Below are 144,179 nucleotides of genomic sequence, written 5' to 3'. Positions count from 1 at the left end.
CTTAGACTGTAAACCCCATGTGAGACAGGGACTGTGTCCACCTTGATTATCATCTCTGCCCAAGAGCTTAGAACAGTGCTTGACACAGAGTTAAGCATGTAACAAACAACGTGCAAATTCATGAATTGTTCCATATTCTTCCCCCTACAGAGTGTAAGCTTTGTGGGCAGGGAATGTGTCTGTGTTATATGGTACTCTCCCAAGCGCTTAGTACAGTGCTCTGCACACAGTATGCGCTCAGTAGGACTGAATGCTGCCATGTTAATCCAAGCACTTGTCCTGTCCTGCTCTGATAACCGACTCAGCCTCCTTGTTGACCTTCCTTCCTCCTGTCTTTCCCCACACTTCACTCTGCGGCCCATGTCATTTTTCTACAAAAGCATTCAGTCCATGTTTCTCCATTCCTCAAGACCCTCGTGGTTGCCCTTCCACCTACTCACTAAACAGAAGCTCCTTCTTATCTGCTTTAAAGCACTCAGTCACCTTCCCCGCTCCTACCTCACCTCTCTGTTCTCCAAATACAACCCAGCCCACACAGTTCCTCTAACGCCGACCTACTACTCACTGTACCTCGATCTTTTCTTTCTCGCCACCGACCTCTCACCTCCACCCTGCCACTGGGCTGGAACACCCTCCCTTTTCAAATCCAACCATTACTCTCCCCACTTTCAAAGCCTTCAGTAAGGCTCATCTCCTCCAAGAGCAGTCCAACCTCACAAAGCATGCAAGCTCTCGACTTAGAAACAACAGATACACACTGGCTGTTGGCAACAACATTAAAATGCATCAAAATCTCTTGCTTTCCTCCTCTCTCTCCCACATCCCACTCCCTTACCTCTAACCCTTAGTTAGGTTTGGCAGCATTAATCTGAAAACATTGCATTGCTTGGGTTCTCATCCCCAGTAACCAAGATGACCCCAGGATCTCTACCTCACCCTCACCTCTCCTCCCCTAAGAAATCTCCCTCATCCCCATTTTCCCCCTTACCTACTGGCTCGTGGGAGATCAGGTAGATGGGCAGTAGAGGAGCTCCTTCTCGGTGCCAGAAGAAGGAGCGATCAGAAGGAGAGGAGTTGAGTCGAGTAGCATGGCTAGTACTCAGTGAGGAAGCCCAAGTCCAAAGTTTCGGTAGAGGGAGGAGCTCCAAGGAGGGCGTGGAGAGAAGGTAGGTGAGGAAGTGAGGTGCTTCCTCTTTCCCCTACCTCTCTGAAACTCCTGGTCTTTAGCTCATTAAGCCTGATGGTTGAAGCACCTAAATCTTTTCACCAAAACTGCTAACGGCAGCAAAACTAGTTCAACTACTTTATTTAGCATGCCCCGGCAAACACACCTTTCTTTCCAGAAGATCGTTGCCACGGGTCAGAAGTACGCTGAACGGGACAGATTTTCAAGCCTCTGGGCCTTGTGTTCCAGACATAATATAATGCACCTGCTCAAAAGCCCCATTAAGTGATATCCGGTGGTCGCAGCCTCAGAGCAAAGTTTTAAGCCTGCTTCATGAAAAAGGAATTGCCACCTTGGTCATGAGCATAGGGAGGCCCATGAAAGATAGTACAGGGCTCTGCCACAGTAAGCACTCAACAGATATGACTGAGTGAATAAATGAAGCCTAGCAGCTGCAAGTTGGACCTATAAAAACTGTTTTATTCCTTTTTTGTGTCTCTAATAGGACGGCACGTCTTTTCTATTGAGACGGAGCCGAGCTCCTCAGAACACTGAGGCAGGACAGGAAGGAAATGAATATCGTCAACCAGCTGAGGCTGCAGGTGGAGCATAGGTAGGTGGAATGTAATTATTCTAAATGGGCTGTAGCCAGGGCACCCGCCCGGCACGCACTCTGGTCTTGCAAAACAATAATTATTTTTAGTTGCATTACTACTTTATGGGATGCCACACTAACTGTTCTTCCTCGGTCACCCGGGCTACAAACTGCCACTGAACTTGGGTTATTTTTCAGTGCACCCCTTTAGGATGCTGGAGTGAGGGGGACCCCTATCATCATCAATCGTATTTATTGAGCGCTTACTGTGTGCAGAGCACTGTACTAAGCGCTTGGGAAGTACAAGTTGGTAACATACAGAGACAGTCCCTACCCACACTGTAATCTTCAGCGGCTTTACCTGGCCCTCCTTGAAGCAGGAGATTGCTTATTAAAGAAAATTGTTTGGTCCTACACAGGTGCCAAGGATAAATACTGTATCCAGAATTCCTTTCTTCCAGGCAGCTTAGAGCCTTTTGTTTTTTACAAATGAACAGATTGCTAATAATAATAATAATAACAAATCATAGTAATAATGGTATTTGTTAAGCACACACTATGTGCCAAGCACTGTTTTTTTTACAAATGAACAGATTGCTAATAACAATAATAACAAATCATAGTAATAATGGTATTTGTTAAGCACATACTATGTGCCTAGCACTGGTTTGTTTTTTACAAATGAACAGATTGCTAATAATAATAATAATAATGATAACAAATCATAGTAATAATGGTATTTGTTAAGCACGTATGTGCCAAGCACTGTTTTTTTTTTACAAATGAACAGATTGCTAATAATAACAAATCATAGTAATAATGGTATTTGTTAAGCACATACTCTGTGCCAAGCACTGTTTTTTTTTTTACAAATGAACAGATTGCTAATAAGAAGAATAATAACAAATCATAGTAATAATGGTATTTGTTAAGCACATACTATGTGCCAAGCACTGTTTTTTTTTTTTTTACAAATGAACAGATTGCTAATAATAATAAGAATAATAACAAATCATAGGAATAATGGTATTTGTTAAGCACATACTATGTGCCAAGCACTGGCTTTTTTTTTTTTACAAATGAACAGATTGGTAATAATAATAACAACAAATCATAGTAATAATGGTATTTGTTAAGCACATACTATGTGCCATGCACTGTTTTTTTTTTAACAAATGAACAGGTTGTTAATAATAATCTGTTTGTAATCATTTGTAATCTGTTACAAATGAACAGATTGCTAATAATAATAAGAATAATAACAAATCATAGGAATAATGGTATTTGTTAAGCACATACTGTGTGCCAAGCACTGGTTTTTTTTTTTTTACAAATGAACAGGTTGCTAATAATAAGCTGTAATCATTTGTAATCTGTTACAAATGAACAGATTGCTAATAATAATAAAAATAATAACAAATCATAGTAATAATGGTATTTGTTAAGCACATACTATGTGCCAAGCACTGGTTTTTTTTTTTTACAAATGAACAGATTGCTAATAATAATAATAACAAATCATAGTAATAATGGTATTTGTTAAGCACATACTATGTGCCAAACACGGGTTTGTTTGTTTTTTACAAATGAACAGATTGCTAATAATAATAATAACAAATCATAGTAATAATGGTATTTGTTAAACACATACTATGTGCCAAGCACTATTCTAAGTGCTGGCATTGATACAAGGTAATCAGTTTGTCCCACATGGGGCTCACGGTCTTAATTCCCATTTTACATATGAGGTAATTGAGGGACAGAGAAGTTAAGCGACTTGACCAAGGTCGCACAGCCGACCAGTGGCGGAGCCAGGATTAGAACCCACGTCCTTTGACTCCCATGCTCCGGTCACGCTGCTTCTCACCTCTCTACTGGTATCATGAGGCAGATTTTATTCTCCTTTTGTTGCAAGACGGTGGGCCAGAGGCTTGCCCAGTGTGAAGTTCCCTCATGTGAGTGTACTTGCCTGTGTTTGTTTTTCTGTCCCTTCCTTTTGAGGATGACACTATTCCACTCTGTGTGCAAAGGGAATTCCTAGTCGGAGGATGCATTTGCCTCTTGCAGCACCTGTTGTTGTTTTTATCATCTACTACTCGTGTGGTGACCTTTCCGCAGCCTCTCTTCAAGAGGAACAACACGTCTCTGGATTGTTATACACCAGGCTGACCATTCTACTGTTGTTTTTCCCCAGTAGTTCACCCCCATATCATAGTAATAATAAAGGTACCTGTTAGCGCTTACTATGTGCCAACCGCTTCACCGAGTGCCGGAGTAGATATAAGAACGTCAGGTGGGACACGGTCCATGTCCCGCGTGGGATTTACAGTCTAAATAGTGGGCTGTAGGATTTAAACCCCATTTTTCAGGTGAGGAAACAGAGGCCCAGAGAAGTTAGGTGACTTGGCCAAGGTCCCACAGCAGACTAGGGGCAAAATCGGGCTTTGATCCCTAGGTCCTCTGACTCCTGGGCCCTTGCTCTGTCTACTTGGGGAAGCAGCGTGGCTCAGTGGAAAGAGCCCGGGCTTTAGAGTCAGAGGTCATGGGTTCAAATTCCGGCTCCGCCACTTGTCAGCTGGGTGACTTTGGTCAAGTCACTTAACTTCTCTGTGCCTCAGTTCCCTCATCTGTAAAATGGGGATTAAGACTGTGAGCCCCATGTGGGACAACCTGATCACCTTGTAACCTCCCTAGTGCTCAGAACAGTGCTTAGTAAGTGCTTAATAAATGCCATTATTATTATTATTATTACTTTCCTATGCTACTACTTCTTGAGAGCATATGCTTTACTGTAGTTTCAAAACTTTTCTTCTGCACCAGCCTCCTCTTCGATCTTCCCTCTCAGTACGCTATTGTACTCGCAAGTGCTTAGTGCAGTGCTCTACCCACAGTAAGCACTCAATAAATAGTATTGGTTGATGGATGTCAGATCCAGGTTTCACGATCTTATGGGACATCATCATTTTATAGACAATTTGGGGTCACACTTGAGGCCGTGTTGTCACCAAAGCAATCCGTGAATCAGTAGTTTTTATTGAGCGCCTGTCCTGTATCAAGCCCTGTAAAATGGGGATTAAGACTGTGAGCCCCATGCGGGACAGGGACTGTGTCAAACCCAATTATCTTGTATCTATCCCAGCCTGGCATATAGTAAGCACTTCACAAATACCGCAGCAGTGCTGTGCACACTGTAAGCACTCAATAAATATCACAGATTTATGGATCTGTAGAGACTGTACTGCCACATTCTGGAGTAGGTCTCCTACAGACACTCAGTGGAGGTGGAATTGGTGGATAAATTGGAGAACGAAAGGCTCAAAAACTAAAGGAAACAGACCGTAATAACAATGATAATGGCATTTATTAAGCCCTTACTATGTGCAAAGCACTGTTCTAATTGCTGGGGTGGTTACAAGGTGATCAGGTTGTCCCACGGGGGGCTCACAGTCTTAATCCCCATTTTAGTGATGAGGGAACTGAGGCCCAGAGAAGTGAAGTGACTGGCCCAAAGTCACACAGCTGACAGTTGGCGGAGCTGGGATTTGAACCCATGACCTCGGACTCCAATGACCGTGCTCTTTCCACTGAGCCACTACTGTACTGACCAGTTGATCAAGAAGCTCTGGAAATTGTACCCCACCTAATCCATTCATCAGGCTGGGGCTCTGGTGAACCTCCCGACCGCGGATTTCAGGAGGAAAGAGCAGCTCGGGAAGGTGAAATGGGTTCGGGGGCAGCCCTTTGGGTTACTGTCGGAGTCTTCAGAGTCTCCAGGCTCTGGATTGCTTAGGGAAATCGCTGGACTTCCTTATTCTTCCTTCTAAATCTCTGCTCCCATATTCTGAACTTTTCGGTGTGAAAAAGAAGGTGGCAACCTGATTAAAGAGGTGTGTCAACATTTTATAGGATTTAAATATATACATGTTACCTAACCATTTGTTAAATCATGATGTAGCTTGTATTTATTGCTTTAATGTTTTGAGGGATCATTCAATACCGTTCATAATGCCATTTGCCATGTGTATATGTTTGTACGTATTTATTACTCTATTTTATTTGTACATATTTATTCTATTTATTTTGCTAATATGTTTAGTTTTGTTGTCTGTCTCCCCCTTCTAGCCCGCTGTTGGGTAGGGACCGTCTCTATATGTTGCCATCTTGTATTTCCCAAGCGCTTAGTACAGTGCTGTGCACACAGGAAGCGCTCAGTAAATCATCATCATCAATCGTATTTATTGAGCGCTTACTGTGTGCAGAGCACTGTACTAAGCGCTTGGGAAGTACAAATTGGCAACATATAGAGACAGTCCCTACCCAACAGTGGGCTCACAGTCTAAAAGGGGGAGACAGAGAACAAAACCCAACATACTAACCAAATAAAATAAATAGAATAGATATGTACAAGTAAAATAAATAAATAAATAGGGTAATAAATATGTACAAACATATATACATATATTCAGGTGCTGTGGGGAAGGGAAGGAGGTAAGATGGGGGGGGATGGAGACGGGGACGAGGGGGAGAGGAAGGAAGGGGCTCAGTCTGGGAAGGCCTCCTGGAGGAGGTGAGCTCTCTGTAGGGCCTTGAAGAACTCTCAGTAGGGCCTTGAAGTAAATACAGTTCGCTCAGTAAATACGATTGAATGATTGAATGAATGAATGAAAGAGAGGAGCCAAGGAAAAAAATCCTATTTTATTATCAACGACCGTATTGGTGGCCCTAAGGGAAATGGGACTACAAATAAGATGACAAAAATCTCTGGTTAATTGATTTTTTGCGTGTGGATCGGCCTTCAGCCAGGCATCTGAGGGAAAGTGCCGTCCCTCACAGTTGAAGGGGCTAGAACCATCCTTGGCCGGGAGAGTAGGTGTCCCCAACCCTAAGGTTCTACTATTTATGTATTGAGTGCTTACTGTGTACAGAGCACTGTACTAAATGCTTGGGAGAGTATAACAGTAACCAGACACAGTCCCTCCCCACAATAAGCTTACAGTCTAGGGGGGGAGAAAGACATTAATATAAACAAATAAATTACACATATGTACAGAAGTACTGTAGGGCTCGCCTCTCAAGGTCGCACCTGTGCTCTGCACACTGTAAGCGCTCAATAAATACCATTGAATGAATGGGGAGTTTCTAGTACCCTACCAGTCTCGACTGTGGGAAGGAGAGCCAGGCAGAGGAATATCCATTCCATTTGTAGCTTGGACAGCGGCTAGTGTGTAAAAGGCAATCTGCTACAAGTCAAAACTCACCTATGCTAGGTAGCAGCAACATGGGAGAGAGTCAAAGCAGAGAATCAGGTTTACCGTGCAGAAGTAGGCAATGGTAAACCACTTCCATATTTTTACCAAGAACAAGTGCAGATGGAGGTGGGGCGTTCTGGGAGAGATGTGTCCATGACGTCGCTGTGGGTCGGACACAACTTGACAACACAAGACAACAACAACAAGCTGTGGGGCTGGGGGGCGGTGGTGAATAAAGGGAGCAAGTCAGGAAGATGCAAATGGAGGTGGGGAAGAAGAAAGGAGGGCTTAGTCAGGGAAGGCCTCTTGGAGGAGATGTGCCTTAAATAAGGCTTTGAAGGGGGAGAGAGTAATTGTCTGTCGGATTTGAGGAGGAAGGGCATTCCAGGCTAGAGGCAGGATCTGGGCAAGAGGGTGCCAGCGAGAACTGTGAGATGGAGGTACAGTGAGTAGCTCGGCATTAGAGGGTCGGGTTGTAGTGAGAGAATAGCGAGGTGAGATAAGAGGGAGATAGGCCGGGCTTGGAGGAAGCAGGGAGGGACCGCTGATGAAAATCCATCACTGGGGAGCCCCCATTTGGCTTGGCCTGTCTTTCCTAGATATTTCCACCCTGGGAGGCCTCAGCAGGAAAGTCCCATTGAGTTAGGAAGCAGCAGAGAGGGGTGATAATAATAATAATAATAATAATAACAATGGCATTTATTAAGCGCTTACTATGTGCAAAGCACTGTTCTAAGCACTGATCCAAGGGTGGAAGGGTGATCCAACTAAGAGCACTTCCCCCTGCTGACCCAGGGCCAAGGGGTGAAGCAGAGGTGACAGAACAGCCAAGGATTGTAGTGACCTGGGCCTTTTACCTTGGGTATCTTCTTACATCTAAATAAGCCTATGATAATAATAATTGTATTTGTTAAGGGCTTACTATTTGCCAAGCCCTGTAATAAGCCCCGGGGTAGATACACGATAATCAGATCCCACATGGGACTCAGAGTCTAAAACTGGTATTGAATCCCCATTCCACCGATGAGGGAACTGAAGCACAGAGAAGTGAAGTGACTTGCCCAAGGTCACACAGCAGTCAAGTGTTCGAGCCGGGATTAGAACCCCGACCCTCTGACCTGCAGGCCTGTGCTCTTTCCACGAAGCCTCACTACTTCCCAGGGTGTTGGCCACTCTGGGCAACCGGCAGCCGTGCTCGCTCCCCTTCTCAGTCATCCCTCAAGTCAGTGCCCTTGGCTCACTAAGCCCAGGATGATAAATGCAGAGTGCATTGGTTACAGACCAGTATTAGTTTCTGAAACAGAAGATGCATAAAGCCACCTCTTTCGATCATTTAGTAGCAGTGGAAATAAAAGTTGAAAATGAGACATTTGCACACCTTGGCTAGCCTCCTCAGCTGATGTGACCAGATTAGTTATTCACTTACCTGGAAGAAGATGGTTGAACCAGGTGACCTTTGGAGTTCCCTTGCAGCTCTAGGGACCAGTGATTCCTTGACTAATGTGCTCATCAGTGTTTATCCTCAACTGGTAAAAGGTACAGTCATCCATTGTGGCTCAAAAATGTAGAATAATTATAGACTCCATTTCTTCCCTCTTTCTCTCTCTCCAGCTAATCCAAACTTTCCATGTCCCTGAATTTGTTGAATTTTTCAGAAACTCACCCTCTCTGAAACAGACCCACAGAAAGGGGCAGGGTTTCCTTCCTGAGGAAAAACACAACTTTCCCTGTCGCCGGGTCCAAACGCAGAGCCCAGACACGGCTTTGGTTTGTCACAGAAAAAAAAAATATGGGAACTGATTTTTTTAAAATGGTATTTGTTGAGCACTTCCAATGTGCCAGACTCTCTGCTGAGCACTGGAGCAGATACAAGATAATCAGGTTGGACATGGTCACTGTCCCACAGAGGGCTCACAGTCTTGATCCCCATTTTACAGTTGAGAAAACTGAGGCAAAGGGAAGTTGTGACTTGCCCAAAGTCACACAGTAGACAATTCCTGGAGCCAGGATTAGAACCGGGATTAGAGAAGCAGGGTGGCCTAGAGGAGAGTGCACTCAATAAGTCCAAGACTGAACTCCTTATCTTCCCTCCCAAACCCTGCCCTCTCCCTGACTTTCCCATCACTGTTGACGGCACTACCATCCTTCCCGTCTCACAAGCCCACAACCTTGGCGTCATCCTCGACTCCGCTCTCTCGGTCACCCCTCACATCCAAGCCGTCACCAAAAGCTGCCGGTCTCACCTCCGCAACATCGCCAAGATCCGCCCTTTCCCCTCCATCCAAACCGCTGCCCTGCTGGTTCAATCTCTCATCCTATCCCGACTGGATTACTACATCAGCCTCCTCTCTGATCTCCCATCCTCCTGTCTCTCCCCACTTCAATCTATACGTCATGCTGCTGCCCGGATCGTCTTTGTGCAGAAACGCTCTGGGCATGTTACTCCCCTCCTCAAAAATCTCCAGTGGCTACCAGTCAATCTGCGCATCAGGCAGAAACTCCTCACCCTGGGCTTCAAGGCTGTCCATCACCTCGCCCCCTCCTACCTCACCTCCCTTCTCTCCTTCTCCAGCTCAGCCCGCACCCTCCGCTCCTCCGCCGCTAACCTCCTCACTGTGCCTCGTCCTCGCCTGTCCCGCCGTCGACCCCCGGCCCACATCCTTCCCCCGGCCCACGAATGCCCTCCCTCTGCCCATCCGCCAAGCTAGCTCTCTTCCTCCGTTCAAAACCCTACTGAGAGCTCACCTCCTCCAGGAGGCCTTCGCAGACTGAGCCCTATTCCCTCTCACCCTCCTCCCCCTCCCCATCCCCCCGCCTTACCTCCTTCCCCTCCCCACAGCACCTGTATATATGTATATATATTTGTACATATTTATTACTCTATTTTATTTGTACATATTTATTTTATTTTGTTAATATGTTTTGTTGTCTGTCTCCCCCTTCTAGACTGCGAGCCCGCTGTTGGGTAGGGACCGTCTCTAGATGTTGCCAACTTGTACTTCCCAAGCGCTTAGTACAGGGCTCTGCACACAGTAAGCGCTCAGTAAATACGATTGAATGAATGAATGACTCTCTCCCATGCCTCTGCTGCCCAGCACGGGTGAGTTTTGACTTGTAACAGATTGCATAAAGCCACCTTATGGACTATGGAGTTTCCACTTAAGGACTGGAAACTCTCCAGGTGCTACCCTGAGAGGGAAAAAGACCTGCTGGATGCTAGAAAATATAGCCCCGGGACCAGTTCAGCAAAGAACTCTAAGGAGAAACTTAAAACGGCAATTCAAAGAGTCTCATGCTACTAGCAGAGCCCAGAACCTATTGGTTTTGTCCTTTTTAAGACTCCTTATTCACCCTGTCCTGTTACCAGTTTCCCTGCTCCTCCCTCCCTTTCCTGCTGCCTCTTCCCTGCCGGGTGAACAGGGACAGAACAGAGACATTTTGACAAAGTGAGTTCCACCAGGAACAAAGCCCTGTTGTTGATTCTTATTCAGGGCATGAGAATCTGCTAAAATAATTGCACTTATTCCTCCAGCAGGGACCCTGGACACTTGTCGTGGAGTTTATAGACCCTTTTGATAATAGTAGCAGTAGTAATGATGATAATAATAATTGTGATACTTGTTAAGCACTTTATTAAGTACCCAGCACTCTATTAAGCACTGGGGTAGATACAAGATAATCAGATTCCACATGGGACTCACACAGTATTGAATCCCCATTTTGCAGATGAGGAAACTGAGGCACAGAGAAGTAAAGTGATTTGCCCAGGGTCACAGAGCAGGCCCATGGCAGAGCTGGAATTCCATGATTTCCTAGTCTACCCACTAGGCCACACTTATTCCTTAGTGGTAGGGAACGTGGGACTGGCTCTATTCCCTGCATGGCCACTGGCCAGCTGTGTGATCTTGGACAAGTCACCCAACTTCTCTGTGCTCCAGTTTCTTCATCTGCAAAATGGGGATTAATACTGTAAACCCCATGCGGAACATGGACTGTGTCCAACCTGATTAGCTTGTATCTACCCCAGCGCTTAGTACAGTGCCTGGCACGTAGTAAGTGCCTAACAAATATCATTAAATGAAAAAAATCACCGTTTTAATGAGATCCACTTCTCAGCAACATTGGTTTCACCGGGCACCAGTCCAGCACTAGTGCGTTGACAGCCACTGAACTCTTCTGTTGCCTTTAAAACGTCTTGGCTGAGCATTTTTCCAAGAAAAATGCGTGTATCATCCCCGTCTAAAATGTCTGCCTTAGAGCCTGAAGGAGCAGCTATGGCCATCAGTATGGCAGGTATTAATAATTATGGTATTTGTTGAGTGCTTACTATGTGCCACGCGTTATTCTAAGCACTTATCTGATAATGAATGGCCAAATAAGACAGGAGTAGGACATCATATCACCCAAATCTCAAGTGGAGCAAGAAGACTAGTAGGACTCGTTGCCCAGCTCTCCTCTCCCGAAAAATGAAATCAAGTCAGGAAGATTGAGGGCATTTTCTCTCATTGCCTTTGTCCGATGTGGGGAATTCTAGGGGCTGTGGTTGATTCATTTCCCGGGAAAGAAGTAACGCTTCTTGGCAGGAGTGGGAGAGCTCCCTTTCTAGGCCTTTTACCCTCCTGAGAGTCAGACTCCTCAGAATAAGGCTGCCCTTGATTGACACCCTAACAGATTGGCTTAACTGTGAATAGAGTAAAAACAAGGCCAGGGCTCCTAGGATTTTTTTTAATGGTATTTATTAAATGCTTACTATGTGCCAGGCACTGTACAAGGTTCTGGGGTTGATAAGAGTTAATCAGGTTGGACACAGTCCATGTCCCATATGGAGCTCACAGTTACAATCCCCATTTTACAGATGAGGTAACAGACACAGAGAAGTTGAGTGACGTGCCTGAGGTCACACAGCAAACAAGTGGCAGAGTCAGGATTAGAACCCAGGCCTGTGCTCTACCCACTAGGCAACACTGCTTTTCCGGATTTCCGCCCCAGGAGCTTCTGGAAGCCAAAATCACCCTCCAAATTCTGGAAGGCGGGCACTGACAATAAAGACTACAGTCAATCAATCAATCAATCAATTGTATTTATTGAGCGCTTACTATGTGCAGAGCACTGTACTAAGCGCTTGGGAAGTACAAACTGGCAACACATAGAGACAGTCCCTACCCAACAGTGGGCTCACAGTCTAAAAGACTACAGCTCGTCTACCTTCTTGTTCCCTTGAACCACTGTAATGAATCAGGCTCTAAATGAACGCGTAATACCTACTTCATATGCAGAGGCAGCAGACGTCTCGCAGAACTTGAAAGTCCCCAGGGAAATAGATCAGGATGTGAAGAGATAATTAAATGCTAGAAACCAAAACAAGGCACAGAAAATAAACAGGAATATTTGTTGCCCCAGGAAGTAGTTTGTCATGGACGCTCCACCACAGGATTGGTAAAGTTGTTTATCTCTCCGTCTTCCCTCCTTATCAATCTATCTACCTACCTGCTTATCTATCTATCTGTCCATCCATCCATCAATCTTTGTCGGTCTATCTCTGTCTATCTCGCCATCTCTCGATCTCTCTGCCTATCTATCTAACCTCATGGTACAGTTGATTGGAAAACAGTTTTCCATCCTCCCAGTAGCCAACAGGCATAATCGAGCCGAGAAGCTTTAACCAGATGCTAGTGGCTGCTGCTCCCTGTATTGAATTCCCTAACCCGTACGTTGGCCTGCTCTCAGCCTCATTTCTCTCCCTTCAGACTTCCCCTGGCTCCAGTGTCTGGGCGTGCTTTCCTGGTTTCCACCTCATCCTGGATCCATGTTTCCTTACTCATGGAACTTTCCTGAATTTTGGTCCACTGCTCCATTTTCCCGTCCCTGCCCCCGAGCTCGACGTGAGGAATGGAAGCTTGAAGTCTGCAGGAGGGAAAAACTCCCCATTAATTTGGGGACTGGGGAGAAAGGTGACCTCCACCCCGGCTGCTCAGAGCAGAAGCTCAGAGCTCTCTTTGGTAGCCACGGGAGGCTGGAGGAGCCAGGAGTTATTTATTTTATTTGTACATATCTATTCTATTTATTTTATTTTGTTAGTATGTTTGGTTTTGTTCTCCGTCTCCCCCTTTTAGACTGTGAGCCCACTGTTGGGTAGGGACTGTCTCTAGATGTTGCCAATTTGTACTTCCCAAGCGCTTAGTACAGTGCTCTGCACATAGTAAGCGCTCAATAAATACGATTGATGATGATGATGAGGAGGAGGAGTTGATTCATTCCCACTCAGAGCTCCAGTCTGAGCAATATTCTACATGTAACTTTGGAGCATTCATCCATTTCATCGCATTTATTAAATGAGCACCATACTAAGCACTTGGAAAGTACAAGTCAGCAATAGAGACAGTCCTTGCCCACAATGGGCTTACAGTCTAGGTGGGAGAGAGACTAGGTATTTAATCCCTGTTTTATAGGTGAGGAAACAGAGGCACAGAGAAGTGACTTGCCCAAGAGCACAGCCAAGGCTGTCCCTTGGCTGCATTCAAAACCTTAATAGGCCACAGAATCTACTCTACAGGGGAAAATGCAAAGTACCAACAGCAATCAATCAAATGTACTTATTGAGCACTTACTGTGTGTTGAGCACCGTACCAAGTGTTTGGGAGAGTACAATTTAACAATATAACAGAGTTGGTAGACACTTTCCCTGCCCTCTAGACTGTGAGCTCATTGTGGGCAGGAAATGTGGCTGCTGTATTGCTATGTTGTAGTCTCCCGAGCGCTTAAAACAGTGCTCTGCACATAGTAAGCATTCAGTAAATACAATTGACTGACTGAATGCCAGGATGAGCTTATATTCATTCATTCAATCGTATTTATTGAGCGCTTACTGTGTGCAGAGCACTGTACTAAGTGCTTGAGAAGTACAAGTCGGCAACATATAGAGACGGTCCCTACCCAACAGCGGGCTCACAGTCTAGAAGGGGAAGACAGACAACAAAACAAAACATGTAGATAGGTGTCAAAGTCATTAGAACAAATAGAATTAAAGCTATATGCACATCATTAACAAAATAAATAGAATAGTAAATATGTACAAATAAAACAGAGTAATCAATCTGTACAAATATAGACTGTGAACCCGCTGTTGGGTAAGGACCGTCTCTATATGTTGCCAACTTGTACTTCCCAAGCGTTTAGTACAGTGCTCTGCACACAGTAAGCGCTCAATAAATACAATTGCAATATGCAAGTGCTGTGGTCTACATGTAGACCACAGAACCCCTTTCCCCCCACATTTCCTAAATCAGCGGGGTTAGTGGTGGTAGTAACAGTATTTATTAAGCGCTTGCTGTTTGCAAAGCGCTGTACTGAGCGCTGGGAAGGAGTCTATGGAGTTACATTCATTCTCTGGCCTCCTGCGGGCTGGCTTGAAGAGGAGAGGAGTGAAGCCACACAGGGGAGAGTCAAGGAGAGCAAGGGGGCCTTCCCAGCCTCTGGAATGAGGGGGAAATGTGGGATTCTCTTGGAAAAGTCTGTTGGCACTAAGTGACTGCATGAAGCAATTCGATTGATTTGGGGGTTCCTGTCCATGGTAGCAAGCTTCAGAGTGGGGATGCAAAGCAATAATAATAATACTAAGAATGGTACTTGTGAAGCATTTCCTATGTGTCAAGCATTGTTTGGACACAATCCCTGTCCCACATGGGGCTCCCACTCTTAATCCCCATTTTCCAGATGAGGAAACCGAGGCCCAGGCGACATCACACAGCAGACAAGTGGTGGAGGCAGAATTAGAACCCAGGTCCTTCTGACTCCCGGGCCTGTGCTGTGTCCAATAAGCCACACTGTTGCAGATAGAAAATAGGTAGAAGGAAATACTTTGTCACCTAGAGGGCAAGAATATCAGCAGATTCAAGAGGGTTTGGGATAATTTAATGGGCGAGGGGTCCAGGATGGGTATTAGAGGTGACTTAGATGCTCTGTCTCAAATGATTTTAGAGTGGCTGATATGTTGTTGCCTCTGTCAGGGGCAGAATCCTGGATTGGATGGACTATGGGTCTGCCCCAGTAATGGGGTTGCGAATGGTTTTATGTCCTAAATTTTCTTTTTTTTCTCCCCAGTTTTCAGTTTTCAGGACACAGCTTCACTGTGTCCTATGAGTGGAGCTGGCCCCTGAGATTACAAGAATAAACCCTGACAGAAAACCTGAATCCAGTGGAAACGTTATCAGAATAATTATAATGATTGTAATATTTATTAAGCTGTGTGCCAAGCAAAGGACTAATCACTGGGGTTGGTACAAGATATTCAGATAATAATGATGGTATTTTTAAGCGCTCACTATGTGCCAAGCACTGTTCTGAGTGCTGGGATAACACACAGTCCCTATCCCACGTGGGGTTCAAAGTCTAAGGAGGAGGAAGAAAAGGTATTGAATCCCCATTTTCCAAATGAGGAAACTGAGGCACAAGGTAATTAAGTGGCTTGCCCAAGGTCACACAGCAGGCAAGTGGCAGAGGTGGGATTAGAACCCAGGTCCCCTGACGTCCAGGTTTGTGCTCTTTCCACTAAGTCTCCAAAGGGGGGGGATTGGTGGTCTTCGAGCCATTATCACTAGAACCCACTTGCCTACAGATTGCCCGGGGTTCCCTTAGACATATTGTAGTCCTAAGAACTGAGCCCTCATCCATTGTTTTGACAGGATAACTACCAACAAGAAGCAGGTAATCAAAAGAGAGTATGTAAAGGCTCTACCATCTCTGAATTCTGAGATGTGGGTGCTAATTTCCCCTCAACAAGAAGTGCTTCCCATCTTGAAATCCTTTTGAAGATTGCTGGAAGCTAATTGCAACCATGGAATACAGTGAGGAGGTGTTATTATGAGGTAGGCCTTAGAGAGGGGAGGAGAAAGCTGGAGAGAGGAGAAGACAGAAAGGGAAGAAGGGAGGTGGGAAGAGAAGGTGAGGAAAATTGAATTACCGACTGAATATGGGAGTTGAATGAGAGAGACGAGTCGAAGGTAATTCCAAGGTTACAGGTCTGGGAGACAGGGAGGAGAGCAGTGTTGGGAGGAGAGCAGTTTTGGACATACTGAGTCTGAGGTCTTGGTGAGAATCCAGGTAGAGTTGGCCTGAAGGCAGGAGGAAATGCAAGATCACAGAGAAGAAAAAGAAAAGAGAGAGTGTGTGTGTGGCATTTTGCAAACTGCAAGTATTGAATTAATCCCTTCAGGCAGGAGGCCCAAGGCAGGCCCTCCCCTTTTGAGGGGAAACACCATCAATTACTGTAAACTGCCCCATCAGGAGAGGAAGAATGCTTGGTCTATTTTTGACCGACCGCTTTTAAGCCGTGGTGGAACCAACCAGCAGGCCTTCCTTCAGGACCGATCCTTACGACAGGCCAGACAGATAACCGGACCTGAAAGACTCTTCAAGTAGATTATACGGGAAAGGAAACTTCAAGTGCCTGAAATGACTCAGGAAGATTATTCTAAAATGATTCTTCATTCCGCACAGTGGAGATTTCATCCAGGTGCAGTGCCCTTAGCCCCAGGAGTGAGAAAGCTGGTGATCAGTTAGAGCCAATTCTAAGACATGGTTTAATAATTTGATAATTTGCTCTGCACATAGTAAGCGCTCAATAAATACGATTGATTGATTAATAATTTGGGGGCAACACTCTGTTTGGCTCTACTCAAATGTTTTTCCATTTACCGCAAGGTGTTCAATAGTGGCTTTGGACGGCTCTATGAGGGAGAGGTGGAACCAAAGCCTCTCTGTGGGTGAAAACTCTCAGTTTCTTTTTTGAGAAAGAGACCCGAAGTTGGTGTTTTATGCCTAATGCGGTTTTTAGATCATCATGGCCTAGTGGAAAGAGCTCGGGCCTGGGAGTTAGAGGACCTCGGTTCTAATCCCAGCTCCAGCACCCTGTCTGCTGTGTGACCTTAGGAAAGTCACTTCACTTCTCTGTGCCTCAGTTACATCATCTGTAAAATGGGGATTAAGACTGTGAGCCCCATGTGGGACAGGGACAGTGTCCAACCTGATTAGCTTGTGTCTACCCCAGCACTTACAACAGTGCCTGGCACACAATAAGAGCTAAACAAATACAAATAAAACAAAAATAATGCATTAAGTGGATCAGGGCTTAAACCGGGACTAAGAGGATGGTGTAGGATGTTGAACTGGTAGGTTTTTTAGGATAGGTGGTTGAGAAAGGGTGAGAAATGTATCTCTTGTCTGGCAGAGATAAAGAGGAATCTGGTATTTCCTTAATCGATCAATCAATCGTATTTATTGAGCGCTTACTGTGTGGAGAGCACTGTACTAAGCGCTTGGGAAGTGCAAGTTGGCAACATCTAGAGACGGTCCCTACCCAACAGTGGGCTCAAGATGGATAATAGTAGTAACAATAATAATAGTATTTGTTAAGGACTTACTATGTGCCAGACACTCTACTAAGCGCTGAGGCAGATACAAGGTAATTGAGTTGGACACAGTCCCTGTCCTACATTGGGCTCACTGTCTTAATCCCCATTTTACAGATAAGGCAACTGAGGCCCATAGAATAATAATAATAATAATAATGGTATTTCTTAAGCACTTACTATGTGCCAACCACTGTTCTAAGCTCTGGGGGAGATACAAGGTATCATGTGGGACACACGGTCTTAATCCCCATTTTACTGATGAGGCACAGAGATTTTAAGTGACTTGCCCAAGGGCACACAGCAGACAAGTGGCGGAGGCAGGATTAGAATCTGTGACCTCTGACTTCCAAGCCCGGGCTCTATCCACTAGACCATGCTGCTTCCAGGAGAGTAACCATCAATTCCATGGTTTCTTCAAGCATCCTCTGTGCCGCTGCCTGAGACAGAACTTTGGGTTCTGGCTTATTTCTTCTTCTTCTAACAATGAAAAGGAAGTCAGGCCATTGATCATCCGGACCCAAATTGGAATCGGCTTGCCTTACTGCTTTGTCCAAAAAGGTCAGGCCGAAGGAGCCATTTCTCAGCTCTGGGAAGAAACCAGATTGCTGTGGAATTGAGAAAAATTCCCTCCACCTCCAGCAGCAGCCGCCTAATCAGTCAATCCTTCAATCACTGATATTTACAGAGTGTTTACGGTGTGCGGAGAGCTGTACTAAGCACTTGGGAGAGTACACTGCAACAGAGTTGGAAGACACATTCCCTGCCCACAACAAACTTACTGTCTAGGGGTGGACCACTGGAGTGGTCTTTCTCTCCTAAGGGAAGAAGGGGAAGAAGAAAAGTTAGAGATGACAGGTGATTAATGATTTCTAGTCTTTGTCACCCCAAGTCATTACCTTTAAAGCTCTCACTCACCTTGCCCCCTCCTACCTCACCTCCTTACTCTCCTGCTACAACCCAACAAACACTCCTTGCTAACCATCTCACTGTACCTTGATCTCATGTATCTCACCGCCAACCTCTCACCTACACCCTCCCTCTTCATATCATCATCATCAATCGTATTTATTGAGCGCTTACTATGTGCAGAGCACTGTACTAAGCGCTTGGGAAGTACAAATTGGCAACATATAGAGACAGTCCCTACCCAACAGTGGGCTCACAGTCTAAAAGATCTGATAGATAGTTAGTCTCCTGCCATTCAAAGCCTTATTGAAGCCACATCTCTTCCAAGAGGCTTTCCCTGACTAAGCCCTCTTTTCCTCTTCTCCCTTCTGTGTCACCTTGACTTGCTTCCTTTATTCATCCCCCCTCACAGCCCCACAGCAATTATGTACACATCTGTCATTCATTTATTTCCATTAACATCTGTCTCCCCCTCTAGACCTTGTTTTGGGCAGGGAGTGTGTCTGTTATATTGTACTCTCCCAAGCGCTTAGAACAGTGCTCTGCACACAGTAGGGGCTCAATAAATGCGATTGACTGACTATTGTTGTTACTGCCATACCCAGCAAACCCAGCAACAGAAAAAGTAATGCCTGGGTTAACACCAGTCCGCCAGTCCTGGATTGGGCATGAATTATTTTCCCCCTGTAAAAATAATAGTGGCAATAGTGTTTCTTTGGTGCTTACTGTGTGCAGAGTGCAGTTTTAAGTGCAGGAAAAAAATAGGATTTCGTCATGGCTTCTGGCTTTCGGGGGCTCAGGACTGAAAATAAAAAGCCGGCTAACAGGGAGCGGTGACAGACAAATAACGAAGCTGAAGCAAAGCGCTATGACAGACGCCTGAAGACAACAAAGTGAGATGGCCTGAGGTGTCCTGGAGGGAAGGCAGCAGGTTCGGAGGATTCGCTGGACTATCAGCTGGAGGAAGAAGTACAGATCTGGCGGAAATCTCCTGGGAGGGGGTCCATCGCCACCCTGAGAAGGAAGAAGGGCCCCCTCTCGTAGGGTATTCGCCCCATTTTCAAAGCCCAACTAAAATCATATCTCCTCCACGAGGCCTTCCCCAACTAAGCCCTCATTTTCCCTACTCTCTTCCCCTTCTGGGTCTGTACCTTTCAAGCACTTGATATTCACCCTACCCTCAGCTTCACAGCACTTGTGTACATATCTGTGTTTATTTTAATATCTGTCTCCCAGTCTAGGTTGTAAGCGCCTGGTGGGCAGGGAATGTGCTCTCCCAAGCACCGAGTACAGTGCTCTGCATACAGTAAGTACTCAATAAATGCCTTTGATTCATTCATTCAATTGTATTTATTGAGCGCTTACTGTGTGCAGAGCACTGTACTAAGCCCTTGGGAAGTACAAATCGGCAACATATAGAGGCGGTCCCTACCCAACAACGGGCAGTTTGGCGGGATAATAATAATAACAATAATGGCATTTATTTAAGCGCTTACTAGGTGCTGGGGAGGTTACAAGGTGATCAGGTTGTCCCACGGGGGGCTCACAGTCTTCATCCCCATTTTACAGATGAGGTAACTGAAGCCCAGAGAAGTGAAGTGGCTTGTCCAAAGTCACACAGCTGACAACTGGCAGAGCCGGGATTCGAACCCATGACCTCTGACTCCAAAGTCCCGGCTCTTTCCACTGAGCCACGCTGCTTCTCTAAGGATAAGCGGGCAGAAGAACAGTAGTGGTGTTGTCCTGTCCGGGAGGCGGAAGGCCGAGGGAGAGGGGAGCCATCCTGTCTGCCACTGAGGCTTGGGAGGCAAGGAAGCAGCCTCAGTGTCCTTCCCTCTCTGCATCAACTTTAGCCCCAGAAGTCTTCTGCCCTTGAAACAATCTGTCAAACTGCAGGAATGAAAAATGAGGAGCCAAACGCACTCTCCCCTCACTCCCGCCATCACCTCCTCGCCCCCAATGCTGCACTTATTCGCCAACCAGCGCCCGGAGTGGGTCAGAGAGGTTCACGGTGGGCTGGAAGCAGGGAGATCAGCTTGGGTTCCTGGATCTTCCACCTGTTGTTCCATGCCCTCGGCTACATCCCTTCACCTTTCAGGGTCTCATACGTAAAACAGAGAGAGTAATCTCCGCTCTCGACCTTCCTCCCAGGGCCGGGAGGAGGATTGGTGAGATAATGTCTGGAAACAGTTCGGCCTCGTGGGAGGAAAATTTTATAGAGAGCTGAAGTGCACGTCAGGGAGAAAGGGCCGGACTGAGCTCACTGCGGGGCAGAGAAGGAGCGGGGTTCCTTTCGAGAAGGCTGACTCTGTCTCGGATTATTTCCCCCGGCAAAGGTGAACCAAAGCTCATGTCTTCGGGGCCCGAAGATCAGGTGTCCTATGAATGGGGAAAGCGGCGATGGCTGAAATGCCTCCCAGCTTCTGATCTAGGCTGGGCAATGCCAGGGAACAGAAGCCCCAGGGGGAGGGATCACAATGATAATCATCCTTGGGGTATCTGTTAAGCATTAAATACACACTAAGGACTGTGCTAAACACTGGATATATCCGAGAGTATCAGGTCACATACAGTTCCTGTCCCGCATGGGGCTCATAGTCTAAGGAGGTGGGAAAAGAGGTATTGAATCCCCATTTAACATATAAGGAAACTGAAGCACAGAGAAGTTAAATGGCTTGTCCATGGTCACACGACTGGTAAGTAGATATCTTGACTCATATCCAATCTGTTAAGTGATCCTGGGCCTTAGCTTTCCTGCCCAGGGGAATTTTTCCACTCACCACGTATCCCATCTTTCTTTTCCTCATCCTTTAGACAATGTGGTGAGTTTGCCAGCTGAATCCCATGTTCACTTGGGTGGCCAAACGTTGGCCTCTGTGACTAAAAAATCTGACTAATACTCTTCTCCTTTGAAGAAGAGCTAAATAATTCACCCATAATTTTAGTTCTTCTGTGATAGACTCACACCTCTCCCCCCACCCTTGCAAGTTTGAGTGCTTGCTCAGTTTCTTCGGCTAGGATCGTTGTAGAAATGTCACCTCAGTGGGAATAGGAGGGGAACTTGATTCTCCTCGCAGGACTGCTGATCCTTTTCTCTGGAGGTGTAGAGCGGAGCACGATGGCTGTCTCAGTTGCTTGGAAGAACAAATTAGGTACAGGTATTCCCACTTTAAAGTGGGAATGCCTTTGGAGAAAGGAGGAATCCGTGTAAAATAAACCCCATTCAACAGAGTGAAAAAGGGTTGGGATCCCAATCCAAATGAGAATTAGGATAAAAAGAACATTAGTCAAGCAAAGCCCTACTGAAAAGTCGAATTTCTGACCTGGGCCTTTGGCTGGTGATGGGAGGAGAGAGCTAGGGATCCCGGAAGACGCCCTTGGCTTTGCCTCTGGTATTTAACCTAGTTTACTCGTCTGTACCTCACAGACAACCCAGAATTTCCTCACCAGGACATCGGGAAGATTTACAACTGGTGGAAAAGGTCTTGAAATATACTGATAAGACCCATGATTTAAATGATGATGATAAAATGGCTTAGCATCATGAGTTAAGTGCTTGCTATGTGCCAAGCACTGTTTTAAGCTCTGGGTTAGATACAAGATAATCAGGTCGGACACAGTCCCTGCCCCACATAGAGCTCCCAGTCAAAGTCAGAGGGAGGAGCCTGCCATGTGGAAAGAGCACGGGCCTGCGAGTCAGAGGACCTGGGTTCTAATTCTGGTTCTGCCACATACCTGCTGTGTGACCTTGGGCGGGTCACTTAACTTCTCTGTGCCTTAGTTCTCGCATCTGCAAAATGGGGGTTCAATACCTGTTCTCTCTCCTACTTAGACTGTGAGCCTGAGCCCCTTGTGAGACCTGATTATCTTGTATCTACTCCAGCACTTATTACAGTGCTTGGCACATAGCAAACGCTTAATAAATATTATTATTGTTATTATTATATCCCCATTTTACAGATGATGTAACCGATGCACAGAGTAGTTAGGTCCCACAGCAAACAAGTGGTGGGTCTAGGTTTAGGGCCCAGGTCCTCTGATTCCCAGGCCCAAAGGTCTTTCCATTAGACCACACTGCTTCCCTATTTTCAAGGCAATTTCTAATAGATATGCTCATAAGGCATCTCAGGGGATGCATCTCCCCAAATGAAGGGAAAAATATAAGACCATCTGAAGGAAGACAGAGGAGATGTGTTTGATTTAATAGCCGGAATTCCTGTAACCACAGATAGGGAGTGTTGAAACTCAAAACACCTGTATATTTTGAAACCCAACCTAAGCAGGAAGGAAAAATATATCAGTGGAGTCTGAAGTCTCCTGATTTTTTTATGGTATTTATTAAGTACTTACTATACGCTAGGCACTGTTCTAAGCACTGCGGTCGATACGAGATAATTGGGTTAGACACAGTGCCTGTCCCTCCTACGTCATTTTGTTGAACGAGGAGGTGCCAAGGTTCAGAGACCAGTTAAAACAACATTTCATGACATGATCATATTGAGTTGGCTTGTGGTCCAATTGAGCTGTTGTTCTGCCTGGATTTTTTTCCATTGACTCGTTCTTCCGTCACTTGGTAACTTAATTCCCTCGGGCTTCGTCTTCCCCCATCTGGAAAGCGTGACTAAGAATGTTGGTTTTTCAGACACTTCGAGATCCTGGGATGAAAGGTGCCTCACGAGGGTGATGCCTGATTAAGGTCTATTAATATCTGGGTTTACTGGGTGACTTAGAAGGACATGCTATGGTTGAGAGTCACTACTGGTGCGTCAACTGCAAAAGTCATCTAAAAGCCGAGCGTCATCAAAGTCTCTCATGACAAAGAACATCTCGGGGTTTTTATAATGGAAAGAGGACAGGGGGAGGGGATGAGCTCCATTAGCAGCGTGGCTCAGTGGAAAGAGCCCGGGCTTTGGAGTCAGAGGTCATGGGTTCAAATCCTGGCTCCGCCACTTGTCAGCTGTGTGACTTTGGGCGAGTCACTTAACTTCTCTATGCCTCAGTTACCTCAACTGTAAAATGGGGATTAAGACTGTGAGCCCCACGTGGGACAACCTCATCACCTCCCCGGTGCTTAAGACAGTGCTTTGCACATAGTAAGTGCTTAATAAATGCCATCATCATTACAGTTGCTAATTCCCAGACCCGGTTTTTGACTAGCATATGCATCAACAATTTTTACTTGCATCCCGGCACGCAAAGCTCTCACCCTCGTCACGCTCCAAGCTGGCGTGGGTGAAGTAAGACAGCTGAAATGCTTCAGGTCCACGTTAGGACTTAGAAAAGCCACCTCCATGGCAGTGCCATTCAGCAGCACCTTTGGGGGTCTGTCCCTGAGTGGTGAAGGGCCAGGAAATGACTCCTTTTTTTGTAGATGGGGAAGAGATCCTCTCTCACTGGTATGCAACACTCCTGGATGTGATTACCCCATCAGCGGAGTCCCTTTGAAACAAAAGACAAATCTACAATAATTTGGCCGTGCTTGGCCTAGTGGGCTACCTGGACTACCATACTGTGGATGGAGCGATATGGAATAATGTGGAAACCCAGGGAATCGGGGGTGATGTGGGAAGTCCGGGGGGAGTCAGACTGTGCCGGGGTCTCAGAACTCATTGTCCATTGTAATGTGTGTGGGGGGGGTGTCTTCACCAAATACCATTTAAAAAAGAAAAAAACAACAAAAACGCTCTGTGTTCTTTGAGCAGTTAAATGATAACAATAATAATGTTGGTATTTGTTAAGCATTTACTAGGTGCCAAGCACTGTTCTAATCAGGTTGTCTCACGTGGGGCTCACGATCTTCATCCCCATTTTACAAATGAAGGAACTGAGGCCCAGAGAAGTAAAGTGACTTGCCCAAGGTCACACAGCTGACAAGTGGCAGAGCCGGGATTAGAACCCAGAACCTCTGGCTCCCCAGCCCTTGCTCTTTCCACCGAGCCACACTGCTTCTCCGAGATGGCGGATTATGACCACGTCATCATTCATTCATTCAATTCAATCATATTTATTGAGCATTTACTGTATTAAGCTCTTGGGAGACTACAATACAACAATAAACATCCACATTCCTTGCCCACGAAGCTTACAGCCTAGAGCGGGAGGGGCAGACATCAATACAAATAAATAAAATTACAGATATATACATAAATGCTGTGGGGCTGGGAGGGGGGAAGAGCAAAGGGAACGAGTCAGGGCAAAGCAGAAAGGAACGGGAGATGAAGAAAGGGGGACTTAGTCTGGAGGAGATGTGCCTTTAATAAGGCTTTGAAGGAGGAAATAATAATAATTATGGTATTTGTTAAGCACTTACTATGTAACAGGTATCATACTAAACGCTGGGATGGGTACAAGCAAACAGAGTTGGATAAAGTCCCTTGTCCTACGGGGGGCTCACAGTCCCAGTCCCCATTTTACAGATGAGGTAATTGAGGCTCAGAGAAGTTAAGTGACTTGTCCAAGGTCAAGTGGTGCAGACGGAATTAGACAGCAGACAAGTGGTGGAGGCGGAATTAGAACCCATGACCTTCTGGCTCCCAGACTTGTGTTTTTTCCACTATGCCATAATTGTCTGTCGGATTTGAAGAGGGAGGGCGTTCCATGCCAGAGGCAGGAAGTGGGCGAGGGGTTGGTAGGGAGATGGGAGAGACTGAGGCACAGTGAGGTTAGCACTAGAAAACCAAAATATGTGGTGATGATGATGATGGCGTTTATTAAGCGCTTACTATGTGCAAAGCACTGTTTTAAGCGCTGGGGAGGTTACAAGTTGATCAGGTTGTCCCACGTGGGGCTCACAGTCTTAATCCCCATTTTCCAGATGAGGTAACTGAGGCACAGAGAAGTTGAGACTGGGTTGTAGAAGGAGAGAAACGAGGGGAGGTAGGAGGGGGCAAGGTGGTGGAGTGCTTTAAAACCAGTGGCTAGGCGTTTTTGTTTGATGCTAGCCCCCCAAACCCTGACCCTCATAAAATCCCATTTTCCCTGACCGCCGTCCATCATTATGGGGGTTTGGGGACTTCATGTCTTTGCCAGGTTGGATATTTCTTCCCGGAGAGGCTCAGTTTGATAATAGCTGCGCACGGACTGCCATCTACTGACAGCTATATTTAGATATATCTATATATATCTGTAAAGATATATATAGATATATATATATTGCAACAACTTTGGAAATAATAATATTAGTAATTGTGGTATTTGTTAAGCACTTACATATTTGCCAAACAAAGTTCTAAGCGCCGGGGTAGATACAAGGTCATCAGGGGTTTTTTTTGTTTCTTGGAATTTTTTTTTGGCATTTGTTAAGCGCTTACTATGTGCCAAGCACTGTGCTAAGTGCTGGGGGGGAATACAAGGTAATCAGGTTGCCCCACATGAGGCTCCCAGTCTTAATCCCCATTTTACAGATGAGGTAACAGGCACAGAGAAGTCAAGTGACTTGCCCAGAGGCACACAGCTGACAAGTGGCGGAGCCGGGATTAATAATAATGATGGTATTTGTTAAGCACTTATTATGTTCATTCATTCATTCATTCATTCATTCATTCATTCATTGTATTTATTGAGCACTTACTGTGTGCAGAGCGCTGTACTAAGCGCTTGGGAAGTGGCAACATATAGAGACGGTCCCTACCCAACAGTGGGCTCACAGTCTAGAAGATAATGGTGGGATTTGTTAAGCGCTTACTATGTGCCAAGCACTGTTCTAAGCGCTGGGGGGGTGGGCGCGGTACAAGGTGATCAAGGTTGTCCCACATGGGACTCACAGTCTTAGTCCCCATTTTACAGATGAGGGAACTGAGGCCCAGAGATGTTGTGATTTGCCCAAGGTCGCACAGCTGACAAGTGGCAGAGCTGGAATTCGAACCCATGACCTCTGACTCCCAAGCCCGGGCTCTTTCCACTGAGCCACGCTGCTTCTCTATTATGTGCCAAACACTGTTCTAAATGCTGGGATAGCTACATAGTTGTCCCGTGTGGGGCTCACAGTCTTAATCCCCATTTTACAGATGAGGTAACAGGCACAGAGAAGTTAAGGGACTTGCCCAAGGTCACACAGCTGATAAAGGGTGGGGTTGGGATTAGAACCCACGACCGTTGACTACCAAGCCCGTACTCCTGCCACTAAGCCATGCTGTTACTCTAGGTTATAATAATAATGGCATTTATTGAGCACTTACTATGTGCAAAGCATTGTTCTAAGTGCTGGGGAGGTTACAAGGTGATCAGGTTGTCCCACAGGGGGCTCACAGTCTTAATCCCCATTTTACAGATGAGGGAACTGAGGCCCAGAGAAGTGAAGTGACTTGCCCAAAGTCACACAGCTGACAAGTGGTGGAGCCGGGATTTGAACCCATGACCTCTGACTCCAAAGCCCGGGCTCTTTCCACTGAGCCTTGCTGCTTCTCTAACAGTCCCTGCCGCACATGGGGCTCACAGTCTTATGCCCCATTTTACAGATGAGGGACCTGAAGCACAGAGAAGTTATGTGGCTTGCCCAAAGTCAAACAGCTGACAGTCGGCAGAGCAGGGATTTGAACCCACGACCACTGACTCCCAAGCCTGTGCTCTTTCCACGGAGCCACACTGCCCGTGACAAGCTTATAGTCCACAGGAGGGGAAGAAGTCTTTACTCCCCTTTAAAGGGAGCAAGCCCAGCCCACATCACACCTGTATATATGTTTGTACATATTTATTACCCTATTTATGTATTTATCATCATCAATCGTATTGATTGAGCGCTTACTATGTGCAGAGCACTGTACTAAGCGCGGTATTTATTTATTTTACTTGTGCATATCTATTCTATTTATTTTATTTTGGTAGTATGTTTGGTTTTGTTCTCTGTCTCCCCCTTCTAGACTGTGAGCCCACTGTTGGGTAGGGACTGTCTCTATATGTTGCCAACTTGGACTTCCCAAGTGCTTAGTACAGGGCTCTGCACACAGTAAGCGCTCAATAAATACAATTGATTGATTGATTGATTGATCACATCTGTGGCTGGGATATTGCAGGCTGACTTTAACAGAGAATCAGCTGGGGAAATGGGCCCTGTCCTAAATCTTGGCACTATTCTCCCCAAAGCCGGAGGCTGGGAGGGAGAGCTTTGAACAAAACCCCTAGAAGACTATTTAAGGGGAGGGCTGCCAATTTCAATAATTGTTGGGAACCAGAGCCTAGGCTCTAGCTTCCACCACCTGGCAGGTAAGTGGTCTTCCTCCTGTTGAAAGGGATTCATTCCCTCGTATTTATTGAGCGCTTACTGTGGGCAGAGCACTGTACTAAGCGCTTGGGAAGTCCAAGGTGGCAACATATAGAGACGGTCCCTCCCCACCAGCGGGCTCACAGTCTAGAAGGGGGAGACAGACAACAAAACATATAAACCAAATAAAATAATCAGTCAACCCATTAATAATAATAATAACGAGAGCATTTACTAAGCGCTTACTATGTGCAAAGCACTGTTCTAAGCGCTGGGGAGCTTACGAGGTGATGAGGTTGTCCCACGGGGGGCTCACAGTTTTAAACCAAATAAAAGAATCAATCAACCCATTAATAATAATAATGATAGCATTTACTAAGCGCTTACTATGTGCAAAGCACTGTTCTAAGCGCTGGGGAGCTTACAAGGTGATGAGGTTGTCCCACAGGGGGCTCACAGTTTTAATCCCCATTTTACAGATGAGGCCCAATGAAGTGAAGTGACTTTGCCCAAAGTCACACAGCTGACCGTTGGTGGAGCTGGCATTTGAACCCGTGACCTCCGACTCCAAAGCCCGGGCTCTTTCCACTGAGCCACGCCGCTTCTTAATGATATCCACTGTGCTAAGTGCTTTGGAAAGTACAATAGAACACGAGTCAATCAATCGTATTTATTGAGCGCTTACTGTGTGCAGAGCACTGTACTGAGTGCTTGGGAACATATAGAGACAGTCCCTACCCAACAGTGGGCTCACAGTCTAGAAGGGGACACAGTCTCCCCTCTCAAGGGCTGAAGAAAATGAGAGAGAAGAGCCTTTAAATAGGCATTTAATCACCTGTTCTGTCTCCTCAGTTGAGGAACATGGGAAGGAGGGAACATACGTGTTTACTGTACCCACACTGACTTCCAGGTTGCTGGGGCAGGGAGGGGTGTCCGTGTCCAGGGGTCCCCAATGCCCCCTCCCTCCCCGGGTGATGGCTAAGGTAAACTGACGCCCCCTCCTACCTGGTCCCCCACCTCCCGCCCCTCCATCCTCTGTTGGCCCCCCCGAACTCTTCCTCCTTTCCCTTAGCTTCCCCCTTTCCCTCACCCCTGGAGAATATCCATTTGACCTTCAGGCTCACACTCCCACAGACAAAATCAACAGAAAAAGGAGAAGAGAGGAGTGGGGGAGGGAGGGAAGGAGAGAGAGTGGTTACACAATCCCTCCTCATTAGGCAGTTGCGCTTTCTGGAGCCCAACTTTGGGGCCCACCAGGCAGGCGAGCGCATACCCCGGTTTTCAAGAGTGAAGACTCATCCTTCTGCAGGTGAAATAACTTGCAAATACCACATGCCTATCTGCTGCAGGCCGGGGTGGGGGGAGTGGAGGAGGGAGAAGAAAAATAATTGTGGTGTTTGTTAAGCATTCACTGTTTGTCGGGCACTGTACTGAACCCTGGTGTGGATACACGCACATCGGGTTGGACACAGTCCCTGGCCTACGTGGGGCTCGTAGTCTCATTCCCCGTTTTACAGGCGAGGGAACTGAGGCACAGAGAAGTGACTTGCCCAAGGTCACCCAGACGGGAGAAAAAGGGATTAATGAGAAGGGGAACCAGGGCAGGGGCAGCCGGGACTGTATCACCGACTCTGGCTCCTCAGAGGGATCTGTCGGGGTCCAGACCGTCTCCCTGAACATATGATGTGCTCCCTGTGAGTTATAGGTCAGAAAGAGGAAAAAAAAATCAAAATGGTAGTGGTGTGGTTGTCTTGCTCTTGATTGTGGGTGTAGGAAAGCTTCTGGTGGGCAGGAAATCAACTTTGTTGTATTGCACTCTCCCAAGTGCTTAGCACAGTGCTCTGTACACGGTAAGTGCTCAGTAAGTACCATTGATTAATGTGTGAGGATGAGTTCAATGAGTATCTGCAGGTGTGTGTATGTAAGTGTGGGATGTGGGAGCAGGGAGGAGGTGGTGAGGTGATTATTATTAGAATAATAATATAATAACAGTAATGATGATATTACTTACTCCACCCAGAACTGGGCTAACTACTAGGGTAAGTGGAAGATAGTCAGATTGGACACAGTCCCTGTACCACATAATAGTGTTGGTATTTGTTAAGTGCTTACTGTGTTGTAAGCACTGGGGATAGACACAAGGTCATCAGGTTGTCCCACATGGGGCTCCCAATCTTCACCCCCATTTTACAGATGAGGTAACTGAGGCACAGAGAAGTTACGTGACTTGCCCAAGGTCACACAGCTGACAAGCTCTTTCCACTAAGCCACGCTGCTTCTCATGGGACTCCTTCCCTTCCCCACAGCACCTGTATATATGTATATATGTTTGTACATATTTATTACTCTATTTATTTATTTTACTTGTACATATCTATTCTATTTATTTTATTTTGTTAGTATGTTTGGTCTTGTTCTCTGTCTCCCCCTTTTAGACTGCGAGCCCACTGTTGGGTAAGGACTGTCTCTATATGTTGCCAATTTGTACTTCCCAAGCGCTTAGTACAGTGCTCTGCACATAGTAAGCTCTCAATAAATACGATTGATGATGATGATGATGGGACTCACAGACTAAGAGGGAAGGAGAACAAGGATTTTATTCCCATCTGATAGAGCAGTTAAGCTACTTATTCAAGGTCAGCAGGCAAGTAACAGAGTCGAGGCCAGGACACAGACCTCCTGACTCCAAAGCTCTTGAACTTTTCACTTTTTTCATCTGTAATATTGGGGTTCAGTACCTCTTTTCCCTCCTACGTAGACTGTGAGCCCCATATGGGGCAGGGTCTGTGTCTGATGTGATTATCTTTTATGTACCCCAGCAGAGTGTAGTACTTAGCATGTAGTAAGTCCTTAACAAATATAACGATTATTATTATTCTACGGTCCTTCGACCATCCTTAACTCATTTCTATGCCTACCTAACAAGGAATTTACTCTTGATTGTCAGTAAAACTGGTAATATTTTCTGTGACTCAATTTTTTTCCATTTTTGTTCCACTGTCTCTGTCATTCTCGGGACCGTTTATATCAGTGTTACCCTAGATTATTAATTTCTTTTTTTAATTCGCCCTGATCAGCACCTCTGACTAATGAATGTTACTGAGAAATGGCCTGGCCTAGTTGAAAGAGCACATGACTGGAAGTCAGGAGACCTGGGTTCTAATCCTGTTCTGTCATTTGGTTTCTTGTGTGGCTTTGCAAGTCACTTAATCCCCATTTTACAGATGAGGAAACTGAGGCTCAGGGAGGTTAAGTATCTGCTGTCCCTTCCTCTTTGATTGTGAACCCCATATGGGGCAGGGTCTGTGTCTGATGTGATTATCTTTTATGTACCTCAGCAGAGTGTAGTACTTAGCATGTAGTAAGCCTTAACAAATATAACGATTATTATTATTCTACAGACCTTCGACCATCCTTAACTCATTTCTATGCCTACCTAACAAGGAATTTACTCTTGATTGTCAGTAAAATTGGTAATATTTTCTGTGACTCAATTTTTTTCCATTTTTGTTCCACTGTCTCTGTCATACTCGGGACCGTTTATATCAGTGTTACCCTAGATTATAAATTTCTTTTTTTAATTCGCCCTCATCAGCACCTCTGACTAATGAATGTTACTGAGAAATGGCCTGGCCTAGTTGAAAGAGCACATGACTGGAAGTCAGGAGACCTGGGTTCTAATCCTGTTCTGTCATTTGGTTTCTTGTGTGGCTTTGCAAGTCACTTAATCCCCATTTTACAGATGAGGAAACTGAGGCTCAGGGAGGTTAAGTATCTGCTGTCCCTTCCTCTTTGATTGTGAACCCCATATGGGGCAGGGTCTGTGTCTGATGTGATTATCTTTTATGTACCCCAGCAGAGTGTAGTACTTAGCATGTAGTAAGTCCTTAACAAATATAACGATTATTATTATTCTACCGGTCCTTCGACCATCCTTAACTCATTTCTATGCCTACCTAACAAGGAATTTACTCTTGATTGCCAGTAAAATTGGTAATATTTTCTGTGACTCAATTTTTTTCCATTTTTGTTCCACTGTCTCTGTCATACTCGGGACCGTTTATATCAGTGTTACCCTAGATTATTAATTTCTTTTTTTAATTCGCTCTGATCAGCACCTCTGACTAATGAATGTTACTGAGAAATGGCCTGGCCTAGTTGAAAGAGCACATGACTGGCAGTCAGGAGACCTGGGTTCTAATCCTGTTCTGTCATTTGGTTTCTTGTGTGGCTTTGCAAGTCACTTAATCCCAATTTTACAGATGAGGAAACTGAGGCTCAGGGAGGTTAAGTATCTGCTGTCCCTTCCTCTTTGATTGTGAGCCCCAGGTGGGATAGGGGCTGTCTGATCTGATTCCTCTCAGTCAATCAATCAGTCATATTTATTGAGCGCTTACTGTGTGCAGAGCACTGTACTAAGCGCTTGGGAAGTACAAGTTGGCAACATCTCTCCCCCTCCTCCCCCTCTCCATCCACCCCGCCTTACCTCCTTCCCTTCCCCACAGCACCTGTATATATGTATGTACGTATTTATTACTCCATTTATTTTACTTGTACATAAATATTCTATTTTATTTTGTTAATATGTTTGGTTTTGTTCTCTGTCTCCCCCTTCTAGACTGTGAGCCCTCTGTTGGGTAGGGACTGTCTCTATATGTTGCCAACTTGTACTTCCCAAGTGCTTAGTACAGTGCTCTGCATTACACAGTAAGCGCTCAATAAATACGATTGATTGATTGACCCCAGCATTTAGCACAGTGCTTGGCCCCTGGTAAGCGCTTAATAAATACAATTATTATTATTTTGATTGGATGTGTAACCGAAAGAGACACTTCAGGTTTTCTGTCTTGCAGGGCTGGGTAAATGCAGAGGGATGAACTAGGAGATCATTAAGGTCCTTTCCAAACCTGGGATAAATTTGAGTTTCTTCTGTTGTTTTTAAACAGTATTTGTTAAGCATTTACTGTGCGCCAGTCGTTATTCTAAGTGCTGGGGTAGAAACAAGCTAATCAGGCTGGACACTGTCCGTGTCCCACATAGGGTTTCCCATCTTAATCTGCATTTTACAGATGAAGTAATTGAAGCCCAGAGAGGTGAGGTGATTTGCCCAAGGTCACACAGCAGACAAGCGCTGGAGCTGGGATTAGAACCCAGCTCCTCAAACTCACAGGTCCATTTCCTTTCCACGAGGCCACGCTGCTTGGTTGGAATTTCTCCTTTGGCTACACGAGCGGTTCCTGAGAGGAAGCTGCTGGCGGGGGCAGAACCCGTGGACACCGTGAGATTTTTAAAGGTTTCAGCAGGGGAGAAAACTCCAAAGTTTACGTCGGTGGAAAGCAAGATTCTCCCCAAGAAAGTGGAAAGTTCCCAAGCCCGCTGACTGGGGGGCTGCTGTAGACCCCACCTCACGAAGAGGCGCTTTTATGTCCCAAACATAAAGGCAGCCGGGCAGGATGGAGGGAGTAACAGAAGGGAAGCAGCGGGGCTCAGTGGAAAGAGCACGGGTTTTGGAGGCTGAGGTCGTGGGTTCAAATCCCAGCTCCTCCCCTTGTCAGCTGTGGGACTTTGGGCACTTAACTTCTCTGGGCCTCAGTTACCTCAACTCTAAAATGGGGATTAAGACTGTGAGCCCCCTGTGGTGGGTCAACCTGATCACCTTGTAACCTCCCCAGCACTTAGAACAGTGCTTTGCACATAGTAAGCGCTTAATAAATGCCATCATCATCATTATTATTATTCTCTGGGCCTCAGTTCCCTCATCTGTGAAATGGGACAACCTCATCACCTTGTAACCTCCCCAGCGCTTAGAACAGTGCTTTGCACATAGTAAGTGCTTAATAAATGCCGTCATTATTATTATTATTATTTTAAGAGAGAGGAGACTGAACCCACATGAAAATGAAAGCAAATCAGATTCCAATTCGGGGACACCCCTCGTTTACTGAGCTAATGGCTCAGCTAATAATTTAATGTAGAAGCCAAATCTGAAGGAGATCCCAAGCTCTCATTCACCTCCTCCTCTCCTACCTTACCTTACTACTTTCCTTTTATCACCCAGCCCACGCACTTCGCTTCCCTAAGGCCAAGCTACTCACTGTACCTTGATCATATCTACCTCACCACTCATCATCATCATCAATCGTATTTATTGAGCGCTTACTATGTGCAGAGCGCTGTACTAAGCGCTTGGGAAGTACAAATTGGCAACATATGGAGACAGTCCCTACCCAACATTGGGCTCACTCACTTCTCACGCCCATCCTACCTCTGGCCTGGAACGCTCTCCCTCTTCATACCTGACAGACGTTCACTCTCCCCGCCGTCTAAGCTTTACTGATATCACATCTCCTCCAAGAGGGCTTCCCTGACTAAGCCCTCACTTCCTCTTCTCCCACTCCCTTCTGCATCACCCTTGTATTTGGATTTGTACTCTTTATTCACCCCACTCAGTCTCACAGCACTTAAGTCCGTAACCGTAGTTTATTTTAATGTGTGTCTCCCCTTCTGAACTGTAAACTCCTTGTGGGCAGGGAACATAGTCTGTCAACTCTGTTGTATCGTACTCTCCCAGATGCTCACTCAGTACAGATCTATGCGCACAGTAAGTGTTCATGGAAATCGATTGATCCCCAAAAGGTCATCTAGTTCATCCTCCTGCCTCCAAAAGGGCCACACCTAAATCACCCATAAAACATCTTTCCTATTGTTGAAGATCTCCGCAGCTGATTTCCCAGGCTCTCCAGCATCCATTTCAGGGTTTTCCATGCTTTCTGATGCTTTCTATATGTGCGATGGATGGGCCTCTTCAGGCCTGAATTCATTTGAACAGCCCAAGCTATGGAGGAGCCCACGATGTTGAATGTGAATATTTTCCTGCTGTTCTCAAGCTGACAGGGAAGAAGGGAAGAGGGGGAGAAGGATGAGGAGGTTGAGGAGGACAGGGAGGTGCTAATGTGTACATCTGTGCTAAGTGCTTTATTTTGGCTAAGGCCAGCTCTAGTTACAGCAGACATCCTGGATAGAGAAAAAAAAAAAGAAAAAACCCATTTTCATCTGCCAGCACGGGAGCAATACTCTCTGATGAGTATGAAAATAAAAAAAATTTAGCTTTCTATGATCCTTATTAACCACCATCTGCTATCAGTAGATGGTATTTACCGAGTCAGTCCATCGTATTTATTGAGCGCTTATTATGTGCAGAACACTGTACTAAGCACCTGTGAAAGTATGCTACAATATAACAGATACATTTCCTACTCCCAGTGAGCATTTACTTTGGCCGAAAACTGTGTTAAACAGCGGACAGTACAATACAGTTGGTAGACACAATTCCTGCCATTAAGAAGTTTTCAGCCTAATGGGGGAGGCATTAAAATAAATTGCAGGTAAGAGAAGCAACAAAGATGGGATAAATAAATGGGGAAGAAGGGGAGTACCTGAATATGTGTTTGTGGGGGGACTAAATCACCTTCTCCCCCTCCCTTCTTCCTCTGCTCATTCTCCAATGGCTCCTTCCCCATTGCTTTCCAACATGCCTGTGTATCTCCTATCCTGAGAAAAACCCTTCCTTAATCCCACCGCTCCCTCTAGTTATCACCCTATCTCCTTCCTAGCATTCCTTTCCAAACTCTTCAAGTGAGTCATCTACATCCATTATCCCTCCTTCCTCTTCTCCTGTTCTCTCCTTGACACTTTGAAATCTGACTTCTGCCCCTTTCACTTCCTGGAAACCTCCCTCTCTAAAATCATTATTGACTACTTCTACTCCATCCTAATCCTCCTGGTGCTCTCAATTGTCTTTGCTACACTCTTTTGGAAACCTCTAACCTTGGCTTCCCTGCACTGTCCTCTCCTGGTTCTCCTTCTATCTCTCTGGCCTCTTCTTCTCAGTCTCCTCCTCTGCCTCCCACCCCCTTAACTGTGGAAATCCCTCAGGCTCAGTTCTGGGGGGAGGGGGGCAGTGGCAGGTATTGATCAGGCTCTTTGGCCTCCCAATAGTTAAAGCCATCAACAAACCTTTAAGTACTGTTCAGACATGTGAAGAATACTGTGTAAGTGTATTTTCCATGTTAATGGGAGTGATTATTGAATGGTATATGTTGGGGAAAATTTATTTGTTTTTTGGGTGAAACTGAGGATGTATGATGAAATTTTCCTCCGTAGAAAGAAGCTGATAACTCGTGGAAGGTGGAACAGAAGCTTGGTATTTAGTGGAGAGAGACGTGGGCCAAAAGATAGACACCAGAGGTGTAGGAGGTGGGATCCAGTATGTTTATAGGGGAAAGTTGGCTGTGGTGTGGGAATGATGGTGTGGGAATCAGATGATTGGAGGAGTGGATCGGGGTGGGTGGGCTCAGGATTAAAGGGGTTGGGGACAGAAACTGAACCTGAGTCCAGATGACCAGCTTCTGAGGAGCTAGTTCAACATATGAATGCCCATGAGGATATCCATGTCTTCATCCTCTAGGTTCAACTCTTCCTCCACTCATTGGCTGTGATGGGCTAAAAAGCTATGGAAGCGGTGCAACATATGCACAGCTAAAAATCCAGCCTGAAAAGTGAAGCTCCCTGGGAAAAGTGTCCCAGGATCCTGGTTTGCCTTGCCGAAATGACAGGTCCCAGTGTCAACCTGGAAAAAATTAACAAGGAAAAAAAACTGGGGGAGCAGTAGGGGAATCCCCTGAGCAGAGCTCTAGATGTCCAGAACAACCCCAGATCTCTGAACTCTGGCTACGGAGATTCTGCTGAAAGCAACAGGACAGGAAAAGCCAACTCCAATCAGTTCAACAACTGCGACACCGTTTTCTTTCCCAGCACTTGTTGGCCTTGTGAGAAGAACACAAGAATGAGGAGATTCAGGTTCTAATCCTGTCCCCGTCATTTGCCTGCTGCATAAACTTGGGATAATCACTTAAGTTCTCTGTGCCTGTTTCCTTACCTGCCAAGAGGGAATTCAATACCTGCTCTACTTCCCCCATAGACTGAGCTCCATATGGGACTGGGACTGTGTGCAATCTGATTATATTGTTTCTACTTTACAGTTCAGCACGTAGTTAAGCTCTTAGCAAATATTCCTGCTATTATTATCATTATTCCTCCTTGCTCCTTGTACATGCTCATAGATTGTGAGCTCCTTGAGGAAGTATGTCCAAGGCTAATTCCCACTTGTGGACTCTTTACCAGCACTTAGTACAGCACCCTGCACACAATAAGCACTCAATGCGGGCTCCTTGCTTCCACTCCTTCCTTCCCTCTCTCCTTCCTTCCCTCTCTCCTTCCTTCCCTCTCTCCTTCCTTCCCTCTCTCCTTCCTTCCCTCTCTCCTTCCTTCCCTCTCTCCTTCCTTCCCTCTCTCCTTCCTTCCCTCTCTCCTTCCTTCCCTCCTTTCCCTCCCTTCCCTCTCTTCCCTCCTTTCGTCCCTTTCCCTCCCTTTCCCTCCCTTTCCCTCCCTTTCCCTCCCTTTCCCTCCCTTCCTTCCCTCCCTTCCCTCCTTTCCCTCCCTTCCCTTCCCCTTCTTTCCTTCCCTCCTTTCCTTCCTGCAGACTTTAATAGGAATTGCCTCAGGATTACTTGAGTTTACTCTGGCTGCCTTGAGCACCTTTGATGTTAACAAAACTTTGATTTGTATAGCAAATTTTTCCAGAGCACTTTTACACCCCGATCACATTTTATCCTCATCCCTCTGAGGTAGAGAAAAGCAGGTATTATTATCCCCAATTTATTTCTAGACTGTGAGCCCATTGTTGGGTAGGGACGGTCACTATATGTTGCCAATTTGTACTTACCAAACGCTTAGTACAGTGCTCTGCATGCAGTAAGCACACAATAAATACGATTGAATGAATGAAGAAAGGAGGAAACAGGCCCAGAAACATGAAGTGACTTCACCAAGGTCACCCAGCAGACAGGTTAAGAATGGAGACTGAAGGTCAGGTCTCGTGATAAATAATAAATAATAATTATGGTACTTGTTAAGCATTACTATGTGCCAAGCACCGTTCTAAGCACTGGGGTAAATATACATTAATCAGGTTGGATGCAGTCCCTGTCCCACATGGGGCTCACACTGTTATCCCCATTTTAGAGATTTGGTAACTGAGGCCAGTGAAGTGACTTGCCCAAAGTCACATAGCAGACATGTGGCGGAGCTGGGATTAGAACCCAGGTTCTTCTGATTCCCAGGCCCGGGCTTTATCCACTAAGCCACACCGCTTCTTGGCTCCTCGATGCTCGACTCCATGTTCTTTCCACTAAGCCAAGCTGCCTTCCACTAAGCTCTAGGTTCTCATCCTTCTAAAAAAAATTAATGGTCAATTAGTGACATTTAAGTGCTTACTATGTGCCTGGTTAAGTAAGCACATCTACCCCAGATACAAGCTAATCAAGCTTTCCCCCTTCTAGACCGTGAGCCCATTGTTAGGTAGGGACTGTCTCTATATGTTGCTGACTTGTACTTCCCAAGTGCTTAGTACAGTGCTCTTCACACAGTAAGTGCTCAATAAATACGATTGAATGAATAATCAGATTGGACACGATCCATGCCCCACACAGGGCTCACAGTCTTAATCTCCATTTTACAGCTGAGGTAACTGAGGCACAGAGAAGTGAAGTGACTTGCCCAAGGTCACACAGCAGGTCCTCAGATTCCCATTCCCAGTCTCTTTTCACGAGGCCACACTGCTTCTCATACCTTCGAATGGCTTGTTCAATCCCACATCCCAAGCGGAATCAGGCACTGGATCTTTTTACCAGCTGGCTCCACCACGCTCGCTAACCTCAGACTGACCTGTCTGGAGTGGGGATGAGGGCCTGATGGATCCCTCATCATCGTAATAATGGCATGTATTAAGCATTTACTATGTGCAAAGCACTGTTCTAAACGCTGGGGAGGTTACAAGGTGATCAGGTTGTCTCACATGGGGCTCACAGTCTTAATCCCCATTTTACAGATGAGGTAACGGAGGCACAGAGAAGTGAAGTGACTTGCCCAAGGTCACATAGCTGACAAGTGGCGGAGCCGGGATTTGAACCCATGACCTCTGACTCCAAAGCCCGGGCTCTTTCCACTGAGCCACGCTGCTCTCATGAGCACGGAGGTTTCCTTGCATCTCCGAGCCTCCGGCGCTCCGGAGCTTTCCGAATCAAGAGGGTCGCTGGGGCTGGAGTAAAATGTGTGAGGATCCCTATCACCCCTTCTAGGCCCTCCACCCATCCCAGGTATACCAGGACACCCTCTCTTCTGCATCCTCAGCTCTTCCCAGTTGTCTTCTGTCAAGTGCTCTTTCTTAGTTGTATTTATTGAGTGCCTACTGTGCGCAGGGCACTGTACTGAGCGCTTGGGAAGTACAAGTTGGCAACATAAAGACAGTCCCTACCCAACAGTGGGCTCACAGTCTAAAAGTGCTCTTTCTTAGTTGTGTTTATTGAGTGCTTACTGTGCGCTGGGCACTGTACTGAGCCGCCGGAGTTTAGTGAGCAGATGCTAAGTGCAGTGGACGGTTTCCTCATGCATCACTTTAAATTGAAATAGACAAGGGGATTCTCTATAATTTCCCAGAGTACAGAGACCCTCCGACACACACACACATCCCTGCACCCTACAGATGGCTTCTCTTCACTACCACAGCTGGGCAAAACATCTGGCGATAGCTACCTCACTCCCTTGCATGCTCTTGCACTGTGCCCCCGACCGTAACCACACCAGTCCACCTCAGATTTCCCGCCCTCAGCATGCTGAGGGAAAGAGAATATAAATATGTCCAACCTGATAAACTTATTTCTACCCCAGCACTTAGAACATTGCTTGACACACAGTAAGCACTTAACAAATACCATAACTAGACTGTGAGCCCGCTGTTGGGTAGGGACCGTCTCTATATGTTGCCAACTTGTACTTCCCAAGCGCTAAGTACAGTGCTCTGCACACAGTAAGCGCTCAATAAATACGATTGATTGATTGATTGATAAAAATCACAGGAATACTAGTGGTTCCAGTAGCTGTTGCTGCGACTGCAGACATGGCGTGTACTCTTATTCACGAGGAGCCTGAAATTCTGCTTTGGCTAACCAAAACTCTTTACTGACTTTTGTTTGTATTTTATGTATTTGCCCTGTCCCTACTGCTGCTTTATTGTTTGATTGCTCCTGATGTATCGGTCTCCTGTCCTCTCCCCATCTAGATTCATTGATTGTGAGCTCCTTGAGGGACAGGATGCGTGTATAGACTGTGAGTCCACTGTTGGGTAGGGACCGTCTCTATACGTTGCCAACTTGTACTTCCCAAGCGCTTAGTACAGTGCTCTCCTCACAGTAAGCGCTCAATAAATACGATTGACTGAACGAATGTATAGCTGACAGAGCTTGGGTCTGGGGGGTCAGAAGGGCATGGATCCATTTATCTGCTGTGTGACCTTGGGCAAATCACTTCACTTCTCTGGGCCTCACTTGCCTCTTCTGTAAAATGGGGATTGAGATTGTAAACCCCACGTGGGGCAGAGACGGGGTCCAACCCGATTTGCTTGTATCCACCCCAGCGCTTAATACAGGGCCTGGCATGTAGTAAGCACTTAACAAATGCCGTCATTATTATTGTTATGTCTCCCACCTCTGTACTCTTTCCCAGTGCCTGGTAGAGTGCTCTGCACACAGTAGGCACTTAATAAATACTATTATTAATACTTCTACTAGACTGTTGTAGTTCCCCTCTAGACTGTAAGCTCGTGCGGTCAGGAATCATGTCCGCTAATTCCGTTGTACTTTCCCAAGTGCTTAGTACAGTGCTCCTGTATATATGGTTGTACATATTTATCACTCTATTTTACTTGTACATATCTATTCTATTTTATTTTGTTAGTATGTTTGGTTTTTTTCTCTGTCTCCCCCTTTTAGACTGTGAGCCCACTGCTGGGTAGGGACTGTCTCTATATGTTGCCAACTTCCCAAGCGCTTAGTCCAGTGCTCTGCACACAGTAGGCGCTCAGTGAATGCGATTGATGATGATGATGCTCTGCGTATAGTAACCCCTCTCATTTCTCCTTCTCCTCCTCCTTTACCTCCTTTCTCCCTCCTTCTCCTCCTCCTCTTCTCCCCTGGCCTTGCCCCAGACTTCGGGAACTACCCCCCTCCCCAACCCACCCCAGCCCTGACTTCTTTCCCACACGCGGCCGGGGTTTTTAGGTTAACTCTCCTGCATCGAACCCCTCTGCGCTGAGGGAATTCAAGGCACAGACAGACTGAGAACACCGCAGGACCATAGTGATGGTCGGTGCACAGACTGGTTGTTCTGCTGAATTCTGGAGTATAGGGTTGGGGAGGACGTTGACCACAACGGAGTTAATCACACCAGTCCAATGGGGGCTTTTAGCCCCCCTCTTGGGAGCTGCCTCTTGTCCGTGCCTTTCCCAACAGAGCCTGCTTCTCTTCAGGAAAGCGTTAATCGATCGCCCCTGCTCTTCCTGCGGAGCATGGGACGCTGCGGCTCCTCCTCCTCCTCCTCTCGGCTTCACCTTGGGCCCTTTGGATGCTTCTAATTGGGATCGCGGAGGCTTTAGGAGCGGGAGGGGAGTTCATTTCCTTGCACTGGATGACATCAGAGTCCAGGCTCCTCTCTGCACCATTTAAAAGGCACATGCCCCGCGCTGGTCCTAGGAGGGACAGTTGGCTCATTGTTTGATGAATAGAAAGAGGATGTCCAAAGAGGACACCAAGTTGTCTTTGAATCGCCCAGTTGGGGACTGCTTTCCTTATTCCAGGATGCTAACTCTGATGGTGGATTTCCTAGCAGGTAGGGTGTGGGTGTGCACGCGTGTGTCCTGTGATACAGTGTGCATCCGTGTTCTTTGACGCTGTATGTGTACGTGCGTGTCCTTTGACACTGTATGTTTTGGGTGTCCTTTAGTGTGTGGGGGGTGCGTGTGTGTCCTCTGACACTGTATGTATGTGTGTGTGTGTGTCCTTTGACATTGTCTGCATGGGTTTCCTTTGACCGTGCGAGTGAGTGTGTGTGTGTGTTCTTCGATGCCGTAGTCTCTGCTTGGGTTCCCGCCGCAGCACGGAGCGCTGAAGTCGGGGAGGGGATGGCCAAGTTCTTTGGGTTAGGTTGGTAGGGACCGTCTCTATATGTTGCCAATTTGTACTTCCCAAGCGCTTAGTACAGTGCTCTGCACATAGTAAGCGCTCAATAAATACGATTGATGATGATGATGGTGAATGAGCCAGGCGACCTCCGATGCGTCATGTCTAATAATAATAATAACGTCGGTATTTGTTAAGCGCTTCCTACGTGCCAAGCACTACTCTAAGTGCTGGGGTAGATGCAAGGCAGTCAGGTTGTCCCACGCGGGGCTCCCAGTCTTAATCCCCATTTGCCAGATGAGGGAACTGAGGCCCAGAGAAGTGAAGTGACCTGCCCAAGGTCACGCAGCTGACAAGCGGCGGAGTGGGGATCAGAACCCGCGACCTCTGACCCCCAAGCCTGTGCTCTTTCCACTAAGCCGCGGCTGCTTCAAGTCTAGACTCAATCAATCAATCGTATTTATTGAGCGGTGTGCAGAGCACTGTACTGAGCGCCTGGGAAGTACAAGTTGGCGACATATAGAGACAGTCCCTACCCAACAGTGGGCTTACAGTCTTTCCGAAGGAGGTAGTTTGAGAGGGCCAGTTATGCAAAAACCTGAGTCCCCAGGCTAAGTGCCTCAAGGGGAAAGTGAGGGGCCCCCGGGAGCTTGTCTCTGGAGGGAGAGTTATCATCATCGTCATCAATCGTATTTATTGAGCGCTTACTGTGTGCAGAGCACTGTGCTTATGCCTTGTTTAAACAGTGGAAACAAATATTTCAGAATTGGCTCACCCTTGCTTTTTCTCTCTCTCACTATCTCTTACCAGGGGCCATCCGAACACTCAGGCCAGCACAAAATGGTCTAAGGGGTATGAAAGATAAGTATTTGGGTAATTCAGATGCAAGCTGTAGGTAAAATTGAGGGGGATTTTACCCTTTAAATCCCTTAAATTTTACTCCCCGGGAGGTAAAGAGAGGAGAGAGCCATGACAGTGCAGATCTGATGTGGGGAAACAACTAGGTCTCTCCCCTAGGCCTAAAGATCAGGGGTCTCCGGGGGCAGCACCGTTTCACGCTTAGAACAGTGCTTGGCACATAGAAACGATTAACAAATACCATTATTATTATTATTATTATCAACTAGCTTGGCCTAGTGGAAAGGATTAACAAATACCATTATTATTATTATTATTATTATCAACTAGCTTGGCCTAGTGGAAAGGAGAAGTAGCGTGCCTCGGTGGAAAGAGCCTGGGCTTTGGAGTCAGAGGTCATGGGTTCAAATCCCGGCTCCACCACTTATCAACTGTGTGACTTTGAGCAAGTCACTTCTCTGGGCCTCAGTCACCTCATCTGTAAAATGGGGATGAAGACTGTGAGCCCCCCCGTGGGACTACCTGATCACCTTGTTAACCTCCCCAGCGCTTAGAACAGTGCTTTGCACGTAGTAAGCGCTTAATAAATGCTATCATTTTTATTATTATTATTACACCAATGTGGCCTAGTCGAAAGAGCATGCGCTTGGGAGTCAGAGATCGTGGGTTCTCATCCTAGAGGAGCAGCGTGGCTCAGTGGAAAGAGCCCGGGCTTTGGAGTCGGAGGTCATGGGTTCAAGCCCCGGCTCCACCAAGTGTCAGCTGTGTGTCTTTGGGCGAGTCACTTCACTTCTCTGGGCCTCAGTTCCCTCATCTGTAAAATGGGGATTAAAACTGTGAGCCCCCCGTGGGACAACCTGATCACCTTGTAACCTCCCCAGCGCTTAGAACAGTGCTTTGCACATAGTAAGCGTTTAATAAATGCCATTATTATTATTATTATTATTATTATTATTATTATTATTATATCCTGGCTCCGCCACTCTCCAGCTGTGTGACTTTGGGCAAGTCACTTAACTTCTCTGTGCCTTTCACCTCATCTGTAAAATGGGGATTAAAACTGTGAGCCCCCCGTGGGACAACCTGATCACTTTGTAACCTCCCCAGCGCTTAGAACAGTGCTTTGCACATAGTAAGCGCTTAATAAATGCCATCATTATTATTATTATTATTATTATATCCTGGCTCCGCCACTTACCAGCTGTGTGACTCTGGGCAAGTCACTTAACTTCTCTGTGCTTTTCGCCTCATCGGTCAAATGGGGATTAAGGCTGTGAGCCCCACGGGGAACAACCTGATTACCTTGTATCTACCCCAGCGCTTAGAACAATGCTTGGCACATAGTAAGCACTTAACAAATACCAACATTATTATTATTATTACAGGCTTGGGACTCAGGGATCTAGGTTCGAATTCCAGTCCTACCAGTTGTCTGCTGTGCACCCTTAGGCAAGTCAAATACTTTCTCTGTGCCTCCTGTCTGTAAAATGTGGATTTAATACCTGTTCTCCATCAATCATATTAGAGGAGCAGCGTGGCTCAGTGAGAAGAGCCCGGGCTTGGGTGTCAGAGGTCATGGGTTCTAATCCCGGCTCCTCCACTTGTCAGCTGAGTGACTTCGGGCAAGTCACTTCACTTCTCTGGGCCTCAGTTCCCTCATCTGTAAAATGGGGATTAAAACTGTGAACCCCCCTGTGGGACAACCTGATCACCTTGTAACCTCCCCAGCGCTTAGGACAGTGCTTTGCACATAGTAAGCGCTTAATAAATGCCATTATTATTATTATTATTATTATTATTATTATTATTATATCCTGGCTCCGCCACTTACCAGCTGTGTGACTTTGGGCAAGTCACTTAACTTCTCTGTGCCTTTCGCCTCATCGGTCAAATGGGGATTAAGGCTGTGAGCCCCACGGGGAACAACCTGATTACCTTGTATCTACCCCAGTGCTTAGAACAATGCGTGGCACATAGTAAGCGCTTAACAAATACCAACATTATTATTATTATTACAGGCTTGGGACTCAGGGATCTAAGTTCGAATTCCAGTCCTACCAGTTGTCTGCTGTGCACCCTTAGGCAAGTTAAATACTTTCTGTGTGCCTCCTGTCTGTAAAATGTGGATTTAATGCCTGTTCTCCATCAATCATATTAGAGGAGCAGAGCCCGGGCTTGGGTGTCAGAGGTCATGGGTTCAAATCCCGGCTCCGCCACTTGTCAGCTGAGTGACTTTGGGCAAGTCACTTCACTTCTCTGGGCCTCAGTTCCCTCATCTGTAAAATGGGGATTAAAAGTGTGAGCCCCACGTGGGACAACCTGTCTACCTTGTACCCTCCCCCCATCCCCGAGTGCTTAGAACAGTGCTTGGCACATAGTAAGCACTTAACAAATGCCATCATTATTATTATCGAGCACTTACTGTGTGCAGAACACTGTACTACGGGCTCGGTAGAGCTTAGTTTTCTCTCCTCCTTGGATTGGGTCCGATCTGATTGTGTCTTGTCAACCCCGACGCTTAGTACGGTACTTGACACAGAGCAAGTGCTTAACAAATACCACAATTATTGGTATTATTAATCATTCATTCACTCGTATTTGAGTGCTTACTGTGTGCCAGGTGCTTGGGAGAGTATAATACAACAACAGACTGCATGAGCTCGCAATATACACAGAAATAATTAAGGCCGTGAGCCTCGTGTGGGACGGGGGACTGTGTCCACCCCGATTGGCTTGTTTCTACCCCCGCGCTTAGAACAGTGCTTGACGCATAGTAAGCGCTGAACAGATAGCGGTATTAATGATTATTTTTGTGGCTCTGTAAGGTGAACGAAGCCGGCCAGAGCTGACCTCTGAGGACTGGTGCTGGCTTCCAAAAAGGGAATCTCCGTCTCCCTGCCTTGGCTGGATCCCCGTCTTCGGTCGCCTCCTCCCCTTCCTCCCTCTCTCCTCCTCCTCCCTCCTTCACGGGCCGCTGTTTCCTTGGCAGGAGCCTTAGAGGTAGGGCACAAGCCCTGAGCTCGAATCTTCCAGCCCCTCTCACCCAGATAGCCCTACCTGGCAACCGGAGATTCCGGGCTTGGAAGTGGGGACTTTTAGCCGGGTTTCCTGCCCCTCGGACTAACCGAGGCTGCGTGCTGCTGGAATTTAAGATCTCCGCTTCCCCGGGCCTCCCTTCCGCTCCATGTGAGCGGTGGGCCCTTGGATGGGGGAACCAAGTTCCGGGGGTGGGGGGCTAAATTGAGAAGCGCTTAGTACAGTGCTGTGCATACCAAAAGAGCCCCATAAATATGACCGATTGTTTTGAGGGCTGTGGTGAAGGCGAAGCCTGGTCGGTGTCGCTTTGGGAGGGGAGAGGAGCGTGTGGGAGGATGGTAAGGAGCCCCCAGAATTGGGCTCTTGCTCAGCTGTGGCAAGGGAAGGTGGCCAGAGGTGGGCAAAAATCAGGGTTTTGAGGTGGAAACTATCCCAAGCCCTTGAGGATGAGGGAAGATGCCCCCCCTGCTTCTGGGGCTCTGTCCAGGGCATGGGCACTGCCTTATCAATAATAATCACAGTAATAATAATAATAATCAGCGTTTGTTAAGCACTTACTATGTGCAAAGCACTGTTCTAAGCGCTGGGGAGGATCCAGGGTGATCAGGTTGTCCCATGTGGGGCTCACAGTCTTAATCCCCATTTTCCAGACGAGGGAACGGAGGCCCAGAGAAGTGAAGTGACTGGCCCGAAGTCCCACAGCTGACAATTGGCAGAGCTGGGATACGAACCCATGACCTCTGACTCCAAAGCCCGGGCTCTTTCTATTGAGCCATGCTGCAGTTGTCAGCTGTGTGACTTTGGGCAAGTCACTTAACTTCTCTGTGCCACAGTTACCTCATCTGTAAAATGGGGATTAAGACTGTGAGCCCCCCGTGGGACAACCTGATCTCTTTGTAACCTCCCCAGTGCTTAGAACAGTGCTTTGCACATAGTAAGTGCTTAATAAATGCCATTATTATTATTATTATTATTATTACAAAGAAGAATGCAGGGCTCAGCAGTCTGGTCATGCACCTGCAGACCTTTTCCAGCTAGAAGTTTTCCAGGCCGAATTCCCAGGAGCCTCAAGGACAACCAGTGCTGCCCGGGGAGGAAGGATCAACGCAAACCCCTTCTCCCTCCTTCAGCAGCAAGGCCTGAGAAGCAGCACGGCCTAGTATAGAGAGAGCACAGGCTTGGCAATCAGAAGGACCTGGGTTCTAATCTTGGCCCTGCCATATGTCTGCTGGGTGACTTTGGGCGAGTCACTCTTTCCACTGAGCCACGCTGCTTCCTATTTGCGGTAATTAAGTGCTCACTCTGCACGAAGCGCTGAGGTAGAATCAGTGCCATCAGATCAGGCCCAGTCCCTGCCTAACATGGAGTGAACAGTCTAAGGGAGCGGGAAAACGGGCATGGAATCCCCATTTTACAGGTGAGGCTATTGAGGAGTAGGAATGTGACCCATTCAAGGTCACACAGGAGGGAAGTGCCACAGCTCTGTTCCCCTGATTCTTTTGTGCTTGGCTGTGGAGGTAAGAGAATGGGGATGGGGAAACTGACTGCTCTGTATTTCTCATGGACTCCAGGTGCCCTGGATCTCAGGACCAGTCGGGCATTGTGGAGAAGGAATAATAATAATAATAATAATAATAATAATGGTATTTATTAAGCGCTTACTATGTGCAAAGCACTTTTCTAAGCGCTGGGGAGGTTCCAGGGTGATCAGGTTGTCCCACGGGGGGCTCAGAGTCTTCATCCCCATTTTACAGATGAGGGAACGGAGGCCCAGAGAAGTGAAGTGACTGGCCCCAAGTCCCACAGCTGACAATTGGCAGAGCTGGGATACGAACCCATGACCTCTGACTCCAAAGCCCGGGCTCTTGCCACTGAGCCACGCTGCTTCCTATTTGCGGTAATTAAGTGCTCACTCTGCACGAAGCGCTGAGGTAGAATCAGTGCCAACAGATCAGGCCCAGTCCCTGCCTAACATGGAGAGAACAGTCTAAAGGAGCGGGAAAACAGGCGTGGAATCCCCATTTTACAGGTGGGGCTATTGAGGAGTAGGAATGTGACCCGTTCAAGGTCACACAGGAGGGACGTGCCAGAGCTCCGGTCCCCTGATGCTTTTGTGCTTGGCTGTGGAGGTAAGAGAGTGGGGATGGGGAAAGTGACTGCTCTGTATGTCTCACGGACTCCAGGTGCCCTGGATCTCAGGACCAGTCGGGCATTGTGGAGAAGGAATAATAATAATAATAATAATAATAATAATAATAATAATAATAATAATAATAATGGTATTAAGCGCTTACTATGTGCAAAGCCCTGTTCTAAGCGCTGGGGAGGTTACAAGGTGATCCGGTTGTCCCACGGGGGGCTCACAGTCTTCATCCCCATTTTACAGATGAGGGAACTGAGGCCCAGAGAAGTGAAGTGACTTGCCCAAAGCCACACAGCTGACAAGCGGCAGAGCTGGGACTTGAACCCATGACCTCCGACTCCAAAGCCCGGGCTCTTTTCCACGGAGCCACGCTGCTTCTCGTGCTAAAAATGACAGCATTTGTTAGGCGCTTACTATGTGTCACGCACTGATCTTTCATTCATTCAAGCGCTTAGTACAGTGCTCTGCACATAGTAAGCGCTCAATAAATACGATTGATGATGATTCATTCATTCAGTCTTATTTATTGAGCGCTTACTGTGTGCCGAGCACTGTTAATAATGGGATTTGTTAAGCGTTTACTATGTGCCCAGTACTGTTCTAAGCACTGGGGTAGATACAAGGTAACCAGATTGCCCCACATGGGGCTCTCAGTGCCCTAGATCTCAGACCCAGTCAGGCACTGTGGAGAAGGGATAATAAAAATGACAGCATTTGTTAGGCGCTTACTATGTGTCACGCACTGCTCTTTCATTCATTCATTCAATCTTATTTATTGAGCGCTTACTGTGTGCAGAGCACTTGGTATTAAGCGTTTACTATGTGCCAAGTCCTGTTCTAAGCATTGGGGTAGATACAAGGTAATCAGGTTGCCCCACGTGGGGCTCTCAGTCTTAATCCCCATTTTACAGGTGAGGGAACTGAGGCACAGAGAAGTTAAGTGGCTTGCCCGAGGTCTCTCAGCAGACGACTGGCGGAGCCGGAATTAGAACCCACGTCCTCCGACTCCGAAGCCCGGGCTTTTTCCACCAAGTCACGCCGGCGTAGATACAAGCTAATTAGGTCAGGCTGATTAGCCCTGACCCATGTGGAGCTCACAGTCTTGATCCCCATTTTGCAGATGAGGTAACTGAGGCACAGAGAAGTTAAGTGACTCGCCCAAAGTCACCCAGCAGACGTATGGCACAGAGCCAAGATTAGAACCCAGGTCCTTCTGATTGCCAAGCCTGTGCTCTCTCTATACGAGGCCGTGCTGCTTCTCAGGCCTTGCTGCTGAAGGAGGGAGCAGGGGTTTGTGTTGATCCTTCCTTCCCGGGCAGCACTGGTTGTCCTTGAGGCTCCTGGGAATTCGGCCTGGAAAACTTCTAGCTGGAAAAGGTCTGCAGGTGCATGACCAGACTGCTGAGCCCTGCATTCTTCTTTGTAATAATAATAATAATAATAATAATGGCATTTATTAAGCGCTTACTATGTGCAAAGCACTGTTCTAAGCACTGGGGAGGTTACAAGGAGATCAGGTTGTCCCATGGGGGGCTCACAGTCTTAATCCCCATTTTACAGATGAGGTAACTGAGGCACAGAGAAGTTAAGTGACTCACCCAAAGTCACCCAGCAGACATATGGCAGAGCCAAGATTAGAACCCAGGTCCTTCTGATTGCCAAGCCTGTGCTCTCTCTGTACTAGGCCGTGCTGCTTCTCAGGCCTTGCTGCTGAAGGAGGGAGAAGGGGTTTGCGTTGATCCTTCCTCCCCGGGCAGCACTGGTTGTCCTTGAGTCTCCTGGGAATTCGGCCTGGAAAACTTCTAGCTGGAAAAGGTCTGCAGGTGCATGACCAGACTGCTGAGCCCTGCATTCTTCTTTGTAATAATAATAATAATAATAATGGCATTTATTAAGCGCTTACTATGTGCAAAGCACTGTTCTAAGCACTGGGGAGGTTACAAGGAGATCAGGTTGTCCCATGGGGGGCTCACAGTCTTAATCCCCATTTTACAGATGAGGGAGCTGAGGCACAGAGAAGTGACTTGCCCAAAGTCACACAGCTGACAACTGCAGCGTGGCTCAATGGAAAGAGCCCGGGCTTTGGAGTCAGAGGTCATGGGTTCAAATCCAGGCTCCGCCACTTATCAGCTGTGTGACTTTGGGCCAGTCACTTCACTTCTCTGGGCCTCAGTTACCTCATCTGTAAAATGGAGATTAAGACTGTGAGCCCCACGTGGGACAACCTGATCACCTTAGAACAGTGCTTTGCACATAGTAAGCACTTAACAAATGCCATTTTTATTTATTATTTATTTTTAACTGGCAGAGCCAGGATTCGAACCCATGACCCCTGACTCCAAAGCCCGTGCTCTTTCCATTGAGCCACGCTGCTACTCTACTATTGTACTATTGTACTTTGTACTATTTTGTTTTGTTCTCTGTCTCCCCCTTTTAGACTGTGAGCCCACTGTTGGGTAGGGACCGCCTCTATATGTTGCCAACTTGTACTTCCCAAGCGCTTAGTACAGTGCTCTGCACACAGTAAGCGCTCAATAAATACGATTGATTGATTGATTGATTATTCCTTCCACCCCAAGAAGCACACTACCCAGGGAAGGCACTATTTCCCAAGGTATTTAAGCACGTATTATGTGCCACACTCTGTTCTAAACACTAAGGTAGATACAAGACTAGACTGTGAGCCCACTGTTGGGTAGGGACCGTCCCTATATGTCGCCAACTTGTACTTCCCAAGCGCTTAGTACAGTGCTCTGCAAACAGTAAGCGCTCAATAAATACGATTGAATGAACGAACAAGTAATCAGGTTGGGCACAGACCACGTCCTACATGGGGCTCACAGTCTTAATCCCCCAGATGAGGTAACTGAGGCACAGGGAAGTGATTTGCCCAAGGTCACACAGCAGACAAGTGGCGGAGGCGGGATTAGAACCCAGGTCCTTCTGGGCCCATGCTCTATCCATCCATCCCCCCTTTTAGACTGTGAGCCCATGTTGGGTAGGGACTGTCTCTATATGTTGCCAACTTGTACTTCCCAAGGGCTTAGTACAGTGCTCTGCACACGGTAAGCGCTCAATAAATATGATTGATTGATTGATTAGGCCACATTGGGCGCCTTGCCCGAGGGAGCACTGGAGCTTTGACTAGAACTTGGCCGTTCTGTGAGGGAGAGAGAACGGAGTGAGCTCACACTCATTCATTCATTCAATCGTATTTATTGAGCGCTTACTGTGTGCAGAGCACTGTACGAAGCGCTTGGGAAGTACAAGTTGGCAACATATAGAGACGGTCCCAACAGCGGGCTCACAGTCTAGAAGGGGGAGACAGAACAAAACGAAACATATTAACAAAATAAAATAAATAGAATAAATATGTACAAGTAAAATAAATAGAGTAATAAATGCATACAAACATATATACATATATACAGGTGCTGTGGGGAAGGGAAGGAGGTAAGGCAGGGGGGATGGGGGAGATTAATTGAGTTATTCCTTAAGAGTCTTCAGGATTTTGTTTTCCTGACCTTGTCTGCTTCCTTTTTTAACTTCAGGAGAATCCAGTAGGATCACGGGTTGCAGGCCTCCGGAGAGCAATTGGGTTATTAAACCCAATTGTGTGCCAAACTCTGTAGTTGGTCCTGGGGTAGATATTAGATAATTCTTTCATTTGCTCATTCAGTCATATTTATTGAGCGCTCACCGGGTGTGTAAAGAGCCCCCCCTTCTAGACTGTGAGCCCGCTGTTGGGTAGGGACCGTCTCTATATGTTGCCGACTTGGACTTCCCAAGCGCTTAGTACAGTGCTTGCACACAGTAAGCGCTCAATAAATACGATCGAATGAATGAACTGTTTTAGGTGCTTGGGAGAGTACGGTATAACAATAAACAGGCACATCCCATGCCCCCAAATCAGGCATACGGTCCCTATCCAGTGTGGGACTCACAGTAATAATAATAATTATTATTATTATCATCATTATTAATTAATATAATTAATATAATTAATTATTATATTTAATTATTATATTTCATATGATATTTAATTATAATTAATTATTCTATTAATATAATTAATAATAATAATAATTGACATTTGTTAAGCGCTTACTATGTGCAAAGCACTGTTCTAAGCACTGGGGAGGTTACAGGGTGATCAGGTTGCCCCACGGGGGGCTCACAGTCTTCATCCCCATTTTACAGATGAGGTAACTGAGGCTCAGAGGAGTTAAGTGACTTGCCCAAGATCACACAGCAGACATGTGGCAGAGCCGGGATTTGAACCCATGACCCCTGACTCCAAAGCCCAGGCTCTTCCCACTGAGCCACGCTGCTTCTCTGTGCTGCTTCACAGTCTGAGGGAAACCCAATTTTAATCATCATCATCATCATCAATCGTATTTATTGAGCGCTTACTATGTGCAGAGCGCTGTACTAAGCGCTTGGGAAGTACAAATTGGCAACATATAGAGACAGTCCCTACCCAAGAGTGGGCTCACAGTCTAAAAGGGGGAGACAGAGAACAAAACCAAACATACTAACAAAATAAAATAAATAGAATAGATATGTACAAATAAAATAAATAAATAAATAGAGTAAAAAAAAAATGTACAAACATATATACATATATACAGGTGTATTTTAATTATAATGAAGAGGAAGCTGAGGGCCAGGATGATTGTGACTTGCCCAAGATCACACAGCGGACAAGCGGCAGGGGCGGGATTAGAACCCAGATCCTGTGCTCTGTCTACTAAGCCGTGCTGCGAATGCTTAGTAAGTGCCGGGATGGTGATGGACTCAGGGATCTTTGTGCTCAGGGAGTAGTCACGGCAGGTGGAGATTGGAGTCGGGATCAAGCGGGCACGAAGGGTTCGAAAGAGCCCTCGTTGTTTGCTTTTCATTTCCAGCTGATCCCCTTCTCTTTCCGAAAAGTCTCCCGGACCTGAAACCGTTTTATCCATTTAATTTGCCCACAGGAAGGAGGAGAAGGAGGAGCAGCGTGGCTTAGTTGGATACAGCACAAGCCTGGAAGTCAGAAGGATATAATAATAATAATAATGATGGCATTTATTAAGCGCTTACTACGTGCAAAGCACTGTTCTAAGCACTGGGGGGGGATACAAGGTGATCAGCTTGTCCCACGGGGGGCTCACAATCCTAATCCCCATTTTACAGATGAGGGAACTGAGGCTCCGAGAAGTTAAGTGACTTGCCCAAGGTCACCCAGCAGACGTGTGGCAGAGCCGGGATTCGAACCCGTGACCTCTGACTCCCAAGCTCGGGCCCTTTCCACTGAGCCACGCTGGATATGGGTTCTAATCCTGGCTCCACTACTTGTCTGCTGTGTGATCCTCTAGTCTGTGAGCCCGTTGTTGGGTAGGGACCGGCTCTATATGTTTCCAACTTGTACTTCCCAAGCGCTTAGTACAGTGCTGTGCATCAATCAGTCGTATTTATTGAGCACTTACTGGGTGCAGAGCACTGTACTAAGCGCTTGGGAAGTAGAAGTTGGCAACATATAGAGACGGTCCCTACCCAACAGTCTAGAAGGGGGAGACAGAGAACAAAACCAAACATATTAACAAAATAAAAGAGAATAGATATGTACAAGTTAGAGTAATAAATACGTACAAACAAATACAATTGAATGAATGAATCTTGGGCAAGTCTTCAGTGCCTCAGTTGCCCCGTCTGTAAACTGGGGATTAAGACTGTGAGCCCCTTGTGGGACATGGATTGTGTTTTGCTCGTCTCTACCCCAGTGCTTCGTAGAGTGCCTGGCGCAAAGTGAGCGCTTCACAAATACCTTAAAAAATAAAAAAAGGCTGACTTTGTTTTGTGCTGTTCACTCGGCTCGCAGGGAAACCTGACTGCTAGTTGGGCACCTTGGCCTCTGGGCATTTTACACTGAGTCACGCGCTCCAACTGCGCCGACCTTCAGAGAAACCATCCCGCAGAACCGTGCCCTGGGGAGGGCGAGGAAAAGAGAGGGGTGAAAGTCGGCGAAACGTCTCTGGGCTGGTAGCAGGCGCACAACTCTGTTGTGTTGCACTCTACCAACCACTTAGTACAGTGCCCCGCACACAGTAAGCCCTCAATAAATAATAATAATAATAATGATGGTCTTTGTTAAGCGCTTACTATGAGCAAAGCACCGTTCTAAGCACTGGGGAGGTTGCAAGGTGATCGGGTTGTCCCACGGGGCCTCACAGTTTTCATCCCCATTTTACAGATGAGGGAAGAGAAGTGACTTTCATTCATTCATTCAGTCGGATTTATTGAGCGCCTACTGGGTGCAGAGCACTGTACTATAAGCGCTTGGGAAGTACGAGTTGGCAACATAGAGAGACGGTCCCTGCCCAACAGTGGGCTCACAGTCTAGAAGGGGGAGACAGAGAACAAAACATATTAACAAAATAGAATAAATGTGTACCAATAAAATAGAGCAATAAATAGACTCGCCCAAAGTCACACAGCTGACAGTTGGCAGAGCCGGGATTTGAACCCACAACCTCTGACTCCAAAGCCCGGGCTCTTTCCGCCGAGCCACGCTGCTTCTCTAGAATAAATGTGTACGAATAAAATAGAGCAATAAATAGACTCGCCCAAGGTCACCCAGCTGACAGTTGGCGGAGCCGGGATTTGAACCCACAACCTCTGACTCCAAAGCCCGGGCTCTTTCCACTGAGCCACGCTGCTTCTCTAAATACCCCTGCTGATGATTATCTTCCAAACATGGCCCATCAGAGCTCTTATCGCCAAGTCCTGCTAATAATAATAATGATGATGATAATATTTGTTATGCGCTTACTATGTGTCAAACGCTGTACTAAGCCCTGGATATCTGCCCATGTCCCACTGGGGGCTCACAGTCTATGATGAGGGAACTGAGGCCCAGAGAAATGAAGTGACTTGCCCAAGGTCATACAGAAAACAAGTGGCGGAGCAGCATAGGTCAAGCCCTTAACAAATACCACATGGGAATTAAAACCGCGAGCCACTTATGGGACAGGGACCGTGTCCGACCCCATTATGTTGTATCACGCAAAAACCACATGGGAATTAAAACTGTGAGCCACTTACGGGACAAGGGACTTTGTCCAACCCCATTATGTTGTATCTAACCCTGCACTTAGTGCCTGGCACCTAGTGAGCGCTTAATAAATGCCATTATTATGAATTATTGCCATAATCCCTATTTCTGTTTCAGAGAGGTGCTTCTGCAGAACTCTGTGTGTGTGTGTGTGAGTGTGTGTGTTTGATCACGGTCATGGAAAGGAAACCAGGTAAATAAATGGCAGAGTTGACAGTTTTGTGGCCCGGGAGTGTGAAGTTTATTAAACAAACAGACGAGATTTTTTCCTCCGGCTCCCGGCACGGGCTCCCCTGCTCCTGCTGGAATGTGAGCCGAGGCCCGGGTCTTACCCCCGGAGACACTAAAAACGGATCTCAGACAAAAGTTCCCGTCTCCTTCAACGCTTAGTTATTGGGAATACGTTAGCAGCTTCAGTTCAAGTGGGCCTGCTTTCCGGGGACGTCAGCTCATCGGCTCGGTTCTCCCCGCAGAATTCGTAAAGCACGGCCGGCGGAGGCTGGAGAAGGGCCGGCGGAGGCTGGAGAAGACCGGGAGACCCCCCGGATCCAGGCAGCGTGAGCGGTGAGTATCCGGGTGCCAAGGTCCCCGCCGGCGGGCTGAGCTGCCGGAGCTCTGAGCCTCTGATCAGGGCCGAGCAGAGCTACTGCTTTACCGGGATCTGTGGTCTCCGTGGCGGCGGTCAGCCCATTATTATTTGGACTCACCCTGCTCTGGGCCCAGGGGCAGGGAAGAGGCTAGAGTTTGGGTGGGGTAGCTCAACTGGGATGGTTTGGGGCGAGGGCTCGGAGAGCACGCAGGAGGAATTGGAGCTCAAGAGGCTCTTTCCCCAGGCAGGCGAGTAGGACGGTCAATGTCAGGGTAGACAGTCCTCCCCTCTCCCATCTTGGTGGTCTTGAGAAGTCACGGGAAGACTGTCTGAGCGGTGGCGGCAGTGGGGAGGACTCAGTAGAAGAAATATAGCCAGACTTGAGTCAGAGAGCTTTGGGGAGGGGAAGGGACCGCTTGCATGGGACAGGAGCAAAGGGCAGAGTCCTCTCTGGCCGATCCGTGCCGACTGGCAGCTTGCTTATCGCGGGGCCGGGCCCATGTGGAAGTCCGGTCTGGCGCGGGCCCTACCTGGTGCGGGGGGCGGACGGGAGTGGGGAGCGGGGCGGGGGGGAGAAGGCGGGGTGCCTGCGTGGTTGGGGCCTGCGGGTAGCCGGCCGCCGCTGAGCATAGGAGGTGGGTTTGGCCCAGTTCTGTCTGAGCAGTACCTGCCTGGTGAGTCGTGGGGGACGTAGTGCTCATAGGAGGGGAGGGAGGGTGTGTGTGTGTATTTTTTTTGTGTGTGTGTGATTTCTCCCTCCCCCTTGTGTCTACAGGGCCAAGCAGGTAGCCACTTTAAAACAGAACATTCCTTCCAGCATGGACCCCGACGCCCAGGTGAGAGATGCTTCTCCTCAGGGGTGGGCTTGGCTCTCCCCTCACAGCTTGGCTGGGGGGGAAGGGGAGAGCCTTTCTCATCGCCCGCTTTCTTGGCCATGGGTAGTACCAGAAACTAGCTCCTTGAGGGCAACTAACATGTTACATTGTACTCCCCCAACTGCTTAGTACGTTGCTCTACATACAGTACGCGCTTCATAAATGGCATCGATTGACGGTTGATTGTCCACCTTCTTGATTCTTCTCGGTCCTTCTCCTCTCAAGGAGGACTTCTTATGGGGCAGTAGATGAAATCTATATTCTTTGCTGCGTGTTTTGATTCGGGGCAGATTGGGGGAGCAGGAACGGCAGAAGTCTAGGTTGTGAGCGGGTGAGGATCCTTTTCACTCCATCACAGTGTTTCCAAGGAGCTTCCTTCTTCCAGCCCACCTGAGGACCAGTGTGAAGTGTACTAGCTAAAGGGCCCATTCGATTTATTTTATTTTGTTAGTATGTTTGGTTTTGTTCTCTGTCTCCCCCTTCTAGACTGTGAGCCCACTGTTGGGTAGGGACTGTCTCTATATGTTGCCAGCTTGTACTTCCCAAGCGTTTAGTACAGTGCTCTGCACACAGGAAGCGCTCAATAAATACGATTGATTGAGTGATTGATTTTCCCCAGAGACAGGATCGGTCAGTCAGTCAGTTGTATTTACTGAGCGCTTACTGCATGCAGAACACTGTACTAAGCACTTGGAAGAGTACAATATAACAATATAACACACGTTCCTTACCCACAGCAAGCTTATAGCCTAGAGAGGGAGACAGACATTAAAATAAATAAATTCATTAATTCAGTTGTATTTAAGTGCTTACTGTGTGCAAAGCACTGCACTAAGTGCTTGGGAAAGCACAATATAACAATAAACAGGCACATTCCCTGCCTACAATGAGCTCACTGACTAGAGAAGCAGCGTGGCTCAGTGGAAAGAGCCCGGGCTTTGAAGTCAGAGGTCACGGGTTCGAATCCCAGCTCTGCCAATTGTCAGCTGTGTGACTTTGGGCAAGTCACTTAACTTCTCTGGCCTCAGTTTCCTCATCTGTAAAATGGGGATTAAGACTGTGAGCCCCCTGTGGGACACCTTTATCACCTTGTAACCTCCCCAGCGCTTAGAACAGTGCTTTGCACGTAGTAAGCGCTTAATAAATGCCATTATTATTATTAGAGAGGGAGAGAGACATTAGAATACATAAGTAAAATTACAGATTCACTCATTCAGTCATATTTACTGAGTGCTTACTGTGTGCAGAGCACTATACTAAGCGCTTGGGAGAGTACAATACAACAATAAGCAGACACATTCCCTGCCCGCAAGGAGCTTACAGTCTAGAGGGGGGTGCTGGGGGCTGGGAGGAGGATCATCATCATCATCATCAATCGTATTTATTGAGCGCTTACTATGTGCAGAGCACTGTACTAAGCGCTTGGGAAGTACAAATTGGCAACATATAGAGACAGTCCCTACCCAACAGTGGGCTCACAGTCTAAAAGAGGGAGACAGAGAACAAAACCAAACATACTAACAAAATAAAATAAATAGAATAGATATGTACAAATAAAATAAATAAATAGAGTAATAAATATGTACAAACATATATACATATATACAGGTGCTGTGGGGAAGGGAAGGAGGTAAGATGGGGGGATGGAGAGGGGGATGAGGGGGAGAGGAAGGAGGGGGCTCAGTCTGGGAAGGCCTCCTGGAGGAGGTGAGCTCTCAGCAGGGCCTTGAAGGGAGGAAGAGAGCTAGCTTGGCGGAGGGGCAGAGGGAGGGCATTCCAGGCCCGGGGGAGGACGTGGGCCGGGGGTCGATGGCGAGACAGGCGAGAGCGAGGTACGGTGAGGAGATGAGCGGCGGAGGAGCGGAGGGTGCGGGCTGGGCTGGAGAAGGAGAGAAGGGAGATGAGGTAGGAGGGGGTGAGGTGATGGACAGCCTTGAAGCCCAGGGTGAGGAGTTTCTGCCTGATGAATAAAAGGAGCAAGTCAAGGTGATGCAGAAGGGAGTGGGAGAGGAGGAAAGGAGGGTTTAGTCAGGATCAGGCAACTCTCCATGTGCTCTCCACCAAGGCCACCCTGCCTGACAGTTTAAGCTTGGCCCCTGGCACCCAAGGGGATCGTGGTCTACAAGGAAGGGGTTGGAAGCAGGGTGCAGTTTCGGGCGGGACATCCGTCCCCTCAAGGTGGTGATTTCAGGCATCGAGGAGCTCACGAGGAAGGGCGAGTGAGGATATTTTACTGACTCTTCCTCTCTCATTCCTCAGCCTTCAAGCCCGAATGGAAATATCAACCTCGGCCCTTCAGCTAATCCCAAGTAAGTGCCGTTCAGTCCAGAGCGGAGCGAGAGGCGTCCGCCGCTCATGTTCTTCTGCTCTCGGTCCAGTGGAGTTGGGGTCCCACCGGTGGCCAGAACGCTGTTCTCGAGAGGGGGCCGCCTCTGAGGGGAGAAAGGGCCCATATCCTGCACTAGGTGAACTGTAGACTGTTGTGGGCAGGGAATGTGTCTGTTATATTATTATATTGTACTCTCCCCGGTGCTTAATACAGTGCTCTGCACACAGTATGCGCTCAATAAATATGATTAAATGGATGAAAGTAAGCGTTCAATAAATACAGTTGACTGACTGATGCTGACAACGTTTCTAAATGTAAAACACACCCGCTTCGGCTTTATGGCTCTAGCTCTGGGACTGCCGGAGCTCCCAGGAGCTTCAGGGGACTCGACCAATTAATCAATTTGTGTTTATTGAGCACCAACTGGGTGCAGAGCACTGTATTAAATGCTTGGGAGAGCACAAAATGGCAATATCACAGAGCTGGTAGACTCGTTCCCTTCCCATAATAATAATAATAATAAATATCACAGAGCTGGTAGACTTGTTCCCTTCCCATAATAATAATAATGGCATTTATTAAGCGCTTACTATGTGCAAAGCACTGTTCTAAGCGCTGGGGAGGTTATAAGGCAATCAGGTTGTCCCACAGGGGCTCACAGTCTTAATCCCCATTTTACAGATGAGGGAATTGAGGCACAGATAGCAAAACAACTTCAAAAACCAAGGCGGGAGAAATGAGGGGGAAAGTTTCCAAAGATGGGGGGAAGCGGGAATAGCTGGGGGACAGGGAGTTGGGGCTTTTAATTCCGACTGATGTCAGCTGATTAAAGTCAACTGTTCAACTGCGGAACCTCCCTGATTCTAATAAATATGGTAATGTCACTCTATTAATAATAATAAATAATAATGATGGCATTTGTTAAGCGCTTACTATGTGCAGAGCACTGTTCTAAACGCTGGGGGGGATACAAGGTGATCAAGTTGTCCCACGTGGGGCTCACAGTCTTAATCCCCATTTTACAGATGAGGGAACTGAGGCACAGAGAAGTTAAGTGACTTGCCCAAGGTCACACAGCAGACATGTGGTGGAGCTGGGATTCGAACCCATGACCTCTGACTCCAAAGCCCGGGCTCTTTCCACTGAGCCACGCTGCTTCTCTCTGCTATTACTCATCTGTAATTGAGTATACAATCCTGGGTGATATTGATAAAAAAAAAATAAGTAGCTGACCTTGGTTCAGGAACCAATCCCCATTCATAACATTATTTCTATGAGAAAATTGCTTTCGATTTACAGCATTTTTCTTGAAACCCAATTTTTCAGGAGTCAACCGTGTTGGAAGTTGGAGGACATTATTATTATTATTAGTAGTACTATCAATAATAATAATAATTGATTTAGCATTTACTATGTGTCTAGCACTAATTACTGGGGTAGATGAAGCTTAGTCAGTTTGGATACGGTTCCTGTTCTACATAGGGCTCACAGTCCAAGCAGGTGTTTAATCCCCATTTCCAGTTGAGAAAATTGAGGAACAGAGAAGTTAAGTGACTCGCCCGAGGTCATATTTGGCAGGGGTTGGATTAGAACCCAGGTCCTCTGACTCCCAAGGCCTTGCTCTTTTCCACTAGGCCGTACCGCTTCCTGAATTCCCAACTGGGTAACCTTCCAGTTGCTCAGTGTTTCAACCTGGAGTACAGAGCCACGTTCTTCTTGACTTTGGCCTCCTCAGTTCCCGTTCTCAGCGGGTCTCTCACCTTGTGTCAGTGACTCAAAGCTCATCTTTTATTTTCCACTCCTTGGGCCTCCAGAACGGGCAGCCGGGAAAAGGAAATCACAGTCGCTTCTCAACCAGAAACAGCGAGGCCTAGCAAGAAGAGCTTAGGATGGGGAGTCAGGACACCTGACTTGAGTTCCAATTCTGACTCCACCACTTACCTGCTGTGTGACCTTGGGCATGTGTTTTTGCCGGTTTCCTCACCTGTAAAATGGGAATAAAATACCTATCCCCCCCCCCCCCCGCCCCCTTAGATTCGTGTGGGAAGGCCGCTGTGTTTGATCTGATTTGTACTTTATTCGTTCATTCAATCGTATTTATTGAGCGCTTACTATGTGCAGAGCACCGTACTAAGCGCTTGGAAAGTACAGTTCGGCAATTGTACCTCCTCATCAATCGTATTTATTGAGCGCTTACTGTGTGCAGAGCACTGTACTAAGCACCTGGGAAGTACAAGTTGGCAACATATCGAGACAGTCCCTACCCAACAGTGGGCTCACAGTCTAAAAGGGGGAGACAGAGAACAAAACCAAACATACTAACAAAATAAAATAAATAGAATAGATATGTACAAGTAAAATAAATAAATAAATAGAGTAACAAATATGTACAAACATATATACATATACAGGTGCTGTGGGGTTAATGGTGGCATTTGTTAAGCACTTACTATGTGTGAAGAACTGTTCTAAGTGCTGAGGTGGGGGATATAAGCTTATCAGGTTGTCCCACGTAGAGCTCACAGTCTTAATCCCCATTTTACAGGTGAGGTAACTGAGGCCCAGAGAAGTTAAGTGACTTGCCCAAAGTCACACAGCTGACAAGTGGCGAAGTTGGGATTAGAACCCATGACCTGTGGTTCCCAAGCCCGTGCAGGGAGCGTGTCCACTAACTCTGTTGTAGTGTAGTTAATACTTGTGATATTTGTTAGGCACTTACTACGCACTAAGCACTGTACTAAGTGCTGTGATGGATACAGCAAGGATGGTTAGACTCAGTCCTTGTCCCACCTGGGGCTCACAGGCTTCATCCCCATTTTATAGATGAGGTAACTGAGGCACAGAGAGCTCTCCCAAACGCTAAGTACAGTGTTGTGCACGTAGTAAACACTCAACAAATACCATTGATGGATTGATCTAACCTAGGGCTTAGCACAGTGCTTGACACAGAGTAAGTGCTTAACAAATACCATTATCATTAGCTTCCAGCTCCTTTCATATAACATCTCATCAGGGATCGTTAAATTAATATAGCCAAGGAAAATGCCCCTCCACTACCCAAACACCCACTTTGCGCCTGCAGAGGTGATGAGAAGCCACTTCATTTTGAGTATGAAAAATGCTCCCAAAGCACCATGGTGGAAATGAGAAGAATTATGTGATTTTTTTTTTCTTTCTCTGTCCGCAGTGTGAGGGTTTCTTGTTCCCGGATGTACTAACTGCTTTGTTCTGCCTCACTTCGACGGGATAGCAGACCCTGAAGCTCCTCTTCCCGAACTGTTGCCCTGGGCAGACCCTTAAAAATTTGAGCAGAGCAAGCAGCGTGGCCTAATGGAAAGAGCACGGGCCTTGGGAGTCAAAGGCCCTGGGCTCTAATCTCTACTCTGCCAATTGCCTGCTGTGTGACCTTGGCCAAGTCACTTAACATCTCTGTGCCCTGGTTTCCTCAACTAGGGATTCAACAATACCAGTCTCCCCTCCTACTTAGACTGTGAACCTCATGTGGGGCAGGGACTGCGTCTGACCTGATAAACTCCTGTCTACCCCATCGCTTAGAACAGGTGCTTGATAGAAAGTAAGTGCTTAGAAAACGTCATTTTAAAAAGGAGGTTGTGAGATCCGGCGCCGTCTAATCTTTGCCTCGGAAGACAGCCGTTTCCCGATCTCGTAACCTGGGGTCGTTCAAGGAGTTTAATGTGGTGCTCTGTGCCCAGTGCTCATGATCTTGAATGCTCCCTTCAGATGAAATGCGCAGTGGGAAAGCTGCTTATTTCCATCCGAGGCCTTTGTCACGTTTTCTGGTCCAGCTACCGGTAGTCAGAGCTGGGACGTGGGGGAGAGTTTGCTGGCAGAGGACGAGGAGGAGGACAGCGCGGGTGACCTAGCCAGAGTGATGATGGTGGTGATTATGGTATTTGTTTGGCGCTTCCTATGTGGAAACGACTGGTGTAGATACAGGATTATCAAACTATAGTCTCCTTCCCCATCTCCCGTCCCACCACCTAAGAGGGGTTGGCATAGTGGAAGGAAGCTGGGACTAGGAGTGAGGAGACCTGGTTTCTAGGCCTGTCTCCTCCTCCTCCTCCCTTCATCATCATCATCATCATCAATCGTATTTATTGAGCGCTTACTATGTGCAGAGCACTGTACTAAGCGCTTGGGAAGTACAAATTGGCAACATATAGAGACAGTCCCTACCCAACAGTGGGCTCACAGTCTAAAAGGGGGAGACAGAGAACAAAACCAAACATACTAACAAAATAAAATAAATAGAATAGATATGTACAAATAAAATAAATAAATAAATAGAGTAAAAAAATGTACAAACATATATACATATATACAGGTGCTGTGGGGAAGGGAAGGAGGTAAGATGAGGGGGATGGAGAGGGGGACGAGGGGGAGAGGAAGGAAGGGGCTCAGTCTGGGAAGGCCTCCTGGAGAAGGTGAGCTCTCAGCAGGGCCTTGAAGGGAGGAAGAGAGCTAGCTTGGCGGAGGGGCAGAGGGATTGGGGGCATTCCAGGCCCGGGGGAGGACGTGGGCCGGGGGTCGATGGCGGGACAGGCGAGAGCGAAGTACAGTGAGGAGGTGAGCGGTGGAGGAACGGAGGGTGCGGACTGGGCTGTAGAAGGAAAGAAGGGAGCTGAGGTAGGAGGGGGCGAGGAGATGGAGAGCCTTGAAGCCCAGGGAGAGGAGTTTCTGCCTGATGCGCAGATTGATTGGTAGCCACTGGAGAATTTTGAGGAGGGGAGTAACATGCCCAGAGCGTTTCTGGACAAAGATAATCTGGGCAGCAGCATGAAGTATGGATTGAAGTGGAGAGAGACACGAGGATGGGAGATCAGAGAGAAGGCTGATGCAGTAGTCCAGACGGGATAGGATGCTTGATGGTGGGCAAGACCCTTCACCTCTCTATTCATTTGTATTTATTGTATTTATTGTATTCATTGTATTTATTGAGCGCTTACTGTGTGCAGGGCACCGTACTAAGCGCTTGGGAAGTACAAGTCGGCAACATATAGAGACGGTCCCTACCCAACAGCGGGCTCACAGCCTAGAGGGGGGAGACAGACAACAAAACAAAACATGTAGGCAGGTGTCAAAATCGTCAGAACAAATAGAATTAAGGCCACTCATTCAATCGTATTTATTGAGCGCTTACTGTGTGCAGAGCACTGTACTAAGCACTTTCAGTTTCCTCTTCTGTAAAATGGAGAAAAAAAATAACAAAATATCTGCCCGCCCTTCATCTTAGACTGTATGTGGATTGTGTCTGATCTGAGCAGCTTTTATCTACGCCAGCACTGGGCACATAGTACTTAATAAATGTTATCATTATTATTATTATTGTTATTATTATTATCATTATTATTATGGAGCCTCTGCCGTCCTTCTACCAAGGAAACCCTTCGGAGGCTTTCTGTAATTCTGAACCAAGCAAGAGGAGCAGGGGTCGATCTTTTGGACCAGTAATTGCTTTTTTTTTTTTTTAATTTTTTCTTCTTCCTGTAACAGTGCAAAGCCAACAGACTTTGACTTCCTTAAAGTGATTGGCAAAGGGAGCTTTGGAAAGGTAAGTGATATTTGGGGAGGGTGTGGATCCCTAATAATAATAATAATAATGGTATTTGTTATGCACTTACTATATGCCAGGCACTGTACTAAGCGCTGGGGTAGATACAAGCATATCAGGTTGACACAGTCCCTCTCCCAAGTGGAGCTCACAGTCTCAATCCCCATTTTGCAGAAGCGGTAACTGAGGAAGAGAGAAGTCAAGTGACTTGCCCAAGGTCACACAGCAGACACGTAGCAGATCCAGGATTAGAACTCATGACTTTCTGACTCCCGCTAACCTTCTCACTGTGCCTCCATCTCATCTTTCTCACACCAACCCCTTGCCCACATCCTGCCTCTGGCCGGGAACGCCCTCCCTCCTCAAATCCAACAGACAATTACTTTCCCCTCTGTCAAAGCCCTTTGAAGGCACATCTCTTAAATAATAATAATAATACTAATAATGTTGGCATTTGCTAAGCGCTTATTATGTGCCAAGCACGGTTCTAAGTACTGGGGTAGATACAAGGTTCAGGTTGTCCCGCGTGGGACTCACAGTCTTAATCCCCATCTTCCAGATGAGGTAACTGAGGCACAGAGAAGTCAAGTGACTTGCCCAAAGTCACACAGCTAAGTGGCAGAGGTGGGATTAGAACCCAAGAGGCCTTCCTCTCTTCCAAGAGGCCTTCCCTGACTAAGCCCCCCTTTCCTTTTCTCCCACTCTCTTTTGCATCGCCGACTTGCTCCCTTTATTCATCCCCCTCCCAACCCCACAGCACTTATTCAATCATATTTATTGAGCGCTTACTGTGTGCAGAGCACTGTACTAAGCACTTGGGAAGTACAAGTCGGCAACCTATAGAGACGGTCCCTACCCAACAGTGGGCTCACAGTCTAGAAGGGGGAGACAGACAAACAAAACGTGTAGACAGCATTTAGCATGGTACATATTAAGTGCTTAACAGGTACCATTATCACTAGTACTGGCAGGTTACTTTACATGAAGAGGAGTGAAATTAGAGAGACGTTTTGAAAATTGAACTGAGAGGATCTGGTGACTGATTGAATATGCAGTTTGTAAAAAAAGAAAAAGTGGAGTCAAGGATAATGCCGAGATTGAGGGCTGGTGAGACAGGGAGGATGGTCAGGGAGCTTCCTCACCGTGGTGGGAAAGCTGTGGGGAATCAATCGATCATATTTACTGAGCTCTCGCTGTGGGCAGAGCAGTGTTCTAAGAATTTGGGAAAGTACAATATAACAGAGTTAGAAGACGTTCCCTGCCCACAACTAGCTTACAGTCTAGAGGGGGAGTCGGTTTCATAGAGATTACATGTAACATTTGGAAAAAAAAAAGGCTTCCCAAGTCAGAGTTGCTGCCTATCCAACTTTAACTCTACAAGAAGAGGTAATCTGGGAGGGATGAGGAGTTGAAAAATACCACAAGGATAGTACCATTAAATGGAGGCTCTGTCATGCATGACCCGGGAAAGAAGGTTTGATCAATCTATCAATCATATTTAAGCACTCACTGTGTAAAGAGCACTATAAGCAATTGGGAGAGTACAATATAATAAAATCGAAAGCCACGTTACCTGCTTTCAAGCTTACGGTCTAGTTGGCCCTACTGAGAGCTCACCAGCCCACACTGCGGCTTCTCCTGCATCCTCCCCAGCGCTTAGAACAGTGCTTTGCACATAGTAAGCGCTTAACAAATGCCAATTATTATTATTATATTATTCTCCTGCCCTTTTGGCAGGCCGGGGACCTGCAAGATTCCCATCAAACTCACTGGGCCTCATGCCCACCTGCTTGCTCGCTGGCACCCTGCACAGTTCTCAGTGCCCACTTGCACTTATACATATATCTGCAATTTATTTATTTCTATTAATGTCTGCCCCCACCTCTAGACTGTAAGCTCATTGTGGGCAGGGAATGTGTCTGTTTATTGTTATATCGTACTCTCCCAAGCACTTAGTACAGCGCTCAGCACACGGTAAAAGCTCAATAAATGCTACTGAAGGAATAACTCAACCCAGGGTGAGGGGACCTGTCCTGGCTAGAACGAAGTGACCAGACAGCTTGCTTCCGAATCTCCCCTGCCTTGCAAAGTTGAGGGTGGAATCATCAGCATCATCAATCGTATTTATTGAGCGCTTACTATGTGCAGAGCACTGTACTAAGCGCTTGGGAAGTACAAATTGGCAACATATAGAGACGGTCCCTACCCAACAGTGGGCTCACAGTCTAAAAGAGTTAGAATTAGAGAAGCAGCGTGGCCTAGTGAGCAGAGCACAGGCCCAGGAGTCAGAAGGACCTGGGTTCGAATCCCCGCTCTGCCACTTGTCTGCTGTATGACCTCGGGCAAGTCACTCCTGTGTGCCCGTTACCTCATCTGTACAATGGGGATTAAGATTATGAACCCCATGTGAGACAGGAACTGTGTCCAACCTGAATAGCTTGCATCTACCCCATGCCTAGTACATTGCTTGGCACATAGTGAATACTAAACAAATGCCACAAAAATGCACTAGGGTTTGATGATGATAATGATCACCGTTTTTATTTTTAGACTGCGAGCCCACTGTTGGGTAGGGACTGTCTGTATATGTTGCCAACTTGTACTTCCCAAGCACTTAGTACAGTGCTCTGCACACAGTAAGCGTTCAATAAATACGATTGATTGATAATGATAGTAATTGTATTAGGGAGATCTTCCAAATCCCCCTCCAGTTGGTAAGCACTGCTTCCCCCGTCAACCACAATTCAGACACGGTAGGAGGCTAAATTAGCTAGTTTCCCTGCCGAGTTAGGTGACCTCCTTTTCCAGTGGGGAGAAATGGCTGGGATAAGGGGAGTCGGGGATCAGATTCCCACCCCGAGAGTTCTCTCTTCTTGGGAGGTGAGCGTCGGATTCAGCTGAGGCCCTTCCCCCTTACCTTTCTGATCTCCTGGCGCAGGTTCTTTTGGCAAAACGCAAATCTGACGGGACGTTTTATGCTGTGAAAGTCTTGCAGAAGAAATCTATCTTGAAGAAGAAAGAGGTAGGTACTGGAAAGTCTGGAAGGGCCAGGATGTGATCAGGGGAAAGACGGCCCTATTAAAGCACTCTTTATGATATTTGTTAAGCACTTACTAGGTGTCAAGCACTATTGTACTTCCCAGGCGCTTAGTACAGTGCTCTGCACACAGTAAGCGCTCAGTAAATACGATTGAATGAATGAATCAGTCAGTCACATTTATTGAGAACACCGTACAAAGTGCTTGGCGGGGAGAGAGCATGGCTCAGTGGAAAGAGCCCAGGCTTGGGGTTCAGAGGACATGGGTTCTAATCCCGGCTCCGCCTCATGTCTGCTGTGTGACCTTGGGCAAGTCACTTAACTTCTCTGAACCTCAGTTAAATGTGGATGAAGACTGTGAGCCCCACATGGGACAACCTGATCACCTTATATCCCCCCAGCGCTTAGAACAGTGCTTTGCACATAGTAAGCGCTTAACAAATGCCATCATTATTATTATTATTATAAGTACTAAGGTAGGTACAAGCTAATCAGATCAGACAAAGTCCATGTCCCATATGGGATTCACCGTCTTAATCCCCATTTTACGGATGAGGTAACTGAGGCATGGTGAAGTGAGTTGCCCAAGGTCACACAGCAGACAAGTGGCGAAGCTGGGATTAGAACCCAGGTCCTCTGACTCCCAGGGCTGGGCTCTATTCACTAGTCCACGCTGCTTCTCAATTCTGGGGGAAGTGTGGGAGATGAGGCAGGGACATCCAATGGGTTCCACACACAAAATCCTGATTTCTGTCTACACTTTCCACAGTGCTTTGAAAGCTGTTCATGAGTCTGGCTCTCCCTGCCTGTCCTGGACTAGCTTCTGTAGTTCTTAGTCTGCAGCTGGAATTTGGGGATGATTTTGCATTTCCCTTGTACTCATGGGGCTCTTGCTTCTTCCAGAGAACAGCAGCAAGGGTGTGTCTGTTCAACTGCCATGGTTTAAGTGCTTACTCAGTGCTAGGCACTGTACTAAGCACTGGGGAATATACAAGCTAATCAGGTTGGACACAGTCCCTGCCATTCAGTCATACAGTCATATTTATTGAGTGCTTACTGTGTGCTGAGCACTTGGGAATGTACAATACACAGTGTTATTCCCTGCTCACGAGTTTACAGTCTGAAGTGGGGAAGACAGACATCAGTACAAATAAATACAATTATAGATATGTACATAAGTGCTGTGGGACTGGGAGGGGGGGAAGAACAAAGGGAGCAAGTCAGGGCAACCTAGAAGGGAGTGGGAGATGAGGAAAAGTGGGGCTGAGGGAAGGCCTCTTGGAGATGTGCCTCCAATAAGGCTTTGAAGAGGGGAGAGGCATTGTCTGTTGGATTTGAGGAGGAAGGAGGTGGGCCAGGGGTCGGCGGTGAGACAGATGAGATTAAGGCACAGTGAGAAGGTTAGCACTAGAGGAGAGAAATTTGTGGACTGGGTCGTAGAAGGAAAGAAGTGACGGGGGCAGGGTGATGGACTGCTTTAAAGCCAATAGTGAGAGGTTTTTGTTTTGATATGAAGATGGACGGGCAACAACTGGAGTTTTTTGAGGAGGGGGGTGACATGTTCTCAACGTTTTAGTAGAAAAATGGTCCAGGGATCAGAGTGAAGTATGGACTGGTATGGGGAGAGACAGGAGGCTGGGAGATCAGAAGGGAGGCTGATGCAGTAATCCAGGCGGGATAGGAGGAGTGATTGTATTAACATGGTAGTAGTTTGGATGGAGAGGAAAAGGGCAGATTTTAACCATGTTGTGAAGGCGGGGCAGACAGGATTTGGTAATGGATTGAATATGTGGGTTGAATGAGGGAGAGGAGTCGAGGGTAACACCAAGGCTTGTGAGACAGGAAGGATGGTGGTGCCGTCTGTCGTGATGGGAAAGTCACGGAGAGGACAGGGTTAGGTGGGAAGACTAAGTTCTGTTTTAGATATGTTAAGTTTGAGGTGATGGCAGCATATCCAAGTAGAGATGTCCTGAAGGCAGGAAGAAATGCCGAGACCGCAGAGATGGAGAGAAGGAGAGAGGTCAGGGTGGGAGATGTAGATTTGGGCTTCGTCTGCATAGAGATGGTAGTTGAGGCCACGCGAGCGAATGAGTTCTCCAAGGGAGTGGGTGTAGATGGAAAATAGAAGGGGACCCAAAACTGAACATGTAGGGACCCCCACAGTTAGGGGGTGAGAAGCAGGGGAGGAGCCCACAAGGTGACTGAGAATGAACGACCAGAGAGATAGGAGAAGAACCAGGAGAGGACAGAGGCAGTGAAGCCAAAGTTGGATAACGGTTTTAGGAGAAAAGGGTGAGCCGCAGTGTCAAAGGCAGCTGAGAGGGTGAGGAGGGTTAGGGTGGAGTAGAGGCCATTGAATTTGGCAAGAAGAAGATCATTGGTGACTTTTGAGAGGGCGGTTTCTGTGGAGTGAAGGGGACGGAAGCCAGATTGGAGGGGATCAAGGAGAGAATTGGAGGAGAGGAATTGGAGATATCGGATATAGACAACTTGCTCTGTCTTGTAGTACGTCCCACATAGGGAAAACTCGCTGATATCCCTCTGCGGAGGGTGCAGAGAAGCAAGCGTGGCTCAGTGGAAAGAGCCTGGGCTTTGGAGTCAGAGGTCACGGGTTCAAATCCCCGCACCACCGCTTATCAACTGTGTGACTTTGGGCAAGTCACTTCATTGCTCTGGGCCTCAGTTACCTCATCTGTAAAATGGGGATTAATATTGTAAGCCCCCTGTGGGACAACCTGATCACCTTGTAACCTCCCCAGCACTGCTTTGCACATAGTAAGCGCTTAATAAATGCCATCATTGTTATTATTATCATTATAGATCCAAGTGCATAAGTGACACAGAAGGGAGAGAAAGTAGAGGAAATGAGGACTTAAGGAAGGCCTCTTGGAGGAGGTGTGATTTTTAGGATGGCTTTGGTGGGGATAACAGTGGTCTGCTCACATACGATGAAGAAAGTTCCAGGCCAGAGGGAGGATGTGGGCAAAGGAGCCAGCAGTGAAGTAAGAAGTACAGAAAGTAAGCTGGCATTGGACGGGTGAAGTGTGAAGACTGGGTCGTAGTGGGAGATATCGAGGTAAGGTGGGAGGGAAGAGCACATTGACTGTCTTAAAGCGGATGGTGTGGAGTTTTTATCTGATGTGGAGACGGATCGGCAACCTTTAGAGGTTTCTGAGGAGTGAGGAGACGTGGACTGAACTTTTATTTAGAAAAACAAAGCTGGCAGCCGAGTGAAGTTTGGACCGAAGTAGGATGAGGCAGGGAGGGCAGCACGGAGGCCGATGCAGTAGTCAAGGTGGGATAGGGTAAGTGGATTGAAAGATTGGAGGTGTCAGTGGGGGAACAGGACAGATTTGCGGGGAGGGAGTGGGTAGGAGTGAAGCCAGGTGAGGAGGTCTGAACTCGTTTCCACTTTAATAGGAAACGTCACTGAGGTTTGGGCAACTTGAGATGCTGGTCCCATGCCTCCCCTCATTGGCATCAACTGTATTTATTGAGTGCTAACTGTGTGCAGAGCACTGTACTAACCGCTTAGGAGAGAACAATATGACAGAGTTGGTAGACATGTTCCTTGCCCACAATGAACTTAATCTAGAGGGGGAAACAAACTTTAATATAAATAAATAATTTATAATATATTATAGATATGTATTGTGTCCTCTGAATTGAGGATCAAGAGTACTTCAAGAGTCCCGAGATGGAGCAGTAGGAGATGGGGTGTGTGAAAATTAATTCCTTTTTTCCTCTCTCTCTTTTTCTCTCCTTCAATCGATTGGCTCCGGACAGCAAAATCACATCATGGCAGAACGCAACGTACTGCTGAAAAACGTGAAGCACCCTTTCTTGGTGGGACTCCACTACTCCTTTCAGACCCCCGAGAAGCTCTATTTTGTTTTGGATTACGTCAATGGAGGAGAGGTGAGTACGGGGAAAACCCAAGCTGCCTCAGTGGGCCAGATTCCCTCTGAATCCATCCTGCGTCTTTTGGCCACCACCTTCCCCTCTACCCTTCGGGGACCAGTTAACGGGGCACTGCAGATTGTCCAGTGAGCAGATAACAGATTGGGAATCAGGAAAGTTTGGTCCTGGCCTTGCCATGTGTCCTGGAGCAGATCTGTCAGTCTCTGGGCCTTTGGTTCTCTGTCCTAAAATGGAAACCATTTTTCCTCCTCATGTGGTGATTCCTGGGTTTCTAGATGCTGTATCCAGACAGATAAATGATCTGTCAGAAGACCAGGAAGAAACTGCTTATGTAACCTTCTGTCCCACAGCTTTTTTTCCACCTGCAACGAGAACGCTGTTTCCTCGAGCCCCGTGCTCGCTTCTATGCCGCCGAGGTGGCCAGTGCAGTGGGCTACCTGCATTCCCTGAACATCATTTACAGGTAACCAATCGATGGTATTTATTGACTGCTGACTGTGTACAGAGCACCGTACAAATAACGATGGGAAACTAGAATACAACAGAATTGGTAGACAGGATCCTTACAGGCCTGTAAGTAGCTTGCAGATGGGAGACAGACATTAAAATAGATTATGGATAGGGGAAGTAGTGGAATAGAAGGATAGGTACATAAGTGCTTTGGGTCTGGAGTGAATATCAAAGTATTTAAGGGGTAAACAGCCAAATGCATAGTTGACACAGAAGGGAGAGTGGATAGAGAAAATTAGGGCTAAGTCTGGGAAAGCCTCTTGGAGGAGTTGTGACTTTTTAGGATGATTTGAAACTGAGGATTCTGGTGAGGTGATGGATATGAAAGGGGAGGGAATTTCATGTCCGAAGGAAAACATGGACAAGGGTGTATCTAACAATAAAGCAGTTGTACTTATTGAGCACTTACTGTGTGCAGAGCATTGTATTAAGAACTTCGCAGAGTACAATATAACAGAGCTGATAGACATGTTCCCTGCCCACAACAAGCTTACGGTCTAGAGGGGAAGATAGGCATTAATATAAATAAATTATGGACATGTACATAGGTCTGTAGGGCCGAGGGAGGGCTGAAAAATGAAGCAAATCCAAGTGCAAGGGCAATTCAGAAGGAAGTGGAAGAAGAGGAAATGAGGGTTTAGTCGGGGAAGGTCTCTTGGAGATGTGCCTTCAATAAGGCTTTGAAGGTAAGGAGAGTGATTGTGTATCTTCTCTGTCTTCAATCAGAGCTTCTTGGGGGAGGATGAGGAGGGCAGGAAGGGCCTGGTGACGGGGAGGGGGACTGTAAGATGGAGGAAGGGACTTTGCCTCCTTCTCACCCTGTAAACATCGAAATCGGTGATGGAAGTAGGAGGAGAGAAGTAAGTGAACCAAAAGATGATGTGGAGACGGGACTGGAGCCCAAAATGTAGTCGGGGCAGAGATGGAGTTGGGGATTTCCGTCAATCAGTTGTATTTATTGAGTGCTTACCATGTGCAGAACACTGTATTAAGCGCTTGGGAGAGTACAGTACAACGGACACATTCCCTGGCCACAGCGAGTTTACGGGGTTTTGCGTTTGCTTCCCAGCTTCACAATTATCTGGTCTCTATTCAACTGTCCAATCTAGAAATACTGAACACATTCCATGTAAAAGGCAGCTCACTACAGAACCTCAGTAAAGCTGCATCTCAAATGCTAAACCACATCCCAATTCAAGGGATCTCTTTCAGTCACAAGGCCCTGCTAAAATGAATTCTTGCCAGTGAACTTTCAGTTCTGTTAACAGCCAATGGCAGAGTGTACCTATTTAGCAGGGACTGTCCAGTTCAATTGGTAATGTCCACCCCTTATCTGTTGACCTCAAAAAGTAGCCGCACCAGCACGCAATGTCCATTTTTATGAGAATGCGTCCGTACGGTGCAGTCGAAGAATTAGTCGTACCATTAGGAGGGGTCGTGGCCGAACGTGAGGAGAGCAGAAAATTCTGTTGCAGCATCGTTTGTGTTGACCACACGTTTAAAATAAAATTGTACAAATTGAGCTTTGCCCTGCTCAGTTAACATTCCCGAGGTGAACATGTAGGAACTCTTTACGTTACTTCTTTAAAGGACAACTGAGGCAGAAAAGTCTTCTTTCCCACAGGGACTTGAAGCCAGAGAACATCCTCTTGGACTCCCAGGTAAGGGTGTGTTCTGTCTATTTACGTGAGGATGGATGTGATAGGGAGTGAAAAATTGACTTCCACTTATTCATTCATTCAATTATATTTATTGAGCGCTTACTGTGTGCAGAGCACTGTACTAAGTGCTTGTATCAACTTCAGGGTAAGGCACTATGTTCATAGTAATAACTGTGGTATTTGTTAAGCACTTACTAAAGGCCAGGCACTGTGCTAAGTGCCGGGGTGGTTACGAGCAAATTGAGCTGGACACGGTCTCTGTCCCATGTTGGGCTCACAGTCTCAGTCTCCATTTTCCAGATGAGGTAACTGAGGCACAGAGAAGTGAAGTGACTTGCCTAAGTCACACAGCAGACAAGTGGCAGAGCCGGGATTAGAACCTATGACCTTCTGACTCTCAGGCTCTATCCACCAAGCCATGCTGCTTCTCCACTTCTCCTTAGTACCGTCCCGTGAACTTAGTAAGTTCTTACCAAATACCACAGTCGTCGTTATTACTTGACTGGCTGGAAGTAGAATTTAGGAAGAGTTGTTGCGATGGTGGTATTTGTATTAAAGTGCTTACTGCGTGCCATGCACTGTACTAAGCACTGGGGTAAATACAACTTAATCAGGTTGGACACAGTCCCTGTCCCACATGGGGCTCACAGTCTTAATCCTCATTTTGTAGATGAAGTAACTGAGGAACAGAGAAGTTGTGACTTGCCCAAGGTCACACACAGCAGACACGCAGCAGAGCCGGGATTAGAACCCAGGTCCTTCTGACTCCCGGGCCTGTGCTCTATCCATTAGGCCACACTGCAATTCCTTCCTAATAGTAGTAGTAATGATGTTGATTAAGGTTTATGTAGTTAGCATTATGCAGCTCATGGAAAACATTTTGATCCATCGAAAAGTTCCCAAGATGACTGATAAGTAATGCGAGCTCTCCTGTTACTGTATTGCTGAGATTGTGGATGTTTCCTTAAAACCACTGCATCCTTAATTAATATGCCGCCAGGAACAAGCCCGCTAAATGGATTGGAATCAATCAGTTGATGGTATTTACTGAGCTCTTATTGTGAGCAGAGCACTTTACTACGCACTTGGGAGAATACATTGCAGTAGAGTTGGCTGCCACAATGAGCTTACCATCTAGAGGAGGATCCGGCCATCTGAGCTGATCTTCTCTTTATTGTTTTTGATCTCCTCACCTCTTACCCCTCAAGTCTTTTCCTCTCCCTCCGGGAAATGTTAGCAAAAGCTGACAAGGGGCAGGAGGAACGGGGAAATGAGAGCTGATCGTGAAATTCAGATTAAACTCTGGGTTCTCTGAAACAACTGTGCATATAGCTATAATTCTGTCTATTCGGACGGTTTTGACACCTGTCTACATGCTTTGTTTTGTTGTCTGTCTCCCTCTTCTAGACTGTGAGCCCATTGTTGGGTAGGGACCGTCTCTAGATGTTGCCGACTTGCTTAGTACGGCGCTCTGCACACAGTAAGCGCTCAATAAATACGATTGAATGAGTGAATGAATGAATGAACTTGAGACTGAGCTGTACGTGTGCCACGCAAGGTGGGTGGGGGTTATATGTGACAGTCCACTCCTTGTTTTCCCTTAGGGGCACGTGGTGTTGACCGACTTTGGACTCTGCAAAGAAGGAATGGAGCCAGAAGAAACCACTTCGACCTTCTGCGGCACCCCAGAGGTACAGATCTGCCCCTGAACCAAATCCTGAGGAGTGGGAGAAGCCAGAGCAGTTCCCTAATGGCTTGTGAGGTTGATTATGAGGACGGTTGACTCGGGGTGCTCGGCCCTCCTACCCAGACGGGTCGGGAGATGAGACACCCCTCCCTTGCCCTCTGACGGAGTTGCATCAGGGAGACGGAGGAGATCTGTGCCCAGTGCCAAGCATTCCTGGGAATGCTCATCTTGCCCTGGATGCCTGGCGTGGCCCTGACCGGACTCGAAGCACCTTGGGGGCGAGGCTGGCGGCAGGATAGCAGCTCTGCCCTGGTGGCACTGTGGGTGCCGCGGCAAAGCAACGGGGAGGATGTTCAACTAAACTTGGCTCCCCTCCTTCCTTACTGGGAGTGTTTTTGCGGCTTTGCCTGCGGAGGGCAGGGAATGTGTCTGTCTACTGTTAGATTGGACTCTCACAAGTGCTTAGTGTAGTGCTCTGTGCACAGTAAGCATTCAATAAATACAATTGAATGAATGAGGGGAATCGCTCCTCTGTAGAAGTGAACGAGGATGAACAGAAGGACCAGTCTGACCTTCCACGACACCTGCCAATGTGCTAGAATCCTGAATTGTTGGGCAGGCTACTAGGGCAGCGGGAGAAGCAGTGTGGCCTAATGGAAAGAGCCTGGGTCCTTTAGTCAGAGTTCTTGGGTTCCTTTCAGGGCTCTGCCACTTGTCTGCTGTGGGCAAATCACTTAGATTCTCCGTGCCTCAGTTTCCTCATCTGAAAGCTGTGACCCTAACCTGGGGCAGGGACTGGGTAGAACCTGATTATCTTGTATCTATCTTGTAAATACTTGACCCAGAGTAAAGGCTTAACAAACACTATTATTATTTGGGCACTGGAACCTTCGCCTTTCAACTACTTGAATTGCATGAAATGTAGGTCTGATATCCTAACTGCCAATGGGACTGGAGGATCTGGGATGTTTTGCTTCATTAAAATGCCCCACGATGCGCTGAGCCCAGGGAATGGATGGGGTAATTATCTTCATTGGATGCTTTTCAGGTTTAGTAAGCACAACTGGTTAACTGTCCTCCGATCCTTCCTCCCTGCTCCTCACTGTCTTCCTCTTGGCATTCTCTAATGGCACTGAAAATCCTTGCAGAATTTTCTTGCCATGACTGATTCAATCAATCAGGCGTATTTACTGAGCACTTACTGTGTACAAAGCATTCTACTTAGTGCTTGGGAGAGTACATTATAAAAGATTTTGTAGATGTTTTCCCTGCCCACAAGCTTACAGTCTAGAGTGGGGAGACAGGCATTAATATAAATAAATAAATTACGGATACATGAGTGCAGTGCAAATCCAAATACAAGGGCGACGCGGAAGGGAGTGGGAGAAGTGGAAACGGGGGCTTAGGGGAGGCCTCTTGGAGGAGATGTGCCTTTATTAAGGCTTTGAAGGTGGGGAGAGCGATTGTCCATTGGATATTAGGGGAAGCAGCATGGCTCAGTGGAAAGAGCGCAGGCTTGGGAATCAGAGGTCATGGGCTCGAATCCTGGCTCAGCCACTTGTCAGCTGTGTGACCTTGGGCAAGCCACTTCGCTTCTCTGTGCTTCAGTTACCTCATTTGTAAAATGGAGATTAAAACCGTGAGCCCCAAGTGGGACAACCTGATCACCTTGTATCCCCCCCAGCGCTTAGAACAATGCTTTGCACATAGTAAGCGCTTAACAAATACCACCATATTATTATTATTATAAAGGGGGAAGGAGTTCCAGGGTAGAGGCAGGATGTGGAAAAGGGGTTGGCGGTGAGATAGATGAGACCGAGTTACAGTGAGTGGGTTTTTTAGGGCCAGACCATGGAGACGACATCCAACTGAAATGGTCCCCAAAGAGAAGTTTGAGACCTACTGCCTTCTTAAATCACTATAGTCTAATGGGAATCACTCACTTGTTAAAATTCCCCAAAGATGATTCTGTGGCCTTTCTTGGTAACTACCTTCAGGACAGTATTTAAAAAACCTTTTAGTTAGGAAATTCACTCTAACTGTGTCTGACCTGATTAACTTGTATCTATCACAGTGCTTAGAACAGTGCTTGACAGACAGTAAGCGCGCAGCATGGCTCAGTGGAAAGAGTATGGGCTTTGGAGTCAGAGGTCATGGGTTCAAATCCCAGCTCTGCCAGTTGTCAGCTGTGTGACTTTGGGCAAGTCACTTCACTTCTCTATGCCTCAGTTACCTCATCTGTAAAATGGATATTGACTGTGAGCCCCCCGTGGAACAACCTGATCACCGTGTAACCTCCCCAGCGCTCAGAACAGTGCTTTGCACATAGTAAGCACTTAATAAATGCCATCATCATCAAATACCGTAAAAAAAAACAAAAATTAAATTCTCTCATATGTAATTCAAGCTCATATTCTCTTTGTCTAGTTTAGTAAAATGGAAAACAGCTAATCTCTGTCTGGAACAGTAGCTTCATTCACTCCAAGACCATTAAATCACTTACCCTTCTTGTCTTCTCCAAGGTAAATAATCCCAATAACTTAGAACTTTCCTTGTAGATTCTAATTGTTTTATTCAATCCTTTAATTCCTTCATATTGTCTCTCTCAACTTGTGGAGGTTTCTGTTCAGACTCGACAGAAGCCAATTTTTAAATCCCTTTAACTGGCAGAGACAGAGGAGACAGTGCTGGGGGTGAAGCAAAGGCGTCTTTATGCTTGGTTACAATAGATCCAAAAAGTTCAGGCTATGTTTGATTTGGTAATTCTCAGCCGCTTCGTGCAGTGGTTCCCTGCCAGGCTTCCTTGGCCAGTAGCAGAAGTATTTGACTATACTTTGAATGCTTTTCAAGTCATCTGCCTTCATAATAATTTTGGGTGGTGGCAGAAATAACATTAAACAATTAAAGTCCACAGGGTCATCCCAAAGACTCCCCCCTTACCCTGAAACCTAATACCAGAGTCATTTTCATTTCAATTCAATCAACAGTGTTTATGGAGCGCCTACTGTGTGTACCTTTTATTCCTCTTTGAACTCCAAAGGGAGAAGGGGAGCAAGTAAAGGGCCATTTAATTTGTAAACAGAAAAACTAGTTATTTAAAAGGGAACTGCTAGAATGGAAAAACCTGTTTACTTTTAGGGATTCCATGTGCTAAAATGGATTTACCCTCTCAGGAAAGAGCTTTCCCGGATGGAGGAGACACCCGGTGAGAATCGAGTTGACGGACCTTTCAGTTGAGACCCGTTGCCTCAAACCATGCCATGTTCCCTCTCCGTAAAAGCCGCAGAATCCCACTCTTTTATACGACCGCTGACTCAGAGACTCTTTTCTCCATAGTATTTGGCTCCTGAAGTTTTGCGCAAGCAACCTTATGACCGGACGGTGGACTGGTGGTGTTTGGGAGCCGTTCTTTATGAGATGCTCTTTGGGTTGGTAAGTGACGGATTTTCCATTGGCCCACCGTTGTCAATAAAGCTCCCATTGCACCCCTATAAGATGGGGCTTAGGCGCAGGCAAGCTACGAAGAGCATGTTGGTCATGAAGAGTTCCAATTTTGTCGGTGTGCGGTTCATTCAGAGACTCTTGGCTCCTTTCACCTCTGCCCCAAAGCTCCTGGGCTTGTTGGAAGCCTGATGGGGAGGGCAATTGGGAGTCCCGAAAGTGGGAGGAGAGGACAAGAGCACAGAGGCTTCACCCCCATAGCTGCAATTGTTGGATGCTGTGTTTGTAGGCGTGAGTAGGACCCGCGAACCTAGGTTGAAGGGGAGGCTTGAGGGTAAATGGGGAATGATCAGGGAGTGATTTTTGGGGAGGGGACAGAGGAAACAAATGGTCCAGTCACTTGGCTAGCTCTTTGGAGCTATTTCTAAGCCCAGGCCATTCTGACCCCTCACGTATCCTGGGTTCCCGCCGCATCCTAGACTTCTTACAGTGGTCTGGTGTTGCTTGCGACCTGCTCCTGGTTTGCCGCGCCTGACGGGTATTTCCTCTTCCCAGCCGCCCTTCTACAGCCGGGACGTGTCTCAGATGTATGAGAATATCCTGCATCAGCCCCTCCAGATCCAGGGAGGCAGGACCGTGGCGGCCTGTGACATCCTCCAAGCCCTTCTCCACAAGGATCAGAAGAGGAGGCTTGGAGCCAAAATGGACTTTGTATGTGATGTGGTTTATCTCTGAATCTCTGCTCCCCAAGCCGCCAGCCCCTGCTTCTCGACCTTAGGAGCAGAGATGGATTTATTCAGTTGCAACGGGAAGGGCTAGGAGGAAACCTTAGAGCCCACTGTGTCCACAAAGGCCTATTCTTGGGTTATCCCGCTTAATTAGCCATCTTTTTTTTAATGATACTTGTTAAGCATATGCTATGTTCCAGGCATTGTACTAAGTGCCGGCGTAGATACCAGTGAATCAGGTTAGTCACAGTCTTGGCCCACTTGGGGCTCACAGTCTTAATCCCCATTTTACAGGTGAGGTAACCCTAACTTGGGCAATTAACTTGCCCAAGGTCACACAGCCGACAGAGGGTAGATTTGGGATTAGTACTTAGGTCCTCTAACTCTCAGGCCTCTGTTCTTTTTCACTGAGCCAGGCTCTTTTCTTTTTTCTTTTCTTTTCTTTTTTTTCTTTTCCCCTTTCTTTCTCTCTCTCTCTCTTTCTCCTTTTTTTCTCTCTCTCTCTCCCTCTTTCTCTCTCTCTCTTTCTCCTTTTTCTCTCTCCTTTCTTTCTTTCTCTTTCTTTCTTTCTTTCTTTCTTTCTTTCTTTCTTCCTTCCTTCCTTCCTTCCTTCCTTTCTTTTTCTTTCTCTCTCTTTCTCTTTCTCTCCTCTCTCCTCTCTCTCTCTCTTTCTCTCTCTCTCTTTCTCTCTCTCTCTTTCTCTCTCTCTCTTTCTCTCTCTCTTTCCCTCCCGCCTTCCTTCCTTTCTCTCTCTCTTTCTCCCTCTCCCCCCTTCTCCAAAATCTCCAGATAATGAGACTCCTCAGTACTTTTCAGTACCTGTTCTCCCTCCTTCATAGATTGGGAACCTCATGTGAAGAGAGTCTGTACCCAATCTGATTATCTTGTATCTACATGAGATGTAGTATGGTGATTTGGCACGTAATAAGTGTTTAACAAATACCAGTATTACCATTATTATTATTATTTATGTGTAATGGTGATTCCCTACTGTTAGGGAGCTTTTCCTAGCATCCAGCCTAATTTCCTTCCTGAAGACGAGTGGAAGGATCTGACATAATACCTGTTGAGCACTCGCTCTGTGTCAAACACTCTGTGCTGGAATGGATACAGATTGGGCACAGTCCCTGGCCCACACGGGGTTCACAGTCTAAGTAGGAAGGAGAAGAGGTATTGAATCCCGATTTTATGGATGAGGAAATGGAGGCGCAGAGAAGTTAAGTGACTTGCTCATGGTCACGTAGCAAGCAAGTAGCAGAGCCAGAATTACAACCCAGATTTCCCAAATCCCGGGCCTGCGCTCTTTCTGCTAGGCCAAGTTGGGGACGGGAGATGAGCTGAAGGTGAAGCTTGGCATATGATCCAGAGATTAAAACCTCTGTCTTCCAGGAACCTCATTTCCTTTCCCTTGACCCCAACACCTTTATTGAATAAGTACTTTTTGACTTCCTATCACCAAGACCAAGATTATAATTGTAAAAATAAGTGTGGCATTTATTAAGCACTCACTATGTGCCAAGCACTATTCTTAGTGTTGGAGCTAAGGTACGAGATACGTCTCTCATGGGGCTCACAGTTTAAGTAGGAGGGAGAATGAGTATTGAATCCCCAGTTGACAGTTGAGAAAACTGAGACACAGATAAGTGACTTGCCCAAGGTCAGGTGGCGGAGCCAGGATTCGAACCCAAGTCCTCTGACTCCCGGGCCTGTGGTTTTTTAGGAGGCCAGGCTGCTTCTCTGTCAATTCTGGATCCAGATCATCTCCACGACATATCAGCTGGCTATTTACTACCTTTCGTGGTTCATGGCTCCAGGGAACTGCATTTTCTGGCTGCCAGAAGAATAACGAATGTTTGAGATCCAATGACGGAAGGACTTGTTTGCGGCAAAAGTGATACAGCAGGTTACAGAATAGTGGAACTGACCATTCTGTGTTAAGTGATTGTTGAAGCAGAGAAGTGGCATGGCATAGTAGATGCTTAGTACAGTGCTCTGCACACAGTAAGCGCTCAATAAATATGATTGAATGAATGAACATGGGCATGGGAATCAGAAGATTTTGTGTGCTAATCCCAGCTGTGCCACTGGTTTGCCGTGTGACCTTGGACAAGTCACTTCTCAGCAGCGTGGCTCAGTGGAAAGAGCCCGGGCTTGGGAGCCAGAGGTCATGGGTTCAAATTCCGGCTCCACCACCTGTCAGCTGTGTGACTTTGGGCAAGTCACTTAACTTCTCTGTGCTTCAGTCACCTCATCTGTAAAATGGGGATTAAGATTGTGAGCCCCACATGGGACAATCTGATCACCTTGTAACCTCCCCAGCGCTTAGAACAATGCTTTGCACGTAGTAAGCACTTAACAAATACCAAAATTATTATTATTATTCTCTGTTACCTCATCTGTAAAATGGGATTGAGACTATGAGCCCCACATGGGACAGGGACTGTGTCCAACCCGATTTGTTTGGATCCACCCCAGTGCTTAGTACAGTGACTGGCACATGGTACTTAACAAATACCATAATAATAGTAATCCTAGTAATAATTGAGGCTATCACTCAGCTTGCTCTCTCAGTCAATGAATGGTCTTTACTGAGCACTTACTATGTGCAGAGCACTTTATTCAGCACTTGGGAGAGTATAATACAACAGTGTTGGCAGGTGTTTCCTGCCCCAAACGAGCTCCCTCTAACTTACTCTCTGTACCTCAGTCTCATCTATCTCACTACTGATTCTTTGCCCGTGTTCTCCCTTGTCCCTGGAACTCCCTTCCCCTTCATATCAGACAGTCCACAACTCTCCCCATCTTCAAAACCCTCTTAAAAATCAGATTTCCCCCACGACACCTTTCCAGACTAAATCTTTTATTTCCCCAATCTGCTCTCCCCTCTATGTTAAGTCTGGATTTACCTGTGTTCCCTTTAAGTACTTTGGAATTCATCCAAGCCCCGCAATACTTATGTAAGTATTCTTATACTCTACTATTTCCCCTACCCCTAATCTATTTTTGTAAGTTTCCCCCGTAGACTGTAAGCTTCTTGTGGACAGGGATTGCGTCTGCCAACTCGGTTGTACTGTACTTTCCCAAGTGTTTAGTACAGTGCTCTGCTCACAATAAGTGGTCAATAAATACCACTGATTGATGGATTATGTTTTTCTTTGCAGCTCGAGATCAAGAATCATGTGTTCTTCAGCCCGATAAACTGGGATGACCTGTTTCACAAGAGGCTAACTCCACCTTTCAACCCAAATGTGGTAAGGGGCACACCATCCAATCAGACTTTGAAAAACTAGATAATTTAAGAGTGCAGATCCTGCAAACTAAGAATTAGGGATTTAGCCTGGTGGTAACCAATCAATAGCATTGTCACACCAGCATCTGCCCCACTGAGACATTTCCCTTACTAAGATCCCCTCAAGGAGACATAATGTAAGAAATATCAAAAATACGTTGCTTGGATGGATTCATAGAACAAGGGAATTCCCATTTGAGATTGGTACACAAAGGGATTTGTCTCTGGGCATTCCAGAGGTCTGTTCTTGGCTGAAATCCCTCTATCAATGGTATTTATTGAGCGCTTATTGTGTGCAGAGCATTGTACTAAGTGCTTGGGCGAGTACGGTCACGTTCCCTGCCCACAGCAAGCTTGTAGTCTGGAGGCTGAGAGAGCAAGTGTGGATCCACTCTCACTTCTCTTTTGATTGTCCATCCTGACTCTGATCATAATCATTATAGTGTTTATTAACTGCTTACTATGTGCCAAGCACTGGGGTAGAGAGAAGAAAATCAGATTGGACACTGTCCCTGTCCCACTCAGGGGCTCAGTCTAGAATGGGGGAGAAGTATTTTATCCCCATTTCACAGGTGAGGAAACAGAGGCCCAGAAAAATTAAGTGACTTATCCAAGGTCATACCTCAGAACGGCAGCAGAGCCAAGACCAGAATCCAGATAGTCTGGCCCTTAGGTCCCTGCTCTTTTCATTAATACTAATAATAATGATGACATTTGTTAAGCTCTTACTATGCGCTGGGGAGGATACAAGGCGATCAGGTTGTCGCACGTGGGGCTCACAGTCTTAATCCCCATTTTCCAGATGAGGTAACTGAGGCACAGAGAAGTGAAGTGACTTGCCCGAAGTCACACAGCTGACAATTGGCAGAGCCGGGATTAGAACCCATGACTTCTGACTCCCAAGCACGTGTTCTTTCCACTGAGCCGTACCTTAGGCCTCACAGCTACCCAAGTATACCAATATACTCTCCCTTGCTTCCAGGAAGAAGTCTAGTGAGTCCTTTTTTCAGGTACTAAGCCCACTTTCCCAGATTACTCCTTGAGATTAATCAATTAATCAGTGGTATTTATTAAGCACCTACTCTGTTCACAGCACTGCACTAAGCGTTTGGGAGAGTACACGATACAACAGAGTTGGTAGATGCAATCCCTACCCATAATGATCATACAGTCTAGCGAGGAGGACAGACACTAAAATAAAATCAAGATAGGGAAAGCAGCAGAGCATAAGGATTTCTACATAAGTGGGGTTGGTATTGGGTATTTATTATGCGCTTACTATGTGCAAAGCACTGTTCTAAGCGCTGGGGAGGTTACAAGATGATCAGGTTGTCCCATGGTGGGGGGGCTCACAGTCTCAATCCCCATTTTACAGATGAATCCCCATTTTAGGGGTACAGATCCAAATACAGGTGAAAGAAGGGAGGGGAAATGAGAAATATATAGTGAAGCAGCATTGCCTAGTGGATAGATCACGGGCCTGGGACCCAGAAGGACCTGGGTTCTAATTCCTGCTCTGCCACTTGACTGTTTTGTGACTTTGGCCAAGTCACTTCGCTGGGCCTCAGCTACCTCATCTGTAAAATGGGGATTAAGATTGTGAGCTCCATGTGGGACAGGGACTGTGTCCAGCCTGATTAGCTTTCTCTACCCCAGCGCTTGACACATAGTAAGCGCTAAACGAATACCATCACGATCATCTTCTTCCCAGCACTCATGGACACACCTCCTATAGCTAAGGAAAGTTTGCCTGCCAGTAATGATAATATAACGGTTAATAATGATAGTATTTGTTAAGCAGTTACTTACTAAACACGGGGTAGATTCAAGGTTGGCTACAGTTCCTGTCCCACATTTGGTTCCCAATCTAAGATGTGGTGGTCTTCCTGGTTGGTGACGTTGCTTCGCAGAGCTGAGAAGGGGTTTGAAACCATTGGGAATGACCTCCCTCCGGGACAAGAGAGCCTGGGGAACTTGAGGAGCAGACACTGGGATTTTGGACATAATCCACTCCACCGTGAGGAAGGGGGCCTAGTTCCACAGCTGACTTTCGATCCCGAAACTGCTCTGAAGCCACTCAGCGGAGCTTAACGCCACTGTCTCCATGGCTTTCATTCCCAGGCCGGTCCTGCTGACTTGCGACATTTTGATCCGGAGTTCACCCAGGAAGCGGTTTCGAATTCCATCGGTCGAACCCCGGATTTAACAGCCAGCAGCTCTGGGACTTCGAGTGCCTTTTTAGGTTTTTCTTATGCCCCCACAGATGAGAACTTTTTAGATTGGAAATGAGTAGCATAGGTACCATTATTAAAGGCGTTTCCATTTTGTTTATTGAAACCCACTTGCATGTCCATTTGGGAAAACAAGATGCAGTAAGGGAAGCATAACCAGAAAGAGAAAGGCCCACCTTCTTGTACTGAAAAATTGTTTTCCTCCTGTTGAACGAAATGATTCCTACGCCTTTGGGCAGGAAGAAATTCAACTTCTTAGCTGGGCATTTTCTCTGCGAGTCGGTGACTGCCTTGTGCAGGATTAATGTGGCAATCCAGAGTCAAATTGTCACAGCACTATATGGTTTCTGCGCAATAACTAGGGGCCAGCCGTGAATTTAGGAACTCAGCAAGGCACTCCTCTTTCAATTTTTCTTTCCTCCTTTGGAATTTCCCAATGGGATGATTCTTAGTCCTTGAATCGTAGTGACAATAGCAATCTGAAATTGCAAGAGTAAACGCAACAAACCAGGTTTGAAGCTGAATAGGAGTCGCTCGTTAATGTAAATTTTGCCCCACTTTTCATCATTTCAAAAGACTTAGGTGCAGAATGGAAAACCTGATCGGTATCATCGTGTCCCTCCAGAATGTTTTTTTCGTCAAGAAATTTATTGGGCAATACATGGTCCAATGCTCTTGACTTATCTGTTTGCTGAGTTTGAATTAAAATATCCCCCAGAGCAATAAAGTGCAGATTAAAAAAAAATGGAGCTCTTTGAAGCAACATACAAGACTAAGGTTAGGAATTCACTTTTAGGCTGTTGGCTTCCACCATGTCATTTAGCTGAAATGGTTGGAAAAAAAGCAGAACTAAAAAGCATTTTTGCAATTGAAGGGTAAAAGTACCCATTTTTTCTCCTTCATCATATAGGAATAAAAAAAATGTGGAACATTGAAATTCATTTGAATCTATAAAAGCACAACACAAAAGCTGCAACTGTATTAAATGGAATATGGTCTAGAAAGCACCACAAACACCACAAAACTGTATCTTAAAGGGCCTCTGGAGGAGCACTGAAGTGCTCTAGTAAACTGTATTCCCCATTAATCCAAGTGGAAAAGCGGTTTCTTTGAACAACGTTTGGATAAGCACATTTTGAAAAGTCACCTGATTATACTTCAGTTTTGGGATGAAGATTAGAATTGAGAAGCAGCGTGGCTCAGTGGAAAGATCACGGGCTTGGGAATCAGAGGTCACGGGTTCTAATCCTGGCTCCGGCACGTCTGCTGTGTGACCTGGGGCAAGTCCCTTGACTTCTCTGAGCCTCAGTTACCTCATCTGTAAAATGAGGATTAAGACTGTGAGCCCCATGGGGGACAACCCCATCACCTTGTATCCCCCCAGCGCTTAGAACACTGCTTTGCACATAGTAAGCACTTAACAAATGCCATTATTATTATTTATTATAGACATATAGTACACCAGCCCTAGTACTTAGTATGATGCTTGGCACATAGTGCTTAGCAAGTACCATTATTATGATTAATTGATTGTTTCACATGAATTGTCCTGAGGTTCCCTAGTTATTTCCCCACTGTTCTTCCTGCTGGGTTATTCCTTGGGAGGGGTGGGAGAGGTGGGTGTGTAGAGTTGTGGAGAAAGCAGGATGGAGAGGCAAAGGTTTTTTGGGAAACAGTTGTGAAATAGATACTGATTTAAAGGAGCAAACCTCTTGTCTATCCTAAGAGAACTGCAGGGCAGTTCTTGGGATCTGCAGAAGGACCGATCTTCCCTTCCCCACACCCCTAGGCCTCCCCCCACCCAGACCACTGCCCAAGGTAGTGATGTCCTCTGTGGGCTCCCAAGAATGGTGTCAGGGAAGCTCAGTTTACCCAAACTAGCGACCGGCATTCCACTGTACTTAAATGTGGGAGAGAAACCATTCAATTTGAAAACTCATTCCAACAGTCACAGCTTTCCACTTCCTAGACTCTATTAAAGCTGTAAGTGCAGTAGTACGGTATAACACTTAGGTTTTGAATTTTTCTAAAACTTTTATTACTCTGTATATTTTGAAGATTGTAATAAACATAATATATTTTAAACCAAACTTGTCTACCGTCCTTCTTCTCTCATAAGCCTGTAACCTTGGCATTATTCTCCACTCACCTCTCTCATTTGCCCCACATATTCAATCTGTCACCAAATCCTGTTGGTTCTACCTTCACAACATTGATTAAATCCACCTTTTCCGCTTCATCTCAACTGTTACGCTGGCCCGAGCCTTTATCGTACCCCACCTTGTCTACTGCATCTGTCTCCTTGCTAACCTTTATGTCTTCTGTCTCTCCCCACTCCGGTCCCTACTACTTTCTCCTGCTCAGATCACTTTTCTAAAAAAAGCCCATTCATTCCATGCCTCCCCATTCTTCAGGAACCTCCAGTGGTTGCCCATCCACCTCCTCATGAACCAGAAACTCCTGACTGTGGATTTTAAAGCACTTAATCATCTCTCCCCTCCTACCATAGCTCACTGATATTCTACTACAGCCTAGCCCATGCACTTTTCTCCTCTGGCACCCACATGCTCTTTGTCCCTGGTTCTCATTTATCTCACCACAGAACCCTTTCCCAAATTTTCCTTCTGGCCTTCAATTCCCTTGCCCTCCATATTCACCAGATCATCACTCTCTCCGCCTTCAAATCCGTATTGAGGTCATACTGTGAGCTTGTTATGGGCAAGGAAGGTGTCTGTCAACTGTTATATTGTAACGCGCATAGTACAGTGCTAATTGAAAGCCGAATTGAAATCACAGCTCCTCCAAGAGGCTTTCCCCAACTCCCTCTTCCTTCTGCGTTACCTGTGCACTTGGATACGTACCTTTTAAACACTTGATATTTACCCCACCCTCAGCCCCGTAGCACTTCTGTGTATACCTGTAATTTATTTATTTCAGTACTGTCTTCCCTATAGAATGAAACTTCCTTGTGGGCAGGGGCTGTGTCTAACAACTCAGCCATATTGGTACTCTACCAAACGCTTAGTCCAGTGTTTTGCATGCAGTACATGCTCGTTAAATTTATTTATTTTATTAGTACATATTCTATTTATTTTATTAATATGTTTTGTTTTGTTCTCTGTCTCCCCCTTCTAGACTGTGGGCCCACTGTTGGGTAGGGACCGTCTCTATATGTTGCCAACTTGTACTTCCCAAGCACTTAGTACAGTGCTTTGAACGCAGTAAGCGCTCAATAAATACGATTGAATGAATGAATGAAAGTTAAATACCACTGAACGATTGCAGAATACTGTATTAAGTGCTTGGGAGCATACAGTAGTAACTAGAAATGGTCCTTGCCCTCAAGGAGCTAACAGATATTGAAGTAACTTACAGAGAGGAGGAAAAGGGTTGATGCATCTTAGTACTTAAGTAACAGGGTAAACAAAATATGGATGTTGTGGTGATTGTGGGTGCACTTGTGCTTTGGTGGTGCAGAAAACAGGTGTTAGATGGGATATAATAGGGCGACGAAGAATTAGGGAAGGGGGAAAAGGTGACTTCAGATCTGAAGAGGAGGGAGAGTCTGGTTAGGGACAAGGAGTGGGATTCAGTTACCTCATCTGTAAAATGGGGATTAAGACTGTGAGCCCCATGTGGGACAACCTGATCACCTTATAACCTCCCCAGCGCTTAGAACTGTGCTTTGTACATAGTAAGCACTTAATAAATGCCATCATCATCATCATCACAAGGTGGTGGGAGAGATGAGTTTGAGGCCTAGGGAATTGGTTACTTAGGGTGGAATGACGAGCGTGAGCTGGAGTACAGTGGGAGAAGAGAGTGGATAAGCGGGAATCAATCAATCAATCAATCGTATTGAGTGCTTACTGTGTGCAGAGCACTGTACTAAGCGCTTGGGAAGTCCAAGCGGGCAACATATAGAGACGGTCCCTACCCAACAGTGGGCTCACAGTCTAGAAGGGGGAGACAGAGAACAAAACATATTAACAAAATAAAATCAATCAATCATCAATCGTATTTATTGAGCGCTTACTGTGTGCAGAGCACTGTACTAAGCGCTTGGGAAGTCCAAGCGGGCAACATATAGAGACGGTCCCTACCCAACAGTGGGCTCACAGTCTAGAAGGGGGAGACAGAGAACAAAACCAAACATATTAACAAAATAAATAGAATAGATATGTACAAGTAAAATTAATTGAGTAATAAATCCGTACAAACATATATACATATATCCAGGTGCTGTGGGGAAGGGAAGGAGGTAAGGCGGAGGGCGTTGAGGGGGAAGGAGTGAGCACCTTGTACTTCCCAAGCGCTTAGTACAGTGCTCTGCACACAGTAAGCGCTCAATAAATACGACTGATTGATTATATGTTTAGTTCAGGAGTCAAAAGAGGGCTACTTCAAGTTTGACGGGTCTGGATTCCTTAAAAAACACCTAAAGAAAAACCAGTCCTACCCCTTTTCCCTCCTTCCCTGTGGCCAAGGCCAAGGGAGCGTGAGCGTCATGACGTCACACTCCATTACGTCAGCGGCGCAGAGGCAACTCCGCCCCCGCCCCATCCCCGACCAATAGCCGCCGTCCGTCCGCGCATGCGCGCGGCCGTGGGGCCGCCCGTTGCTAGGCGACGAGAGGGGCCTGGACGCCGGCTCCCGTGATGCTCCGCGGCGCCGATGGGCAACTGTCGCCTTTGGGCCTCAGGTAAGGTTGGCCTAAATCAATCAATCAATCTATCGTATTTATTGAGCGCTTACTATGTGCAGAGCACTGTACTAAGCGCTTGGGAAGTACAAATTGGCAACACATAGAGACAGTCCCTACCCAACAGTGGGCTCACAGTCTAAAAGGGGGAGACAGAGAACAGAACCAAACATACCAACAAGATAAAATAAATAGGATAGAAATGTACAAGTAAAATAAATAAATAAATAAATAAATAGAGTAATAAGTATTTACAAACATATATACATATATACAGGTGCTGTGGGGAAGGGAAGGAGGTAAGATGGGGGGATGGAGAGGGGGACGAGGGGGAGAGGAAGGAAGGGGCTCAGTCTGGGAAGGCCTCCTGGAGGAGGTGAGCTCTCAGCAGGGCCTTGAAGGGAGGAAGAGAGCTAGCTTAGCTTGGCCTCCCCTGTCAATCAATCAATCAGTCGTATTTATTGAGCGCTTACTGGGTGCAGAGCACTGTACTAAGCGCTTGCACAACAGGAGCCCGTCTCTGGAAATGGAGGGTGCCCGAGGCCTTCAGGAAACCGGGACACCTGGGTTCATGGGCCCCGCCACCGACCAGCTGTGTGACTTTGGACAACTCACTTCACTTCTCTGGGCCTCAGTTCCCTCATCTGGAAAATGGGGATGAAGACGCCTCTTGGGAGGCCTTCCCAGACTGAGCCCCCTTTTTCCCCTCTCCCCCCCCCGCCCTAATTATAATAATGTTGGTATTTATTAAGCGCTTACTATGTGCAAAGCACTGTTCGAAGCGCTGGGGTAGATACAAGGTAATCAGATTGTCCCACGGGGGGCTCACAGTCTTCATCCCCATTTTACAGATGAGGGAACTGAGGCCCAGAGAAGTGAAGTGACTTGCCCAAAGTCACACAGCTGACAAGTGGCAGAGCTGAGATTTGAACCCACGGCCTCTGACCTCTGACCTGTATATATGTTTGTACGTATTTATTACTCTATTTATTTAGTACATATTTATTCTACTTATTTTATTTTGTTAATATGTTTTGTTTTGTTCTCTGTCTCCCCCTTCTAGACTGTGAGCCCACTGTTGGGTAGGGACCGTCTCTATGTGTTGCCAACTTGTACTTCCCAAGCGCTTAGTACAGTGCTCTGCACACAGTGAGCGCTCAGTAAATACGATTGAATAAATGACTCCACAGCCCGGGCTCTTCCACTGAGCCACGCTGCTTCCCCTCCTTCCCCTCCCCACAGCACCTTACAGATTTATTACTCTATTTATTTTACCTGTACATATTTACTTGTTCTATTTATTTTGTTCATTCATTCAGTCGTATTTATTGAGTGCTTACTGTGTGCAGAGCACTGTACTAAGCGCTTGGGAAGTACAAGTTGGCAACATATAGAGATGGTCCCTACCCAACAGTGGGCTCACAGTCTAGAAGGGGCAGACAGAGAACAAAACAAAACATATTAACAAAATAAAATAAATAGAATAAACATGTACAAATAAAATAAATAGAGTAATAAATCTGTACAAACGTATATACATATATACAGGTGCTGTGGGGAGGGAAAGGAGGTAAGGCGGGGGGATGAGGAGGGGGAGAGGAATTTTACTTGTACATATTTATTTTATTTTGTTAATATGTTTTGTTTTGTTCTCTGTCACCCCCTTCTAGACTGTTAGCCCACTGTTGGGTAGGGACCGTCTCTATATGTTGCCAACTTGTACTTCCCAAGCGCTTAGTACAGTGCTCTGCACACAGTAAGCGCTCAATAAATATGATTGAATGAATGAATGAATGCGCAGCAGGGATAACAGCCATCAGCCTGTTACCACAGTGGAAACTAATGAGAGGGTGATTGTACATCGGGCCCTGCAGAGAAAGATTCAAAATAGAGGTGAAAGGTTGACCCTTAATAATAATTATAATAATTAATGGTATTTGTTAAGCACCTACTCTGTGCCAAGCAGTGTTCTAAGCATTGGGGTAGATACAGCGTAATTAGGTTGTCCCACGTGGGGCTCACAGTCTTAACCCCCATTTTACAGATGAGGTAACTGAGGCACAGAGAAGTTAGGTGACTTGCCCAAGGTCACACAGTGGTGGAGCTGGGATTAGAGTAAGTGTCTGACACATAAGTGCTTAACAGTATCATTAAAAAATGAAAGAAAAAAACCACAGCATTAGGACCTCTTCCTTTTCCTGATGAAAGGACTTATGTAATCAATCAGTCAGTGGTATTTATTGAGCACTTACTGTGTTCAGAAGACTATACTAAATTCTTGGGAGAGTATAGCACAACAGAGTTGGTAGACACATTCCTTGCCCACAGCAGGCTTACAGTCTAAGGGGGGAGGTGGACATTAATAGAAATAAGTAATTTATGGTGTGAACATAAGTGCTGTGGGGCTGAGGATGGGGTGAATACCAAATACCTAAAGCGCGTGGTGCAGAAGGGAGAGGGAATCAGGGAAAAGATGGCTTAACTGGGGAAGGTCTCTTGGAGGAGATGTGGAACTCAATAAAACTTTGATGGTGGGGAGAGTTGTGGTCTGACCTATGTAGAAGGAGAGGGAGTTTACAGATCAGAGGGAAGACTTTGGAAAAGGGTTGAATAAAACTTTGATGGTAGAAAGAGTTGTGGTCTGACCTATGTAGAAAGAGAGAGAGTTAACAGATCAGAGGGAAGACTTTGGAAAAGGATTGGCAGTGAGATCGATGAGATCGGGGTACAATAAGCAAGCTGGTGGTAGAGGAGCGGTGTGTGGGGGCCGGGCTGTAGTAGTTCAGTGAAGAAAGGAAGGGGCAAGGTAGTTGAGTGCTTGAAAGTCGATGGTAAGGAGTTTCTGTTTAATGCGGAGGTGGATGGGCAACCACCGCAGGTTCTTGAGGAGTGGGGAAGTGTGGATTGAACTTTTTTTTAGAAAAATGATCCTGGCAGCAGCGTGGAGTAGGGATTCGAGTGGGGAAAGACAGGTGGCAGGGAGGTAAGCGAAGAGGGTGACGCAGTAATCAAGACGGGATAGTAGAAGTGCTTGGATTAATGAGTTAGCCATTTGGAGCGAGAGGAAAGGGCCAAATTTAGTATTGTGAAGGTTGAACCGACAGGGTCTGGTGAAAGGTGGAATATGCGGTTTGAATGAGAGAGGTGATTTGATAACATTAAGGTTACAGGCTGTGAGACGGGGAAGGTGGAGGTACTGCGTACAGCGGTATGAAAGAGAAGCAGCGTGTTTCAGTGGAAAGAGCCCGGGAGGTAATGGGTTCAAATAAATCCTGGCTCCGCCAATTGTCAGCTGTGTGACTTTGGGCAAGTCACTTCACTTCTCTGTGCTTCAGTTCCCTCATCTGTAAAATGGGGATTAAGACTGTGAGCCCCCTGTGGGACAACCTGATCACCTTGTAACCTCCCCAGCGCTTAGAACAGTGCTTTGCACATAGTAAGCGCTTAATAAATGCCATCATCATCATCCTCAAAGTCATGAGGAGGACAGGATTTGGGTGGGAAGATAAGCTGTGTGTTTGGACACCAATCAGTCATATTTATTGAGCGCTTACTGCAGAGTACTGTACTGAGCACTTGGAAGAGTACAATACAACAGAGCCGGTAGACACATACCCTTCCCACAATGAGTTCCTGGTCTAGAGGGGGAGACAGACATTAATGTAAATAAATTGTGGATATGTACAGAACTGCTCTTGGGCTGGAGAGGGGTGAGTAAAGGGAGCAAATAATAATAATAATAATAATAATAATAGCATTTATTCAGGGTGATGCAGAAGGAAGTGAGAACTTAGTCAGGGAAGGCTTCTTGGAGGAGATGTGCCTTCAAGAGGTGGGGAGAGGAATTGTCTGATAGGAAGAGGGAGGGCATTCCGGGCCAGAGGCAGGACATAGGCAAGAAGTCGGCGGTGAGGTAGATGAGATCGTGCTACAATGAGTAAGTTGCCGTTAGAGGAGCGAAGTGTGCAGGCTGGGTTATAATAGGAGAGCAGTGAGGTAAAGTAGGAGGGAGCAAGGTGATCGAGCTAATGGTCAGGAGTTTCTGTTTGATGCAGAGGAGGATGGGCCACCACTGGAGGTTCTTGAGGAGTGGGGAAGCATCGACTGAATGTTTTTGTAGAAAAGTGATCCAGACAGCAGAGCGAATTATGGACTAGACTTGGGAGAGACAGCAGGCAGGGAGGTCAGGAAGGAGGTTGATACAGTAATCAAGGCGGAATAGGATAAATCCTTGGATTAATGTGGTAGCAATTTGAATGGAGAAGAAAGAGCAACTTTTGGCCGTGTTGTGAAGGTTGAGTCGACAGGATTTGGTGAGAGCTTGAACTTGTAGGTTGAATGAGAGAGATGAATCAAGGATAATGCCACGATTACGGGCTTGCGAGACAGGAAGGATGGCGATGCTGGCTATATTCCCCTCCCCATGGCACTTGCGTATATTTGTACATATTTATTACTCTATTTATTTTATTAATGATGTGTAAATAGCTATAATTCTATTTATTCATCATCATCAATCGTATTTATTGAGCACTTACTATGTGCAGAGCACTGTACTAAGCGCTTGGGAAGTACAAATTGGCAACATATAGAGACAGTCCCTACCCAACAGTGGGCTCACAGTCTAAAAGGGGGAGACAGAGAACAAAACCAAACATACTAACAAAATAAAATAAATAGAATAGCTATGTACAAGTAAAATAAATAAATAAATAGAGTAATAAATATGTACAAACATATATACATATATATATGTATATATACATATATACAGGTATATTTATTCTGATGGTATTGACACCTGCCTACTTGTTTTGTGTTGTTGTCTGTCTCCCTCTTCTAGACTGTGAGCCTGTTGTTGGGTAGAGACCGTCTCTACCAATTTGTACTTCCCAAGCACTTAGTACAGTGCTCTGCACACAGTAACTGCTAAATAAATACGACTGAATGATTGAATGAATATAATGATGGGAAAATTGGGGAGAACGGGGTTTGGGTGGGATGATAAGGAGTTCTGTTTTGGACATATTAAGTTCAAGTAGAGATGGCCTGAAGGCAGAGGAAATGCAAAATTGCAGAGAGGGGAAGAGATCGGGGGCTGGAGATGTAGATTTGGGTATCCTCTGCTTAGAGGTGGTAGTCGAAGCCTTGGGAACGAATGAGTTCTTCAAGGAACTGGATGTAGATGAAGAATAAAAGTTAACCCAGACCTGAACCATGAGGGACCCCCACAGTTAGGGGGTGAGAGGCAGAGGAATAGCCCACAAAAGAGACTGAGAATGAGCAGCCAGAAAGATAGGAGGAGAACCAGGAGAGGACAGTGTCAATGAAGCTGAGGTTAGGTAATGTTTCCAGGAGTGGTCGACAGTGTTGAAGGCAACTGAGAGGTCGAGGCAGATTAGGATGGAGTAGAGGCAGTTGGATTTGGCAAGGAGATCATTTGTGACCTTTGAGAGGATGGTTTCTGAGGAGTGAAGGGGACGGAAACAAATTGGAGAGGGCCAAGGAGAGAATTGGAGGAGAGGAAGTTGAGGCAGCACGTGTAGTTTGAGGAGTTTGGAGAGGAATGGTTGGAGGGAGATGGGGTGAAAACCAAAGGGAGTTAGGGGGACATGTTTAGGATAGGAGAGACATGCGCAAGTTTGAAAGCAGTCCTGAGATGGAAATGCAGAACTGCAGAGAAGGAGAGAGAACAGACCTGGAGAGGTAATCATCTGCATAAGGATGGTAGTTGAATAGAACTGGAGAAGGACCTCTAACTACATCAGGTTGCAGTGAAAACTGCACCAAGTTCTTCTCATGACTCGTGTTAAAGCTGAGGGTACCTTGCTAACTCTTAAAATTTCTCTGTAGCTGAAAAATGGGGACAAATCCTTGAACTGAGTGACACAGCCACTGGAGTGTAAAAAGGAGGCCAAGAGGTCCTGGGATCAAAGAGGTGAGGTCCTAGAATCCTCCTCCTCCTCCTTCCATTCCCCACATTTCTGCTGCCCTCTAGAAAAGGTGACAACAGGGGGCTGCTGTGTAACCTTTAATCCGTTGGGAATATTTGGAATTCTGATCCTGGAGGAACTGTTGACTGTTGAAAAGAATGCTTTCTTATATTCCTTATGTAGTTATTGTTGTGCACTTATGGTGTTTTGTGGCACTTTAAGCGTATCCTTTAGGATCATACTTAAATGTTACGAAAGGGCTCACTTGTGATGAGTCAAGACTTTCTACCATCTGTAACAGATGAGGATTTCCCCTCGATCAATCAGTGATATTTATTGAGTGCTTTCTGGGTGCAGAAAGCCAAGTATTTGGGAGTGTACTAAATATTTGGGAGTGTACAATACAACAGCGTTGGTAGACATGTTCCCTGTCCACAAAGAGCACTAAGACTGTAAAGTCGAGATGGAAGACAGACATTAAATTACGTCTGCGCTGGGGAGCTAAGGGTGGAGTGATTATCGTGTGATGAAAGGGTTTAGATCCAAGTGCGTAGTTGACACAGAAGGGATGGGGAGAAAGGGAAACGGAGGCTTAGCTGGAACAGGCCTCTTGGAGAAGGTCAAGGTTTGTCATAATTTCAAGGACTCTTTCCTCCCGACTCCTCTGGAAATGTTTCCCAATTTAAGGGTCCCGGATTATTTTACTAATTTGCTGCCTCCATCCCATGACTTAAAGTTATAGTTCCTGAAAGATGTGGGAAACACTGGGGTTCCCCTAGCTGAACCGCCACTCCATGGGTCTAAAACTGCGTGGGGATGCGTTTTGAGGTTCATGCATTCATTCAGTAGCATTTATTGAGCGCTTACTGTGTGCGAAGTACTGTACTAAGCGCTTAAGCGCTTTGAGATTTAACCCCTCCCTAAAGATAGCATAATCCTGACTGGTGTGTCAGTATCGAGAACGCAAGGCACGCTGGCTTCCCTTGTAATTGTAACAGGGGAGATAAACAGTATTTTTTTACCAAAACTAATGTTTGATAACCTAGTGGGTGCAGTACAAGGTCCAAAGAAGCAGTATGGCCTAATGGGTAGAGCATGCGCCTGAGAGTCAGGAGGAACCTGGATTCTCATCCCGACTCCACTACTTGTCTGCTGTGTGACCTTATTCGAGTCACTTAATTCTCCTGAAGCAGTGTGGCTCAGTGGAAAGAGCCCGGGCTTAGGTGTCAGAAGTCATGGGTTCCACTCCCGGCTTTGCCACTTGTCAGCTGTGTGATTTTTGGGCAAGTCACTTCACTGTGCCTCAGTTACCTCATCTGTAAAATGGGGATTAAGACTGTGAGCCCCACCTGATCGCCTTGTATCCTCCCCAGAGCTTAGAACAGTGCTTAGTAAGCACTTAACAAATGCCATTAGTGTTATTATTCTGTGCGTCACTTTCCTCACCTATAAAATGGGGATTAAGACCGTGAGCCCCATGCGGGACATGAACTGTGTCCAACCCGATTACTTTGTATCTAGCCCAGCGCTTACTACCATGGCTGTCAGTAAGCGCTTAACAAATACCATAAAAAAAAAGAACATGCATCCCGTGCAGTTACAGAACACAACTTCTCCCCTGTTCTTTCCCACTCCCCAAAGTAAAATCCAGGTTACCCTACAATTCCCATCTCTCTCTGGATCCCAGCCGTTTCAGAGTGGAAGTTCCCGGCTGTTTACCCATCGATGCCCGTCACTTCCTTCTTTCAGGGTTGTTAGATCCTTGCCTACTTTGCCCTCTTAAGGCCAGGTGGGTCTGTAAGTTGTGAGTGTGCGAACCATTTCCCTGTGTGCCACGCAGCCAGCTACTTTCCCTGCAAGGGACAGGTAATAATAATAATAATAATAATAATAATAATAATAATAATAATAATAATGGCATTTATTAAGCGCTTACTATGTGCAAAGCACTGTTCTAAGTGCTGGGGAGGTTACAAGGTGATCAGGTTGTCCCACGGGGGGCTCACAGTCTTAGTCCCCATTTTACAGATGAGGTAACTGAAGCACAGAGCAGTTAAGTGACTTGCCCCAAGTCACACAGCTGACAATTGGTGGAGCGGGGATTTGAACCCGTGAGCTCTGACTTCAAAGCCTGAGCTCTTTCCATTGAGCCACGCTGCTTCTCTACTCAGCTGAATCAAAGATCTCTCAGAAATTTGGTGAATGAAAGGTATCTTGTAAAATTATTTCAGAAGAACGATTACCCTTATTATATTTTTTTTAACACTTACCAGGTGCCAAACGTCATGCTAAGCCCTGGTGTTGATACAAGAAAATCAGATTAGACATGTCCCACACAGGGCTCATAATCTAAGAGGAAAAATTCCATTTTAATACTAGAATGGCAATCAAAATGGCTTCTGAAAAATCAGCTTACCTAAGATAAGCGACTGGGGGCACCGAAACTGACTTTGTAATTCAGTGCTTTGGTTAGCGTCGTAGGACAGCAAACAAAACATTAGTGCTAAGAAAGGACCGGGATCCCAGCCACATCAAAGAACCATCCAGAAGCAGAGTACAAATGCATTTTCCCTGCCCACAAGGAATTTACAATAATAATAATAATAATAATAATAAAATTGTATTATTTGTTAAGCATTTACTATGTGCCAGTCACTGTATTAAGCCCTGGGGTAGATACGAGAAAATCGGGTTGGACACAGTCCTTGCCCCTCATGGGGCTGACAGTCTCAATCCCCATTTTACAGAAGAGGTAACTGAGGCCCAGAGAAGTGAAGTGCCTTGCCCAAGGTCACAAGTCACAATTGTCACAATTGTCACAATTGTCACAATTGTCACAATTTACATTATGCTGGGAATTCACGGTACTCAAAGAACAATTTGCTTTTTCTCTGAGTAGTGTCGTTTTTTGTTTTGATGGTTCCTGAAGGTAGCTATGGAGACAGAGTATAAGAATACGATTATCTTTAATGCATCCAAAAGGGAGACTTTTACAATCAACAGTGGTTATAAGTCCTTGCAGAAGAGACTTCGCAGTAACTGGAAGATTCAGAGGTGAGTCCCTTTGTTTTCCCTTTTCCCCCCAAACTGGCGTCTTCACAGCAGCGACAGGACAAAAGTGAAACAGAAGGATTCTCTTCTCGTTTAAATTAAGATAAGCTCGTGAAGGAGAGGATCCATAAAGTGAATAGAGGGAATAGGAAAGATTTTAGGGGGGTTATGGGCAAATTTGTGATGTCAAGGAGGGTGTCACCCCTGTTTTTTTCAAGCAGCCTGGTGTAGCTCTCAGACCAGTAATGGCAGGGCAGATGTTTAAGAAGGGCTCTTCATCCAGCATCTGATGTAAGAATTCTTTTTTGCTATTTTCAGTGGAGGAGAGCTCCCAATTCAAAGACAGTTCCTGGTTGTATATTTACAATTTACATTTACAAATGGTTGTATATTTATTTCCTGTATACATAGGAAGCCAACAGCTGTTTCCTGTTATTGATGAATAGTGAGTGCCTCAATAGTTTTGTCTAAAAAATTTAACGCTCATGTGGATTCTTGCTTTTGGGTGCCCAGAAACTGTTCAGGCTATTTCTGCAATTGAGAATAAAACTGGGAAAGGTTTTTTTTTACTCAGATGCTGTTGGAAATCCTCAGGCTTTAAGGAAAAGACAACTGAAACCATTTATTTTGCTGCATCAGATTTGTGTCAATATGTATTTGAGAGAATAGTGAGTAAACTATATTCTCAGAGGCTAGAGCTGTTTTTGAAGGATAGCGTAAATCTCTGTTTTTTTGGATACGTTTCTTTTGTTCCATCGCGAGGATATACGCATGAACAATTCTAAACTTCAGCATAATATATTTATTTCCCTTTTTAAAATTCATTCCTAGTCTAAAAGATGAAATCACAGCAGAGAAGCTCTTTGGGGTTAAACTCTGGATTACAGCAGGACCACGGGAAAAGTTTACTGCAGCAGAGGTAAGAGGTGTTATTTATTTGTACACTGAGAGGGTTGGGCTCTGGGTGATTCTTCAGTTTTTCCCAATGTTTCCAGTGACCTGGGCTTTTTGGATTGGCGTGGCTGGGTTTAACATGCTAAAATGGATAAAGACTAGATAACCATTTAGTTTGGTCCTTTGGACGGAGCTCTTCGGCTACATTCGTGACTCTTCCTCTCCACCCCTTTCTGTTTTATAGTTTGAAGTGCTAAAGAAATATCTTGAAGGAGGAGGGGACATTCTGGTTATGCTAGGAGAAGGTGGTGAATCCAGATACGACACTAATATTAACTTCTTGCTGGAAGAGTATGGGATCATGGTTAACAACGGTAACTGCCTTTAAAATCAGCTTTTTGGTGTAAGTGAAGTCAGGACTGTTATAGCAGCTACAGGCAGACCCGTGTAAATCCATCCTTTATCTTGAGTCATTTATGCCAAATATTTCTCTTCTCTTTCTTGAAGATGCTGTGGTGCGGAATGTCTATTATAAGTATTTCCATCCTAAAGAAGCTTTGGTTTCCAACGGGGTTCTGAACAGGTAAGTATATTGAGATCAGTGGTAGAACTGTGGCCTCCCTTCCATCCCTCACTGAAACCTCTCGCTCCTGTGAGTCCCACCCCCTCCACCCCCACATTCCCACCCTCGCCTCCATCCCTCCCTTGTCCCAGGAAGCATTGTTGGCCAGACCGGAGAAAGCTGAGGGCAAAATAAGCAGGACGCTGCCGTTCGCATCATCTGCTCCTATAGCCTTAACTCAACCTCTGCTGGAGCGGCTTTGCCGCTGCTGCTACGACCAGCCCTCTCTTGTTACCTCCCAAGCCAGGCTGGATAGAGTCAAGACAGAAGAGGAAATATTCCCGTCCGCAAACCACCCCCTGCCACCGATTGGTCCCTCCTCTAACAGTTGGGACCCTGGGACAGCCACGCCAATTACTCCAAGTTCTTCCCGTTGGGATTAGAAAGCTGTAATGATGTGAAAGCTGAACTCTGCTGTCTCTTTCCCTGCGTGTTCTCTTTTCAGCAGCCAAACTAACCTTCTCAAACCATTATGGGTCCTCCTGGTTCTGGGCCCATGTATCATGCTTCACAGCCCTCCTTTTTCCAGCCAATAAATTCTGGCTCTTCTAGGCTTTAAAAGACATCTCAAAACTCACCCCCCTGCCTCCGACAATGAAGCATTCCCCCCTAAAAGTGAAGCCCCATTCCAACCCACCCCCAGCTCCCCCTTTGACACCTGTCTACATGTTTTGTTTTGTTGTCTGTCTCCCCGCCAGACTGTGAGCCCGTTGTTGGGTAGGGACCGTCTTTATATGTTGACGACTTGTACTTCCCAAGCGCTTAGTACAGTGCTCTGCACACAGTAAGCGCTCAATAAATACGATCGAATGAATGAATGAATGTGTCTCCCACCACTAGGGGCTGCACTTGTGCATAGAGACATTCATTCAGTCATTCAATCGTGTTGTATTATACATTTTAAATATTAATAGTATAAATTTACAATAATATTATAAACGGTATTATCAGTATAATATAATATGCCCATAGTTATAAGATGTAAATGTATAATAATATTGTAAATATTAAATATTTCCTATTATAAATAGGCACTTGTACTGATTTACCCCTCTCGTCTCCCTGAAAGGCAGGCACTAGGTTTTGTCATATTATAATAAAGCCTCAGATTAGCTACCCAATTTTCCAAAGTCTGGCACTCGTGGGGTCTGCAACGGAGAATCAAATGTTAGCTGCTAATAATGCACACTGGAGAAATGTTACCCGTTTTTTCTGTCTTTAAGGGAAATCAGCAGAGCTGCAGGGAAAGCTGTGTCTGGGATAATTGATGAGGAAAGCAATGGGAACAATGCCCAGTGAGTATGTTTCTATACGAGAGACCACTGACCTATGTATGGTGTGTTCCTCTGAAGTGTTAAAATATCGGAAGCGCAGTATTGCCAGTGTCCCTTTCAGGTTTTTTTCTGCATCCCAGTAGTGAAGGGCACACCTTGTTTTCGTCCAGCGTGTTTCACACTCCCAGTGAATCAAGGTATCCTGCTTGGTTTTTAAAGAACTCCTCTTCTTCCATGGCCACCTAAGCCCCAGAGCTCAAACTTTTGCCAGTAGGTGAGCAGGAACCTATTCCTGGCCCATTCCTGAAGTGCCTGGTTTGAATTCTCGATGATGCATTCGTGAAGCGCCCATCCTGTGCCCCTTTGGTCAAGCCAAATCTCCCTTCTAGACAAATTAAACATGTCAGTTGTGTCTGTTAATAGTGTCACTGTCACAGCACTCCTGCTTTAATGGGGAAAGGCACAAAACTCCAAAAAAAAATGAAGCATCATACGACTCAAATGGCCTGAGTTCTGAGAGAAGCAGCGTGGCCTAGAGGAAAGAGCTTGGGCCCGGGCGTCAGAGGACCTGGCTTCTAATTTTGGCTCGGCCACATAGCTGCTGTGTAACCTTGAGCAAGTCACTTTGCTTCTCTGTGCCTCAGTTCCCTCATCTGCAGAATGGGGTAGACTGTGAGCCCTAGCGGTTACCTGATTATCCTGTACAGTGCTTGGCACCTAGTAAAGCACTTGACAAATGCCACAATTATTACTACTTTTATTCTCAATCTCACTCTAGTCCAGTTTCATCTTCTTCTGAGCTCAAATCAATTTCAGAGCAGTAATATCAGTAATGGCAGTGGCTCTGAAATCAGTTTTGACTGATGCTATACTAAACTTTCATATGGTTTAATCACTGCTTTTAGATAGGTGGATTCTGGAAAGACTGAGTTTTTTCTATGTTCAGGAATATAATAATAATAGCATTTCTTAAGCGGTTACTATGTGCAAAGCACTGTTCTAAGCGCTGGGGAGGTTACAAGGTGATCACGTTGTCCCACGTGGGGCAAACAGTCTTCATCCCCATTTTACAGATGAGGTAACTGAGGCCCAGAGAAGTGAAGTGACTTGCCCAAAGTCACCCAGCTGACAAGTGGCAGAGTCAGGATTTGAACCCATGACCTCTGACTCCAAAGCCCGGGCTCTTTCCACTGAGCCACGTTGCTTCTGACCAGTTATCTGGTCAGAATCTGACCAGTTAACCAAAAGACTGTTCTCGGATTTATTTTTCTTATATTCTGTTATTTTTACACCCTTAAATTTTCAGCAGGGCCCTCACTTTTGTCTATCCATACGGTGCAACGTTGAGTGTGATGAAACCAGCAATAGCTATTCTGTCAACAGGATCTGTCTGTTTTCCACTTAACAGACCCATTTTGGCTTTCTACCACTCTAAGGTTTGGCCTTTTTGAAATTACCTATTCATATATTATTAGACTTTATTGAAATCTACTGTACTAGGAAGAAATGACTGTTGTCAATTCCTTGGTGAATGTATGGGGAAGAGCTCTTACAAAGCGCAAGGAAAATAAACAGGGTAATATTTTTATTTTTTGTGTAGTCTGATTTTGATTGCAGTGATAAGTGAAACCAACAGATAATGGAAAAAACAAACAGAAACCTTTTTTTAGCCGTACAGAACCCTTTCAATTACCTATTCTGATGAATGGGAGCTTTTATGTGACATACTGAATGCCAGATTGTCAGTGGCCACTGGGGAAAGGGATTGCATTGATCAGTTTAAGCAAAAGGTAATGCAAAATGGAGCGGAATCTTTGATTATTAATAGACCAATAGCTAAAGCTTCCTATAATGTAACTGTGACCACAATTAGCTATAAAGCAAATGCCCCAAGTCCAAAATGTAATTGGCATTTAGAGTAGTTTCAACTTGCACCTTCATTACGTTTTCCCACAAAGGTCTTGCAAGTAGCAAAATATCCTGATTTGATTTTTCACTCTGACCCCTTCTTGTGGAAGTGCTGATGAGCCTTGAAATTGCTGAAAGGCAGAAAGTTAACTGGAGCAGGAATAAAGACAAGGGGTATGAATAATCCATAAACGGAATTAACGGCTTTTCTGTAATTAGAATTGATGAACTTTTTTCTCTTTTTTTTTTTGCTGGAAAGTGAAGTTACCCATTTAACCCATACATTAATCAGTGGCAGTTATTGAGCACTTAAGTCTTGCTCCTTGCAGCCCAGGAACATCGTGATTTCTCTACAAGTTCATTGGCATTAGTCTTAGATGTCATCTATGCTTAAAATACCATGATTCTATTAGTAAGTCTTAAATCAGGCAGACTGGGGTAAATGGACAAGGAAAGAGAAAAAGGGCTTTAAAGGATCATGGCTTTTCTAATAAGTGCAGAATCTTGACTATGTGATCTAAGGTTCTTTTTTTAAAAAAGTACAGTACTTAGTTGTATTATACATTTAAAAACAGTTAAAGGGAGTATATAATAATGCTAAGAGTTGATGGGGTTAAACCTATAGAGGCGTGTTTTAGGAAGAACAGGAAATGATGTTGCTGGTATAGTAATTTTAGTTTATTCTGGGAAAAACAATCACCAAATTCTATTATACCCCATGCAGGCCAGAGGACCAATTCCCTGCTCCTTGATGTAATTTAAGAAGCAAATTATCAGAACATGACTTAAGTTTGAAGTAAAGAATTTGCTTACAGTTAGAATAGACTATTCGTGACTAGCCTCCTCCCCAAATAACTGCTGGAGGTGATAGGTTTTCAATTTAAGGCTAAACAGTGTTTACTGATGTAGGCAAGAAGATACGGGAACAGTTAAATTGCTTTTACACTTTTCAGCTTGGACTTAAAAGTTATGATAGCAATTCTTTTAAAAAGCCATTGTGGTAAAAATGTGGCTTTTGAGGTAAGATAAAATCTGATACCATGACCACCATGATTTGAATCCTCAGCCAGCCATGGTAAAGAAATACATTTCACTTGGCTAGAAAAATTGTTTTCCCTTTCATTTCCTTGTAGGAGTAATAATATAGTCAGTGCCTATTTTAACAAACATATCAGTAATGAATGCTTCTTTTTTGAACATATGTTTGAAGATCACCTTTCAGAATAACAACATTTCAACTGCAAATGTCGGGTCCCTTGAGGATGATTAAATCAGGAGTTTCCCGTAATACTTTGCCTTTCCGAATGGTTAGTTTTATTGAGGAACTTTCAAAATCCAATCTTCTTAACTTTACTTGATGAGATGAAAAGCCAGGTAAAGAAAGTAAATGAGAACTGCTCGAGGTTCTCCTTGTCCTCACTGGAAATAGAACTCAGGTTTGCAGACTCCTGTTTAATGTACAGTGGCCTTTTAATGTCCTGTTTTTCCCTTTGTTAGAGTAAAATTGTGAGAGATGTGACATTTAACTAGAAATCCTTTTTCATTTAGCTGGAGGAAATTATAGACAAAATGCTGGAAGAGGAAGCTGAAGATAATGGTAGAATCTCGGTCAGGGCAGAAAAAAGGATTAGAAGGAAGATCTATAATCTGTTTGAGAGAAATGAGGTAGGGAAAAGATTATCAGTAAACCCCAGATAATGATGTTAGGAAAAAGAAACTGAAAGGCAAAATCTGCTTGGTGGCACAAACCCGATCTCAGCCACCCCCAGCCCTGGCCTAGGGGCCAGGTGGAACTGGAAAGCCCCTCGTGTTGTCTGCCCTTCTCTGTTGGGGACACTACTTGGTGGGCCACAGTGCCAGCTGTGGGATTTCTGTCCACGGGTGAATGAACTCACGTTTGCAAGTGGGCCTCAGTTTACCACATTGTGGGCCATCCCTTGGCTGTCTTTCCGCCCTTCTTCTTCACCCCTGCAGGTATGAATCTGGCCCTACCTGGTGAGCGGGCAGGGGGGAAGGCGGTGGTAGGGATCGGGCAACAATCATCCGGGCCTGAGCTTTAATGCGGTGGAGGGCAGTCTCCTACTTTCTTTTCATCATCATCATCATCAATCGTATTTATTGAGCGCTTACTATGTGCAGAGCACTGTACAAAGCGCTTGGGAAGTACAAATTGGCAACATATAGAGACAGTCCCTACCCAACAGTGGGCTCACAGTCTAAAAGGGGGAGACAGAGAACAAAACCAAACATACCAACAAAATAAAATAAATAGAATAGATATGTACAAATAAATTAAATAAATACATAAATAGAGTAAAATCTGGGGTTCCTGTCAGCACCTTAGGCTCAGTATATCTAAACCCGAGCTCATTATCTTCCCTCCCACCCTTTTCCATCCTCCCTGTCTCTGAAACCTTCAATTTTGATATTTTCCTTAATTCCTCACTCTTTCACCGTTCATATCCGGGCCACCATTAAATCCTGTCTTTTTCCTCCACCATATTTCCTGGATTCGCCCCTTCCTCGCCATCCAAACAACCAATACCCTGTTCCAGGTCATCGTCAAATTCCAGCTTGAATACCGTACCCGCCTCCTCACTGGTCCCCCTGCCTCCAGTCTCTCCCCTCTCCAGTCCGTATTTCCCTCTCCTGGGTGGATCATTTTTCTAAAAGTTCTTTCTGCACTCATTTCCCCACTCTTCAGAAACCTTGAATGATTACCCCTTCCTCTCTGTGGCAAGCAGATACTCCATCAGCTCTCTCCCTTTTATTTACCCACTCTCTTCTCCCACTACTCCCCAGCTCACACTCTCAGTTCGTCTCAAGCCAACCTACTCACTGTGCCTTAGTTTTGTCTGATTCCAACCTCCATATCAATCAATAAAAGATATTTGAGTGGCTTCTGTGTGCAGAGCACTATGCTAAATATTGAAGAGAATAAAAATAGAAGAAAGGATCCCTGCTCACAAGAGTTTATGACCCCTTAAACCCTTTCTTTTGTCTGGAGCTCAGTCAATCAGTAGTATTTATTCAGAGCTTACTTGTGCAGAGCTGTGGACTAAATGCTTGGGAGAAGACAACAGAAGCGGTAGACATGTTTCCTGCCCACAAGGAGCATACAGTGTAGGTGGGGAGATAGGCATTAAAATAAATTACGGACAGGTACATAAGTGCTGTGAGACTGAAGATGGGGGTGAATATCAAGTGCTTAGAGGTACAGATCCAGCTGCCTTGGTGATGCAGAAGAGAGAATAGTAATAAATATTAATTGCTTACTGTGGGCAGAGCACTGCACTAAATGCTGGCAGAGAATACATAGGTGGGAATTAGATACGGTGAGGGAGTAGGGCAAATGAGGGCTTAGGCAGGGGAGGCCTCTTGGAGGAGATGTGATTTAAGCAAGACTTTGAAGGGTGGGGAGAGTGGTGGTCTAACGGTGATTGAATCTTAGTAGGCACTTGAATATCATATATTATGGATAATAAATAAATAAAAAGGGACGAAGTTCCAGCCCAGAGGGAGGAGTTGGGCAAGGTGGTGATGTAGATGAGATTAAGGTATAGTGAGTAGGTTGGTGTTAGGCAGAGTGTGCAGTCGCTCAATAAATACGATTGATTGATTGATTAGTAGGAAATCAGTGGGGTTAGGTCGGAGAGCTGATTGAGCATTTTAAAGCTGATGGTAAAGAGTTTCTGTTTGATGTGGTGGTGGACGGCCAGTGGTCAACCATTGCAGGTTTTTGAAGAAGGGAGCTATGGGCTGAATATTTTTTAGTAAAATGATCCCGCTCTGTACAAGTCTACTGGACTGTAGCGCTCCCCATCTTCAAAGCCTTTCTGATATACCATCTTCTAGACTGTGAGCCCACCGTTGGGTAGGGACCGTCTCTATATGTTGCCAACTTGTACTTCCCAAGCACTTAGTACAGTGCTCTGCACACAGTAAGCACTCAATAAATACGATTGATTGATTGATTGATGTTCTTCAAGAGGCCATCTCCAGTTAATTTTCATATCTCCAGGTCATACCCTCTCAAATACCACCTCAGCACATGCCTTCTGAACCCAGCCTCCCGCAGCACTCCAGTATTAATCAACTTACAAACTCTACCATTTACTGTCCCACATATCTATATTTCCATTCTCGTCTTCCTCTGATCTGTTCTTTATTTACTGTCTTGTTCCCCCCGACCTTAGATTGTAAGCTGCTTGAGGTCAAAGATCATTTCTTCTAATTTGTTTATAGTTGCCCAAGAGTTTAGTGCAGTGCTCAATAAATAGTATTGATTGGGATGATGTAAAGTTCTGAAAGTGACTGTTATAAACCCTTAAAGTGGAATTCAATTTGAAATTAAACCTCCAGCTATGTATAATATCTTGGTTATCAGTCTATTTTTAATAATGATAGCCATCAATGTTTATTTCCTGAGAGATTTTCTGCTTATAAATTTTGCCTCTTTTTAAAGTAGTACTCTCGAGTTCAGTTTCAAAGAGTATAATTACCTGGCTTAGATGTAACTGTGAATTAGTGCCCAAAGTCTTGCCCTCGTTCTACTCTCACGCTGTAATGATTGCTTTTGAAACTCATCCTTGTTTTCATAACCTGCTTGTAATCACTTCAAATACGCCCTGATTTTTCACTTAGGGATATCTTTCCAGTATTTTTTTCCTTCAGAGTCTTTAAAACAATGGTAAATAATACCAATATCACAAGTGAAAAAAATACAGTATTCATATATTATCCCCACTTCCTCATGAATTTGCAAAGGTACAATGGGAAGAGGAATCATGACCATAATGCCAAACAATATTTTATCCCATGCTTCCTGGCAATCACAGCTTTCTTGTAAAGTGATTTCAAAGTGCCCTAAAGGCGAGCCACTGCTGTGCACATTTTATCCATTTCTATTTGTAAAATCAATGTTAAGGCAGTACCCATGAAAGAATAAGCTTCATTCAGGAATTCATGTTTTGTACTGAAATTGTCCATGTAGTGAATCGCTATTTGAGGTACCCTAAGGCCCTCATAAGAAGCTGTTTGGGGTATGAAGAAATCCTTGTCTTTTAAGTACTAGTACGGATGGTTTAGACGTCGATTTTAGTTTGTTAGTCTCCGCGGTCTGCGACGTTCACAATGTTGCCGGTTCGTTTGCAGAACCAAGGTGGAAAGTTGGCCGTGCTAGGCTCTTGTCACATGTTCAGTGATCAATATTTGGATAAAGAAGAAAACAGCAAGATAATGGTAAGCGACTTTTAAAAATGATTTTATAAGTCTGTGATAATAATAATAATGGCATTTGTTAAGCGCTTACTATGTGCAAAGCACTGTTCTAAGCGCTGGGGGAGATACAAGGTAATCAGGTTGTCCCACGTGGGGCGTACAGTCTTCATCCCCATTTGACAGATGAGGTAACTGAGGCCCAGAGAAGTTAAGTGGCTTGCCCAAGGTCCCACAGCTGACAAGTGGCGGAGCTGGGATTCATGACCTCTGACTCCCAAGCCTGCGCTCTTTCCACTGAGACACGCTGTGATGCTTTTGCTTAATTTTATAACACTCTAATACCTGGTGTATGTTTTTGTATTATTTATTTTTGTACTTGGTAGCTTACAGAGTATCTAGGTATTGTGCATTTACACATCTCCTCTCCATCCAAACTGCTACCACGCTGGTCCCCAAACTTATCATATCCCACCTTGACTAATGCGTCACCCTCCTCGCTGACCTTCCTGCCTCCTGTCTCTCCCCGCTCCAGGGCTTCTGGCACTCAGCTGCTCATATCGTTTTTCTAAAAAAACCTGCTCAGCCCAAGTCTCCTCTCCAATGGTTGTCCACCCACGTCCACATCAGACGGAAACTCCTTACCGTCCGCTTCAAGGACCTCAGTCAGCTCTTCCCCCTCGTACCTCTCCGTGCTGGTCTCCTACTGCATCCCACTTCACTCCTCTAATACCGACGTACTCGCTCTTCCTTGACCTCATCTTTCTCGTCAATGACCCTCTCTGGCTGGAACTCTCCCCCTTCCTATCCGACAGGCCACCACCCTCTCCGTTTTTCGAGCCCTGCTAAAATCATATATCCTGCAAGAGGCCTTCCCTGACTTCCTCAATTTGCCCCCCGCTTTGTGTCACACACATGAGTCCGTAAGCACTTTGATTTTCACCCCCGCCTCGCATCACTTACTTACATACCCAGCTGTAATTTATTTGAATGTCTGTCTCCCCCTCTACTTTGTTAGCTCTTTGAGGGCAGGGATCCCCACTGTATTGTAGTATACTCTCCCAAGCGCTTAGTACAGTGCTCTGCACACAGTAAGCATTCAGTAAATACCGTTTATTGATTATTCCACCTATCTTAAAAGGACAGCACAAGTGCTGTTTAGTATAAAAAGAGTACTTGGCAAAAGAAACAGAATATGGAAATAAATATATTTAGCGTAGGTTCCAAAGGCTTTAGATTTTGGACTCTGCTGAATCTTCAGAGAAGCATTCATTCATTCAGTCGTATTTATTGAGCGCTTACTGTGTGCAGAGCACTGTACTAAGCGCGTGGGAAGTACAAGTTGGCAACATTTAGAGACGGTCCCTACCCAACAGTGGGCTCCCAGTCTAGAAGCAGCGTGGCCTTGTGGCTAGAGCACGGGCCTGAGGGTCAGAAGGACCTGGGTTCTAATCCTGGCTCCACCACTTGTTTGCTGTGTGACCTTGGGCAAGTCACTTCACTGGGCCTCAGCTCCCTCATCTATAAAATGGGGATTAAGACTGTGAGTCCTATTTGGGTCAGGGACTATATCCAACCCGATTATCTTGCATCTACCCCAGCGCTTAGAACAGTACATGGCACATAGTAAGTGCTTAGTAAGTACCATCATCATCATCGATCAGCGGTTAGAACAGGGCACTGCACACAGTAAGTGCTTAATAAGTGCCATCATTATTATTATTATCAGGGAAAGAAGTTCTAAAGGTAGGGAACTGGGCTGAGCTGACAATAGAGAAGAATTCCTTAGGCCTCCAGCCCTGACTTTTTCAGTATAATCATAATTTCTGAGAAGAGGGATTGGGGAATGATTCTAAATTGTTCCATGCCATCATGTTTTTATCATATACTTACCGTTTACACCATAAACGCATATCATCCACTTTCCTATAAACCGGGGAGCTGGTTGCCCCTCTAAAGCCATATGAAGTGGGTGAGGGCTGCGGTCAGGTGGCAGGGACCCCCAGTTGCTCTGCTCTCTGCGAGGGGCCAGTAGGACTGAAAGAAAGGTGGACAGAGGACAGGGAGCGTGCTCTGTGTCTTGGCAGCCCACCCACACCTTTGTGCCCCCCTGCACAGCAGCAGACACCTGCCCCGTGTCTGCTGTGTGACCTTGGGCAAGTCACTTAGCTTCTCGGAGCCTCAGGTACCTCATCTGTAAAATGGGGATGATGACTGTGAGCCCCACGCAGGACAACCTGATCACCTTGTATCCCCCCCAGCGCTTAGAACAGTGCTTTGCCCATAGTAAGCGCTTAACAAATGCCATCATTATTATTACTATTATCTCCAACGCTCACCCTCCTCCTCTCTCTGCCCTTCCACCCCCAAGCACACCCTCTGGCCTCCTTCCTTTCCCCACATCCCAGGTGACTCTAATGATTTTATCAACTGTCATCAGCCATACTCTGACCTCCTTTCTTGCACCCTCTCCTGTGCCTCAGTTTACCCGACAGCGGCCGTTGGCCTCTCTTGGCTTATACTCTACTGCCCAGCCCGCAACCTCCGCTCCTCCACTGCTAATCTCCTCACTGTACCTCGTTCTCGCCTGTCCCGCCGTCGACCCCCGGCCCACGTCATCCCCCGGGCCTGGAATGCCCTCCCTCTGCCCCTCCGCCAAGCTAGCTCTCTTCCTCCCTTCAAGGCCCTGCTGAGAGCTCACCTCCTCCAGGAGGCCTTCCCAGACTGAGCCCCTTCCTTCCTCTCCCCCTCGTCCCCCTCTCCATCCCCCCATCTTACCTCCTTCCCTTCCCCACAGCACCTGTATATATGTATATATGGTTGTACATATTTATTACTCTATTTATTTATTTATTTTACCTGTACATTTCTGTCCTATTTATTTTATTTTGTTGGTATGTTTGGTTCTGTTCTCTGTCTCCCCCTTTTAGACTGTGAGCCCACTGTTGGGTAGGGACTGTCTCTATGTGTTGCCAATTTGTACTTCCCAAGCGCTTAGTACAGTGCTCTGCACATAGTAAGCGCTCAATAAATACGATTGATTGATTGATTATACTCTTAGCAGCCCATCTCTCTCATCTTGTCTTGCTCTCCCATCCATCCCGTCAGCCCTGGGTCCAGCTCACCTAACTACGGCTCCCACAGCCCTGGTCCTGAGGCCGAAAACTTAGCCAGAACATGGCAGAAACAGCATGGTTTAGTGGAATGAGCACAGGCCTGGAGGTCAGAGGGATCTGGGTTCTAATCCCAGGTCCGCCACATGTTTGCTGTGTGACTTGAGACTGTAAGGTCCTTGTGGGCAGGGATTGTGACTGTTTATTGTTATATTGTACTCTCCCAAGCACTTAGTACAGTGTTCTGCACACAGTAAATACTCAATAAATACGATTGAATGAATGACTGAACTTTAAGTAAGGCACTTAACTTCTCTGGACCTCATGTGACCCCTTCTGCTAAATGGGGATTGAATGTGAGCCCCATGTGGGACAGGGACAGTGTCCAATCTCATTAACTTGTATCACCTGTATATATGTATCTATGTTTGTACATATTTATCACTCTATTTATTTTACTTGTACATATCTATTCTATTTTATTTTGTTAGTATGTTCGGTTTTGTTCTCTGTCTCCCCCTTTTAGACTGTGAGCCCACTGTTGGGTAGGGGCTGTCTCTATATGTTGCCAATTTGTACTTCCCAAGCGCTTAGTACAGTGCTCTGCACACAGTAAGCGCTCAATAAATATGATTGATGATGATGATGATGATCAACCCTAGCGCTTAGAACGGTGGTTGGCTCATAGTAAGCGTTTAATAAGTGCCATTATTATTATTGCAGCTGTTGGGGAGGCATGTTTTGTGGTTCTGGTTTCATCAGATGTCTTCGGTTCTGGGGTACAGTGGGCACGCTCGGCTCACACCATGCCAACCAGACAGCGGGCAAGGTGGCACCCACTGCCGTGGCCACCTCTATTGGCAGTTTGGAATTCTTTATTTATTTGTAAAACACCGTCATGCTGCTCTTTTTACAGGATGTAGTTTTCCAGTGGCTTACAACAAGTGACATTCGCTTAAATCAGATTGACGCGGAGGATCCAGAGGTAGGTCTGCTCTATTGATCACAGCTAGTATTGCGTGTTAATTTTAGCATGTTAAGGAGAGCTGGTTCTATGATTTCCTGAGCTGAACTCGCAACATCTGGAGAGGGAGAAGTAGTTTTTCTGGAAGCGAAGGAAATGAAACAGGTTAAACATCACTTTTCTTCCCTGAAAACGCAAGGGTAACAAATGTTTGGATTTTTTTCCCAGTTCATATTTGGGTACCTTACGTATTTTTAATGGTAGTAGAGGAGGGACAGGAAACTATGACATTCCATCTTGTATCACTCCAGTGCTAAGCACAGAGTTTGGTGTATAGTATGCACATAACAGAGACCATCATTGTTATGAAAATACCTTTGTCCTTGAAATCCTGCCCCTGAATCTCATGGGGCGTCCTTTGGATTTCTAGTTGTGGGGTGGGATACTTTGTGATTTTCATCCTCTCCTGCATTACCAACACACACACACACACACACACTCACACTCTGTCTCTCTCCTTCTCTTTTCGATCCCTGACTCTCAGGGTGGGTTGAAGTCTGACTAGACTCCTCCTGATCACCAGTAGAGAACACCTAGGAAGTTGCCCATGGCCTGTTCTTCAGACCACAAGATTGTATCCCCAATTTTGTAAGAGACTTGTCATTTCGCCTTCATTTGAAAGCAAAAATTCAAAGTATTATAATAACTCAGCAACCCACCTCCCTCAGAACAAGGGAAGAGAATGGTTAAATAAAGAAAACCCCAAAGCTGCTGTATGTTAAAGGAGACACACGGATGAGCGGAAAGGACAGAAAAGCAGCGTGGCTTAGTGGAAAGAGCACGGGCTTGGGAGTCAGAGGTTGCGGGTTCTAATTCCAGCTCCGCCACTTGTCAGCTGTGTGACTTTGGGCAAGTCACTTCTCTGTGCCTCAGTTACCTCACCTGTAAAATGGGGATTAAGACTGTGAGCCCCACCTGGGACAACCTGATAACCCTGTATCTATCCAAGTGCTTAGAACAGTGCTCGACACCTAGAAAGCACTTAACAAATACCATTATTACTGTTATTTTAAAAGAATGTCAGAACTGTGAAGCACAGTTTCAAACCACCCAGCATAACAGTGGACTACTGGGGAGCTCATTGCCAGAGACAGATCAGCTTGGCAGACAGAAATCAAGAGGTGGATTGAGTAGCTCTCCTTAAGCAAAAGCTTTGAGGAGATCGGGATACCAAGAGGCAGGCTCCAAAACATAGCATCGGCCCTGTGTGGAAAGATTTATTAATGTAGCCAGGGTCTTTCTTCATGTGAAAATCATGGGGAAGGGAACGTCAGTCCCACACCAGTCTTTTCATCCCCTCTTGCATGCCTGAGTGGGGTCTCGGTGTCATAGATACTCGCCTCTATACACTGTTATAAAAAATACTTTAAATTAGACTGTAAGCTCTTTGAGATCAGGGATCATATCTGCTCCTCGTAGGGTACTCTCCCAAGTGCTGAGTGCAGTGCTCAGTGCACAGTGAGTGCTCAGTAAATAACTCTGATACATTCAGGTTTTCAGCTCAAGCATTTTCTGTGATAGAAGGCTTTATGCCGCATTGAGTGATTTCAAATATTAATACAAGATTTGGCCTCATTTAGTTTTAACATTGTCACTGCTCCCTCTCCCTTCTGCACCACCTAGTACAGCGCTTTGTACAGTGCTCTGCACATAGTAAGCACTCAGTAAATACTATTGAATGAATGAATGAATGAATGGATCTGAACCCCTTTAAGCACTTGATATTCATCCCACCTTTGGCCCCACAACACTCATGTACATATCCATAATTTATTTGAATGTCTGTGTCCCCTTTAGATTGTTAACTCCTTGAGGGCAGGGAGTGTGTCTCCCAACTCTCTCAAGCTAAGCTGAGCTGAGCATATGACTAGGTACTTTGGGGAATTACCTAGGGGAAGAATACCCGTGACCACTGGCCTCAGGAAACTTGCACTCTAACGGGAGAGTTGAAACAGACATAAATATACAAACTGTACAAATAAGCATAAATTCTCGAGAACTAAACTGATCTGATTGAATCTACTCTGTGCTTAATTAGCACAGGTTTTGACACATAGTAAGTGCTTAAAAAACCCACCAGTATTACTATTACCTAAACTTGAAGATAGATGAAAAATATATCGTGGGGTTATGCTTCTCTTGAAACATTCCTCCATTTTCCCCCTCAGGTTGTTATTTCAAAGGTTTTGCTGCCCTTTGAAACTCTGAAGTAGCCAGTTTAAGGATCAGTGAAACCATTTTAGAGCAGAATACCAGGGAAGAGTAAAGACTGTGTAAATTATTCATTGACATATTTTCATTTCATTTTGAAATTCTTAAAGGACGGTGGAAACAGTTCATTGAGCACCAGGGAGTCCCTCACCAAAATTCCTCTGTTGTGGTTTTCAGATTTCTGACTATACGATGCTGCCCGACACAGCCACGCTGTCAGAGGAACTACGAGTGTGTCTTCAGGAAGGAGAGGAGAACCCCCGGGACTTCACGACTCTCTTCGACTTGTCCATTTTCCAGCTGGACACCACTTCCCTCTCTAAAGTCATTAAGTCAGCAAATGATCAAATTTTCTTCTTTTAAAGCAGCATTGTCTCCTTATTTCTTAATGTTTTCTTTTAATGCCTCTGCTTAGCCACAGTTAGAGCAAGGGGTGATTTTCCCCAGCTATGTTTCAAGAGAGACTGTTGATTTACAGGAAAACATTTATTTGTTTTGTCCACAAGTTCAGGTGTTGCCTTTCCACCCCACGCAGCAGGAAGTTTGAGAGCTGAGATTACAGGTCACCATTTCCAGAAATGGAGAAAGCAGCCATTTTGCACGCTTCTTTACTCCATAATCTTTTTTTAAAATATACCCCCCAAAAAACTGCAGTTAGGTAAAAAAAGGCCTTACCTATAGACTGCTGATTGTGTTTTTTTAGTTCCAAGATAAAGATACATGAAGGCTTGGTAATTACTCTGTCCCAGTTAAATTCTCATGTTAAGCTTTGTAAAAGCTTTAAAAAGGATTCTGAAAGTGCAGTTGGAGAAGACCCCTTCCTAGATCCTAGTCAAGCATCTAGTAAGGATGTTTTCTTGGGAGACTAGTTCAGACGGCTCGGCTTTTATGAGCCGAGCCGGATTAATTGCACGTAAAGCAAAGGAAAGACACGGGAAGCAAGGGATTGAGATGTGGCTTGAGATTTAGCAATAATGGTTCAGAGGACTCAGCATTTTTAGGGAAGGAGTGGGGGGCAGTGGCTAGAACGTGGGCAAGGAACATATCTACCAACTCTGTTGGACTGTGCTCTCCCAAGTGCTTATACAGTGCTCTGCACACAGTACATAAATATCACTGATGATGCTTGAAAGGAAATTGAAGGGAGAGAAAGCAAAGGCTTGTAGCATAAGTGAAAGATACCCTGACCAGTGGTAGCAGGGAGGGAGGGAGGAAATATGCTGCCCCTGGCTTGGGCAGGGGGTGGTCCTGTCATGGTGGAATTCAGGAGTCTTAATCCAGCCAAAGGAGCAGTAGGGATTCCTCTCTGCTAGAGAGAACGGGGTTCTTACAGGCAAGCCTTCTTGGTGGACAGAGCGATAGGAGAGGTGGGAGGCTGAGAAGACGATGAGTAGAGACCACACTGTAGGTCTGGGTGGGGGACGGGGACAGTTAACTTTATACTCCCTGCTTCATCCTGCAGCGTATTGCAGCTGTTCAGGCCCCCCCGCCGCCCCAGACTTCTCCATCACATTGCACTTCTCCTCTATCAACAAATCCGTCATTGGTATTTATTAGCCATGTGCTGCGTGTAGAACACTGTATAACAACTTGGGAGAGCACAGTACAATAGAATTGGTAGGCATGTTCTTGCCCAAAGTGAGCTTACAGTCTAGAGGGGAAGACTGCAATATAAATAATTTACCAATATGTTCCTCTTCCCAGGATTAAAAATTACAAAATTATTATTATCAGTAGCAATAATAATGATGTATTGAGCACAGTGTGTAAGGCACTGTTCTAAGCGCTGGGGTAGATACAAATTAACCAGGTTGGACACAGTCCCTATCCCACTTGGGCTCACAGTCTAAGTAGGAGGGAGAGAGCGGGATTTTTTTTTATTATAGAAGAGGTTCTTCCTCTATTACAAGAATAACAGTTCAAAATTTAGTCCCCGTGCTGTCACGGCCTCATTCCCTTGCCAGTTTCATATGTAACCTTTTCCGAACAATTATCGGGTTCGTTCTTTTAATCTCTTCCTGCGCTTTTAGCCTCCTTGCTTGTCTTCGAGCTATTACTGGCAGGACACTAACAAAGACACGCGAATGTTCCCCCAGCCAGCAACACCTGGTAGCATCTGTCAGTGCATTACTACTTTCAGGGAAGTTTTAATCATATTAATAGGCTCTCTGATGATTCATTGCTTAGTTTCCATTTTAGCAATAATTTCGTCAGGCATTAACCTGAAGAAAGACTTTTCTGAATTTGATTGCCTTTAATTTGAACTGCTGTAAAGGGGCAATCAGTGTTGGATTCAAGCTTCTTCATGGGGTGCCTCATTGCTTAGAGTACTTTAAAACATTTTTCAAAGAATCGAATGAGCAATAATCTTGGCAAGTGGTAGATAGCATGATTAACAAATCAAAGCGAAGGCTGGGTTTTGAGAAAACGGCTTCTGTTTGGTGGGTCAAAATTCAGTTATACTTGAAATTCTCATGGAACAATTTGAACCTGTTTTTCTCAGTGCTTACGATTTCTTCTTGGCAGTATGATAGGGAACATCAGTAACTCCTAGAAGCAGTGTGTGCAAAATGTGTGCTGCAGTGTATTTAAGAATGCCCTAATGGTCTGAAAGCGTTGATTCTGCTCCCATAGGGCCTGCCTCCAACTAAACGTGTCCAAAACAGGAGCAGCATGGCTTAGTGGAGAGAGCTTGGGTCTGGGAGCTAGAAGGACTTAGGTTCTAAACCCAGCTCTGCTGCATGTCTGCTTTGTGACCTTGGTCAAGTCACTTCACTTCTCTGTGCCTCAGTTCCCCATCTGTAAAATGGGAATGAAGAGTGGGACAGGGACTGTGTCCATCCTGATTAACTTGTATATACCGTAGTGCTTAGAACAGTGCTTGGCATATAGTAAGTGCTTAAGAAGTACTATGTATTGTTATTATGATTATTAGTATGCTGATCCAAGGACTTATTCTATCCCTGCCTCAACTACTGCATCAGCCTCCCAGCCTCTTTCCCCACTCCAGTCCATACTTCACTCTGCTGCCCGGATCATTTTTTTTAAAAATTGTTCAGTCCATATGTCCCCACTCCTCAAGAACCTCCAGTGGCTGCCCATCCACCTTCGCAGCAAACAGAAACTCCTTACCATTGGCTTTAAAGCACTCAATCAGCTTGTCTCCTCCTATCTTACTTCACTGATTTCCCTACAATGCAGTTCCCCACACTTCACTCCTCCAACTTCCATTTACTCTGTATATCTTGATTTCGCCTAACTTGCCACCGACCCCTTATCCACATCCTCCCTCTGGCCTGGGACTTCTTCCCCCTCCATAGGTGACAGACATCACTCTCCCCACTGTCAAAGCCTTATTAAAATTTCATCTCCTCCAAAGGGCCTTCCCCAATTATGCTTTCCTTTCTCCTACACACTCCCCCTTCTGCATTGCCTTTGCACTTAGGTACCCTTTAAACACTGGATATTCACCTCAGCCACATAGCACTTGAGTACGTATCCGTAATTTATTTATATTGTCTGCTTCCCACTTTTGACTGTAAGCTCCTTGTCGGCAGGGAACTTGTCTCCCAGTTCTGTTATAGTGTACTCTCCCAAGCACTTAGTACAGTGCTCTGCACACAGTTAGTACTCAAGAAATAACCTCGGTTGATTACCAAGGAGTAAATTTAGGCTTGGAAAGGATGGGGCTCCTTTAGTCCTTTGTGAAGGGACTAGTTTCAGCCCCAGTTCGGCAATTTCAGAGTGGATTTTCACCCTCGAGTTAAGTCTGCTGCATCCTGAAGTTGGCACTCATTTTAGCCTGTTCTGAAATCTGTTTATCTCTGTGGACCTTCTCTCCTTTAAAATCTTCCGCTTCTGTTAATGTTGGGGGATTCAAGGGTTGCATGAAATGTGTGCATATTAAATAGGAATATATGTTTGCCGCCTTACTCATGTTAGCCTTTGCCTTTTCCTCTTTTGTCATAAATACAGATCTTATGAACAACTAAATGTGAAGCATGAACCCCTGCAACTCATTCAGCCTCAGTTTGAGACTCCGCTGCCTGCTCTCCAGCCAGCAGTGAGTAACTGTTCATGAGGAATGATGAAAATGATGATGATGATTGTGGTATTTGTTAAGCGCTCACTACATGCCAGGCGCTGTACTAAAAGCGCTGGAGGAAGCAAAGCCTGAAACTGCTCAGCCCCAGATGGCCTAGAATCTTTGCCGACTCTTTTCTCTCATGTGGCTCTTCTAAGAAGTTTGAGAAATCCGAGGATATTACTAGACTCAGTAAAATCATAATGATGGCATTTGTTAAGCGCTCACTGTGTGCGAAGCACTGTTTTAAGCACTTTGATGGCTTCATGAGCTAATTTGGCTTGTGTTTTTTGAGAGATACCGTGAAGCATTGGCTAGAGCAGACAGGATCTGCAGGATATAGTAGCAGATTACCAGTGAGACCCGATTTGCGTGTATCTACCCCAGCACTTAGTACAGTGCCTGGCACACAGTAAGTGCTTAACAAAAACCATAATAATAACAATAATAGTAATAATAATCTGAGGAATAATCTGATCCCAGGAAGGCAAAGGGGCTACTCTAAACTTAACCCATTGTCTCCTTTTTCCCCTCAGTTTACCATTTTACCTACTTGGTTCTTAGGACAGCCTTCACTTGCACACCCTGCTTCTAGACAGGCAGTGAGGAAAGTAAATGAGTAGCGGAAAGCCTGTGGATTATCTGCCGTTTGATTAACCCTTCCGTTAGTGTGGATGATCAGTAGTCAGCGTCGTTGAAATGCTAAAATCTAATATTAAAGCCCCAAACTATTCCCAACCATAGGTGCGATTGTCCCCATCACCCCCATGGAGAGAGCATATAAGCCCCAGTATTTGCAGGGCAACATTTCTCACTCGTGTGGCCATAAAGCATGTTCTTGTCGGTGGATCTGTAAGCAGCACGACCTGGTGGGTAGAGCCCGGGACTGGGAGCCAGAAGGACCTGGGTTCGAATCCCAGCCCCGCCACTTGTCTGCTGTGGGACCTTGGGCAAGACACTTTACTTCCGTATGTCAGTTACTTCATCGGGAAAATGGGGATTAAGACTGTGAGCGCCATGTGGGGAGGGACTGGGCCCAACCTGACAACTTTGTATCTAGTCTAGCGCTTAGTTCAGTACCTGGCACATAGTAAATGCTTAACAGATACCATTAAAGAAAGAAAAAGGGTTAAACTTGGGTCTTCCCCTTGCAAGACTGTAAGTTTCTTGAGGTCAGGAATCATTTTTTCTAACTCCATGGTACTCTCCCAGGCACATCGTACCATGCTCTGCAGTCAATAAGTCAATGGTACTTATTGAGCGCATACTCTATGCACTGTACTAAGTGCTTGGGAAAGTACAATACAACAGAGTTTGTAGGTTGTGGTGGTATTTAAGTGCTTACTATGTGCCAGGCATTATTCTAAACGCCGGGGTGTATACAAGCGAATTGGGTTGGACACAGTCGCTGCGTGACATGGGGCGCACAGTCTTAATCCCCATTTTATCGATGAGGAACTGAGGCGTGGAGAAGCGAAGTGACTTGCCTGAGGTCATCCGGCAGACGCGTGGCCAAACCGGGATTAGAATCACTGCCCCCAGGAAATTTACAGCCTAGAGGGGGAGCATATAGAATGAACACCCAATAAATACCATTAATTGATTGATATTAGTATGCATAAACACTAGACAACTTCATTGAAATATTTAAATCTCATATTTTCTTGAAGCCAAAAGCTGCACCCAGTCATAAGTGCTACCTTGTCATTGTGAGTCTGGGGGGAATAAGGGGACAGGGATTTTAGGGGGTCCTGAGAGAGGGCCTAGCCTTCAAAGATGTGGTAACAGGCTAGAAAGCCCTCATTTTGAGTCTTTTCAACCCAAATGGGAAATTTGCAAGTCCGTCCAGAGGCCTCGGTCCATCGAGACTGAGAGTCCAGCTCTCAGAACTGTGGGTGCAGTCGCCCCTGTCACCCCCAAGGAGTGGGCAATTATAATAAACAATCAATCAATCATATTTTTTGAGCACTCAGTGTGTGCAGAGCACTGTATCAGATGCTTGGGAGAATACCAAATAACAGAATTGGTATGTTCGTTGCCTACAAATAGCTTACAACATCAGACTTCCAGGAACTTGGGTGGAAAATCACATTTATATAGACTAGAATGCATCCCCGTTACCTAAGGATAAATTCTTTCAGAGTTTCCGTCACTAAAGGGAAGTACTAGAGGATTAATTGCAGAATATCTTTTACTTCTAGGTTTTCCCCCCAAGTTTCAGAGAATTACCACCTCCTCCTCTTGAGCTGTTTGACTTGGATGAAACTTTCTCTTCAGAAAAAGCTCGACTTGCTCAGATTACCAATAAGTGTAAGATTTGTCAATCTGGACGTTTTCTCAAATGTGAAACTGCAGAATCTGGATGGTGACAGCACAAAGCAAAACTGGAAGAGAGTTCCTGTTTCATTCATGCAAATTATGCTATTTTTTTAGTTGGGGGTAAAGTATATAAAGCTTTCCACTTAAAATAGTTTTGTGACAACACCTGTAGTAGCAGATTATTCTGAGGGAATAATGGGCGTCTGAACTTTTGGGTGTCTTTCAGTACCTGTATCCTTGTCACTCTTTATGAAATTTTGGATGTTAGAAATGGAAGAGGAATTGTGAAATTTGTGCTGCAGAATGGTAGGCTGAGACTATCCCTCCCTGGAAACAACTTGGTTCTGAGCCTAAAATGGTTTATACTCTGAAATCAGAGTATAAGGATATTTTTAGGGTGAGGCACAAGACGAAAGAGATCTGACATCACTAATTGTTTTTGTAGGTACTGACGAAGACCTAGAATTCTACGTCAGGAAGTGCGGTGACATCCTTGGGGTTTCAAGCAAACTCCCGAAAGAGCAACAGGATGCGAAACATATTCTGGAGCATATATTCTTCCAAGTGGTGGAGTTCAAGAAGCTAAATCAGGTAGGGTACATGAAAAACCGGAATTGAAAGTTGCAATATTTAAAGTATTTTTTTGTATGGTATTTGTTAAGTGTTTATTATGTGCCAGGCACCGTACTAAGCACTGGGGTAGATACGAGGTAATCAGATTGGATACAGTCCCTGTCCCACATACTGCTCTCAGTCTTAATCCCCATTTTACAGATGGGGTAAATGAGGTAGTCTTATTAATAATAATACTAATAATAACAATAATGGTATTTGTTAAGCGCTTACTACATGTCAACCACTCTTCTAAGTGCCGGGGTAGATACAACTAGTCAGGTTGGACACAGTCCCTGTCCCACACGGGGCTCACAGTCTTAATGGTCATTTTACAGGCAAGATAACAGAGGCCCAGAGAAGTTACGTGACTCACCCAAGGTCACACAGCAGACGAGCGGCAGAGCCGGGATTAGAACAGTGACCCTCTGGCTCCCGGGCCCGTGTTTTTTCCAGTAGGCTACCTGCTTCTCATTGGAGAACTAGATGTATATTTTATTTCATATGGTCCTTCCTTTTCATCAATCAGCAGTATTTATCGAGCAATTGCTACGGCACAGACAATGTGTGAAACTCTTGGAAGACAACAAGTAGACGTGATTCTGGCCCTTCAAGGAGTTTACAGTCTAGCTAGGGAGACGTATACTAAAATAACTTACAGATAGGAGGAAGGAGGAAAAGGGGATCAATATGTGAGTTACTGCTTAAATAATGATATGTAAGACATGGGCCTAAGTGCTTCAGGCAGTTGTGAATGCGCCAGTGCCCAGGTGGCACAGAAAATGCCAAAGAGGCAGTTAAGGGGATTTAACCTGGAGAGATGAGAGATCAATCAGAGGTGGCTTCTTGGAGATGTGATTTCAGAAAGGCTGTGAAGATGGGGAGGGCTGTGTCTGTCAGATATGAAGCAGGAGAAAATGCCAAGCAAGTGGAAAGGCATGAGTGAGAGCTCAGCAGCAGGAGAGAGAGGAGATCCAACCCAGTATGTAGGTTAACTTGAATCCAATTTTTCTGAGTGACAAATCCTTTATTTCAGGGCCTCAAAATTACACAATTCTCCTCAGATCCACAATTCTCCTCAGATCCTCTCCTCAGTTTTATACTGCTGGTCCACTTCGTTAATATAGTCTTTGTCCAGGCACTCTGGCTAGTGGATGGATATAAAAACACTGGGCCGGAATCCGTCACTTAATTGATGGTATTTATTGAGCGCTATGTGCCGAGCACTATACTAACCACTTGGGAAAGTACAATTCAGCAGTCAGTAGGCTTGATTCTTGCCTCCAAGGAGCTTACAAGTTAACTGCTAATTACACTGGCTCATCTTAATAATCGTAATGACAGGATTTATCGAGCCGAAGGCCTGAAACCAAAATAATAATAATAGTATTTTTTGAGCCCCTACTGAGGGCAGAGCCCTGCACTAAGCATTTGAAAGAGTACAACAGAATAGAAACAGATGGGAATTGCTTCTCTGAAAATGTGGATAGTAAACTCAGATTTGTATACACAACCCCTTTAATCAGGAAATACAAATACAAAGGCAGAAGAGGAGGGGATTTTGCTTAAATCAACAGGGTTACCTCCTCCTCAAATACTGATGATGAGGATGGTGGTGATAATGCTGATAATGGTGTTTGTTCATTCAGAAAGTGGGGAAGCATTGATTTAAGCACCTGATGATTGCAGGTTTAAGAAATCTGTCAGGTCTTTTGGAATACCTATTGACTTCCTGCAGAAGGGGAGTTTTGATTGAGGTCTTATTGATTGGCTACCTGCTGCCAAATTGAAATCCGCAACTAATAATGATTCCCAAATATCTGGTAGGTTAAAATTCTTATACCAGTTACTACTTTTCCATCCTACTGAATTATGTTTTCTCCTTTTTCTTCCTCAGGAGCATGACATTGATACAAGCGAAGCCGGATTCCAGAGCAATTACTGAATATTGGCTTTCTTTCCTCAGCAACACCTGGAGATTGGCCTGATGTTCTTCATGTAAACTCTTTTTCTACCTGTTATTGCCATAGCCAGTACTTGCCTTCCCACTGTTTCCCTGTGTACCTGGAACCTGTAAATATGTATAAAATCCAATACTCTTTCCATATTCGATATTGACTAGACAGGTACATCACAGCATTGATTCTGTGTGGAATCATCGGTACTTGCCTTCCCACTGTTTCCCTGAGTACCTGGAACATGTAAATATGTATAAAATCCAATACTCTTTCCATATTTGACATTGATTAGACAGGCACATCAGAACATCGATTCTGTGTGGAATCATGTTAGATAAACAGCGCGTGGTTTTTTTCCCCTCTTTTATACTGAATCTATACTTTTATAATCTGAGAAATATTCTTCTGGTAAAATATTTCCTTGCAAGTCAGCTGTCTTGATTATTCATGTAGTCATTTTATCAAAGTGAGGCATTATGTTCTTCATGTTTTCGAGCTCTTTGTGATCTCTGAGGCAATCAGTCGATTGTATTTAGAGAGTGCTTACTGTGTGCAGAGCACTGTACTAAGCACTTGAGAGAGTACAATATAATAGAGTGGGTAGACATGTTCCTTGCTCACAGTGAGCTTACCCTGAGCACATCTGGAAATAAACAGTAGGAATTCAAAAGATGAGGGTCCTGACCCCTTGAGTCACAAGGAGGTGGAAAGGCAAGGGGATATAAGTTGCCAATTGTACTAAAGGTAAAAGAGTAAGAAAATAAATACAAATGATAAAAAAAAAAACCAAATAAGCAGTTAAAAAAGTGTTAAAACCATGGGTGCTAAGGTGGCTGACTGATGGGGTGGCATGGCTCCAGTATTTTAATTAATATTTATATCAATAGTCTAATACTGATATCATGGTAGTCTTATTAAAGAATGGTATACTGTTTTAGGATGGGAAAACAAACATCTCAGAGATGAATAAGGAATAATAGAGAACTTGAAAGAGTAATCTCAAATTGGGCTTTAAGGATACTACCTCTTCCCTGCCATGCTTTTGACAGGGGATATTTAGGAAAGGTCGCTCTTAATGTGTTGCACATCTGCAATTGCAGCGATGTAGATTTTGTACTTAATTCTGTTTGAATTGAAAATGACAGTCTGGTTTAGTACTAAGTCCTTGTAATTCATAAAGGGAAGTTTTTTTTGTAAGTCCCCAAAACATAACGATTAACTGTAGTTGTGGGCATTATGTTTAGTACTGACTTAGGGCTGAATTTTTAAACTGAAATGCCACCGAACTAAAATGGAGCTACTCACTGCCCTTGGAACTCAGTAAATCTTCACCCTATGATTTTAGAATGAAGAATAGGTGAAATCAGTGTGTTCCAGCAATGCTCTTTAAAATTGGGTTTCAAAAGAAACATTTCACTTCATAACACATTTTGATCAATAATAATAATGTATTTATTAAGCATTTACTGCAGGCGAGATGCTGGGGAAGTTACAAGATAAACAGGAAAGACAAAAGTCCCTGGCCCTCAGGGAGCTCACGGTATAAGAGGGAGGAAAATAGAAAAGTTAAGTGACTTGCCTAAGGTCATACAGCAAGCAACAGAGCCTGGGACTTGAAAAGAGTGTCCCTATTCAGTCCTGTGCTATTTCCTCTACGACAGACAGATTGCTTACTGTATGCAGGGCACTGTGCTAAGCACTCCAGTACAAGAGTTACTGGTTGATGGTATTAAAGCGCTTACTATGTGCAAAGCACTGTTCTAAGCGCTGGGGAGTTTACAAGGTGATCAGGTTGTCCCCCACAGGGGCTCACAGTCATCACCCCCATTTTACAGATGAGAGAACTGAGGCCCAGTGAAGTGACTTGCCCTCTGTTGGGTAGGGACCGTCTCTATATGTTGCCAACTTGTACTTCCCAAGCGCTTAGTACAGTATTCTGCACACAGTAAGCGCTCAATAAATATGATTGATTGATTGACTTACCCAAAGTTACACGGCTGACAATTGGCGGAGCCAGGATTTGAACCCACGACCTCTGACTCCAAGCCCGGGTCCTTCCACTGAGTCATGCTGTTTCTCCAGGATCCCCCACCACAAGGAATTTACAATAATAACAGCCGCCCTCAGCTGGGGCTTGTGCTGCACCGTAATAACGATGGTATTTGTTAAGCGCTTCCCATGTGCCAAGCACTGTTCTAAGCGCTGCGGAATCGTTTTCGAAGGAAGGGTTTTCATCTCACTGCCGATGAGGTCCTTCCCTAGGTATGTGGCTCTCTCTTGTCCCTCTTGAGCTGCCATATCTGCGGGGGGTTTTCTCCCCAGGGGCCTGAAGAGGGAGGGTCTGGAGCCACGCTCATTAATAATAATAATGACATTTATTAAGTGCTTACAATAATAATGGCATTAAGCGCTTACTATGTGCAAAGCACTGTTGCGGGCATCCCTCCCCCCCATGGACACGCAAATTCGTGAAGCATTCCATATTTTTCAAAGCCCTACCTCATTCATTCATTCAATCGTATTTATTGAGCGCCTACTGTGTGCAGAGCACTGTACTAAGCGCTTGGGAAGTACAAGTTGGCAACATATAGAGACGGTTCCTACCCAACAGTGGGCTCACAGTCTAGAAGGAGGCCTCCAGGAGGCCTTCCCAGACTGAGCCCCCTCCTTCCTCTCCCCCTCCCCACAGCACCTGTATATATGTTTGGACAGATTTATTACCCTATTGATTTTACTTGTACATATTTACTATTCTATTTTATTTTGTTAATGTGTTTTGTTGTCTGTCTCCCCCTTCTAGACCGTGAGCCTGCTGTTGGGTAGGGACCGTCTCTATACGTTGCCAACTTGTACTTCCCAAGCGCTCAGTACAGTGCTCTGCACACAGTAAGCGCTCAATAAATACAATTGAATGAATGAATGAATATATGTTGCCAACTTGTACTTCCCAAGCGCTTAGTACAGTGTTCTGCACACAGAAGCAGCGTGGCTCAGTGGAAAGAGCCCGGGCTTCGGAGTCAGAGGTCATGGGTTCAAATACCGGCTCCGCCACTTGTCAGCTGTGTGACTTTGGGCTAGTCACTTCACTTCTCTGTGCCTCAGTTACCTCATCTGTAAAATGGGGATTAAGACTGTGAGCCCCAAGTGGGACAACCTGTTCACCTTGTAATCTCCCCAGCGCTTAGAACAGTGCTTTGCACATAGTAAGCACTTAATAAATGCCATTATTATTATGATTATTATTATTAGTGAGCGCTCAATAAATACGATTGAATGAATGAATGAATGGTCAGGGTTCGCCCTGCCCCAAGGCCTGATTTTCCTTCCCCGAGGATGTTGCGAGGAGAAGCAGCTTCGTGGCAAGAACCCGGGTTTGGGAGTCCGAGGTCGTGGGTTCTAATCCTACCTCCGCCACTTGGCTGCTGGGTGACTTTGGGCAAGTCCCTCAACTTCTCTGGGCCTCAGCCCCCTCATCTGGGCCTCCTGTACCCTCCAGTTAGGTGATCATCAATCATATTTATCGTATTTATCTATCATTGTCCCATGTGGGACGACCTGATTATCTTGTATCTACCCCAGCGCTTAGAACAGTGCTTGGCACATAGTAAGCACTTAACAAATACCAACATTATTATTATTATTATTAGGAGGAGAAGAAGGAGGGAGCTCAGTCTGGGAAGGCCTCCTGGAGGAGGCCCCGGCCCCCCTTCCCGGGACGCAGAGCGCAACAGCCAATGGGAAGCAGGCCCTGCCATCCATGGCCACGCCCCCGCCTGCAGCAGCCAATGGGAAAGGCCAAGCCCCCACACGGCCCCGCCCCCCGGTGACGCAGAGAGCAACAGCCAATGGGGAAGCAGGCCCCTCCACCATGGGCACGCCCCCGCCCCATCTCTGTCCCTCCCCTCCCGCCCCTGACGCAGCAGCCAATGGGGAAGCAGGGGGCTCGGTGACGCAGAGCGTAACAGCCAATGGGGAATCAGGCCCCGCCCCTGCCCGCCCGGCGCGGGGGATCACGGGAGCGGCTTGAGGCTCTCACCAGGAACCAAGATGGCGGCGCGAGGGGGCCGGCCACGGGCTGCCTTACTGGGCATGCGCCCTCCCTTCGCCTCACAGCGGGAACTTTACCTCAGACTTGGGCCTTGGGAAGTTTTAGGAGTCGAGAGGAGAAGGAGAAGGGAGGCGGCTGAGGGGGGGTCCTTAGGTTAGAATGATAATAATAATAATTTTGGTATTTGTTAAATGCTTACTACTACTACTAATAATAATAATGATAGCATTTATTAAGCGCTTACTATGTGCAAAACACTGTTCTAAGCGCTGAGGAGGTTAACAAGGTGATCAGGTTGTTCCCCAGGGGGCTCAAAGTCTTCATCCCATTTTACAGCTGAGGCCCAGAGAAGTGAAGTGACTTGCCCAAAGTCACACAGCTGATAAGTGGTGGAGTGCCAATTTGTACTTCCCAAGCGCTTAGTACAGTGCTCTGCACATAGTAAGTGCTCAGTAAATACGATTGATGATGATGAGTTGGGATTTGAACCCATGACCTCTGACTCCAAAGCCCGGGCTCTTTCCACTGAGCCACGCTGCTACTATAATAATAATAATAATGATGGCATTTATTAAGCACTTACTATGTGCAAAGCACTGTTCTAAGCGCTGGGGAGGTTACAAGGGGATCAGGTTGTCCCACGGTGGGGGCTCCCAGTCTTAATCCCCATTTTACAGATGAGGTAACTGAGGCCCAGAGAAGTTAAGTGACTTGCCCAAGGTCACGCAGCAGACATGTGGCGGAGCCGGAATTCGAACCCCTGACCTCTGACTCCAAAGCCCGGGCTCTTTCCACTGAGCCTGTTCTAAGCGCTGGGGAGGATACAAGGTGATCAGGTTCTCCCATGTGGGGCTCACAATATTCATCCCCACTTTACAGATGAGGTAACTGAGGCTCAGAGAAGTGAAATGACTTGCCCAAGGTCACACAGCAGACATGTGGCAGAGCCAGGATTAGAACCCATGACTCCTGACTCCCAAGCTCTTTCCACTGAGCAACACTGCCAAAGAGTGAAACACTCAACCACTTGCAATATTGATCCCCATTTTACAGATGAGGTAACTGAGGCTTAGAGAAGTGAAGTGACTTGCCCAAAGTCACACAGCTGACAAACGGCAGAGCCGGAATTTGAACCCATGACCTCTGACTCCCAAGCCCGGGCTCTTTCCACTGAGCCACGCTGCTTCCCTACCAGAAGCTGACGAGCCCCCATACGTTGGAGACGGGGTCTGGTGCAGAATAATAAAGATGGTATTTGTGAAGCGCTTACTATGTGCCAAGCACTGTTAATAATATTGGTATTTGTTAAGCGCTTACTATGTGCACAGCACTGTTCTAAGCTCTGGGGGGAATACAAGGAGATGAGGTTGTCCCATGTGGGGCTCACAGTCTTAATCCCCATTTTACAGATGAGGGAACTGAGGCCCAGAGAAGTGAAGTGACTTACCCAAGGTCACACAGCAGACATGTGGGGGGTGGGATTCGAACCCATGACCTGTGACTCCCAAGCCCACGCTCTTTCCACTGAGCCACGCTGCTTCTCTGTTCTAAGGATGGGGGGAAATAGAAGGTAATCAGGTTGTCCCCTATGGGGCTTGCAGACTTCACCCCCCTTCTCGTTCATTCAGTCGTATTTATTGAGCACTTACTGTGTGCAGAGCAGTGTACTAAGCGCTTGGGAAGTACAAGTTGGAGTCCGCTGTTGGGTAGGGACCGTCTCTATATGCTGCCAACTTGTACTTCCCAAGCGCTTAGTACAGTGCTCAGCACACAGTAAGCGCTCAATAAATACGACTGAATGAATGAATGAACATAGTCCCTACACTCCTTCCTCTCCCCCTTCTCCCCCTCCCCACAGCACCTGTATATATGTATATATGTTTATCTGTATTTATTACTCTATTTATTTTATTTCTACATGTCTATTCTAATTATTTTATTTTGTTAATATGTTTTGTTTTGTTCTCTGTCTCCCCCTTCTAGGCCGTGAGCCCACTGTTGGGTAGGGACCGTCTCTATATGTTGCCAACTTGTACTTCCCAAGCGCTTAGTACAGTGCTCTGCACACAGTAAGCGCTCAATAAATACGATTGAATGAATGAATGAATGAATACCCAACAGCGGGCTCACAGTCTAGAAGGGGGAACCTATAAAATAGCATATAAAAAACATACAAAACAAACTAAAATAAATAGAATAGTAAATATGTACAAGTAAAATAAAGGCCTTCCCAGACTGAGCTCAGTCCTCCTTCTCCCCCTAATAATAATAATAATAATGTTGGTATTTGTTAAGCGCTTACTATGTGCCAAGCGCTGTTCTAAGCGCTGGGGTAGATACAAGATAATCAGGTCGTCCGACGTGGGACAATGATAGATCACCTAACTGGAGGGTACAGGAGTTTGCGGAATGGCATTTTTAATGTGGGGATCAATAGATTTGTTTAAAGGCTGAGGTGAAGGAGCTAAAGGAGACTTGGAGAGGTTGAAAGTAGTAGTAAGGAATAATAATAATAATAATGGCATTTATTAAGCGCTTACTATGTGCAAAGCACTGTTCTAAGCGCTGGGGAGGTTACAAGGTGATCAGGTTGATAGGATTTTTATTGTACATCCCCCAAAACCTAGCCCAGTGTCCCTCCCACTGGATCCTTTTAGACTGTGAGCCCACTGTTGGGTAGGGACCGTCTCTATATGTTGCCAACTTGTATTTCCCAAGCGCTTAGTACAGTGCTCTGCACACAGTAAGCGCTCAATAAATACGATTGATTGATTGATTGATTGATCTCAGTAAATGTTACTTCTGTCCATATCTCTCATTTCTTTGTATTGATATCTGTCTCCCCACCTCTAGACTGTAAGCTTGTTGTGAGTGGGGAATGTGTCTGTTTATTGTTGCATTGTACTCTCTCAAGCGCTTAGTACAGTGTACACGCTAAGTGCTCAATAAATGCGATTAAATGAGCGAGTGATGATGTTGGGAACATGGAGGTGGGGGCCCCGTCTGATGCCCTCTACCTTATTGGTGAAATAGTGAGATTGTCACGGGGAAGAGGAGGAGGTGGGGACGTAGAGAAGCAGCGTGGCTCAATGGAAAGAGCCCGGGCTTTGGAGTCAGAGGTCAGGGGTTCAAATCCCGGCTCCGCCAATTGTCAGCTGTGTGACTTTGGGCAAGTCACTTCACTTCCCTGTGCCTTAGTTACCTCATCTGTAAAATGGGGATTAAGGCTGTGAGCCCCCTGTGGGACAACCTGATCACCTTGAAACCTCCCCAGCGCTTAGAACAGTGCTTTGCACTTAGTAAGCGCTTAATAAACGTCTGCTGTGTGATCTTGGGCAAGTCACTTAACTTCTCTGAGCCTCAGTTACCTCATCTGTAAAATGGGGATTAAGACTGTGAGCCCCACGTGGGACAACCTGATCCCCCCCAGCGCTTAGAACAGTGCTTTGCACATAGTAAGCGCTTAACAAATGCCTATTATTATTATTAAATGCCATTATTATTATTATTATTGTTACATTGGGAGCGACAGGAGGGCGTTCAAGGGGTGGAAGTGTTGGCGGGGACCGTGGCTGAGGGAGTCAATGAGGGATGCATGGTAATAATAATGATGGTATTTGTTAAGCGCTTACTATGTGCCAGGCACTGTTTTAGTGCTCCTGTGCCAAGGAAGGAGCCGAATTGCAGTTTGATAAGGTATATTTACCGATGCCACCCAGGGAAGGGAAGAACCCTGGCCCTTGGAGCTCCGCCATCAGAGAAGCAGCGTGGCTCACTGGAAAGAACCTGGGCTTTGGAGTCAGAGGTCATGGGTTCAAATCCCGGCTCCGCCAGTTGTCAGCTGGGTGACTTAGGGCAAATCACTTAACTTCTCTGTGCCTGTTACTTCACCTGTAAAACGGGGATTAAGACTGTGAGCCCCCCGTGGGACAACCTGATCATCTTGTAACCTCCCCAGCGCTTAGAACAGTGCTTTGCACGTAGTAAGTGCTTAATAAACGCCATCGTTATTATTATCATGCTCCAGCCCCGCCAAGGCCCTTGGCCTATCTTTGGGCAGCAGAAGAGGAGGGACAGATCCGGGTGGGGCCCTAGGGAGCAGGGCCAAAAAGGCGCAGAGACGGAAACACACATGAGCCGATGGAGACAGAGGGAGAAAGGGAGAGATGCCTGCAGAGACGGACAGAAAGCCAAGGACGGCAGGCTCACCTTATACCGGCCCTCTCGGGCGCTCAATGATAATGACAATAATATAATAATAATGGCAATATTTGTTAAGCACTTAGTGGGTGTCAAGCACTGTACTAAGCCGTGGGAGAGGTGCAAGATAATGAGGACATGAAGCGCACAGTTTAAGGAGGAGGGAGGACGGGGATTTCATCCCCATTTCACAGATCAGGAAAAAGATCTAAAGAAATGAAGTGACTTGCCCAACTGGCAAGTGGTAGGTTGGGGATTAGAACCCAGGTCCTCTGCCTCCCAGGGACTACGCACTTTCCGCTTGGCCAGGCTGCTTCTAATTAGATTGTCAACTCCTCGAGGGCAGGGATTAGGCCTTTCACGTCTTTGTATGTTCCCTAGCGCCAGGCCCGGAGCTCTGCCCTTCACGGATGCCCAGGAAACACCGTCAGGACTGCTAATAATAATAATAATAATGTTAATATTAATATCAACAATATCAATAATATTAATATCAATAATAATGTTGTCACCGCTAATGTCACCTCTGGCCACTCACATCCATTTGGCTGTTGCCCAGAACGAGGTGATGGGCAGAGGCACCTGGCCAACGCTTCCCTGCCCTTCTGGAAGCCTGGAGGCACATCGCGGCACGCACGGAAGAGCGGCGACGAGGGCAGCGTGGAGAGGAGCAGTGACCGGGACCGACAGCAGCCGCCCTAAGCGGCAGCAGGTAAGGAGAAGCCACGGCGGACGCGGGGCGGCTTCCTCCTCCTCCCCGTCACTTGCCCCGGGTCTGGGGGCTCCACCCAGACTGTGGCCGAAACGACAGAGGACGCAGACGTGACAGCAGCAGGGGCGTGAGGGGTGAGGGAAAGTCTTCATTGCCTCCGCCTTGGCATCCCCTTCCCTCCTGCTGCTTGGCATCGGGGCTGCTGCTTTCGCTCCACCTGGATGTGATGTTCGGCTGTGGGTTGCCCGGGGTCGGCCTCCCTCCCACCACCACCGCCGCCCCCAAACAGTCGAAAAGGGATTTTTGGGCCATCCCACTCTCAGGAGGAAAGTCAAAAATCTGTGACCATCCCACCTAACGGGGATTCCTGGTCACCTTCTGGCCCGGGGAGGTCGTAATTTGGCTGATTAGCCCTGGAATGGAGGCGGGCACCGAGGGGGACTCTTGACTGGGGACGGAGAGAAGGAAGGGTGCCTTTCATCACGTTGGGGATCAGGAAATGAGGCTCCCTGTTCATTCAGTCGTATTTATTGAGCACTTACTGTGTGCAGAGAACTGTACTAAGCGCGTGGGAAAGTACCCTACGACCAGTTCTCTAGTAGTGCTCATTTCCCCTTACAAAGCCCAACTAAGCTCTCTCTCTAAACTGTAAGCTCACCGTGAGCAGTGGATGTGTCGACCAACTCTTTCACATTAAGCACTTAGTACAGGAAGCGCTCAGTAAATACCAGTGATTGATTGACTCGTCTGAGCTAGGGGGAGGAGCAGTTGCTGGTGGCGGGAGAGGCGGGTAATGGGGCAGAAAGGACGGGAAGCACCTGGGCGCGGGGTTGGGCTCGGGGTCAACGGCAGCGTGGCTGCTCCCTGCTGCGTGAAGCGTGGTTTATAAGGGCGGTTCTGTCGGTCGGGGCGAGTCACTTGGGCATGGAGATCCGGAGCCCAGGTTAGGGTTAGGAGGACGCTCAAAAAGTGGGGAGACTCGCCCAGTTGCTCTGTGACCCGATCAAACCTTGTACGGCGTAACAGTAGAGTAGCGATCTTTGAAACACACACATATCTGTTAAGTGCTTTCTTTGCGACAGGCCTGTTCTAAGCGCTGGGGTAGATGCGAGTTTATCAAATTGAACGCGGCCCCTGTACCACATAGGGTTCAAGGCCTAAATTGGAGGGAGGAAGATTTAATCCCCGTTTTACAGATGAGGTAACTGAGGCACAGAGAAGTTAAGTGATTTGCCCAAGCTCACAGTTGGCAGAGCCGGGATCAGAACCGAGGTCCTCTGATTCCCGGGCCTGTGCTCTTTCCACTAGGTCATGTTACTTCTCTAACATGTGTTAAACCCATGTTTTGTTAGCAGTATGGCTTAGTGGAACGAACCTAGGGCCACGAATCAGAGGACCTGGGTTCTAATCCCGACTGCCATTTGCCTGGCAGATCACGTAGAACAGTGCTTTGCACATAGTAAGCGCTTAACAAATGCCATCATTATTATTCTCAGTTACCTCATCTGCAAACTGGGGATTAAATCCTCCTCCTCCAGTTTAGACTATGAGTCCCACGTGGGACAGGGACTACGTCCAGCCTGATTATCTTGTGTCCATTCATCGAGTTGTATTTATTGAGCACTTAATGTGTGCAGAGCACTGTACTAAGCACTTGGGAGAGTACAATACAACAGTAAGCAGGCACATTCCCCGCCCACAATGAGTTTACAGTCTAGAGTACTTGGCATAAAGTAAGCACTTAAAAATTATTATTATTATTAAATCATTGAACCAATGGGAATTAAAGGGAAGCAGCGTGGCTCAGTGGAAAGAGCCCGGGTTTGGGAGCCAGAGGTCATGGGTTCTGATGTCGGCTCCGCCACTTGTCAGCTGTGTGACTTTGGGCAAGTCACTTAACTTCTCTGGGCCTTAGTTACCTCATCTGTAAAATGGGTATTAAGACTGTGAGCCCCACATGGGACAACCTGATCACCTTGTATCCCCCCCCAGTGCTTAACACACAGTAAGCGCTTAACAAATGCCATTAGTATTAATATTATTATTAAAAGGTTGAGTCTCATAGAAAAGAAAATAATGACAATTGTGACATTTGTTAAGTGCTGACAATGCCAGGCACTAGGGGAGAGTCAGCGCAAACAGATTTGACACCATTCCCGTCCCACATGGGGCTCACGGGGAGGAAGAACAGAATTTTATCCCTATTTTACAGTTGAAGAAATTTAAGCGTGAAGAAGTTACGTGGCTTGTGCAAAGTCGCCCAGCAAGCAAGTGGCGGAACCGGGATTAGAACCCAAGTCCTCTTACTCCCAGGCGTCCGTTCTTTCCAGTCGGTCAAGCTGCTTCCCTATACTTAAAAGAAATAGTGCAACCCAAAATTTAAACATCACCAAAATGTGAAATTGTATTACCTTAATCTTGAACAGGAGCTTCCTTAATACCTGAACACCATTCAGTGGCAGTGCAGTGTATGGCTGTAATTCATTCGTTCATTCAATTGTATTTATTGAGTGCTTACTGAGTGCAGAGCACTGGACTAAGCACTTGGAAAGTACAATTCAGCAACAAATAGAGACAATCCCTACCCAACAACAGGCTCACAGTCTAGAATGGGTGGGACGGACATCGAAACAAGTAAACAGGCATCAATAGCATCTGTACAAATAAATAGAATTACAGATATATACACATCATTAGTAAAATAAATAGAATAATGAATATGTACATATATACACAAGTGCTGTGAGGCGGGGAGGGGGTAGAGCAGAGGGAGGGAGTCGGGGTGATGGGGAGGGGAGGAGGAACAGAGGAAAAGTGGGGCTTAGTCTGGGAAGGCCTCCTGGAGGAGGTGAGCTTTCAGTAGGGCTTTGAAGGGGGGAAAAGAGTTAGTTTGGCAGATGTGAGGACGGAGGGCATTCCAGGCCAGAGGGAGGACGTGGGCCATGGGTCGATGGCGGGACAGGCGAGAACGAGGCACAGTGAGGGGGTTAGCGGCGGCAGAGGAGCGGAGTGTGCGGGCTGGGCTGGAGACGGAGAGAAGGGAGGTGAGGTAGGAGGGGGTGAGGTGATGGAGAGCTTTGAAGCTGAGAGTGAGGAGTTTTTGCTTGATAAGAAGGTTGATAGGCAACCACTGGAGATTTTTGAAGAGTGGGGTGCCATGCCCAGAGCATTTCTGTAGAAAGATAATCCGGGCAGCAGGGTGAAGTATAGACCGACCGAAGTAGGGAGAGACAGGAGGTTGGGAGATCAGAAAGGATGCTGATGCAGTAATCCAGTCGGGATGTAATGAGTGATTGTACTAACAAGGTAGAGGTTTGGCTGGAGAGGAAAGGGCGGATCTTGGCGATGTCGTGGAGGTGAGACAGGCAGGTTTTGGTGGCGAGTTGGATACGTGGGGTGAATGAGAGAGCGGAGTCAAGGAGGACACCCCTATTCTGATTCAGGTATCTGGAGTAAGATGCAGAGTGCCTTCCCTCAGTTGGATTTGACGCAGTCCCTCTCTGTATTCCCAATCAAGGCATTTCCACTCCTTGCCAACATCCGGGTTTCTGGACTCCGGACGCACAGGATAAATAGTTTCACTTCCCTGCACCATCTCATACGCTACAGAAAAGCAGCATAGCCTAGTGGAAAAAGCATGGACTTTGGGGTGGTCAGGCGACCTGGGTTCTCATCCTGGCTCTGCCACTTGCCTGTCGTGTGACCTTGGACAAGTCACTTAATTAACTTCTCTGTGCCTCAGTTTCCCCATTTGTAAAATCATCATCATCATCATCATCAATTGTATTTATTGAGCGCTTACTATGTGCAGAGCACTGTACTAAGCGCTTGGGAAGTACAAATTGGCAACATATAGAAACAGTCCCTACCCAACAGTGGGCTCACAGTCTAAAAGGGGGAGACGGAGAACAAGACCAAACATAAAATGAGAGTTAAATCCTACTCCTATTTAGACGGTGAGCCTCATGTGGACAGGGATTATGTCCACACTGTTTACCTTATATCAACTCAGTGTTCAGTACAATCTAAGCTCGTTGTGGGCAGGGAATTTGTCTGTTTGTTGATATACTGTACTCTCCCAAGTGCTTAGTGCAGTTCTGTGCACACAGTAAGCACTCAATAAATACAACTGAATTAAAGTTCTTGAGTACTAGTATTACTATTATTGTTATCACTCCTCTGCCTGCCAAAGACCCGTACTACAGAATTGTATCTGACATTAAAAAAAAATCCAATTACAGCCCAGCTCAACCTAGAGTGGAAGGAGGATGGCCGGCTGTAGTGGAAACCACCCCAATTCACAGAGTTCCAGGGCTCCTTTCAGGAAGAGAGTATCCCTGTTGTTCAAGGAGGGCATGATTAACTAACTGCCAACCAAACCATCTTAAAATCAACCTAGAAAGTGGTTTTGTGAGGTTCCCCTCTATGTGGAGGAACACTTTCCTCCTATCTGTGGGGCCCCTCTGATTCCATGGGACCTTAGGACCAACAGTCGTTTTTTTTTTTAAATGGTATTTAAGTGCTTACTATGTGCCAGATACTCTACTAAGTGGTGGTGTAAAGACAAGCTAATCAGTTTGGACACAGTCCCTGTTCCACACAGGGCTTACAGTCTTAATCTCCATTTTACAGATGAGGTAATTGAGAAAAGTTAAGTGACTTGCCCACGGTCACATAGCAGACAAATGGCAGAGCTGGGATTAGAACCCAGGCCTTTCTGATTCCCAGGCCTATGCTCTATCCACGAGGCCACACTGCTTCTCAGTTACAAAGACTCAAAACATCCTCAAGGCAGGTTTGCTTTGTGATCACTTACGGCAGCCACTGCCACTCTTCACGTGCATTACATGCGATGATGGTCATCCAGGTGTCTTGTGGCGACTCAAGGACTGATTCATTTGGATTATCAGTATTTTCGCTCTGAGGGGTAGCATTTGTTTAGCACCTCTGAGCTGAGGAGGACCTACAAGAGAGAGACGTATGAAGACGAGGTCCTTGCCCTCGAAAAGCATAGTCGAGTGGAGAGCCCAATGCACCATACGAAACGAATGACGAGACGGAAAGCTACGTATGGCAAGGGCGGGCAGATTGTAGTTGGTGTGACCAGGGAAAGCTTCACGCCGGGGGGAACCTTATGGGGATTTCTCATGGCTTTAGATGTTTTAGGGGCCTGTTCTGTCCTGGAACCTCCAGTGGTTGCCCATCCACCTCCGCAACAAACAGAAACTCCTTACCGTCAGCTTTAGTACACCTTCAGACCTTATTGAAGTCACAACTCCTCCGAGAGGCCTTCCCTGACTAAGCCCTCATTTCCTCATCTTCCACTCCCTTCTGCATCACCCTTGCACTAGGATTTACTCCCTTTATTCACCCACAGCATTACGTTCATATCCGTAATTTATTTATGTGTATTAATGTCTGTCTCCCCCTCCAAACTGTAAACTCATTGCGGGCAGGGAATATGTTTACCAACTCTGTTATACTCTCCCAAGCACTTAATAAGTGCTCAATAAATACAGTTGATTGGTTTTCACTATAACGCTGACAGCTACGCTACTACTAAGGTGTGTGAAAATGGGGATGATGGGGATGAGAGAGGAGTATTGCACTGAGCCGTTGGGCCCCGAATGTGCACAACACTGTGATGTGCTTCTCAAAACTGACTGCAAGCTTCTTGTGGGCAAGGGCTCGTGCCTACCAAATCTGTTGTACTTTTCCAAGTGCTTAATACTGTCTGCCAGGCTGGTGCTCTTTTCACTAATAATAATAATAATTATGTTTTTTGTTAAGCGCTTACTTACTCTGCACAGAGTAAGCCCTCAATAAATGACTCCGACTGATTCCACGGGTTGAACTACGAATCCAGTCCTCCGCAAGTAATGCCCGGCTCACATTTCTCTGAATGTGTGTCGAGAACAAATTTAAAGTTGTGTGTCGATGTTCGCAGACACCCCTTGTGGGAATGTTTTTGCCCTCCTTGTGGTGCAGGGCTCTCATGAAATGATGATGATAATGATGATGAGTGATCAACCTATCAATCAGTGGTAGTCATTGAGTGCCTATTCCTTCAATCGTAGTTATTAAGCACGTATTGTGTGCAGAGCACTATACTAAGCGCTTGGGAAAGTACAATACAATAAACAAGGAGCTTATCACCTTCATCAATGGTATTTATTGAGTCCTTATCGTATGCAGAGCACTGTACTAAGCTACTTGGGAGAGCTCAGTACAACAGAGTTGGTAAACACATTCCCTGCACATGAGGAGTCACTATGTGCCATGCACTGTACAAATCGCTGGGGTAAGGTACAGTATAAACAGATCAGAGACAGTCTCTGTCCTACAAGAGAGTCGCTAAGGGAGAGGCATTGAGTCCCCATTTTATAGATGAGAAAACCGAGCCATAGAGCAGTTATGTGACTTACCTGAAGTCTCGTAACAGGTAAGAGCACAGATCTGGGATCAGAACCCAGGTCTCCTGTCTGCCAGGCCGGTGCTCTTTTCACTAATAATAATAATAATAATTATGTTTTTTGTTAAGCGCTTACTATGTGCCAGGCACCAAATTAAACACTTGGGTAGATACAAGTAAATCGGGTTGGACACGGTCTCTGTCCCATGTGGGGCTCACAGTCTCAATCCCCATTTTACAGATGAGATAAGTGAGGCACAGAGAAGTGAAGTGACTTGCCCAAGGTCACACAGCAGACACTTGGTGGAGCTGGGATTAGAACCCAGGACCTTCTGACTCCCAGGGCCATGTTCTATCCGCTAACCCATGCTGCTTCTCACTAGGCTGCGCAGCTTCTACCTCCCTCTTCCCCATTCATTCATTCATTCATTCATTCAATCGTATTTATTGAGCGCTTACTGTGTGCAGAGCACTGTACTAAGCGCTTGGGAAGTCCAAGTTGGCAACATATAGAGACGGTCCCTACCCAACAGTGGGCTCACAGTCTAGTTCCCCATGACCTCTAAGGCTGAATTATATTATTGTCTTTTCCAAGCGCCTAGTACAGCGCTCTGCTCAATAAATACGATTGAATGAATTACTGATAAGGCTCTGGCCTTATTTTAAAGGACAGGGTGGTGGGGAGTTGAAAGAAAAAACAGAAAATCCCTTTAATGTAGGGTATAAGAACCTATAAAGCGATGCCCCCGTACCGTGGTTAGATCATCATCAATCGTATTTATTGAGCGCTTACTATGTGCAGAGCACTGTACTAAGCGCTTGATCATCTTGACCCATTCCGGAGGCAGCGGGATCCGCAAGAGGGACATTCAGTGAATGATTGTACCCACCCCAGCGCTTAGTACTGTGCCTGGCACACAGTAAACACTTAAATACCAGAATTATTATTATTAATATTATTCGGGGGCCTCCTCCAAGTTTTAATTTATTTTAATGCCTTTATTTCCCACTAGATGGTAAAGGTCCTTGCAGTCCCAAGCCCTTAGTACAGTGCTCTGCACATAGTTAAGTGTTCAATAAACAGCATTGATTGACTGATTGTCAGTGTGTTGTGCTTTGCTCTCCTAAGTGCCCCGTGCACAATATATCCCATTCTAATCCTGGCTCCACCACTTGCCTGCTGTGTGACCTTGGGCAAGCCACTTAACTTCTCTGTGCCTCAGTGACCTCACCTGTAAAATGGGGATTAAGACTGTGAGCCCCACGTAGATCAACCTGATTACCTTGTATCTACTCCAGAGCTTAGAACAGTGCTTGGCACATACTAAGTGCTTAAAAAATACCAGAATTATTATTATATTATTTATTATTATTATCATCCAATAGACTGATTGCCATCAGGTTAGGAGGAGGCAGCATCTTTTTAGAAAGGCAGCAGGATTTTTTTATTTTGTCCCAAAGCTTGCACTTTGGGAGGAAGAAGGGGTGCCTTAGAGCTAATAATAACAATAATAATGATGGTATTTGTTAAGTGCTTACTATATTAATAATAATGATGGCATTTGCTAAGCGCTTACTTTTTTAGGGCATTTATTAAGCGCTTACTATGTGCAAAGCACTGTTCTAAGCGCTGGGGAGGATACAAGGAGATCAGGTGGTCCCACGTGGGGCTCACAGTCTTAATCCCCATTTTATAGATGAGGTCACTGAGGCACAGAGAAGTTAAATGACTTACCCAAAGTCACACAGCTGACAGTTGGCGGAACTGGGATTTGAACCCATGATCTCTGACGCCCAAACAGAGCTCTTTCCACTGAGCCACGGTGCTTCTCAAAATGATGGCATTTGTTACGCGCTTACTAGGTGCCAAGCACTGTTCTAAGCGCTGGGGTAGATACAAGGTAATCAGGTTGGCCCACGTGGGGCTCACAGACTTCAGCCCCATTTTGCAGATGAGGTAACTGAGGCCCAGAGAAGTGAAGTGACTTGCCCAAAGTCACACAGCAGACATGTGGGGGAGCCGGGATTAATTAGAACCCGTGACCTCTGTCTCTCAAGCCCGGGCTCTTTCCACTTAACCACGCTGCTTCTTCTAATGACGACGACGATGCTGATAATAATAATAATAATGGCATTTATTAAGCGCCTACTATGTGCAAAGCACTGTTCTAAGCACTGGGGAGGTTACCAGGCGATCAGGTTGTCCCACAGGGGGCTCACAGTCTTAATCCCCATTTTACAGATGAGGTAACTGAGGCACAGAGAAGTTAAGTGACTTGCCCAAAGTCACACAGCTGACAGTTGGTGGAGCTGGGATTTGAACCCATGACCTCTGACTCCAAAGCCCAGGCTCTTTCCACTGAGCCACGCATAATTATGGTATTTGTTAAGCGCTGTACTATGTGCCAAGCACTGTTCTAAGCACTGGGGTAGATACAAGGTAATTGAGTTGTCCCACGTGGGGCTCACAGTCTTTATCCCCATTTTACAGGTGCTTTAGCGCTTACAACAGTGCTTGGCACATATGTAAGCGCTTAATAAATTCCATTATTACTATTATTATCATTATTACAGATGAGGTAACTGAGGCACAGAGAAATTAAGTGGCTTGCCCAAGGCCACACTACACACAAGTGGTGGAACCGGGATTAGAACCCATGACCTCTGACTCCTAAACCCGAGCTCTTTCCACTAAGCCACGCTGCTGCTTCTAATGACGACTACGAGGATGATGATGTTAATAATATTATGGTATTTGTTAAGCGCTTAATATGTGCCAAGCACTGTTCTAAGCGCTGGGGTAGATGCAAAGTAATTGAGTTGTCCCACGTGAGGCTCACAGTCTTTATCCCCATTTTCAGATGAGGTCACCGAGGCCCAGAGAAGTTAAGTGACTTGCCCAAGGTCACACAACAGACGAGTGTTGGAGCGGGATTAGAACCCACGACCTCCGACTCCCAAGCCCGGGCTCTTTCCGCTAAGCCACGCTGCTGCTTCTAATTCATTCAATCGTATTTATTGAGCGCTTACTGTGTGCAGAGCACTGTACTAAGCGCTTCCCCCTTCTAGACGGTGAGCCCGCTGTTGGGTAGGGACCGTCTCTATACGTTGCCAACTTGTACTTCCCAAGCGCTTAGTACAGTGCTCTGCACACAGTAAGTGCTCAATAAGTACGATTGAATGAATGAATGAAAGCGCTTAATGACGACGATGATGATGGCATTAATAATAATAATAAAGGTAGGGACCGTCTCTATATGTGCCAACTTGTACTTCCCAAGCGCTCAGTACGGTGCTCTGCACACAGTAAGCACTCAATAAATACGATTGAATGAAAGCGCTTAATGACGACGATGATGATGGCATTAATAATAATAATAAGGGTAGGGCCGTCTCTATATGTGCTGACTTGGACTTCCCAAGCGCTCAGTCCAGTGCTCTGCACACAGTAAGCGCTCAATAAATACGATTGAATGACGGATGAAAGCGCTTAATGACGACGATGATGGTGGCATTAATAATAATAATAAGGGTAGGGACCGTCTCTGTATGTTGCCAACTTGTACTTCCCAAGCGCTTAGTACAGTGCTCTGCACACAGTAAGCGCTCAATAAATGCAGCGTGGCTCAGTGGAAAGAGCCCGGGCTTTGGAGTCAGAGGTCATGGGTTCGAATCCCGGCTCCACCACGTGTCTGCTGTGGGACCTTGGGCAAGTCACTTAACTTCTCGGAGCCTCAGTTCCCTCATCTGTAAAATGGGGATGAAGACTGTGAGCCCCACGGGGGACAACCTGATCACCTTGTATCCCCCCAGTGCTTTGAACAGTGCTTTGCACATAGTAAGCGCTTAACAAATGCCATCACCTTCTAGACTGTGAGCCCGCTGTTTGGTAATAATAATAATAATGATGGCATTTGTTAAGCACTTACTATGTGCAAAGCACTGTTCTAAGTGCTGGGGGGGATACAAGGTGATCAGCATATATGTATATATGTTTGTACATATTTATTATTCTTTATTTTACTTGTACATATCTATTCTATTTTATTTTGTTAATATGTTTGGTTTTGTTCTCTGTCTCCCCCTTCTAGACTGTGAGCCCACTGTTGTGTAGGGACTGTCCCTATATGTTGCCAACTTATACTTCCCAAGCGCTTAGTACAGTGCTCTGCACACAGTAAGCGCTCAATAAATACGATTGATTGATTGATCAGGTTGTCCCACGTGGGGCTCACAGTCTTCATGTCTTCATTCCCATTTTACAGTTGAGAGAACTGAGGCTCAGAGAAGTCAAGTCACTTGCCCAAGGTCACACAGCAGACACGTGGCGGAGCTGGGATTCGAACCCAAGACCCCGGACTCCAAAGCCCGGGCTGTTTCCACTGAGCCACGCTGCCGTCTCTATATGTTGCCAGCTTGTACTTCCCAAGCGTTTAGTACAGTGCGCTCAATAAATACGATTGAATGAATGGAGAATGAATCATGATAATAAGGGTATTTGTTCAGCGCTTGCAGTGTGCCTGGCACTGTACTAGAGAAGCAGCGTGGCTCAGTGGAAAGAGCACGGGCTTTGGAATCAGAGGTCATGAGTTCAAATCCAGCCTCTGCCACGTGTCAGCTGTGTGACTTTGGGCAAGTCACTTCACTTCTCTGGGCCTCAGTTCCCTCATCTGGAAAATGGGGATGAAGACTGTGAGCCCCCCGGGAGCCCACCTGATCACCTTGTAACTTCCTCGTCCCCCTCTCCATCCCCCCCATCTTCCCTCCTTCCCTTCCCCACAGCACCTGTATATATGTTTGTACATATTTATTCCTCTATTTATTTATTTTACTTGTACATATCTATTCTATTTATTTTATTTTGTTAGCATGTTTGTTTCTGTTCTCTGTCTCCCCCTTTTAGACAGTGATCCCACTGTTGGGTAGGGACCGTCTCTAGATGTTGCCAACTTGGACTTCCCAAGCGCTTAGTCCAGAGCTCTGCACACAGTAAGCGCTCAATAAATACGATTGGTTGATTGATTCCCCAGTGCTTAGAACAGCACATAGTAAGCGCTCAATAAATGCCATTATTATGATTATTATTACTAAGCGCTGCCGGGTGGCTTCCCCCTCTCCATCCCCCCCCCCCCAATCTTACCTCCTTCCCTTCCCCGCAGCACCTGTATATATGTTTGTACATATTTATTCCTCTATTTATTTTACTTGTACATATCTATTCTATTTATTTTATTTTGTTAATATGTTTGGCTCTGTTCTCTGTCTCCCCCTTCTAGACGGTGAGCCCGCT

The 144,179-nt window shown here is 46.0% G+C and overlaps 2 protein-coding genes across 7 annotated transcripts; both read left to right on the top strand.

Annotated features, from left to right (window-relative positions):
* Positions 1-41,193: 41,193 nt before the first annotated feature.
* Positions 41,194-85,841, top strand: SGK2 (serum/glucocorticoid regulated kinase 2). The gene is made up of 14 exons (XM_038750671.1): positions 41,194-41,305; positions 55,199-55,289; positions 56,090-56,150; positions 58,449-58,498; positions 64,033-64,090; positions 67,029-67,112; positions 70,914-71,045; positions 71,399-71,511; positions 73,183-73,219; positions 74,824-74,910; positions 78,243-78,338; positions 78,903-79,058; positions 82,237-82,326; positions 84,486-85,841. Exons 1-14 carry the CDS (start codon positions 41,194-41,196, stop codon positions 84,651-84,653), a joined length of 1,335 nt encoding a protein of 444 aa, XP_038606599.1. The 3' UTR covers positions 84,654-85,841.
* Positions 85,842-89,208: 3,367 nt separating this feature from the next.
* Positions 89,209-124,038, top strand: IFT52 (intraflagellar transport 52). 6 transcript variants are annotated; one of them, XM_038750643.1, is made up of 16 exons: positions 89,209-89,297; positions 95,151-95,235; positions 98,164-98,284; positions 99,113-99,200; positions 99,420-99,549; positions 99,683-99,758; positions 101,021-101,092; positions 102,378-102,507; positions 104,528-104,644; positions 108,134-108,220; positions 112,226-112,294; positions 114,722-114,876; positions 118,520-118,607; positions 120,830-120,938; positions 121,393-121,538; positions 123,457-124,037. In XM_038750643.1, the coding sequence occupies exons 3-16, from the start codon at positions 98,166-98,168 to the stop codon at positions 123,502-123,504; spliced, it is 1,434 nt and encodes a 477-aa protein (XP_038606571.1). In that variant the 5' UTR covers positions 89,209-89,297; positions 95,151-95,235; positions 98,164-98,165; the 3' UTR covers positions 123,505-124,037. The 6 variants fall into 6 exon arrangements, with proteins under 6 accessions (XP_038606571.1, XP_038606573.1, XP_038606570.1 ...); XM_038750645.1 differs by having other exon boundaries at positions 98,160-98,284; positions 102,381-102,507; XM_038750642.1 differs by having other exon boundaries at positions 98,160-98,284.
* Positions 124,039-144,179: the final 20,141 nt, after the last annotated feature.

The sequence above is a fragment of the Tachyglossus aculeatus genome, chromosome 8 (genome assembly GCF_015852505.1).
Source record: "Tachyglossus aculeatus isolate mTacAcu1 chromosome 8, mTacAcu1.pri, whole genome shotgun sequence".
In the NCBI taxonomy this organism is placed as follows: domain Eukaryota; kingdom Metazoa; phylum Chordata; class Mammalia; order Monotremata; family Tachyglossidae; genus Tachyglossus; species Tachyglossus aculeatus.
Note: the sequence above shows the minus strand (reverse complement) of the source record. Positions and strands in the feature narration are given on the sequence as shown.

Excerpts from the sequence above, each read along its gene's own strand:
- IFT52 (XM_038750644.1), top strand. The coding sequence starts at position 98,166 with ATGGAGACAGAGTATAAGAATACGATTATCTTTAATGCATCCAAAAGG. Across the intron at positions 114,877-118,519 it reads TCCCTCTCTAAAGTCATTAA|ATCTTATGAACAACTAAATG; the intron begins GTCAGCAAATGA and ends TCATAAATACAG. Across the intron at positions 118,608-120,829 it reads TGCCTGCTCTCCAGCCAGCA|GTTTTCCCCCCAAGTTTCAG; the intron begins GTGAGTAACTGT and ends TTTTACTTCTAG.
- SGK2 (XM_038750671.1), top strand. The coding sequence starts at position 41,194 with ATGAATAGAAAGAGGATGTCCAAAGAGGACACCAAGTTGTCTTTGAAT. Across the intron at positions 56,151-58,448 it reads GCATGGACCCCGACGCCCAG|CCTTCAAGCCCGAATGGAAA; the intron begins GTGAGAGATGCT and ends CTCATTCCTCAG. Across the intron at positions 78,339-78,902 it reads ATGAGATGCTCTTTGGGTTG|CCGCCCTTCTACAGCCGGGA; the intron begins GTAAGTGACGGA and ends TCCTCTTCCCAG.